Raw genomic sequence first — 144,179 nt, forward strand, 5'->3', positions numbered from 1 at the left:
ATTCAGACAGGACGTTGTATATGCAGTAAATAATTTACAGAAAGATGTTTTCGACTGTTAAAATGAAAGTGTCACACATAACAATGTTTCAGTTCTTCATTCTTTTCATTTGTTGTCTATAAAGGTATTTTAAAACTCACCTCTTCATTTTCATACGATCCAGTGCAAGTATTTTCTTCCTTAAGCACAAAATGTTTCATATCTGGTTTCAATTCAATATCACAAACATTATCAGAAGTAACCCTGAGGTAAGTTTCCTGGTAAGAGAAACACAGTAATAATATTCACAAATTTCATAACAGACCAAAATACAAAATATAACTTTGTAGAAACCATTCAAAAGTCAGGTTACTTTCTTTTTTGCCTGATTCAAGAATATAAAGTTCAATAAAGGAAGAATGTGAAAGAATAATGCAGAAAGAAACCACAATCGATCTTTGAATACAGAGTAAATGTCTGATCATGAATCTTAATAACCATCAAAATCAACATGCAAGATATATATAGAATGTGGCAAAACTAATGCACCAGGGAGTTGATAGGCTGAAAGAGGACCAGTATGACATCTGCAAGGCACTTTCAACTTGCTACTTGTATCTGAACAATTTAGGCATGGTACAGTGAAATTGCATTACACATGAGCTCATTCCGAAGCAACTTTCAAAGAACTAGTACACCACCTACCTACCTATTTACTGTGGATCGGTTGAAACTGGCTATAAACTACCAGGAGCTGAATCCGGGCTCTTAGACTAAGGAAACAAAGTGTAGAAGGCATATCCCCAAAGCAGAAAGAAAATAACGTAGAGCAGAGGTCAATTAAAACAAATAAGGTTTATGACTATAACAAAGCAAGAAAAGATTAAGAGATGAGCATAGAACAAGCAAAATGGGTAAACACAGGGATTCGAATGCCCACATACACACATAGTTTGTGAAGATATATCAATCGCACTCGAGTCGTTTGACTCATCAAACTGGATCTCATGAAATTTTACACTGTTGCAACAGAGGTATCGTGGAAAGTGATACAATTACATTCAAACATTACCAGACTGGTAATTCAAATGTGATCAAAAGAATTTCTTTCTTAGGGACCAGATGTCATAAAGAGGTGAAAATAGCAGCTTTCACACAAGAAAATATTATAACGGCTCGCCAGGTAAAGTTGAGGCTTTATAAAAAGAAACATGGCTCCCAACAATTTCCATTGAGATTGTATCCCCAGAAATCAAGAAAGGCAGTGAAGCAATGGTGGCAGAAAAGAAAACAAGTATGGAAAACAAGGAGGATAAAAAAGAGTTGTTATAGTTACAGAAACAAATAAACATGACTCAAATGAAATAATTAAAATGAGAGTGAAATCTCGAAATAAGCATGTAAATCGGCTGAGCAAGCCGGAAACTTGATAAAAGCAAATATCGATAAGATACTGAAAAAACCACAGGTCCGATAACCATACTGCGCGCGCACGCATGCATGCGCACACACACACACACACACACAGAGAGACCAAATATGCAAAGCAGAATGAATAAATAATATATCAAGACACTGTACCGGTAAAAGAGCCCGACTTTATGATTTAACTTTAAAGTTAGCATGAAACAGTCCTCAGGGCAATACTGGGTGGTTACTAGCTAGGGCTTGGTACAGGAGCCAGGGTCCTATCTACAAGAAAAATTTTAATTAGATTGAATAATAGTTTTTATTCAGGAAATCCATTTCAAAGTGCACATCACCTTACTGTTGTTAGTCGCTGTCTTCAACATCGCCGCTTGATGATCCGTGCTCCCAGTTCCCCAGGCTGAACGGGGCTGGAACACGTTCTGGAAGTTGCCAATAGTTCATTGAGATAAGGCTGGAACACCCAGGTTGGTTGGATATGAGTGAGTCTCGAACTTTCGATGTTCTGGACGATCTCCGACGTTCTACGACGTTCTCCGACGATGTTGTGGGGTAATCACTCGTCAGAATTACACAGTCCCCCGACACTTTGGTTTAACAGCACTGTTTCATTTAATATGGTTGGGATATGCCGTCGAATTCACTCTTAATCTTGTAGATACAATCCAAAAGTTCACTAAAGATGTAGATGCGAGTAGCATCGAAATTGGAAGAAAATAAAGCACAGTTCATGAATAGAAATAATGAAAATGAAAATTGTTCACGCACATGGCACAGTTCGTGGTAATTTTCCACTAAATAAATTAGCACTTGACATTGAAAGAAATGTATGACTGCTCTACAGTTTATCAGACACTGCCGTCAGTCATGCAATAATACTAAACACATTGACGAAGAAATAAGGTTGAAATGAAAAGCACAGTTCGTTGTTAGGCGCACTTGACATTGAATAAAATAGGTGACTGCTCGAGAGTTTATCAAAGATACTGCTGTCAGTCACACACAAATAATTTCCACACTGTTCAGAAGAATAATACACAATTCTACTTGAATTGGATAAAAAAACACAGTTAGAATTCACAGTGAAACACTTGTGTCGCAGCACACGATTATACTTTTATCACGGTAATCATTTGCAGTAATATTCATGGGAAAGTTCAAACACTTTCATGAATACTCGTATCTATTAAAGAAATTATGCTGACTGAGATGTAAAGAAAAAATATCACAGTTCCTAGAATATTGCTGTAGTGTCACATTTAAATTAATATTGGTTCGGAGATTAAGTTTCACACAGGCAACGTGGTAACGAACTCAGTTCTACAAGAATGAAAGTAAGTTATATCGAGAAGTTTCTATAAGCGCATAGAACATAAGTTCAACTGAACTGTTGTCACTTAAGTCCAATACATGACTTGTCATAATCAGAGTTCCCACACACACAAATTTTTAAAGACTTTGAATAATTTGTTCTTCATCACTCGCAAAAATTACAAGTTCAACTTGACTGATAGACTCAGTGTCCATTATAAAGACTTTGTTATACATTAGAGTTTACACGCGCACAATTGATAAGTTCAACACGACTGTCGGAGTTTAAGTCCCACATGAAGACTTTAAATATTCGAAGATAGCCTCTGACGAATACGGCAGCGTGGAGAGTCAGGGTGAACACTCAGCTATGACTGTCTGATCTGGGTAAAGTGAGCTACCGTTATATTCAGTTTGGAGGCTCCTACGTCATCATATAACGTGATCCCTTGAGGCTGGTTATCTCACTAATCCCTCGACGGATTTACTTGAGATTCACTATTTGAGATGTTTATGTTATTCTCTTCAAAATGACGTATCGCTGAAGTCGCTGCGATAATTATTAGAGAAGTTTTGAATTTTTTTCAATCGAATGTTCGCGAAGGTGTGACGTTCATATCCAGAACATACCAGGTCAGGCAGGCTACACGTGGCGCATCAGGCGGGTAGTCTATCTTGTCCCTGCAGCTACGTCACACACACAGCTGTCCTCGGCTCGCCTGCTCGTTCCTCCAAACGTAAACAAACCAAGTTCGCTCTGAATATCTTTTGTGATGATTGAATACAATTAATTATCAAAAAAATACACATGTGCAGGTCGTAACCGGTACAACACATTATGATAAGAATGGTAACAGCTTGACAAGAATCAGTCAATGGCTCATGAGCTTGATCTGAGAGCACAAATCAGATATCTGGGTCGCTGCAAATAGGCCTGGCTCACCCAGTCGACACCATAATCAAAATAACTTCCATGCCGCATGACACGAATTCATATTGCACATCAAGGCGAACAAGAATCGTACAGCATCAGCGTTAAACCATATTACAGAACATAAGCTCAAGCCAGACTTCAAAGCCGAAGAGAAATTAAAAGGTCTCCAATCAAAAACCACAAACAAACTCATCACACCCACAAAACCATCGGATCAGTGCTACCTTTCGCTCAACATAGGCACGATAACATAATAAGCAGACATGAAGAAAAAGGAAAGACAATGAAATAATTCTGCAGCAAATAAATCAAAGAATAATATGGAGAACAGGGATCTCTCAGTAAACAAAACCAGCATAACTATGGCAAGCCAAGGAAGGATAAATAGGATATATAACTGGAGAGTGAAGAAATCAATTGCACTGATTCTAAATAATCATATTCACTGACTTTGAACTCACAGAGCCATACAAGGTAAAGTATGAATCTTTTCGAAATACCATTTATATGACATGCAAATCATCTCATAGACTAACATCTACATCTTTTTTATCCAAGCCATTATTGTCTCCAGATCAGAGATCACACAAATCAAAGATAAGCTAGAAAGAAATGCTTTGGCAATCCTCTGTTACACGAGGTGCCATCTGTCTAATCGGGATGAACTACACATCAAGTTAGGTATAGAGAATACTAACCAGTCACAACTGACTGATCTATGACATTGTAAAGAATACGATATCAGTAAAGTAAGATATGAAGGTAATGAATGAGGTGCGGCACAGTAGTCATAAGAAAAATGCTTATATAATTTTTACAGACCAAATGTCTGTTTGCTCATTAGAAGCTGTTCAGGAGCTTTGTAATGAATGAATAATAACTGGCTGATGACTTTCACCCCTCCAACCCCAAACCCCCAACATTTTACCAAGCTTAATATCTTGTGATCACAAACTTTGCAGTACTCTGAAACAGAAAAGTGTCCAGGAACAATCATCAGCACTCTTGAGAATCTTCAACAAGAAATTGCAAGTGTACAATATAAGCCACGATAGACAGCAGCAAATTCTCCAGAACATTCTGGCTGCTGTGACTCGTGCGCGGATGCAAGTAATGGACAGATGCTGTGAATTACCAGCAAGACAAGACCTATAATACAATAAACTGCCAGTTAAATATATTATTCTAGGGCATCATATCGCTCAAAAACACAATATGCAAACTAGTTCAAGCTCTTATAAAACGTCCCTTCCCAGAACAAATCAGATCAGCATATACAACCAGTTTTCTGAATGAACCTGTAACGGCACTATTAATATTGTTTTACCATTTGTTTTAAGTTACACCAACACAGATAGGTCTTATGGCGACGATGGGATTGGAGAGGCCTGGGAGTCGGAAGGAAGCAACTGTGGCCTTAATTAAGGTAAAGCCCGAGCATTTGCTTGGTGTCAAAATGGGAAACCACAGGAAACCATCTTCGGGGCTCAGTGGGGCTCGAACCCACTATCTCCCGGATGCAAGCTCACAATTGCACGCCCCTAACTACACGGCCAATTCGCCCGGTGCACTATTAATTAGTTAATAAATTAATCACCGAGACAAAACACTTACTCAATCAAAATAATATAACATGGAAACAGCTGAAGATAATAGCATCTACCCATAATATACCCCAAAGACGTTGGATCATTAAGTGGTTACCATGTCACTGTCTAAATCATACAACGAAAAGGCCTGAATAATTTAGACACATTTTAAAATGAATCAGTCAAAGATTTACAAAAAAAAAAAAAAAAAAGGCTATCAGCGAAAGGAAGATGAGAATATTATATTTACTTGATAAATATTTTGACAATGCTATCGTTAAATAATTAAGAGAATAATTTGCAATTATAGAGATTAATAAATAAGGGAAGTGTGAACAGAAACATCATTTAAGAATGAAAAAAATATGAATTATCGAGAGAAATGAAGTTCTGAGAATGAGTAAACATGAATCAAATCAAGCTATTATGACCGCAAAGTTAAAAAAGTCGTGCCCACAGAACAAGGAAATGCCCTTTTTACTTTTCTGTAATTTCTGTCTGTCAGCATGTACACGCATCACGAGAAAACGGCTGAAGAGAATTTATTGAAAATCGGTATACAAAGTCGCTACAATCTAGCGCTTAAATAATTTTATTCACACTGACTGAAATGGTAGTTTAGGGGAAGCCCTAAAATTTAATTCTCAAATATTTATATTATTAGTGGTCATATCTAAATGAAAATCAATACATAAAGTCGGGGATTAAGTCGCTATAATCTAGGTCATAAATAACTTTACTCACGCTGAGTAAAATGGTAATTAAGGGGAAGGCCTAAAATTTAATTCTCAAATATTTGTTATTAATGGTCGTATCTAAACGAAAATCAGTAGGGTAAGTTGAGGAATAAGTCGCTACAATCTAGACCATAAATAATTTTTTTAACGCTGACTGAAATGGTAGTTTAGGGGAAGGCCTAAAATTTAATTCTCAAATATTTATTTTATTAGTGGACATATCTTAATGAAGATCGGTATACATAGTTGATGAATAAGTCGCTATAATCTAGGCTGTAAATAATTTTATTCACGTTGAATGAAATGGTAGTTTAGGGGTAGGCCTAAAATTTAATTCCCAAATAAGTATGTTATTAGTGGTCATATCAATAAATACTACATAACTAAAGTTGTATAGTATTATATTTCCAATCATTTATGTCTTATACAATGTTACCATACCAGCTATGATCAGAGATATTCATGAATTTGGACTTTTGTTACTAAGTCCTTATCAGTGACGAGTCACGAGAAAATGGGTAGACAGGATTTAATGAAAATCGGTATGTAAAGTCGGAGAATAAGGAACTACAGTCTACGCTATAAATAATTTTATAAAACACCCTAAGATCACAGAGTCAAAAGAAAACTAAATGTGAAGGTTTTTTTTTTTGATATTGGCTTTACGTCGCACTGACACAGATAGGTCTTATGGCGATGATGGGATAGGAAAGGCCTCGGAGTTGGAATGAAGCGACCATGGCCTTAATTAAGGTACATCCCCAGCATTTGCCCCATGTGAAAATGGGAAACCACAGAATAACATCTTCAAGACTCCCAAGAGTGGGTTTCGAATCCACTATCTCCCGGATGCAAGTTCACAGCCACGCGCCCCTAACCGCATGGCCAACTTGCCCGGTAAATGTGAAGGCCTACAATATAGAAAGCTCATAAAAATGATCAACAATAACATTAGATTGACCATTGTTTGTTGTGATGTGCATTGTCTTCTGTTGCCACTCATCTACGATAGATAGGATTACTGCTGCGTACCGAGTATTTTTTTTTAATTTGCCTTACGTCGCACTGACACAGTTAGGTCTTATGGTGACGATGGGATAGGAAAAGGCCTTAATTAAGGTATAGCCCCAGCATTTGCCTGGTGTGAAAATGGGAATCCACAGAATAACATCTTCAAGACTGCCAAGAGTGGGTTTCGAATCCACTATCTCCTGGATGCAAGCTCACAGCTGCGCGCCTCTAACCACACGGCCAACTCACCCAGTCGTACGAGTGTAACAGTCTGCCTAAATATCAGCGGGAAGTAGCTGGGAAGTTAGGTATCTAACTTTCTTCTTTAGCATGCCTTTCCTCTGGTACATATTTTTTCCGATACTACTGGTACGTAACACACTGGTTCATCATAGCATTCGAGCTAATCAATCCCTGCCCTGAGGCACTGATTGGAATGAGAAGTGTGCATATTTAAGGGAATAATGGCAGAGAAGTGCTCACGGCTGTCTGCGGCCTGGTCATTCCAGCTCTGGAACTTTGGACTGTTAGATCGACACCGTAGTAGTGTTCGTTAAAAGTGAGAAAATGTGCAGTTTTTAATTTGATCGAGTATGTTATATGATAACATTGCTTGTAATCGCTACATTGCTACTGACTTTTTTTGTAATGACTTATACTGACTTCAGTTAGGCAAACCACAAAGTCAGTCTTCCTGAGAATCCCGTAGTGAAGCACAGGTACATCAGCCAGTCAATTATAAGTACAGAACACCTCAAATAACATACATATTAGATACCCATCAAGTATGGAAATTATATATATATTAAAGACTTATCAATCATGATTACATAATATTAACTTGAAGATTAGCAACCAATTTAAGAGTAGATAAAAATCAATCCACATGAAATTTGAATTACCATAGAGCAGTGTCCCTGCATGGGATCAGTGTTTTCAGGCACATAATACCATATGGCTACAGGGTGCTTCCACCCATCAGTATGCGCATACTGTCATTAGGGTTGGGCATATGCTCACACATAACAGGTTCTTCATCAAGCAGCATGCACATTTAAATTTTGAATCGGTCAAACCCTTAAGAGGGAACTGATGGTTATATTAAACTAGCACATAATGCGGTGTACATTAGTAATGCTATGGTACTTCACATCATCTGTCAAATCAGGCTGTGAATGCCTTTTATGACGTGCAGGGATTAGCTGTCAATATACTCAAGCCCTCCCATGTCCAGGGGTTTGAATTCATGAATGACCTATGCTAAAGTCACTTCTTTTAGTCGTCTCTGATGAGAGGCAGGGGATATCACAGGGTATACTCTCGCCTGACATAATGGAGGAGAATGGCTCTTCATTTTCAAATTGAATTCTTTCACATATAATCAGTTAGATGCGCCACAGTACAAACTTATGCTTCATAAGGTGTGGAAGGCCTCTGTGTATGTGTCACAGAGCACAATGCATCCACCGCAGCGTCATGTGCAAACTTTCAATTTTCTGCACTGGATGTCTGAAACTTTCCTGAATTTGCTTCCAGTGTCATAATTTTGTGCTCCTCGTGTGAGACACAGCTGTATTGTCTATTTTCATATGAAGTGTTTCCGTAATGGTATTTTTCCATGCTTCACAATGAAAATGGTTCATATTTTGTTATCTTTATTACCAAATTACGCATTCTTCACCACATAAGACTGAAACAACTTCTGAGTGACATAAAACAAAAGACTTCATAATGGGTCCATACTGAACTCTCAGTTTCCACCCACACTTCGAGCACTGCAGCAAGCTGCGCAAGGCCATTTCCTCTCTCTATGCTTCAGGATCTGCATAGGACTCAGAAACATCGGTCACACAAGCAACTAGTGACCTTCACTTGTAATGTTTTCTACCTCTCATACTATGGAACAACACTAGCTTAGAAAAATCAGATAAGTGCAATTACTTACAGCTACACAGCTTTCATATGATCAACTTCATTTTTTTACAATATCTTAAAGTGTTCACTCAAATTTTAAACAAAAAATATTTTACATACAATCAAGACTCAACATCTAATGTGATCTTATCATCAGAAATAAGACTTACAAGGTTAACTTGCCAGAAACAGAAGACTTACATGATTAAGACTTAAGATTAAATGAGGTCTCATATTCATTCTTAGATTACATAAGACTCTCAGGATTTTAACTTGTCAGTAATTGAAGATTCATTTTTACGCTCTATCATCCTTTATATTTTATCTATGAATCACTTGTTCTTAAGGGTAATATTTTTAAGGAGCTATATTTCATGTGTGCATATTTTCTTGTGTAATTTGTTCCCTGACCTTCTCTATAAGATCAGTTGATGATGACACCCAGTGTCAAAATCGGTACCAAAATAAACATGTTGTGACTTAAGCAGAGCAACAAAATTGTTTTGTACTGAAAGGGTGGACCTCTTAAATTTACCTTTATTATTGTTACAAAACAATAACCATTTATATTTTATGCATTTCTTGTGTCCACATGTTACTTTAGACTTCCCAAACACATATCAGTATTATTTAATTTTACCCAACCATATTTTTAGTCAAAAGTCATGGGTCTCTGGTTTGCCACTTTTGTTCTGTAATTATAATTCCTTCTATATGTAATGAACATGACCTAATACACTGGAAGTTTTTTTTTTTTCAAATATATCGATTTTGATAGTTGGTTGTACATAAAGAGCTATGGGAAGTTGGAAAATGTAACACCTTAGACAAACTGCCTTGAAACCATTATCATCCTAAACTGAAAGTTTTGTCAAGATACATATGAACAGTTCCACAACTCTCACTTGTACAATAACTGATGGAAGAGAAAAGCCATAATTTTTAATTTCACATTATCATAAAAGGGAGAAAAAGAAAACCATCTGTTTACCTGAAATTCAGGCTCGTCTTTGACTACATCCTCATTTTTCTCTCCTCCAGTCAGATTATCAATCTCATCAGCTGGCTCAATCTTGATATCTACTTTATTACCAGCTGTATCCTAAGAATCAAAAGGCAAAGTTTCAATTACAGCCTAAACAGCATGCAAAACTGTCATTGCAAAAATAAGAAAAGAAAAGAAAAAAGTTCCATGAATTCATTCCATGCTATATTAACAACTCAGTGAAGAATAACATTCTCAAATGCCTACTTACTGAAGCCAAGTGTTCTCCCACATCTGACAACCATTCTGGTTCGCATTTAATGAAGGGTGGCTCTTCCATGATTTCAGAAACCTAGAAGAAGACAGGAATATTTAGACACACAAATAACACCACCACTTAAAAAGCTACCATATTATTTAAAACACTGTTATATAACACACATGATATACTTGGTCTGTCTTATAAACCCAGACCAAATGCACAGTATTTGTACTCTGCACTATGGCACCTGCGTGACCACCCTCCTTTAAGGGTGTATACAATCTTATGAAATCTTACCTTATAAATAAAGCTGGAAGTGTCGTGCTTCCTCAGTTATACAGGTATTGTATCTGGCAACCATATTCTGGCTGGCGCAAGTGAGTTTTGCCAGTGTAATGTTTCTGATTTCATCGTAATATTTTTTTCAGATGATCTAATGTATGAAGATTTCTTCTATACACTTTCCCTTTCAGTTTACCCACAAGTAAAAAAAATCTGGAGAACAAGGACGAAATAGACCAGCACTGATCACTCTGTCTGCAAACACTTCTGAGACAGTACGAAGGGAATCTTCTGCTGCATGAGCAGGGTATGGATCTTGTTGAAACCATCCATGCGGTTTTTCTTCTTCCTTTAACTGATGGAAGAATGGCATCAAAATATCATCTTGGTACCCCTCTGCATTTACTGTCATCTCAAAAAAAATAGGCCCAATTATTTGCCTTGCAATAACAGCACACCAAATGCCAATCTTTTTGTCATAATGATAGACTTCATAAACACCACTAGGATTTTATAACGAGGCAAGTTGGCCGTGCGGTTAGAGGTGCGCAGCTGTGTGCTTGCTCTGGGAGATAGTGAGTTCGAATGCCACTGTTGGCAGCCCTGAAGATGGTTTTCCATGGTTTCTCGCTTTCACACCATGCAAATGCTCGGGGCTGTACCCTAATTAAGACCATCGCTGCTTCCTTCCAACTCCTATCCCATCGTTGCCATAAGACCTACCTGTATCGGTGCAACGTAAAGCCACTAGCAAAAAAACTGGATATTATGCACACCAACAGCAAGATTTTTGACTATTCACATGACCATTAAATGAAACCAGATTTTTACATAAGAAAATATGGTGTTGCAATGGTAACTGTCTCACCATGTTAACAGCTGAGATTCAGACAGCCGACCCATGCTTGCCAAGTCAAACACGTACAGGCTGCTTGCAAGATCAAGAAGTATGCACACTCTTCCCATACTTCAGCTGTCATAGCTCAGAGAACAAACATTGTGCATTCAGTCTGGGTTTTTAAAGGAGAGACCCTGTACATATCAACAATTCTAGTTAGTCAGAGGCTAGATCGCAGCAGGTACACAGATCTCATATCGCATGGATGGCAAACCTTACAAGTCTAAAACTACAACCTTTGTAATATCCCTTGTTGAGCTTCAGTACACAGATGGCAATGCTATACTGTCCCAATCTCAGAAAGAATTTAATTTCATCCTCAATGACTTACACTGGCATATCAAAAGCTGGGACTTAAACTAAAAATTCTGAAGACTAAAGTCTTGTATCATCCACCTCCAAGAGCCCACATAAAAGCACGAAGCATAAGAGTCAGCAAGTAACTAATACAAAATGTTGGCTGTTTTCCATATCTAGGAAGCCATCTGTGTGCAAATACCATTACTTCTTCTTCCTTTAACTGATGGAAGAACGGAGTCAAAATATCACCTCTCTGCATTTGGAAGTTCATCACTCCTTAAGTGTGCTGCAGTAGCATTTGGGAGGCTGCTTCCGTAATCATGACGTTAGTAGCTCTACCGAACTTCTTGTGCACAATTCTGTTGTAATCTCAATTCTCTTACATAGACATGAGACATGGACAACATACTGGAGCCACATAAAATTTTTTTGAACACTTCCATCAGAGATGTCTCAGAAACATCTTGAGAATTACTTGGGACCGAGTTTGATAGCTGTAGTCTCTTAAGTGCAACCAGTATCCAGTATTCGTAAGATAGTGGGTTCGAACCCCACTGTCAGCAGCCCTGAAGATGGTTTTCCATGGTTTGATATTTTCACACCAGGCAAATGCTTGGACTGTACCTATATTAAAGCCACAACTGCTTCTTTCCCACTCCTAGCCCTTTCCTGTCCTATTGTCACCATAAGACCTATCTGTGTTTGTGTGATCTAAAACAACATGTAAAAAAAAAAAAAAGGAATTACTTGACAGGATAAAATAATATACAAATATCAGCATTCTGGAGGAGACCACCAATATAAGAAAGGTGATGCTAGCCCAACATCAGTTCTGGTGGATTGGACACACAGTCTGCATGCCCGATCACTGTGACCCTAAACAGAAGAAGAGATATAAGGAATGATCAAAACCATCATGAGCCAGTATAGCATCTATATTAACAACTGGAAAACGTGTGTATGGACTGCTCAACCTTGAAAAGTAGCATCCATCAAGGACTTTTTTCTTTACGATTGGCTTTACGTTGCACCGACGCAGATAGTTCTTATGGTGATGATGGGACAGGAAAGGGCTAGGAGTGGGAAAGAAGCAGCTGTGGCTTTAATATAGGTACAGTCCTAGCATTTACCTGGTGTGAAAATGGGAAACAATGGAAAACCATATTCAGGGCTGAAGACAGTAGGGTTCAAACCCACTATCTCCTGAATGAAAGCTCACAGGTGGGCGCCCCTAACCGCACAGCAAACTCGCTCAGTGCATCAAGGAGTACCAGTAATAGTATTTGAAGAAGACATATGGCATACTGCAACGGAATACCGCACTAGGAGAAACAACAACTACCATATTTAGTTCTTAAGCATTAAAACCAACATAACTACCCTACTAGGTAGGCTACTCTGGCGGGTGAAGCTCCCATTGGCTGGAACGCTATGACGTCACACGGTATGAACGATAGCGGGTAGGGTACACATTCGCAGTACAGCAAGCCTCTTAATTCTCGCACCTGTGAAACAATTGCCAACTTTTCATCAAACAATAATCTGGTTCAGTCCGATTCGATAAGTACTGGTACTTCCAATAGATTTAAAAGCAAGATGAGGGAAAATGGATTAAATTTTGTCACATATTTTGTGGTTAAACTTCAACTATCATATAAATGGCCTATAATATGATACGAAATAAAATATTGTCATGCAAATCAAAATGATTAATTTCTTTCTTGATGAAGTAAACATTTAGATCAAATAGTCAATAAGTGCTCTCAGTTTTCCAAGCCTATTCAAGGCAACATAGCATGAAACTCTAATAATCTCTGGCCTTACAAGGCACAATTTACAAATAGAAATCTTATTACACAGAGGTATCTAATACCCAACCTACAGGGCCTTAGTGAAAAAGAACAGGTTAAGGAATGGCCCGAGTGCAATTTGAATAGAGTCGAAGACTGAGCTCCAAAAATTTAAAAAATATAGGGAACTTGGCTGACGAACCAGGGGATATTCGCAAACTACTGAGGTAGCATGCATGGAGATAACTTTAATACATTACAGAAACGAAAGGTTACAAAACGTGGCACCTCAAACCAAGATGAAGGGGAGCTCGAGAGGGTAATCACTCTCTATCCCCGATTTACAATAGAAGATTTTATGAAGTTATTACATTAGCTGGCAGAAAGTTATATTTTTAGAAAGAAGGTTATATGGTTAACGGTTTCAGACCTTTCCCTCAGGTTAAACTGTGGAGCTAGCAAGAAAGATAGAAAGATGTTATGTGGCCATTACCTTGTCGAAGTTCTACTGCCTGATGAAAGAGGCCTCCCACCTCCTGCTTTGACACACACACTTAGTAAGCTGACGATCAATTGGCCAAGAGACTTGAAAATCCGCAGTTTATAAACCCTCGGAGAAAGTTTGAGACCATTCAAGATTTAACTAGCCACACCCTCTCATTTTTATTGGGTGATTTAAAAGTTACACTCAAAATCGAAGAAGAGGAAGAAGAACAAGAAGAAGACTGTGATTGGTAGAAAATTAATTACAGAAATTCTTGATTGGTTGGATTCAAAACTGGCAGAAAGAAAAGATCAATATTGCCAACCCAAAAATAAATGAACATCAATTAGTAAAAAAACCTTATGAATACAAAACTTCTTCAAATCAAAAATTCTTTCACTTTGCACCAGGGTGCATGATCATAATTTTTTGGTAGTGTCATCTATGGGAGAATGTCCAAACTTCTTGATGAATGGCAAACAAAACAAGTAGAAATTCACACAGTACAGGAAACTTCACAATAACAAAATTACATCAGATTTCTGTGGTGACATCTTCTGAGTAAAGTTCTAAGTAGGTGTAGTTTCAGTTTCACTGTTTCACCAACAGAGGGGTTCTTCTAGGCACTAGATTTAAATGCGTGGCGTTGGGGTGTACCTCCCGGTACAAAAATATTAAAACTTACATTTCAGGAGACATAATTAGTTGATGAACCAGCCCGAAGCTTAACCTTCTTACTGACATATTTTCGCAGAGCTAGCACCTTACTCTTTGCATTTTAATGCCATATCCTAATAAATATCCTGGTCCTTACATAAGAAGCAAATTATTTTGTCATGGAAGACTGGAAATTTTGACTTAACCCATGAGTGGTCAGTATATGGAATTTCTTCTCACATTAATTTGTATTGTAAGTTTACTTCTCAGTGATGCAAGAAAGGTGACTGTTCCCTCTTCTAGCCGAGTTGATAACTGTTTTGAGTACGGTGATTCACATTTGAAGAGTAAGCGTCCCCTCCTCTAGTCAGAACAAAGATTCGAATGAGTTTGTGCGCCCTGTGAGACAGGTTCTCTCATCGCGCGACCAGTAGCATCGCTGTTACGTTTAAGTCGAGAGGGAAACTTCATCCTGTTGTAAGCGTTAGTATCTGACGTGCAAAACGTCCTCCATTTGCTGTTATTGATAAATGAGACCTCAAAAATTATGAGTCAAGGAAGAATGCTGGGCAATAAGCGCCGCTACAAACTCCAGCTAACTCAAATGTTAGAGAGAAGACCTATTGTATTTTATTCTTACATTCGTATTGTGTCTGTCAGAAATTTCTATATAAATTACAATGTTATTGGTTTTATGTCCCAATAACTACTTTCTACGGTCTTCGCAGATGCCAAGTTGCCGGAATTTTGTCCCACAGGTGCTCCTTTACATGCCAGTAAATCTACGGCTGACATATCCGAGCACCTTCAAACATCACCAGACTGAGCCAGGATCAAACCTGCCTAGTTGGGGTCAGAGAGACAGCAGCGCCTTAAGTGTCTGCTCTATTCAGACTGGCACTCTTGTGAATATTACGTACTGACATGTGACTGGACTAATGACTAATTTTCATTGACTAGTAATTTGTTTTGGTAATATATGGCTCACCATTTCATTTTTTAAAATCTAAAATACATAACACAGGCTTTGCACCTCATTTCACTCTTACGCCCTGCAAAATTGTGGAATATATATTTATTTGAAATGAAGTTTAATCTGAGAGAAAGTCTCATGGGCGACCACTCGTGCTGCAATACAGAAAGCGACCACTCGTGGGTTAAAAATAGATATATATTTCATTACATTTTTGCATCTGGATACAGTCTTTCCATGAAATTCACCAAATATAAATTCGAACTGGGATGTGTAAGGCCCCCTTCTCAAATATCTGAGATCCAGTCACAGGTTTCCTCTCACGGCAGTGAACAGCTTCCTTTCGAGGCACTAAGAGTTTAATCACTTGAGCGACATTTGAAAGCTACCAAACTTGCTTGGGTGACATCCTCCCCCTCTTACCGAATGACATGAACTCTTCTCCCTTAACAACTGGATTTTTTATGTCCTCGACAAATATTTCAGTTTGTGAAGACTCGTCAACAATGTCAATGCACAGCTCATTTGTAACAAAGTCTATTACATTTTCTTCAGACTCGGGTTATACAAGACAAATTGTTGATGGGCCATTGAAGTCTTCTTTGACCGACGTGCTTCCAGAAAAAGGAATTGAATTTGCTTTTCCCAACAATAACAGCAGCCTAATTCGATTTTTCCCTTCAAATAGAGTTGGGTTGTTATAAAAAGTTCCCAACCCACGAACACAAGAGAAAAAGTTCTCCAAACAATCCTGGTTTAGGTGCGATGTTAGTATGTAAGGAATACCCTGCCCTTTCAGATTCTCAAAAAGTCGGAATAATGACTTAACGGAAATTACAAATCCCTCCTGGAAAGGTAATATACTGTTTCTTTTGCCAACTCTAACTTGGGAGATAATGTCCAGAAATTTTTTCAGGGTACTTTCTTGGCTGTGAAGTTAAAGTCCATAGCCACTTCTGAGTGGAGTTTTATGGTCCTTGGGGATCCTAGAATTGAATATATCAAGTACTTCACTAAACAGATCGAAGAATCCACATTCGTGGTCTTTATCCAGGAAGTATTTAACTGACTTAGCAGTACGCCAAGAAAACACTTTGACGAGATCATCCAGTTACATTCAGATGAACATCATTGATATGAGACGTTGGTGTTAGGTCCCCATTTTGGTGTGCTAACAATTCTTGTATCATACCACTACGTACTTCAGTTCCGTCGGGCAGACAAGACCTTCATCCAACAAATGGTTCATCAAAAGTTTTAAAATATGAGGCACATCACAGCAAACCCACACTTTTCTTCATTTGTCCACAGGATTATAAAATAAAGTTTTGGCTATATTTACATGCAGCTCTTTCCATGCTTTAACATTTTTCCCTCCCATATCACATGTTATGGCAACCACATTAATGTGGTAAGTTTCAATGTGTGTAACAATGTCCTGCAGAAGTTCGGCTATTATGATCTTGTCAAAGTCATTATACACAGGTTGTTTCCATTAAGAAAACAAACTTCAAACTATGACTACAAGCACGTCCATGTGGGGGCCCAGTATTACAACATCCGTTGAATCATAACAAATACAAGAGTCAATATTCAACTCATCGTAACTCAAGACAGCATATTTTTCCAGTCCTTGAACATTTTCTGAGTGAGACTTTAATAAACGGAGCAATTCCTTCAGAATACGAGGTCTGCATTTAAGTTTTCATATCCACTTCTGCAATGCTGATCTAGCAGGAAAAGAAGTTTTTTCAATTTTGAGGTAGGCATAAGCCTTCTTAGAAAGTCCCCTTAATTCAAGAGTACTCACAGTGCCTTCCGAGGACCATTTCACTCTTTCCTTCGCGCTTACAAGACACCGTATCTGTCCTGGTGTAAAACATTTTGACAGTGTTTTCTCTACCTCCCTTCTGATAACATTTTATGTCACTTTGGGTGGTGATTGTTGTATTTTGATTGATACAACACAACTTGGACCTGTACATTTTTAAAGTGTGTTTTGTAGCTTTTAGCATCAATAAAGTAGCTTCAACTTGTCTTTGAAGTTTTTCCATATCTTCGTCCTTATTATCTTCAAATGTGTCAATAATAGTTGACAGGTCAAGTTTGCTCCTCTTAGGGGATAATGTAGTGAGAGTAGACATCGCCCGTTTCCTGATATTTCAGCCTTCGTGCCGTGATCTCGTTCAGTGGACATCATGGAATGCCAATATATACAGTTCACAAACCTTTTAGTGATACCAGGTTTTACCGAGGTGAGGAGTAAGGAGAGAGCTCTCCCAGGTCCAGTTATACTGCCAATTAAATGGAAATGAAATCTGAATTGAATCAATAATATGATCGATCGATATGAATTTTCTAAACCTTCATCATAGCATGAATTCTCTGAAATTATACTTCCACAATCTCACTTGCACAATTGTCACTGCTATCTGCAGTACTATTAATTATCAGACATATCACTTCCACAATCGTTACTCCTATCTGAGGAACTATTACTGACAATCGAGTCTGTGAAATCATCGTGCCTCCAGTATTCCTCTTCCAGTTCTTTCACTTTTCTGCAATACCCCTCCCAATCAGCAGCAGGTGCTAAATGGGATGCATCAATGATGAGTCATTGTAAGTTAACTGCTGACACGTCCGCCATAATACTGCGTCAATTGAATTCCTGTTTGATTTTCGCCCATGCCAATTCAATGGCGTTCAGATCACAGTTGTATGGAGGAGACAAAAGATGACATGACCTGCTCCACCACCCATGATGTCAACAGCATAAATTTTGTTAGTAGGCCTGTTTTCTTCAACTAATTTATACAGGGTCCTTTCCGTTGATTTGCTTTGCAGACAATGCTTCTCATCTGTAGCCACTCGACCATCGTCACTAGTGTATTTTATCCACCTGTCGAGAATGATACGGTGCATTATCCAACACAATCACAAATGCATGAGGCAAATTAGGGAGCAGATGTTTTGAATCATTTCTCAAAATTATGGGAATCCATTTGGCCATGGTAATCGCCTTGAATACGTCTGGCTTCAAACATTAATTGTCCAATGAATCCTTTCTCAGATCCAACACTTGCAATGATTAGCCTTATCAAAGAGCTTTCCCATGCTGTAACACCCACAACATCTTTTTCTATCTGCCAGCATTTTCCAGTTGTATTATTATCAATCCAGGACTTGTCTAGGTAAGATACTTCCTTGCCTTCTTCCCTAGCATGTTTAATTGTGACGAGGAATCGTGCCTGCCAATCAACGATGTCTGCCTGCTCCTGCAACAAAACACATTTGTTTCGCACTTTCTTCCACACAAAACCCATATTTTTCAACATTTTTTGGAGGGAAGCTGTGCTGATATAGATGTCGATTCCCATAGGGAACCTGAAATATTTGTCCCGAATGAGTAAATTTATAATACCAATATAAATGGTCCATTATAGGACATTATAACTTTTCCAGCTAACTCATTCCTGGTTGCAGGCTCCACTTCCACTTAACGTTTTCTTTCAGCACAGGGACCAAGCTGTTCATAGTAGGTACCAATTTTTGGACGGCATAGAAGTCTTCGATGGTGTCCCTTATCACTCGTTTGTTGAAATCGTCCAGTTATATCTTCCCTTGAGTTTTCTCCCTACAATAAAGAGGGGAACATCATATAATACTTGCACTTTACACCATACTATTATTCATACTGATATGGGTTAGAACAGATTAGTTAGAGTGATTAGACAAGCCTGCCTCCATGTACCTGGGATAGCGGGATATTCACCGGGGTGAGAGGCAGAAAACGACTTAATCCTCTTAATAGTTGTCACAGATTTGCGCGTGTGCATGGCAGCTCGAATAGACTTGCTGAGGGAAAAGAGCAGCTGTTAATTTTGTTTCTCTATAGCACAGCATTCTGCAACTTGAGCTATTATATTTCTTACCTCACTGCGTATAGCCCTTGATGGCCATTTCTGTGGAGGAGTTCTAGGTGATTCCTGTGATGTACTTGGATTTTCCTCACTCATGTTCACATAGTGACCACAGAAATGTTCTCTCAAGTTTCCCCTTCCCCTGACTTGCTAAGAAAATTTCCCTTATGCACAAAGACTGAGCAGCAAGTTAATTCACCGAACAGCATGTTTTACAAGGAACAAAAAAGAAAATCACAGCCTCCATCATTCCCATAGCTGGCCTAATTCTCTCTTACCTTCCTTTTTTTCAATAATTTATGGAAAAACAATTATATTGGTGGGTAATTTTATATACATAAACAAATTGTTTAAAGGTACTGGTAACATGTAAGCCTAACATAAACCTCTATCTTAACATTTCCAAGGAACAAAGTACAACTAACTTATTAATAGAGTAATTCAAATGTTTAAATAAAATAATTTTACCACAGCAATCTAATATTATTTCATGTGGATTTAAAGCACTCCTGAGATCAAAAACAATTAACTTGTGTTTCTAATGTAGGTGAATATAATGAATTCCAATTAGTCTGGGTCTATGTTCAAAACAGTTTTCAAATTTGAAGACAAATCAGTCATAGGCACCATGGGTTTCTGACTTTGAAATCTTCTGAGAAAAGGTTCAACATTTGGCAAAATATTTCTAAAAGCATTTAATTATGTCTTAAGTAGTGGATTCCTCAGAGCTTCTCTAAGGTATTGAATTTTGTTGGGTTTTGTTTTCAGTGTACTCTTTCACGGATTTGTCAATGTGATCATATATTTTAAGAGCTTGATCAACACAGCATCCATTTTCCAACCATCTTATTACAGTGAATTTGTAAGGAAATGCAGTACTTGTTATGTCTGTATATTTAGCATGTTTAGCAGGACTATCTTTAAAAAGATTGTGCAAAGATCTGGAAAAATTAAAAAGATCCCAGTCAGTTTTGGAGATCCTAGTTTTCATGGCTCAATTCACTCTATGCAAACTGCATATGCCAATATCAAGAAAAGATTTGGCCTCAGGGTTTAGCACTTGCAAATGATTATCAAGTTTTTTAATAAAACTGAGGTTAACATTCAGCCTATCCATTTAGACTTGCAAAATATTGCCTAAAGGTAAGGACAGTCCATGTACAAACCCATCTAATAAGTGATCCACAATTGCCCTGCCTAAAAATTCACTTGCACCGGGCAAGTTGGCCATGCAGTTTTAAGTCATTTTGCAAACTTTCTTTAAAATATTGAACTAATCCATTATTTATAACATAGGAAGCCTTAGTCTTGCCCATAGTAAGGCCACGGCCACTTCCTTCCAACTCCTAGGCCTTTCCTATCCCACCGTAAAAATAAGACCTATCTGTGTCGACGTAAAGCCACTAGCAAAAAAAAATTCACTATTCCAATATCCTGTTGCAACTTTTGAAGATTTACATCCGTAAACCTTACATACAAGTCCATTTGTCCTCTGTGGACAAATTTGTCTAATGGTTCATCAAAACAAACAACATAGAGTCATTTTGCAAACTTTCTTTAAAATATGGAGCTAATCCATTATTTATAACATAGGAAGCCTTAGTCTTGCCCATAGTAAAGTTCTGAGCAATTTTACTGTCTGAGAACAATGTTTTGAATGCTGCAGATGTTTCACCACAAGAAACATCTTTCCAGTGACAACCTGGAGAGCCTATATGGCTTTAGCGGATATAATATATTTATTCACACTGCAAGTCTTTAAAATCCTTTGACTTGTTCCTGGCACTGAAAATTCCTTTTAGCTGCCTATCTTCAAGTGGAGATGGAGTACAGGTATTCTTTTCAAAGATAGTCATTGTTGGCTGGGAAGACCTTTTGTGTACTTTGTATGAATAGGTCTTTTAGCATGAGAAGTGACTGCTTATTTACTCATACTACTGATTTTCAACTATTTACAACACACTTTACAATATGCTGAAGTTGCATCGTTTACCAATATATCCAACCAACCACTCAGTTTGGGAACCACTTTACTGTCTAGCCAAAGTTTATTAAATGGACACCGCTTGTTAGCCGTTTTCATGAATTTCAAGAAAGCATCCTAGAATTGTAGAATTGTTATGCACCTCTTTTGAAAAAATACCTGAAAAAAGAAATGCAACAATAGCCTGGGTAATGACAGACTAGAGCCTAAAAATATCCCCTCAAATCCATAATTGGGGAAGATTTCCCTGACTTTCCAGATTTTTTGTCTATTGCCCTGACCATTTCTTCCCCTGACTTTCCAGAATGTGGACACTATGTGTTCAATCTCAAGACTTTGCTATGTAAACAACAGCAGTACTAGTATTGTTGGGAGATCAGAAGAATGCACATGCAAGGTGAGGCACGGGGTGAAGGGATTTTCACTAGCACAGCCAGTGACGCAATGGTTACCATAGCAACTCCGCTACTACCCAGGCGACTTTATATTGTCTTCTACTGGCAGCTCTTCGCTCTTGTCAGTTGTAATCCAGCAAACTGCAAGGTGTGAGTCAATGTTTTCGTGTAGCAGTTAAGAGCAGATAAGAGCCGATCTGTCTGGGCAAAACAGGAAGTTCGTGTTTGCAGGCCACATTCCTCATACTTGCATTCTTCTCATCTCTACACGTACGTAAAGTTTATGCCAGATGTCTCACGGCGATGCATAATTGATTAATAGTTTGTGCTTCAAAGGTTGCCAATACGAATATAGAAGATTACCGAGGTCTACAGATTCAGCACTAGGGAGCTCAAGTATCACTAAAAGGTTCGCGTACTGTACGTGTTTTAGGGACACCGTTAGGCCAAAGTTTTCAAAGCAGCTTATACGGTACCATTAAATTAGAGGGCAGACATGGAAGTAAATAATACATACCTGTGACGCAGTTTCAGTTGTACCTGGTCCTTCAGTAGTAAAACCTCCATGCCAATTGGGAATAAACTGAGATGGTACAGCATCTGGGCGTAGTATTTTCTTGGTGGGCAAACCTAAAAGCTCATTTTTCAAATCCCGCAGGTAATCCGTAGGAAGGAAATGAACAGAACATATGCGAGAATTATCTGTATTAAACTTATTAGTTCGCTTACAGCGAGAAATCCACAAACACTTTAACTCGTCATTTCTCGGAAACCTGTGATACATAACACCGGTACTTTTAAATCCATAATTACGACACTGCGCCACAGCACAATAAACACGACTTTTAACGTTTCCACTCATTATTATTACACTGCACGGGTTCACATCAGACCAAAGCATAAAGAAGAACCAGCAGAACTAACTGAAAAGACCGGCAGTAGCAACACATGTTTCGTCAGCACGGCGGGCGAGTGCCGACTTCCTGACTTCATGACGTCACGCAGAAGGCAGCCAGGGAGAGAAACAAGCGAGCGCGATGCGGGAAGACGCTCCCCCCTCCTTCGTTAAAACATTCACAATAGTGTGTCGATATTTCGATTTCTTCGCAACAAAAAGAAAAAATAGTATGAATATTAAAATTCCTCGCGGTATGAATGCATCTAAAGTATTCTTAAAATTGTGCTAAGCCATTTAAATTTTAAAAATTTACAGCGATTTTATGGAATTTTTGAACGGCTGAAGCATATCAGTAATATTTGCTCATGTCTCAACGTAAAACATGTTCGGTATGGACGTACGATACTGCAGAATACATGAGCGTTTTTGCAGGTTTGTTGCACTCAAGAAAATTGAGGCTATCAGAATGAAGAGACACAACATGACATTAAATTAAATTTGATGTTAACTGTACCTTCAACAAGTGACTTCGTCATTTTACCATTACATACTTGAAAAATAAAATTAAAGTTGCAGCACTTGACACAGTGCTTACGATCGCTTGGCCTGTGGTTGCATTACGTATCTTTCAACAACAAACTAAGATGTGAACCATCGTTATAGACGCACACATATATATTTGTATCTTCGGAAATCGCGAAAACTTTCGAACGGTAAACCATATAAATCTTACCTCGAATGTTCAGTGACATGGCAAACATTCATAATACCGGTAGTTTAGAAATATGGATTCTAGTTTCAGTTCAAGTTTTGGCTGAACATCTGGGTCACAATCAACAAGGAGAAGAGTGAAATACAGTTGCATATATAATCCAGAATGGGAAAAATGTAACTTTTCGCGTATGCATCAAAAAAAAAAAAAAAAAAAAAAAAAGGGAATAAGGGCCCCCCTTTTTTTTGCATTCTGTACTGCAGTACCGGTACCTGTGATTGTGACCTAAACATACCTGGTGAAACATTCTGTTGGAAACAAACATATGAATAGATGCACTAATTTCAGAAACAAGTAAATCATTATTGTTAAATATATATATATATATATATATATATATATATTTGATGAAGTCTGCCTTGCAAGTTTTGTGGCAGAACATGACCTACCAATTCCATTTTCCAAAACTCGACTATAATGCAAATAAACCTGGAGTGGACCGTAATGACCAGCTTGTAGCCTACTGTCCATTCAAGAGGAAAACGATGAAATGGTGAAAGACGATGTTTCTTCATCTCTTCATTCAAGGCATAGTGAATAGCTACATACTATTCAAGAAAATTGGAAGAAGGTGACCATACACTTCCCTTGAGAAACTAATGTGTGTCGTTGGTGAGACACTGCCTTTGGTAGCAGGGGAAGAATTTGTTGTCATGGACGTTGGAACAACAATAGACCGACTCACCGGAAGGTATTGTGGGAGAAAAATCCCACCAACTGAGAACAAGGCCAGACCATGTAGAAGCTGCAAAGTGTGTGGAGACAGAAGCAAGAAGGCAAATGGTAAATGGCCCAGGAAGGGAACAACGTATCATTGCCTACTGTGTGATGTAGGACTTTGCATGCAAGATCGTTTTGAAACTTACCACACTAAGGCAAATTATGTTTAGAAGAATGTATTTTCTCTTGCTCAGAAGTATTTTGTGGTAATTGGAACAATAATTTTACATTTGAGTAACTTTTGACAATATTTATCAATTAAAAATAAAATTTAAAAAGAGCTCCCATTATTATTTTTATATTGTTGTTGTTTTGTAATTGCAATGCACATTTTATATTATCAAAATAGGGTATATATAACAGTATTTCAGAAAACTGTACTTGCTTAGTTATTCATCAGACATTTTTTCCATTCGCAAAACATGGTATAATATATAAACAATTTTAAAATCTCAAGTGATACTTTACATGATACAAACAGCGTTTTTCAAAACTAGATACTCAAATGAGCACAAAGAAAAAAGAATCATGCAAAAATCTCCAATAGGTACAGATATATATTGTTTTAGAAATCCTTAAAAATGTCCAGTCCAGAACATTTGTTAGGGATATTAAGGTCCACACTGGAATGGGTTAAAATAGAAATCTCAGTTCACACTCAACTTCATCATCAAATAACTTCTACGGCTGTCTAACTATTTTACAGCAATTAATTCTAGCACTAATGTTGATTGTTACCAAGAAATGCTACCTGAATACTCACCCAAGTTTCACTGACAATTGTCAGGTTCAACACAAACCGTCAATACGAGTTTTAAATCCCTTAGTTGGAAATACTCAATATTTTTGGGAGGACCTTGGGGATATCAGGTTCCTTCTGTCAGGTTCAACACAAACCCTCAAACCGAGTTTTAAATCCCTTAGCTTTGTAACCTGCTCCTGCCATAACCCTTTGATCTTCGATCTACGTTTCTACGGGCTTCTGGAAACATCTTCGCATCTACGCCTCTATATACTCGGCAATATCTACGTTTCTACTGGATTATATGCTTTCTACAATTATTATTATTATCTGCTTTTGTCATCTATACCTCTACGTATCATTGGATTAACCTTACTTTCTGCTCCTGCAACTCTCAACATACTGACTATCGTTCTGTGTCCGCAATTCTAATTGACTGGTCTTTGCTTCCGGGCGTGTATATATTGGACTGCCTCACCCGTCCTAGCAGAGAGGACGAGTTAGATTGCGCCCCGCTGTCCCTCTCCTCTCTCCGAGACCTTCTGGGAACTTCGAGTGGATACACTACCCACCCCAACCGGTTACCGCTTCTCGGTACCTAGGGTTAGGTAGGGAATCTGTGGCCCAGGGACCCGCTTAACAACGGATTATCCTGCGTCCACTAGCTCGCTCTAGAATGTCCCCACACCAACACACACGGAAGCAGGCTCGCAATTCCCAAAAGAGCAAAAATTCGCTTCGGAAAGAGCAAATTGTCGGCGAGCCTGGGACCATTACACACACAATCGCCGAGCAACGAGAACGTCCAGAGGCGACCGATGGGGAAGAGCCGCTGTTATCACAGCACTCTGGCCAATCGGCAGTCGCCATATTTAATACGGAAAGAGAGACCCCCTCACGTCTCTACTCGACTGTGGCGACGCTGTACTCACAGCGCCTCAACTTCAACACCACATATCCGTGGCTACAGTTTGAGGGCAGCCCCACAGCAACGGCCGCTGGCAGGAATGTTAAGCCACCCTTTCTTAAGGCTGGCACAGGTAGCCTTGACACGCGCGGCCCCAACCGGTCACAAACGACCCTCGCTCCAGACACTGACCCCGTAGAGCAGGGAATTAATGTGACAGATAGTGTTTCACTCACGAAACACTATATTCTACACATGACAAGCATACATAGCACTGACACTAACACAAAGACCCCCTCGAAAGCTAACCGGAGCTTAAGCTTGCACCTCCCAGTCCAACCAGTGCCGACCCGCGCGGAATGCTGTATAGCAGAACCGGCGGCCGGCGTGGCGAAACCTGGGGGCGGCGCGCCGACCGGCCCGGTGGCGAAAGAGGCCAAACACATAACGGAGAGCACCTCTCCCCCAATGCAATCCACCCTCTCCTACCTATAACCTGGTGGTCGTACAGCCAGACGCCGGGAAAGAGGGACCCAGTCCTGCAGGCCCGAGCGACGAAGGAAGGAACATGGGGGAAAAAGAACCAGACTCGGCGAATGGCACCATCACTAGTCCAACCTCCCACCAAGCAAGCCAGCAACTCAGACTCCGACTCGGACGAGGCTAAACTGGTGATGGAGCTATCAAGTTCATCCCAGGAAGCCGATTCTGAAAGCTTGGAGGGAGATGAGCAGCGCAAGCAAGGGGTGACCGAACCCGTGGTCCCAGCCACCCAGCCTGGAAATCAGGGTGACGGTTTCAGGGAGACCAAAGGGAGGAAGAGGGGGAAGGGGGAATGGAAGGAACCCCAGCCCATGAGCCGCAAGACTCAGAAAAACGGGGGTCGAAACCCGAGAACCCAGGCCGATAGCTCCACGGACACTACAAAGGACATGACTATGCCACCACCAAACACAAACATGAGGCAGACACATCAGAAACTACCTCAACCAGCACATCCATGAAAACCAGCCACCCGTAAGGGCTCAAAACCCCCACCCCTTACGGTCTACACAAACAACATTTAGCAGATTTAAATGGAGCTTCTCAAACAGCTGACACATGAGCAGAGAAATTACTATTTCTCTAAGCCGAGAATAAATGTGCATGAAGCAGTCCGGCTACATATGCCTAGCTTTGAAAGCTATGAAATTGCCATACAAGTGCTGAAAAGGCTTAATAACAAATCTGTAACGCCCATATGAGTTGGGAGATATCGGGCTAGCCTTGAAAGCCCAGGGTATCAAAGCTCTTACAGTGCACCGGATGCGAACAGGAAACAGACCAGCCAAAGGCTGTCTCTTCCTAGTTGCCGTGGCGGACACCCCAGGAGCAGACAACCTGAGGAGAATACGGATGCTGGCGAATATGCTGGTGACAGTCGAGCCGTACCGCCCCCCAGCCACTGACCCCCAATGCGGAGTGTGTCAGAGGCATGGGCATTCAGGAGCGGCCTGCCAGGTGGATCCCAGATGCCGCAGATGCGCCGCCTCCCACCTGTCTCGCGACTGCCCCCACGGCAGTGACCCCGCGTACTCTAAGTGCGCTAACTGCGGGGGGAAACACGCGGCTAATTTTAGAGAATGTCCCAGCCGCAGGGACTACCAAGCCGCTTATCGAGGCAAAGGGCCAAAGGGTGACAAGCATGGCGACTCTAAATCCCAAACAGGCCCGTCAGGCACAAACGCTTCACGCAAACAGAAAACAGGCCCATCAGGCAAAAAGGACCCTTCAGGTCCTGCAGGCCCTCCAGGCACAAAGGGCCGAAAACAAGGCCAATCAGGCAAATTAGACCCTTCAGGTGGAAGCAGAATTAACTTGCAACCCCCAAGGACGGAGGGTACACACAATCCTGGGCCCTCAGCCCAAGCACCCCCCACCACTGTCCAAAGTAAGACCTCCAGGAACAGCCCAAAGAAGAAGGCCCTACCCCGAAAATCTACAAGGCAGGTTAAGCCCACGCACGCTGCCCCAGGGCCCACCCCGGGCCAGATCCACCCCCGCAGGCAACCTGCCGCCAACAAACCTGCATCCGAGGCACCGCCCCCATTGCCTGCCCCCAGCACCACAACAACCAGACCCATCTCGCCTCATACACACAAAACACCAAACCAAGTATAACAACCCGAGGGGGACACGGCAAGGAGAACATTCAAGGAAAGGATAGAAGAAATCCTGAAAACCATCTTCCCGAACTTGAACCTGACTACAGTCATAACCTCTGCAGTTATGATAGCCAACTTGCTGCCCTTCCGCTGGCTGAGGGACCTGGCGAATGTGATATACGAACTCCTAACCCAAGATGGCTGAACAACCCAACGAGAATAATAATAATAGCGATAACAACAACACCAACAACACACAAGGGCTTCGAGTACTAATATGGAACTGCCAGCGCGTTAGGTCCAGAAAATACAAACTCGAACCCTTCCTAGTCGCAAACATAATTCATGTAGCACTCCTAACAGAAACGTTCCTCCCACCGGGGAAGAAGTTCAACATATGAGGTTACAACATACACAGAAGCGATAAGGCCAACGAAGTTGGAGGGGTGGCAGTTCTGGTAAGAAAAGACATCAAACATAAGGATGTGGACATACCGGAGCTGGTTGAACTGGAGGCATGTGGAATTGCCATGCCAGTCCGAGGAACACTCATAAATGTCATAGCGGCATACTCCAGACCGAAAAGCCCGAACACACAAGACATAGACGCAGTACTAAGGCTAAATCGAAACATGATCCTAGGAAGAGACCTAAATTTGAAACACGCCAGCTGGGGCTGCCTGAGACCCAACCCAGAAGGCACAAGGCTGTACAACCACATGCTATCCCAGGACTATGTGGTAACCGCCCCCAGCGAACCCACGTTCCTAGGGCCAAACGATCAGGTCAGCGATATACTAGACATAGCCCTACTGCGACATATCCCTCAAAGGCACAGCATAATGGTAGTGAAAGACCTTGGGTCGAGGCACCAACCAGTGATATTTACACCAAATGCGACCCCAGAGGAATATGAAAACAACCCCAAGCGTAGGCTCAACTATAAAGCAGCCAAATGGGGCAAATTCAAACACAAACTAGATACACTCCTACAGGGAAGCGAGGGCATACTATTAGACAGCACAGCCCAAATTGACGAAGCAGTCAAAACCCTAGTAGAAGCAATTCAGGTAGCCGCAGCGGCGAGCATACCAGAAAGCAAGCACAAAGAATATCGTACCCACATTTCGAAATTCCAGCCCACATTAAGGAACTAATACGCAAGCGCAACTCCCACAGACGCAACTTGGCACGACACCATAGAGGCTACGACCGAATTATGAAAAATGAAGTTAACACAGAAATACAGACAAAACTACAGGAATGCAGGTCGCGAGAATGGAACAATAAACTCCGTCTATTCGACCCGAACACCAGGCCTGTGTGGAACTTAGCAAGACACTTCACTCGTGAAACACACAGCATCCCCACTATTAAGGGACCTAACGGCCCGGTATATGAGAACCGTGATAAAGCGGAAGTCATAGCGGACACGATCGAAGCGGCATTCACTCCGCACGAAACACCATCTGACTCTGCCTTCACCAGGCAAACCGAGGCAAAGGTAACTGAGTTCCGCGAAAACGCACCTAAGCCGGAGGTTAAGAGGACAAATATACACAAAATTAAGTGGATTATAGGTCATCTTAACTCCAAGAAGGCGCCTGGCCCAGACGAGATACAGAATATTATAATTAAGAATGTAACGCACAAAGCCCTAACACTACTAACCAGCATCTTCAATGCAATGTTCAGGCTCCAGTACTACCCTGAACAATGGAAAAGGGCTAGGATAATCGTATTTGGAAAACTAGGCAAAGACAAGTCAAACCCTAACAATTACAGGCTATCAGCCTCCTAGACGCCCTCAGTAAGGTATTCCAGAAAATACTACTGAAAAGGTTAGTATGGCATATCAAGGAAAGAGGAATAATTCGCAACGAGCAATTTGGTTTCAGGAACGGGTATTCAGCCCCTCAACTGCCCACGCGATTCATAGAACAAGCTACCATATGTTTCAATAAACGAAGGGACACAGGTTCGGTTTTCCTTGATATCCAGAAAGCATTTGACAAAGTCTGGCACAAAGGCCTACTAGCGAAACTAATAGACCTCGAATTCCACCCAGGCTATATAAGGCTAATCAAATCCTATCTAGAGGGTCGAGAGTTCCAAGTCAACGTACACAACACGCTGTCAAGCACGCGAAGGACTAGAGCGGGCGTAGCCCAAGGGTCCCTTATTGGCCCAACCCTCTTCGTCCTATGTACAAATGACATGCCCACTACGGAACTCACTACCACACACCTCTATGCCGATGACACTGCTATCACAGTCACACACCCACAACTAGCGTGCACTCGGAAGAGGCTGCAAGTAGTGCTACGAACTCTCGAGCCATGGCTAACAAAATGGCGCATCAAGGTCAATGTTGACAAGTGCCAAGCCGTGCTGTTCACAAGGATGAGCAGACGCACATGCAGACCAGCCAACATAAAACCGCTAAGCTTTTCAATCAAGATATAACATGGCATGACAATGCCAAATACCTAGGAGTAGGCCTAGACCGAAAGCTCACCATGCTACACCACATCAAAAATATCGAAAGGAAAGCTCACATTAGGCTCAGCCAGCTATACACTATACTAAACAAAAAGTCCAGTATAAACACAAACGTAGCCATAAATATGTATAAGGCCTTAATTAGACCAATAATCATATACGCAGCCCCAGCGTGGGTGTTCACTGCAAAGACGAACCTGGATAAGCTAGAACTAATACAAAATAAATGCATTCGTGCAGCGGCCAGGCTCCCTTTCGACACATCAATACGCCAACCACGCGATGTTGCTAAAGTCAGCTCGATTAGGCGCCACATACGTAAACAAACACTAAGAATGTACACAAAGTCATGGGGTAATAAGATCAACTCGCTAATAAGCGGAATAGGATGCTACGACGTCAATCTTTACAAAAAGTATGCCACACCGAAACACGTTCTGTTCAGCCACAGGGTTGGGGGGACGAGGGGCCGATAGCAGGCTCCTCCCCAAGCTGACACCTAGACAACACTTAAACCCACACACTGCAGACAACGTGTACCTATGTAAATATGTAAATATGCTCCTTTGATTACAGCTGTGTTTATCCCAGGGACCAGGCGAGGAAAGATTGATAAGAAACACAACACGAGGAGAAGACGACGGCAACGCAGCCAGAGGCCGAGGACGAATCAGTCCACCTTCGCTCCCCCGAAAGAGACACGGGAGTGGATCACCAGCCCGCGCCCTATAACGAAGACAGCAGTACTAATATAGTTATTTATTTTGTGTCATTTCACTATTATTTAGGTAGAGCACTGGACGTGAGTGCAGACAAGCAAGCCGGCACTCCAAGGAGCACCTGTATATATATATTTATTGTTCTAATAACCCTAGCATAGTTGCAGATCTGCAGTGACAAGTGTGTTCCAACAGCACCGCACACAGGGACATCGCCAGGTGGAAGAAGAAGACAGCCCCTTGCACCAAGTACGGCTTGGCTCTAAATCCCCCTCTCCAAACGGAGACTTGACACCAGGGACCACTGGCTGCTGGGCAAAGGGACGAACCTGTGGCCCAGAGCCGACCCGGCAGTGACAAGATGGACTGATCCCCATAATAACAAACAACGGCAAGGAAATAGTTATGATTGCATGACACATCTTCCTAACTAACACAACCTCTGGACTTTTCCAGCCCACATCCTTGCATGTGCTATCAAAAGATGTCAGGTTTTACACATAGGCCCTTTCTCTTTTCTGGCTATGTGGTTTCTCCCTGACCCTTAAATACCATACTTCAACACCACCTTACCTAACACAAACTCTTGCCGTGGTAGCGAGTCTAACTCGGAAACCGGCAGATGCTCCTTGTATCACTTCCCACTCTTCCCTGTTCTCTCTTTCTTCTTAGAAATTAATAGCATGTCGGAGGCCATGTAGATTGAGTCGATGGTCACGGCGGGGGAGCAGGCTGCGGGGGCCCCCCGTAAAAAGAAAGAAGTCGTAGCAGACTGGCATCAACTTGTATAGAGAGAGAGTGTGTGTGTGTGAGTGTGAGTGTGTGTGTGTGTGTGTGTGTGGAGGGGCCACTGACTTTGCACGGCTTACTGTGCGACGCAGATTCCATTTCCGTCCATCTGGAGTACTTAACATCGTCGGATCTGGGTGAGCTAAACACTTCACATGCTTTATGTTGGAAAACTTTAACTTAGTCATTCAGGTGTGTTGGATGTTAATACACTCTTGATTTCGAAGGCCTTGGTTCGCGACTAAATTTTTACTACTTTTTACTCATCAAAATCATTTTTTACGTCCTGTAAATTTTTGATGTGGACTGAGGGTAAATATCGCCAACAGAATTTTCTCAAGCTTTGGAATTTGGACATTAATTGGCGGATGAGCTTTCTCCAGTATCGCGCATTCGGACTCCCTTTTTTTTATCTTTTCCTTTCATATCATTGTTATTTTGATCCTCCTCCTTTCCCTCCCCTTTCTCTTTCACTTGGATCATTAAGTTTTTTGTAAAAACGCCCTGGAGGTGATTGATTTGTAATTGTGGCCAAATATTATAATCATCGCAGAAAAAGGACAGTTGCTCTTTCAAAAGTTTTATGTCTATTTCCCTAGGAAGAAAATCATTTTTGATTAGATTATTTATGAAACCCTCTTTTTTTTGAATTGTAACTAAATTCTATGTAGTAATTCCCTTTTATAGGTGAAATCTAGTGATAATATTATCTGAGATCATGATATATGAAATGTTTTTGAAAACTGTAAACAATCCTCTGCGGTAGTTTCCTTTTTACTTTCTTCCTGTCAAGGGAAGCTTGGTATCGCTTTAGTGATTCATGTCCAGGATCTCTCTTGGACCTATTGTCCTTCTATGTTAATCTGTGTGTAGTATGCAAAAACATGCTATTCCAATTATTATTATCATCATAGAAAAAAGTTGCTCTTTCAAAAATTGTATGACTATTCCTCTAGAAAGAATATCATCTGAGATGATCATGTATGAAACATTATTTGGGAACTGTAACAAAGTCCTGCGTAGTAGTTCCTTTTTACCTCTATCTTATTTGTAAATTGTCAACTTTCTTCTTAAGGGAAGTTTCAAAAATCGCTTTGATGATTTATGTCCAGGGTTTGTTTTGGACCTATTTTGCTCCTATGTTAATCAGTGTGTATTGTGCCAAACTTACTGTTCCAATACAGTTGTTTATCTAAAACTATCGAATGGTGATATTTTTTGTTTGGTGCCTATTTGTGGGTTACTGTAGTTACATCCTAGTTTGTGAATCATGGGCAACGGCTGAGTGGCCTAGTAAGTGGTCCTGGGAGTCGGGATACCAGTTGCTATGGAATGGGAGTGGGCATCTCGGACATATTCTGAGTCATGGCTCTTCTTGTGCTCAGGCGGCTAGGACTATACAATTCACCTGTGGTCCATAACCCGTTAGAGGAGAGATCCCCACTTGGACTACGTGCAAGTAGGGTAGCATCCTGCTTCATGAATTGACCGAGCTCAGAACACTTTAAGCAAGCCTCGAACCTATGAGAGTAATGGAGTCCCACTCCCATTTGACAGGCGAGGGACTCCTTGGAAACAACTTGGTGAACAAAATGGAATTCGATGGGGGAGCTATCAATATTAATGAGGCTTATGGAAGAAAAAAGGTAGAACTGGCTGAGTCAGCAAAGAGGATGCATCTGGATGTGTTAGGAGTAAGTGATATTCAGGTAAGGGGAGATAACGAGGAAGAGATAGGAGATTATAAAGTGTACTTGACGGCTGTTAGAAAGGGAACGGCAGAGTCTGGGGTAGGGCTTTTTATCAGGAATACCATTGCACGCAACATAGTTTCTGTTAGGCACGTAAATGAGCTAATGATGTGGGTAGATTTGTCAGTTGGAGGAATGAGGACAAGAATTGTGTCCGTGTATTCACCATGTGTGGGTGCAGATGAGGATGAAGTTGACAAGTTTTATGAAGCATTGAGTGACATCGTGGTCAGGGTCAACAGCAAGGATAGAATAGTACTAATGGGCGATTTCAATGCAAGAGTTAGGAACAGAACTGAAGGATATGAAAGGGTGATTGGTAAATGTGGGGAAGATATGGAAGCTAATGGGAATGGGAAGCGACTGCTGGACTTCTGTGCTAGTATGTGTTTAGCTGTTACGAATACATTCTTCAAGCATAAGGCTATTCACCACTACACATGGGAGGCTAGGGGTACCAGATCCATAATAGACTATATCTTAACAGACTTTGAATTCAGGAAATCTGTTAGGAATGTACGAGATTATTGCGGATTTTTCGATGATACAGACCACTATCTGATCTGTAGTGAACTAAGTATCTCTAGGCCTGGGGTAGAGAAAGTGAAATCAGTCTGCAAACGAATAAGGGTTGAAAATCTCCAGGACGAGGAAATTAGACAGAAGTATATGGATATGATTAGTGAAATGTTTCGAACAGTAAACAGTAAGCCGGTTCAGGATATAGAAAGTGAATGGGTGGCATACAGGGATGCTGTAGTAAAAACAGCAAAGGAATGCCTAGGAACAACTGTGTGCAAAGATGGGAAAAGGAGAACATCTTGGTGGAATGATGAAGTGAGAGCAGCCTGTAAACGTAAAAAGAAGGCTTATCAGAAATGGCTCCAAATAAGGCCCGAGGCAGACAGAGATTCATACGTAGATGAAAGAAACAGACCGAAACAAATAGTTGTTGAATCCAAAAAGAAGTCATGGAATGATTTTGGTAATAATCTGGAAAGGCTAGGTCAAACAGCAAGGAAACATTTCTCGACAGTAATAAAAAAATCTTAGGAAGGGAGGGGAAAAGGAAATGAACAGTGTTTTGAGTAATTCAGGTGAACTCATAATAGATCCCAGGGAATCACTAGAGAGGTGGAGGGAATATTTTGAACATCTTCTCAATGTAAAAGGAAATCATCCTGGTGGTGTTGCAAAAACAGCTAAGCTCATGGGGAGGAGGAAAATGATGTTGGTGAAATTATGGTCGAGGATGTGGAAAGGGTGGTAAATAAACTCAATTGTCATAAGGCAGCAGGAATAGATGAAATTAGACCTGAAATGGTGAAGCATAGTCGGAAGGCAGGGATGAAATGGCTTCATAGAGTAGTAACATTAGTGTGGAGTGTTGGTAAGGTACCTTCAGATTGGACAAAAACAGTAATTGCACGTATCTATAAGCAAGGGAACAGGAAGGATTGCAACAACTATCGAGGTATCTCATTGATTAGTATACCAGGCAAAGTATTCACTGGCATCTTGGAAGGGAGGGTGCGATCAGTCGTTGAGAGGAAGTTGGATGAAAACCTGTGTGGTTTCAGACCACAGAGAGGCTGTCAGGATCAGATTTTCAGTATGCGCCAGGTAATTGAGAAATGCTACAAGAGGAATAGGCAGTTGTGTTTATGTTTCGTAGATCTAGAGAAAGCATATGACAGGGTACCAAGGGAAAAGATGTTCACTATACTGGGGGACTATGGAATTAAAGGCAGATTATTAAAATCAATCAAAGGCATTTATGTTGACAATTGGGCTTCAGTGAGAATTGATGGTAGAATGAGTTCTTGGTTCAGCGTACTTACAGGGGTTAGACAAGGCTGTAATCTTTCACCTCTGCTGTTCGTAGTTTACATGGATCATCTGCTGAAAGGTATAAAATGGCAGTTAGGTGGAAATGTAGTAAGCAGTTTGGCCTATGCTGACGACTAGGTCTTAATGGCAGACTGTGCTGAAAACCTGCAGTCTAATATCTTAGAACTTTAAAATAGGTGCAATGAGTATGGTATGAAAATTAGCCTCTCGAAGACTAAATTTATGTCAGTAGGTAAGAAATTCAACAGAATTGAATGCCAGATTGGTGATAAAAAGCTAGAACAGGTCGATAATTTCAAGTATTTAGGTTGTGTGTTCTCCCAGAATGGTAATATACTAAGTGAGATTGAATCAAGGTGTAGTAAAGCTGATGCAGTGAGCTCGCAGTTGCGATCAACAGTATTCTGTAAGAAGGAAGTCAGCTCGCAGACGAAACTATATTTACATCGGTCTGTTTTCAGACCAACTTTGCTTTACGGGAGTGAAAGCTGGGTGGACTCAGGATATCTTATTCATAAATTAGAAGTAACAGACATGAAAGTAGGAAGAATGATTGCTGTTACAAACAGGTGGGAACAATGGCAGGAGGGTACTCGGAATGAGGAGATAAAGGCTAATTTAGGAATGAACTCTATGAATGAAGCTGTAGGCATAAACCAGCTTCAGTGGTGGGGTCATGTGAGGCGAATGGAGGAGGATAGATTACCTAGGAGAATAATGGACTCTGCTATGGAGGGTAAGAGAAGTAGAGGGAGACCAAGATGACGATGGTTAGACTCGGTTTCTAACGATTTAAATATAAGAGGTATAGAACTAAGTGAGGCCACAACACTAGTTGCAAATCGAGGATTGTGGCGACGTTTAGTAAATTCACACAGGCTTGCAGACTGAACGCTGAAAAGCATAACATTGTATAATGATTATGTATGTATGTATGTATGTATGTATGTATGTATGGTACCTACCATGGAAAACCTCTCGCACTACCCCCCCCCCCCCACCAGTACTGCTTCCTGTCACTCTGCTTGTTCTCTTTGGTTGACGCGATCAGCTTCTTGGTGCAGCATTGCCATTATTCTGAAATCGTCTTGTATCTTCTAACAGCAGTGATGGAAAATATTCCATGCAGGAAACAAAATTTATGTTGTTTCGGCAAGATCGCCACAGCAGGAAATACTCAATATTTTTGGGAGAACCTTGGGGATATCAGGTTCATTGCTAATAGTTCTAAGTTTCTATGGGGGTTGACCATGCCTCATTAATTCAAGTACACATTTATTTATTATTATAGATTACTTCAAATATTTTCCAGAACACTTTCTCAGGATTTTATGAAAAAAAAAAAATGAGCTTGGGTTCTCAGGTAGATGCTGTCCCGGTGGGGACATATTTTTAGCCTCCCTCCACCACATTTTAGGCCCGACTATCTCGCCATTGAAATCTGTATCGCTTTGGCATTTTATTCCTTCATGCCTCTAATATTATTTCCTGTGTGGCTTATATCACTAAGTTAATTGCATCTTCTCTGTCTGCGGAGTAATACTCCATCATTTATATATGATGTATTTTCCTACTATCTCCTGTTATCTTCTGGTCTGCTGTAGGACCAGCCGTAGAGCGAGTCTCATTATAGGCCCGTCCGCTTTACAACTATCTTCTGCTGTACTTCACCTTGCTGGCGTCTGTTTAGTCCATTGTTGCCCGCCATGAATGTTGGAAGCTTGATGAGGTGGCTCCTCAGAAGAGCATCTATCTATCTCAACATGCCTGGATAGCATGTAACGGATCAGGGGTAACGCCCTGAAGTTTCTTCCTTCTTTCTCTTGTTACCTGGAGTGGACATCCGTAGTTTATTTGCCAGATTTTATCTCTATGTGATTTGTAAGTAACAAATCTCAGCTGACACCAAGTGTTAGCTCCTACCCAAGCACTAAATGTAAGTTGTTTTCTTCACGATTATTATTATTTTCCTTTCCTCCTGGAGCTGGATTGCCTAGTCTTCGAAACTTATTTAAATCAGAAGTTTTGTGCTGTTGTGAGAATACCAATTTGATAGTTCTTCGGTTCTAATGAACTTTAAAACATCGTAACATGAAGTGTATTTGGCTTACTGATTACACTGCTTAAACCCCTGTACGGGAGGAAGAAAACCTTTTCAGCGAGATGTTTTGGTACTTAATTATATTTCTGTTTCGGATAAAAGGGGAGTTAAATATTGTGAAAATTATGTTAATGGAATGGTATGTTATTAGGAATGAAATAATTTGATTATGTGAAGTCATCCATTAAAGGATAGAGACCGCAAGATTTTCTCTGGGAAATGGAATGTATTTCCTTCTTTAAATTTTCTTTTCTGTTTTTCTTTTCCTTAATGTAATTTTCTCTTATACTTCAGTTATGCTTACTCTTGTTGGCGTCTCTATGGCAACCGTGGCCCATGGGAACTATTGTTTGGATTATAGAAAAGAAATGATGATGATTGTGTTGTTTTCAATTAAATTGTGGTTGGCATGCCATTAAGTTCGAAGCTGTTTAGCTCTTATTTCTTTACGTTAATTAATTGTTTTGAAGTGGGAGTGGTCCTTGTGGTTAGAGCTGTATTGCTCCTACATGCTGAATTGATTTTATATGTGGGCGACCCTTTATGATTAGAGCTGTTTGCTCTGGTCCTTAATTATTGATTATTTACTTCTGTGGACGTGTCCCCAATTCTTAGGACTGTCTTGTTCTTTCCTATTTGAAGCGTGTGGAATTTTTGGGGTTGTTTGGAGACCTATTTAATGTCTATCTGTCTTTGTGAGCACTTTCTGTTTTTGGATATGCGTTCAGTTGACGTTAATTAATTTTCCTGTTGTGCCTGTTGTGATCTGGTTCTTAGAAGAATCTCGCAGCCTCACCTTAGCATGTTTTCAACTAATGTAAAAAAGAATTCCTGGTGAAGGTGGATTCAATTATTAGTTCACAAGTAAATATCTGAAAGAGTAAGGTACTTGCCTTTGAGCCCTTTAGATGGGCAATAAAGTTAGTCCAAGGACATTTTCTTTGAAAACTAATTATCTTGTAATTTAATCTTTTTTTTAAAATCTATCATTGATTAATCTTATCTGGTGTGATTTAATTTATAGGGCATCCCTCATTTCTAGGTAAACAATTTTGTTCTCAATTCAGTATTTATTCAATTAATCAATTTATCATTTTAATTAGTTACCTGACTTTGCTTATGAAGGAGCACCTATAAATTTCAAGGGGTTTGTTTCAATCTAATGTAATTTTCTCTCAAGACAGTAATTAAATTATTTTGATTTCCCTGAAAAACTATGTATGTTTTTCTTTCAAGATTGCAGTTTATATCCTACTGTTGCAAAAACCTTTTGGTTCGATCCAAGTTGCCTCTGGTATACGACTAGTTAATTAACAAATTTGGTGAGTATTTGCTGTTAATTTTTAAATAATTTTTAAGGGTATTTGCCACTTTGTTTATGTGTTTAATTATACCAGAAATCATCAGTACGCCTCGTATACTTCTAAGCTGAAGAAAAAATATGAACCATCGCTTTCGATTTTTAGGTTGTGTCACTGACATCATTGAAGGTTTTTTGGCATGATAACATCTGGATTTAGGTTGATCAACTGTGCATGTAGTTGGTTGCACGGCTGCCATACTTACATCTTTGCAAGCCACACTTTGGTGTTTGCTGCACCTCCTTTGCTTTTCAGCATTAGGGAGTGGTACCTTTTGGATGCGTTGTTGACATATTCTTAGATGATTATGGAATTTGGACATGTGAGCACTCAGTGGACTTATCCTTGGCTCCATGATCCATTCTATTGGTGTCTTCAATTTCGACCTGGGTGAATCAGCCATGTAACCTGGTGTTATATTAATTTTCTATTAAACTTGGTTTATATGCCCCGTCATCAAACCTTCTGATTAAATATTATTATTGTTCCATTAAATAGATTCACTTAGCAAAGGAACAGAATCTACCAGGTGGGCAAAATAAATTGGGCCAGAAAATATTTATGAGACTGATGCAGAATTGTTACTTGTTAATGAACAGGAGAACTGCCCAACACAGGAAATGCTGGAAACCATGATTTTGGTGCACCAACCGGTTGCTGTCATATGCCTGTGCATCTCCTGCATGCTCAAAATTTAAAGGTTTGTCTAAATGCTCTAATATAGCCATAAAAGGTATAAAATTCATCAACAGTAAATTTGTAAGGATACAGATGCAGGTCCTTTTTTTTTTTACACTCTTTAAAAACGGCTATCTTGTAATTCGCACTTCCACAGAAAAATGGTAATGAGATTTTATTGGACTTCATTCCAGGCTTTACTTCACTCAAGCAATGTTTTCTGTTGTTCGAACACTTTTCTGATAGTTACAGTTTTTATTTGCTACAGACCCTGTTTTGTGCCTTTTTGCCACTAAGATTTGCATTGCATACTTTGATGAAAGTTTCGATAAGAAACTTCCAGTCTCATACTCTTCTGCAAACAGTTCTGCAGAGGTTTCCGCCAAATTATGTTTAGCGTAACACTCGATAATGAACACATCCTGTTTTATCATGAGCACCGTTTTGTGTTGCATTTAACTGATTGGTAAACTCATCTGCTCCTATAACACTCACACGTAATGACGTGACATATGCGGGACAGAGCATGTAGGAGATACACATGCACAGACATGTGACAACAACCGATTTCTGCATCACAATCAAGGTTTACAGTACTTCCAGCGATGTGCAGTTCTCCTCTTGATTAACAAGGGTCAATTCCACATCAGTCTTATAAACATTTTCTGGGTCATTTTTACAGAATTCTGCCCACCCTGTAAATCAATATCCTCCTACTGATATTCACAGCATGTTCTTGAAATTGGCTGTGCACCTGAAATTATACTTCAGTTTTCTGTCCCAGTAAATGACACCATTCCCATCTGGCACACTTAGGTGCAATAATGGTAGATACATCCCCTATATCCAGTACCCTGTCACATACACCGATGCCTATATGAAGGAAATAATTAATAATATACTAGTGGTTTTATGTACTACTAACTACTTGTAAGAAATTCAGAGACCCTAATATGCCAGATTATTTTTACTGCAGGAGTACCTTAGCAGGACAAGGCCAAGATACTTGAGCATCTTCAAATTCAAACTGGCTTATCTAGGTTCTAAACCACTATCTTCCACCTTCTGAGCCATTCATATCCAAATGGGATCCTACCTGATTTTTAATATTTGTTTTATGTCACAGCGACACAGACAGGTCTTATGGCAATAATGAGATTGGATGGGATGGAAGTGACTGCAACATTAACCCATTAGTGCATAAAGTTCAATTTTTTTGTTTGCTTTCAGTTTACTTACACATTTCCACTCTTAATAATTGCAGAAAAACGTTCCAACAATCAGAAAGTTCATACAAGTGATAGTTTTATTTACATAGGCCGTCCGATATATCGGATGCTATGCACTCAGGTCAGTACGACAACACTAGTTACTCAGCATATATTGTACAATTACAGTATGTTGCAAACTAGGTAGTGTTAGAGAGTTGGATTATCTTATCCAATTTACACTGTAAAGTAGATCTACAATTTCCATTAAAGACTTATTACAATACTGTATATGTTATTTATGGTTACGTATTTACAGATTATGATATCCACAGAAGCATTTCAGGTGAAGTCCAAACTGGTAAAGCTGATCCACTCTTTGGATGCAACTACAGGACTTGAACAGCTTTCATTGCAGTGCAGACACATTGCATATATTTTTATGGTGCACCACTTATCTCCATCTGTTTGTAGTTTGTACCAGCAGTGACAACACTGTTTACATTCCAGTGCACCAGCAACGCACCACAAAAAACTCCTGCAGTTGTAAGATTCGGTTCTTTTTTTTCCTGCCCACCTTTCTTTGAAGGGGGTACTTCCCTGACTGGTTTTCTTGAAATGTGCCTGTTGCTCTTATTCCCTTTAAAGCCAGATGTCTTACCAATTTCTGGAGTGTTAAGTAGTTGTTAAAAGTATTGCATTCCCCACGTCTGATTCAGTTCCAGCTGCATCATGAGAGGAAGGACTACACTTCCTCCAAGTCCAAATTGTTTCAATCTTTCATTTTACACATTTTACATTGCTGTATACACTTAGAAAGGTGGAAAGGTATCCTGTAGCCACTGGCAGAGAAAGAAGTCTAGAGGAATTTCACAATTTTGCTAATCATCTGAGGTGGGGCAGAGGGACATGAAAATAGTCAGTCATCAACTGAGATGTAGATTGTGATCTTGCCCACTTTGGAGTTGCTTCTTTTGTGTTACAATTTGACCTACTAATGCTTTTGTATTTTCTATAAAGGATATCAGAAAAAGTGGTACTGGCCTAATCTTATACATGACTCTCTTTATTTTTGTGTGACAGCTTCCTTTTGCACAGTTTTCTGTTTGTCTTTTACTTCCCTCTGCAAACTTTCAGTAATACTTTGACTACCACTGGACCTAGCCTTCTGTTTTTATACTTTGTTGAAGCAATTCGCCCTTCACATTTACGCAGAAGTAGGTTTCTACCACTGTAATTTAGGTTACACTAGTACTCATCTGCCATTATCATCCAACGTTTCACACCCGTCATCAGAAGGTTTGATGTGCTGTTCCTCTCCAAATGTCAGTTTTTCCTCCAAAACTTCCAATATTTTACTCACCATCAAACTAGTAAGGGAATACAAATGTCTGAGACAGTAGGACTCCCTGTGCATAGTGTCCAATTTTCAGGACAGCTATATTTACAAGCCACTGTCATGTCAATAATAAGACATAATGGACATCTTAGTGCGTCAGTAGATTCATAGGTGTGTCAACAATATGGTCCATACCAAAGTTTACAATTATTGGAAATATTTGTCAATTCATAAGTAAACATCTTGACTGTTGCACAAAACTCTACTATCTTGCTGCCATGCTCGCAATAAGTGTGATTCCACAAGGAATGGTAAGGATAAAGAATGATGTATTCTTTGTTATTGTTAGCTACAGCCTTTCTGAAGCACAAGAAAGTATCCCGGGCTTAAAACCATGTATGAATATCACACAAATTCACTTTTTATGATGTCCGATTTTTTGGACGTTATGCACTCATGGGTTAAGGAACAGGCCCAGCATTTACATGGTATGAAAATACAAAACAATGGAAAACCATCCTCAGGACTGCTGGCAATGGGATTTTAACCCAAAATCTCCCAGATGCAAGCTAACAGCTATGTGACCCTAATCAAACTGCGAACTTGCTTGGTCCATCCTCTCGTATGAAGGTTCTAAGCTTCAGCAGAATTTAATTACACCTACTCATCTAGCTTGCACCTCTACTAAAATATCAAATTATAAGCCATTACCATATCAAAAAGTTGCTACTGTTTACAATTGTATACATCCTGATGAAGCCCGAATTCATATACATTCTTTCTGGTATTGTGTGGGCTGCGGCAGCCTTATCATATGCCTTAATACGCTACTGCCAACAATAAGAATTTCAAGGAAAATTACCAGCCAAATGACCAATTATAAGAGGGATTGATATGTCAGTTCTTCTACTTCCTGGACTCTATTCCATTTATTAACGTGCCAAGTATGAGTCCCATAGTTTTCAGAAGAAAACAAAACAGCTGAGAACTATATATGTTATGGTACCAAGGGTGTATTTCTAAATAAAACATTTTAAAAAGTCATTAGCAGCAATAAATACTGTATTTTGTTCTCATATATTACTATGATTCACTTATTACAACCTTCTATCATATGTTCTTCAAGTTCTGATTTTTACAGCAAGATGTTCTTTCAAAGACCACATTATGAAGAGGGATGTATGCAAGAATGAGTGTTTCTCCAATGGTTGATAGCAATTAAGATAAGTGCATTAAAAGAACAGAAAAATCTAATCCTCAAGAAAGAAAAACTAACCACATTCAGATAAAATTCCCAGATCACATGGGGACCAAACTCACAGCCCTCTGAACCAAAGACCAGTTCCAGGCAATTTATGCCACTGCTGCCTTTATATTACTTTTTTATTCTAGTGGCTTTACGTCCTACCAACACAGATAGGTCTTATGGCGACAACGGGAGAGGAAAGGCCTAGGAGTTGGAAGGAAGCAGTCATGGCCTTAATTAAGGTACAGACCCAGCATTTGCCTGGAGTGAAAATGGGAAACCACAGAAAACCATCTTCAGGGCTGCCAACAGTGGGATTCAAACCCACTGTCTCCCGGATGCAAGCTCACAGCCGCATACCTCTAACCGCTCGGCCAATTCGCCTGGTGCCCTTATATTACAGGAATGAGTGTGAGCAGACAGTGTTCCATGATTTGCAGTTAATGGCTTCAATAATTTGATTTGTAGAATTCTAAGATTTCATCACCCGAGACCTGATTGCAGTGTGTGGATGACGACACAATTTTCTAACATGAATTTCAACAAGCAATAGTTTGAGCTGGCTTCTCATGCTTCAGCGCTCCTAGCAAGAATTACAACTTGGGCTGGACAAGAGGACACCTCCGATCGCATAACCCCACACATACCAGAGCAATTTCTGAGGACATCATTAGATTTTTGAAGAAAAGGCATACAGCAGATTGCATATGATGTATAAAATTAGAACCTATATGTATGCTTATACACTAGCGAACACACTGTTTTGAAATTTATGGGATGAAGCATGGGTCAACATACATGCAAGCAATTTTTTGAAAATGGTTGTAAGAATTTGCATATAAACCTTCTATGAAACTCAACTACAAACACATTTGGTAAAACTATATTTTAATACAGCTATTCATTTGAAGTAATGAACTCACTTTATGTGTCGAGCAAGTATGTTCTCCCAAGAGATGATTCACATTTTTTTTCAAAGCATGGCCCACTTAAGCAGCAGCCAGTTACTACAATCTATTAGCATGCCAAGTACAAGTGCCAAAGTTTTCAAATGAAAAGAAAAAACTGAGAATTATTTATTATGGTAGTAGTGTATTTGTATATATACATTTAAAAAGTCATTAGTGGTAATAAATACTGCACAGGCCGATGACCTAGATGTTAGACCCCTTTAAACAACAAACGTCATCATCAATAAATACCGTATTTCGTTCATATATATATCACTATGATTCACTTATTACAACCTTTCTTCATATGTTCTTCAAGTTCTTCTAGACGGTCATCAAAGCATTTTCCACAGAGAAGACATGTAAAAGGTGGCTCCTTGATATGTGTCAACAAGTGAAACGCTAACCTCGATCTATGCGAGAAATCTTTGTTACATACACGACAAAGGTGTTTACGTTTGCCTCCAGTGTGTAAAAGCACGTGTTCGCTCAAACTGTTCTTTCTTCTGAAGGACTTACCACACTCATTACAGACATACGGTTTCTCATCCGTATGGGTTAGTAAATGCTGTCTCAATTCACACATTCGGGTAAAGCGTCGATCACATTGATTACATTCGAAACGTTTCTCCCCGATGTGAGTTAACAAATGCCTCCGGACATTGTACTGTTTTGCGAATTTAGAATCACAATGTGGACATGAATACAACTTCTCTTTGATATGAATGTTCATGTGAGACCTTAGTGACATCCAAGTGTGGAAGCTTTTCAAGCATAATTGACATACATGTGGTTTCTCAGTGCTGTGTTGTTTCATATGCTTTTTTAGATAGGGCTCCCACGCGAAGGTCTTGTCACAGAGAGTACAGGCAAACGGTCTCTCTGTTGCATGTGTTGAGAGATGAGTCCTGAAGTTCCCGCTATGTGAAAATTTCTTTCCACAATGTTGGCAGACGTGTGGATCGGAGTGGACCAATTGATGAACTCTAAGTCTAACTGGGCTGGCGAACTTTTTATGGCAGATCTCACAAGGATAATTTTTCTCTGTTGCAGCAGATGATGTCATTACTTGCAACATAGATTTTATTTGCCTGAAAAAAAAAAAAATATACCTTACAGGGAGAGGCTTTAAATGACAGTAATGAGAAATACAGTTTGAAAATCAGTGCACAGAAGAGGAAAACAGTGGTGATGACAAGGAGAAAGGGAAAGAAAAGGAACCTTTAGTATTAGGTGACAAAATCTTGAGGTTGTTGAATACTTCAAATAGTGCAAGATAAGGAAATCAGCAGAAGGGTACAGGCAAGAACAACATTCTATCAGAATATAAGGAACCTGGTATGGAACAGTGAAGTTCCTATGAAATGTAAAGAGATAATATACAAGATCTACTATACCCCTATATTAACATATGCATCAGAGACTTGGACTTTGACAGCAACAAACGAGAGTAAAATTCAGGCCAGTGAGATGAAGTTCCTGAGGAGTATGGTAGAAAAGACAATGAGAGACAGAGAAAGAAATGTTGAGGTCAGAAAAGATATAGGGGTAGAAAAACTGAGTGATACGTTGGAGAAGAATAAATTGGGATGATTTGGACACGTTATGAGGATGAAATGCCTTTGCTGGTGAGATGTAGTGTTTACAGTGCACTATGTCTTCTGGTATGGGCTATATCAAATTTGTTACTTTCATTGACCTGTCTCAGTCTCATCCTTGGCTTTGACAATATGAAAGTGACTGAGGTATGAGTGATGCTAGTATTACCATTCCTTATGCAGCCAGTTCCTGTTACGAATGATGTGAAAATATTGCTCATAGGGTCGGTTGGTGCATGCATTTCAGTGGGCTTGGCAGACCGATCTGTAATAGCAACAGCTGGCTCGGTGAGGAAAGCAACGGGAAACTACCTCACTCCTCATTTCCCTAGTACGCCTCTTCAGTAACGCCTAGGCTATTTATGATAGCTGTTGGCGGAGCTGCAGAGGATCAAACCAGCCTTCGGGCTGAATACCCAACATACATACAACATACATACATGAGGATGAAAGAGGTGAAGATATCAAACCAAGTGCTAGCGGCTAAGATAGAAGGAAAGAGAACAAGAGGGAGGGGCAGGAAAGATGGATGGACTCTGTCAAGAACAGTATCAGAAAAAGAGTGGTCCAGAATACAATTACTGAAGAGAAATGGTGGAAGGAGAAACAATGGTGGAGAAGTGCCATCAACACCCCGACCTGGCAGGAGATGGAGAAGGGAAAATGTTGATGATGACAGGGAGATGGTTGAGTATTCATCCAGCTCATCAAAAACATGACAGGCTGGGTTTCTCAGAGAATTATAGCCATTTAGGTGCCTTCAAGGAAATTCACCTAATATTTAAATCATGGATATAAGTGAGCTGTATATATGCAGTAATGCAAGTAGTGATCTAAAATAATGAAATGAAATGCATTAGTTACAACAAAAACTAGGGATTTTAAAACAGTTTTTCATTTGAAAAGTACACCAATGTTGAACACTGGGAAATGAAATGATTTTACTGCTCATAAAACAAATTTACTACAAATTTCATCCCCGACTGTATTACATAACTGCCTTCACAATGTTATTCATTATTTACTTCTTCATTTCATTGTTAGTTTACAAGAGGGTAGTAAACTCCAATTAGTGTAAACCTAAAAATCATTAAAGTACTTATGAAACAATATTGATACAAGTCTTAGATCTTAATAACTATAAAGAAAATTCTTAATAACTACCTACATTATTCAGTTCCCCTTCAAGTAGAAGTTGATAATGTTATAAAATATTTATTGCAATGACAAAGAAGACAAAAAATAAACATTGGGAGACAAAGGAAATGAGTTTGTAGAGAAGACATATGAAAAATCCTGAAATGAAAGGAAAAAAATGTTTTGAAAGCGATGAAGAATCAGTGAAGCCTTATAGCTAATATTCTGAGGAAGAAGAAGAACCCTTTCATCCACTTGTTCATACATAATAGCTTTAAAAGCAACATATATGAAAGCAAAATTCTGAAAAAGAGAGGAAAAGTGACATAATGTAAAAGGATGATTGTGGATATCCTGGATATCACCAAATGTCAGAACTATCAATAAACAAAGAGGACACACACACACACACAATGATTGCTGCAACAAGGTACAGCCATTATATGACCATGATGCTGAAGGGAAAGGAGGATATTTCAGCACTAATATCAAATTTGTCATATTTTTAAATATTCTTGATTAAGCACGTAGTAAAACAGACTGGATATTTCTAAACATGAGCCACATGGATAACTAGACAAATTCCTGCAGAAGAGTGGTGATGGTGGTTGGTGATGGTGGTGATTATTGTTTCTTAGAGGGAAACTAGGCATCCATCCTCTATACAACACTAATCAAAGAAAAATGAGGGCCATGAAGGGCTTGAAAATGAAAGACACCCTAGGATTCGCAAACCTAATACTGTTGGGGTCAGAAAAGAGCAAGAGTTGACCAAGGAAGGTCCGATTGGAAACATTAACCCATTGAGCCCTGCATATTTGTTGGATTGAAACTGCATTGGCGCTGGGATTATTTTGGAGGAAATATAGTGTCACTTCATATCGTGAGAAATTTCTTACTTACAAGACCATTAAGGATTTAAATATAAATGGAAACAAAAGACTTTCATACCACAAAGTGCAGAACAAGGAATACGTAAAACATTTTATTTAATTAGCATCCTAGGTCCGTACCCAGTCCGCCTATTGAGCTATAACACAGCCTTCTCTTTGCATTTCCTCTTCGATTTCCACATGTATTTGTTCTTCTGGAGCATTCCTCACACTAGTACTAATATTACTACTAATTTCACAGAAAAAATTACATTCATAATCATCATTACTTCCTAAAGGTGTGTAGGATGCTGAAAGGTTTGTTTTGTCACCTATTCAATACATATACATTTTACAATTTAGGAATTTATTATTGATTCCACTTGAGACATGTTTCACCCTTCATTGAGAGCATCATCAGTCAAATTATCTCCTCAAGGCAAAAATCAGGTACCTAGTTAGTAGTTGACATGCACAAATTAATACACATTATTAATACACATTACAAAAATTAAGTATGAGAAACAGTTGTACAATAGTGATGGTTGAACATATAGGTTTATAGAATAAGACGTCAGCACCAAGTGTAAAATTAAAATAGTAGAGTTCGGCAGTGGTGCTCTGGAGAACAGTTGACGGAATCATAGGAAATTATAAAGTTTTAAAAATATTTACATTATAACAATCAAGGGAGAAAGGGTGTAGTGCTCAGCGTCAATGTTTGTAACCAAAAATTAATGTCAATGGTTGGTAACTATACAGTATTTGCGTTGTCCAAGTGAACAGTAGGAATTTTACAATTTATGTACATATTTACACAAAAGCAGCTTGGTGAGCAAGGATATAAAAAAATCTAGTACCAAGTGCGTCCTGTTGTTTTAAAGGTTGGAAGAAGAATGTAGCATTGACATTTCACAATATGCATTGTGGTTTATCTTAGTTAAAATCACCGGGGGTAGGGAAATGTTCATAGCCAAATGAGGTTTTACAGGACTCAAGCTGAAAGTTGTCTGGCTGCAGCACCAAGATCAGTACGGAGACTGGTCAGTGTGGATGGAGACTCATGGGTATTCATTTGGCTATGAACATTTCCCTACCCCCGGTGATTTTAACTAAGATAAACCACTCTGCATATTGTGAAATGTCAATGCTACATTCTTCTTCAAACCTTTAAAACAACAGGACGCACTTGGTACAAGATTTTTTTATATCCTTGCTCACCAAGCTGCTTTTGTGTAAATATGTATATAAATTGTAAAATTCTCAACTGTTCACTTGGACAATGTAAATACTGTATAGTTACCAACCATTGACATTAAATTTTGGTTACAAACATTGACGCCGAGCACTACACCCTTTCTCCCCTGATTGTTATAATGTAAATATTGTTAAAAACCTTATTCTCAACTGTTCAATTGGACAATGTAAATACTGTATAGTTACCAACCATTGACATTAATTTTTGGTTACAAACATTGACGCCAAGCTCTACACCCTTTCTCCCCTGATTGTTATAATGTAAATATTTTTAAAACTTTATATTTTCCTATGATTGCATCAACTGTTCTCCAGAGCACCACTGCCGAACTCTACTATTTTAATTTTACGCTTGGTGCTGACTTCTTATTCTATAAACCTATATATTCAACCATCACTATTGTACAACTGTTTCTCATACTTAAATTTTGTAATGTGTATTAATAATATGTATTAATTTGTGCATGTCAACTACTAACCAGGTACCTGATTTTTGCCTTGAGGAGATAATTTGACTGATGATGCCCTCAATGAAGGGCAAAACATGTCTCAAGTGGAATCAATAATAAATTCCGAAATTGTAAAATGTATATGTATTGAATAGGTGACAAAACAAACCTTTTAGCATCCTACATTCAGTATCTTCAATACGGATAACAATGATTTTTATCACTTCCTAAAAGGGGTTATATATCGGGAAATATCAGTTCTATACTGGCAGCCATCTTGTTAACAAGCGAATCTCAAAGTCGAGAGATAGCCCACTTCAAACTAATATTACCAAGCACACTATCGATATATTTTAGCAAAGAGTATATAACATTGCAAAGAAAGAGTCTCTACACAAATCACAAATGCAACCCATTCTGCCATCTCTTGAGGAAAAGTTGAATTATGTAGTAAAAAGAGACAACAGAACAATTCCGTGGTCCGGCATTTGGTCCACTGAGACGAAGCACGGAACGGTTCCGTGGCTCGGGCCCAATGAGTTAAAATGGAAGCCTGACATAAGTGGAAGAAATGCCAGGATCCAGCTAAGGGCCTTGTGGTCACCAACCCATGCTCCCAAGTTAAGAGCCCCTGGGGCCCCTTGGAGTCACATCTTTTGACAGGCAGGGAATACTGTGGATGTTTTTCTATTGCCCCTACTCACAGGGGGTCCTGAAGAAGACTGACTCATTAAGATAGATGTCATTTTAAGGAAAAAGAGAATGAGGAGGATTATATTGTGTACACATGATATCCTGGTTATTTTGAAGAGGTCTAAGAACCGAAGTAGGAATGAACCATTTGATATAATACATCATAACATCTCTATACCATTATACAATCCAATGTGTACTATACATATAGCCTTCTCTATGGATTTCAAAACATATGGAATTATGATTCACAATACCGAAGAGCACATACTACGACAATCCCAACAGTCTATGGGTTCTAAAACAAAACAAAATTATACCCAATCGATACCTTTCTTATTTTGCCTTTGGCAATTTATAATATCATTCAAAATAATAGTACTTTTTTTTTACAAAACCGTTAGGTTATATCATTGATACGGCTATGAAGTGGATAGTTTGTAATAATAATTCCAACAGTGCTAACATGTTATACCTAATCTTACCTCTAAGCCAATGCCTTGTGCCTCAATCTTGCTACTTGTGCAAAAGAATTCCACTTTATGCACAACTAGCATATAAATAACTTATTTATATACATCTCCACAATACAGGAAGGTTAGATTCATTGGCCATATTCAGATAACAGGTTATAAGAAAACAAGTTATGGAAAGCAGCAGTCTGTGTTTGAGGTTTCTCAGGTTATTTTAATTATGTAGGATGTTTTCTGGAATAAATTTTAATTATAAATGGATAAAATATTAGCATATATACTCACAAACTAGTCAAGATGAAACTGTATGTGGTGTAAGGGTAGCATATTTGTCTCTAACAAACAGGGCATGAGTTACATTTCTGACTTGTTGATTATTTTAATCCTGAATTGGGGGTGGAACAGAGATCATTCAGGCTTGTGGGGCCAATTCAGGAACTGACTGATAAAGACAGGCAGTGAAGCCAAGCAATAGAGAGACCTCTTATAAGACCATCTGGCACAGCAGCAGTGATCTTAGCAGGCTACATGGGTATTTCATTGTGGATTCATTAAATGTGAATGATATAACAGATGTCAAGTTGAATTTCCTTCTGTCTGTAACCATCATGAACTAGTAGTTTAGTATCACTTTAACACATTGAATGTTTCGGGTGACAAAGGGCTACGATTTTTGAGGTAGTGGCCATGGCTGTAATTAACCCCTCCCTAATATATCATACTAGGTCAAGGCCTGTGTTTTAGGAATGTATACCGCTGTCATCTTTTGGTGAATTTTAGAGTTACTGACACTCTTAGCACGCAGTATTTAGAAACGATTGCTACATATCATAATGTTTAGTGATCTTTGGATAGTGGTTTAAATGCCTCTGGAAATATGTGGCGCAAGTATCGTGGTAAGGTTGCACTCACTGTAAACAGAAATGGCAGCACGGTGAGCAGTGGGTTGTATTACTAATGAAATACCGTATTTGCAGGATGAATGTGTTGTTTTAGGTTATATTGATGAAATAGATAGCTACAGTAGTGGTGGTAGTGATTTTGAAATGGAAATCGAAGGATTTGATGATGAGGAATGTTAAATGGAGGAAGATGATGACTTCTGCCGGCGAAGATATCTTAATGAATTAGGCCTACGCCTGTACGATGGTCTAATAATTTGGATTATATTGCACCCGATCCCTTCACTGAACATCAAGGTGTTTTCCACAACTGATTGGTAGAATAAATTGTGTTCCACTGAACGTCACTGTACAGTATTTTGGAGAGGACATTTTTTTAACTTTCGGCAGACAATACAAAGCAGTACATGAAAATGAAGCAACAAAGTAAATAGGATCAAAAATGGGAACCTAAAAGCAAATAATTTGTATTATAGTATAAATAAACTATCCAAAAGTGAATATGCCCTTAAAAATAAAAACAAAACTGTTATATTTGAACTATGAGTTATGTCTCCCCGGTTGTTCAAATCACCCGCTAAAAATTTTCCAAATTATTTTAATCTATCAGAATTAATCTGCCTAATTTTGGTTAGTGAAATTTTAATTTTCCTTTGTCAATATGACAGATGCATTCCTCGTAAAAATTACACGTATATAGGAGTAGTATTTTTATATTTCTTTCTGTTCAAATGTTGGTTCTAATAAACTGGAGTTGTAAAAAAGCATGTCAGAAAAGTTGCATTTTAGTAGCCTCAAAGTTCTGAGGCAAAAGGGTTAAGGTAGAGCCCCAGCATTAGAATGATACAGAAATAGGAAACCATGGTAAACCATCTTCAGCACTGCTGATGGTGGGATTCAAATGACCATCTTGTGAATGGAAGTCAAACCTATGTGACACTAATCATGCAGCCAACTTGCTCAGTCTATTTACTGGTATTAATTATTCAAAATTCTACTAAACATGTACATGGCAATGCTAGTGTTTGCTTAGCAGTAGAGATGGGAATTATAGGCATGAAAAGGTTGAAATGTTGGTGAAGTGTTTATAGCTCTTCCCAACCATATTTTTGAATCGGCATTGAGAGTGAGTCTTTCTTTCTCCTCTCTCCTTCTTCAGCCAATCACGGCACTTGGGCCTTGCTTGTTGGAGGTCCATGCTGATTGTAGGTATGCAATGCCCTGAGTAATCCCTAGAGCAAGATGAAGAGGACGATACTGGGTAACCGAATTCTGCATAAAGGATTTAGCCCTTAGTGCTACTTTATTTAACTCGGGAGAATGCCTTTAATTTTAATTATGAATTTAGTAACTACAATTCCATTGTGCGAGTTATGGATACTAGCATCTTTCTACAAACTCCAACACAACATGTAAGTCTCTTCTTCATTTCTATCTTGCATCTGCTTCTGGCTGCGTGAAGAAGAATGAGTTGAAATTCATTCATCTTTGGACTCGTCGTGGGTTTTGAATTTGTTAAGTCGTCCTACTCTTCTCTTTTAAGTTAACTTAGTTTTCTCTAATTTGGGTTTCCAAATTGTACTTAGTTAATACGTCCAAACCGTTTCTTAAAAAATGTGTGTACCCTATCTATGTGAGTTACATTGAGTGTATAACCATTGTTCAAATTATGAACTTCCTATGTGAGAAGTAATCAATATTGTGGTCCTGTTTAGAAAAGGTGAAATTAATTGAAATAATTCAAGATTAATACTATTGGGCAATTCAATGAAACTACCCTGTGCATAACTTTTAAAATTACGTGAGATTTCACTTGGGTACCAGTCTCTTGGTTTGTTTCTACTTTATGTTAACTTCTGTTTCACCTTATTTAATTGTATCTAGTAATTTGAATGCTTTTTCTTTATTCTCCTGATAACTTTCTTGTTGGACCATTGTTGTTTTGGTTCATGTTTTGGTGGTGGCTAAGGTCTCTAGGCGTGTTTACGTCACCATAGTAACTGGTCACATTGGTGATAGTTATTATTCAATGTTGTTTTTGTGGAGTTGTGATTTTTAATGACGTGTGTGGATATTGCCCTGCTTTTTGGTGACATTTCGTCTAGCTATCCTTGCTTTTTAAGTAATTTTATTTATTCCTCTTCCTCTCTGGTGCTTTATTTTTCTGGTCTTCTGTCAGATTGAGCCCAGTCATTTTGTGATCTCTGAGGCAAGTACTGGTGGCCGTGTGGAATCTCCAAGGTGGTCATTTATTCTGCCTAGGTGTTCTCAGAGTCATGAAAATGTTTGGATAAGTTAAGGAAATCTTGTCAAAAGAACATATTACTGGAAGATGATATGGATGAAATATGTTATAAATTTCACAAGAGTTTTTTGGTTGTTTGGAAATTACGTAAATGTATAATTTTATTTTATTTCTCCATCCGGACAGCACATTAAGATTTTAATCCCCGGATTTAATTGACTGTAATTTAGTTATTGGTGTTTTTCTCTTCTTGGACGTTTTTCCCTACTAGTAATAGCTTTATTTGAATTTAATGAATTGAATATGTAAAGTATGTTCACTATGAGAAACTTGTTTTCTTTAACAGTAAGCTAGCAACGTATTGGCATACCAAAGTTTATTTCAGTTCATGGTCTCTGGGTAATGATTGTCTTACTTAGGTAAGTGTTAAGGGGTTTAATTTGTTATTACTGCTCTTGGTCTTTATAATTTCTTGTATGTTTGACTTCTACTGCTGAGAGTCGGTAAGGTGGTAGAAGGTTAGAATGCAAGTATTTGAACAAGGCGCAAGTGTAAGCTAGCCGCTCTACAGTAATGTATACATTTTAGGGGTTATGGTCATTCAGATCGCTAATATTTATACAAATCTCACTGCAGAACTGTTGTGTATTGTATAAATTTTAGGGTTTCTCGTAGTTCAGATTGTTAATATTTATGCAAATCTCACTGCAGAATCATTGTGCGTTGTATAAATTTTAGGGTTTCAGGTAGTTCAGATTGCTAATATTTATGCAAATCTAACTACAGAACGGTTGGGCACTGTATAAATTTGAGGGGTTCTGGTAGATCAGATCGTTAATATTTATGCAAATCTCACTATGGAAGCGTTTTGCATTGTATAAATTTTAGGGGTTGATAGTTCAGACTACTAACATTTATGCAAATCTCAGTACAGAATTGTTGTGCAGGTAGAGACTCTTGCGCCTTACGTTTGCGTTCTATCTTATTCGTGCCTGTAACTCCCATCTCAACTTATCAGAATAAGCGAAGAACAGTGGAGAGAGCTACCAGTAAGTCAGTGGATCAGCTATGGTCAACATACGACTTGCTTTACTGACAGTACAAGTCAGATTTTACAGAAAATTTCCATGGGGTACCAATGCAAAAAAAATAGCAAATTCAGATTGTAATATGCATTGTTTGTTCAGGGGCTAGCAATGTTAGTGAAAGAAATCACTGTATCACCATTCTTCTTCACTTTAAATCACCCCTCTTTGGGGTACGTCAGATAAATCACTTCTTAGATGTTTGTGCTCTTTTTTTTCTCCTAATAGTTCTTCATTCTATCTGATTTCCTCCTCTTTCTTCCTCTAATATCTGAATTGGTTTTCTTGTGTTGATCTTAACTTGGAACCTCTTAGTTTTGACTTTGGTCATGGTCTTGGCTGTACCATTCTTTAACATGACTTTGGTAATCTTAAGATCTCTGAGATACTTTTCCAGTTCCTTAAACCAATTGGGTTTAGCCTTCTTTTTGTAAAAGAAGTCAAAGATCTGTTTAGTATCACCATTATTATATTGATTAGTCATAGATTATGCAGCTTATTGTATCTGGCAAAAGAGCCAGATCTCAGAGTACAGTCCCATTCTTCATCACCAGTGACAATAATATCATCATCTGGGTCTAGTAATTGCAGAATCCCCATCACGAAAACACTAGAATTCAGCTAACTGTGATGCTTGCTCTTGCCAGAAAGCTGTGATGTAATGCATTCCCTATTGAAGATATTTGAGTATTACATACTGTATGTGTGCAATTTTTTAATTTGTTTTTCATATTATCTATTGTAAATTTTACACCATTGATAGTCCCAATGGTTGTGTAGTTGGTATTTACAGAAAAAAGACAAAAATACAATTTGCAAATGCACCTGACCTGATATACATGTGTATACTATATCCCTAGTTACTAGGGAGGGAAAAAATGGGGAAAATTTTGCCCATATAACATGATTCTTCACTGCATTCTTCTTTCCCATATCCATGCAGCAGATTGTGTCTTGCACGAAAGCCTTGTACTGCATCCTTCTTTCCCGTATCCATGCAGCAGATGGCATGTTGCAACAATGCCTTGGAAAAATGCCATTTAAAACTGTGATCTGAACCGAAGGTGCAGTTCATTCATTAAATTTGCAGGAAAAATTCCAGTCATAGTTCTCAGGTATGATGTGTGAAGAGGGTGTGCCATACATCTGTTCACAAGCAGACGGATCATCCTGCCTGTCCTACCCATTTTACCATCAATTTCTCTCAACTAATCCTCAAACAATTTCACTGTGATACATAGGTTCTTGTTACATGTTTTTAAAACACTGTGGCTTTACAGATTTCCCTACTATTACCGAGCAGCTTTCCTATTCTATCACTATCTGTGCATAGTGCCACACATCCACCCCCCCCCCTCTACAGGATCACGCATTAAAATGTTTTAAAAAAGGGGCCTGTCTCAACAGTATTTAATGCCTTTGGAGGCATACTAAGATGTCAGTTCCTTCAAACAACCTCCTTTCCACTCATGTATGACAGAACCCATTAAAAAAGAAAATTAAATGTAAGCATAACATAAACCCGCAGTTCTAGCCCTTCAGGCAAGCACCTCAATGTTGAAAACATCCTAGGGATACGAGCTATGAATTTTAGATAAATAATAAAAGATAATATAGTATGAGAATATATTTTTATTTATTCCTAAAACGCCTTACATCTGATCTGTTTTTGACATGTTCTATTGGTGAAAAATATCTAATTCCATCCAAGGGAACTTAGAATTTTCTATCATTATCCTTTCGATTAGATTAGCAATTTGCCTTTTTCTACCACTAAGAGGGCTAATATAAGTAAATGCACTGTTTAACTTAACTCCTATGCACCCGTAAGTGGACTCATACATGCTCGAGCGGCTGGGCCAGGACTCCACAAGTGACCTGATACGCCGGGGTGCAAGGTCGCATATTGGAGACGTATGTGACAACTGTTGGCTTTTTCTGGAAACATTTCTACTTGAAATCTGTTCTTGGTGTCTCAAAGTGTCACCAAAGTGGTCTGGTATGCTGCTTTGGCAAAGAGAATTGATTAAAATATCGATCGAGAAATTGGTGTTCACTTGTTGACAAGATGGCTGAGAAAGAAGTTTCTGTTTGTGTGATATGCTCAGTAATTTTATGATAAAAGTAAGAAATTTATTTCTCTTCCACCTATTCAATACAACTCAATATGTTAAAATTAGAGTTAAAACCTCATTAAAACAAGAACTGGGACATGGTTCACCCTTTCCTATGGGGCATCATCAACCGTATCATTACCTCAAACCATATCAGGTACCTGGTTAAAATTTATCTAAAATCTACTTCAAAATTGAATGCATTAAAAAAATTCTGTACCATGTTAGGTACCTGGTTATAAATGATCTTAAATCTACTACAAAACTAAATACATTAAAAAACTTCACTTACAAAGCCGTCATTATATGAGTAACTTGATTTAGGCACAAGTGAAAAATGAACAATATTGATGGCCTTGAGTCATGGTGAATGTTGAATATGAATGAATGTTCAAAAAATATTGTACAAAATGATGAAAGTGAGTATAGAACAATGCAAATGATTATATACAAAAAGAAACAGAAATGCATTCCAACACTGTGCCATTTTTCGTAATATTGGACTTTGATATACTAACAATTTGTTGGTTATTTTGATCCACCTTTTCAATACAAATTACAGTTTGTGTTGCTAAGTTGTAATGTTACAACACTAATTTACCGGGACATGTTTCGCTTTTATTCACAAGCATCATCAGCCTATACCATTGCCTCAAGGTTTGTCATTTTGGGTTGTTACAAATTTCATTATATTGAATGTAAATCTGATTTCAGTGATAACAATATTTAAAACAAGAATAATATACACATTAAAAATTATGACAATATGATTTGAAATGTTAAAATGGATTAACTCTTAATTCTAAAACACATTGACGTCCAAAACACAGTTTTTAATTTGGCTAAAAATTGTTTGCAATGTTAAAATAAAATTGATTCAACTATAATTTGGCATTAAAATTTGAGTCATAAATATAAATATAAATATTGGATGTTAATATATAGGAGCCATAGTTTCTGAAGTGCGTTGGTTTCTAGAATACAGTAACATTTCAGTATTGAGAATTATAGTTAAGAATTGTGCTCTCTAAATAATGTTATTTAAAAAGACTGTAATTTTGCATTATGCATGATTAGTCATGATGATAATCTAGAATTGAAGTCTTGAGTTCGTTGGAAAATGGCTTCTAGATTTGATGAGGCTTGCTGCTGCAGTTTGGCAATTTGATCAGAGGAAGTATTGACATATTTAATTCTTGTTTGTAGCGACCAGACTCTCCGTTGGAAGTTGATTGTTTTGATGTAAGTTATGGTTAAAAGGGGCTTCAATCCAAATTTTGAGTACTGGTATCTGATTATGTTTCTTTTGATTTATGGAATGGAAGAAGCATCTGGAACAAATGGAAATGAACTTAAGTAATATTGTGTGTGTGTGTGTTGTGCTTATAATGTGAGTGTTGATGTTGCATTATCACTTACCCCTTTGTCTGCTGCTACAGAATCTTGTGGACCTTATTGCGTTACTGTGACTATTGTCTGTTGTGGCTCTACTCCTTGTGTTGTACGTATGAAAGAGCTGTTGTGAAGGGCGGGTAGGGGGTTGAGGGGAAGAGATGTTGGGCGGGGCGTTTGCTATTGACGTGCTACGTGGTGGGGAATTCTTATTTGTTGTCGAGGTGGGGGTAGAGGACGATCCTGCAGGCGGAGCGTTAATCTTTGACGTGTTTTGTGGAGGGGGACTTTTTTGCGTTGCCGAAATGGTTTCAGTTGTGAGTGTATTTAGATTGAATATTTTAAAGAATTTGCTTTTTTTCTGATTTGAGATTTCATAATAATGTTGGCAACTGCTCTATTAACGGACTTTTTATTTTGACCGCGTCATTCAAGTTTTTTCCTTTATTGAAGTATTGATCCAAATAAATATATATGTTTTCGAATTCTGTCATTAGTTTCCCCTTTTTGATTCTTTTGATTATTGTAAGGTCTTTATCTACTGAAGTGTAATGATGGCCGATTTCTTTCATATGATTACTCATTGCGGAGTATTTATTGTGTTTTAAGGCATTAAAGTGTTCCATGTATCTGGTTAGGAAACTGCATCCAGTTTGGCCAACATATGAAGATTTACACTGTGCGCATGTTAGTCTGTATATTCCGGAGCCTTGAAATTTGTTATTGTAGGCATTTACTGTGTTATGGTTAAGAAATAAGTTTTTGTTAGTGTTATATGTTTTAAAAAAGCTATTTGCATATCTCGTTTTTTGAGTGGGTTTGCTATTTGGTGAATCTTTGAACTGGTGTAAGTGAAGGTTGCGTATTTGGATTTTTTAGTCTTTTCTGGTGTGAGGTTTGTGGCTATTTTGAACTTTACTTTGTTGATGATTCGATTTACTATGTCTGCTTTATATCCATTGGCTAGTGCTAGTTCTTTTATAAAATTTATTTCTTTTGTAAAATTCGCGGGTGATAAGGGTATTTTGTACGCTCTGTAGACCATACTGAAAAAGGTTGCTTGTTTGTGGGACTTGGGGTGGAGTGAGTCATTTCTTATTGTTATTGGCGTGTGTGTTGGTTTTCTGTATATCTGATAATCAAATTTGGATTTTAAGCGTGTTACAGTAACATCTAAATAATTCAATGAGTTGTTCTTTTCGTCTTCTTTGGTAAATTTTACGTATCTATCGATGTTGTTTAAAAATTCAAGGATTTTTTCGCTGTTATTTTTTCGGTTGTCTGTTATTACAAATGTATCGTCAACAAATCTCAGTCAAAGACAGATTCCTTCTATGTTTGGTTTAATTATGCTATGTTCTATGTTATCCATATAAATATCCGCTAATATTCCCGAGCTGGGGTCACCCATGGCTAAGTGATAATGCAACATCAACACTCACATTATAAGCACAACACACACACACAATATTACTTAAGTTCATTTCCATTTGTTCCAGATGCTTCTTCCATTCCATAAATCAAAAGAAACATAATCAGATACCAGTACTCAAAATTTGGATTGAAGCCCCCTTTTTTTTTTTTTTTTTTTTTTTGCTAGGGGCTTTACGTCGCACCGACACAGATAGGTCTTATGGCGACGAGAAGCCCCTTTTAACCATAACTTACATCAAAACAATCAACTTCCAACGGAGAGTATGGTCGCTACAAACAAGAATTAAATATGTCAATACTTCCTCTGATCAAATTGCCAAACTGCAGCAGCAAGCCTCATCAAATCTAGAAGCCATTTTCCAATGAACTCAAGACTTCAATTCTAGATTATCATCATGACTAATCATGCATAATGCAAAATTACAGTCTTTTTAAATAACATTATTTAGAGAGCACAATTCTTAACTATAATTCTCAATACTGAAATGTTACTGTATTCTAGAAACCAACGCACTTCAGAAACTATGGCTCCTATATATTAACATCCAATATTTATATTTATATTTATGACTCAAATTTTAATGCCAAATTATAGTTGAATCAATTTTATTTTAACATTGCAAACAATTTTTAGCCAAATTAAAAACTGTGTTTTGGACGTCAATGTGTTTTAGAATTAAGAGTTAATCCATTTTAACATTTCAAATCATATTGTCATAATTTTTAATGTGTATATTATTCTTGTTTTAAATATTGTTATCACTGAAATCAGATTTACATTCAATGTAATGAAATTTGTAACAACCCAAAATGACAAACCTTGAGGCAATAGTATAGGCTGATGATGCTTGTGAATAAAAGCGAAACATGTCCCGGTAAATTAGTGTTGTAACATTACAACTTAGCAACACAAACTGTAATTTGTATTGAAAAGGTGGATCAAAATAACCAACAAATTGTTAGTATATCATAGTATAGTTCAGTACGGGTCTAATAATGAGATTAATTACATGTAATATTGGACCTTGGCGTGTGAATTTGATGGAATCTTATTTGAAAGATACGGTAGTGAATAAGTTCTAATTTTTTAGTTTGTAACTAGGCCAAAAAGACATATTTATGTCGTAGTTCTACTAGAGCACCTATGTTGAACAATTTATTAGAGACCAACTTAATGAGGCTGTTGAAATATTATTAGACCCTCTTCCTCTGTTGACCAATATTCTGTATTGATAGTGTGCCTAGCAGGGAAAGACATTGTTTTCATGTCATATTTCTACTCGAGAACCTATGTTGGATAGTTAATTAACAACTTGTCATTTATTATCTTCTTCTGTTGAACAATATTCTATGTTGATGGTGTGCTTCTGTTGTTAGTGTGATCAGATGTTGGTTTTACTAGTTGAAAGGAGCTGTCAAACTGTGGTGTAAGATATTAATGTTAAACTGTCCAATGTATACAAGCTCTGAAAGGAAGGAGAAATCCATAATTAATTAGGTTGAAAAAATGAAAGGAAAAGAAACGAGGATTTACGCGTAAATTTTGACAACAACAAATATTCAGGTTCCGGCATTTATAGACTTAAATGTGCCGAGTGCAATTTTTCTTATATCGGTCAATCCAGAAGAAGTTTTACTACCAGATATGCTGAACATTTCAATGCCAAGAAACATAATAAACACTTAGCAATGAGTAAACATATGAAGGACACAGGACATAGTTTCACCACAATCAAACAAGATCTCCAAATTTTAAAAAGAATTGAAAAAGGCAGACTCATGACCCAAGTTTGAGAATTTGTACATTTTTTGGACCAGAAATACAACATAAACATAAATGATCCAACAGACAATAAAAGCCCTCTATATAATCAAATAATAATTTTGTTTAATAAGTTAAATCTTCAAGACAAAAATCAATAAGCACTCCCATGAAGCTGATAAACATATCACGCCCCTCCTCCTCTCCGAATGCACACAACTCCTCCCCATGCGCCGGCTGCAACCCCTTAGCACCGCCTTCTCAGTTCCACTCCCCTCCACGAACACGACACACTTACAATACGAGGAGTGGAAAGTTGGTGACTGCCAGTATTTCAAAAACCTCTCACACAACAAGAAACAGTCCAACAATATTAAAGGTAAGCGTTAACAGTACAGACTCAAAATTTATGCGTAAATCCTCCTTTCTTTTTCTTTCATTTTTCAACCTAATTAATTATGGATTTCTCCTTCCTTTCAAAGCTTGTATACATTGGACAGCTTAACATTAATAACTTATACCACAGTTTGACAGCCCCCTTCAACTAGTAAAACCAACATCTGAACACTCTAACAACAGAAGCACACCATCAACATAGAATATTGTTCAACACAAGGAGATAATCACTGACACTTCAGCAGTCCTCATCAAGTTATTAATTAACTATCCAACATAGGTTCAACACAGAATATTGCTCAACAGAGGAAGAGGGTCTAATAACATTTCAAAAGCCTCATTAAATTGGTCTCTAATAAAGTGTTCAGGTGCTCTAGTAGAACTACGACATAAATACGTCTTTCTGGGCTAGTTACAAACTAAAAAATTAGAACTTATTATCTTTCCAATAAGACTACATCAAATACACATGCCAAGGTCCAATATTATGAAAAATGGCAGTGTTGGATTGCATTTCCTTATCAGTTTTTATATAATTATTTGTACAGAAGAAGATGGTCTAATGATATTTCAACAGCCTCATTAAGTTGTTCTCTAATGAATTGTTCAACACAGGACCTCAAGTAGAACTACGACATAAATATAACATCTTTCTGGGCTAGTTACATGCTTTAAAAAAATAGAACTTATTTGCTACTTTTGAATAAGACTATATCAAGTACACATGCCAAGGTCCAATATTACAAAAAATGGCAGTGTTGGAATGCATTTCCTTTTCATTTCGTATATAATCATTTGCATTGTTTATACTCACTTTCATCATTTTGTACAATATTTTTTAAACATTCATATTCAACATTCACCATGACTCAAGGCCATCAATATTGTTCATTTTTCACTTGTACCTAAATCAAGTTACTCATATAATGACGGCTTTGTAAGTGAAGTTTTTTAATGTATTCAATTTTGTAGTAGATTTAAGATCATTTTTAACCAGGTACCTAACATTGTATGGAAGTTTTTAAATGTATCCGATTTTGTAGTAGAATTTAGATCAATTTTAACCAGTAACTTGATATGGTTTGAGGTAATGATATGGCTGATGATGCCCCATAGGAAAGGGTAAAACATGTCCCAATTCTTATTTTAATGAGGTTTTAACTTTAACATATTGAGTTGTATTAAATAGGTGGAAGAGAAATAAATTTCTTACTTTTATCTAAGACTACTTTCAATACAGATTTGCAATGATATTCATTACTTGTAATGCTCAGTAATAGTGAAATTCAAAGCTTACTTGATGTTTTAGGCTCTGATTTCGGCAGTGATAGTGACGAAGAAGTTATTAGTGATCCTGTGCATGAATGAACATGAAATGAGATCTTTCGCATAGTAATATTGTACGACATGGAATGCCGAATCGACTTTCCCTGCCCCTCAAGATCCGATTACGACTGCCGGATTTGAACCTATGATCTTGGTACCTGGATGCAAACACTTTAACACTGATCCTCAGACTGAACCTTAATAATAATAATAATAATAATAATAATAATAATAATAATAATAATAATAATATTGTACCGGTAACGGCGGTACAGACTAAGTCCCCGTTATGAAAATCTTAAACTTACGTGTTATGCTCCGGACTGCTTACAAAGAACTGACTAGGCAGCGAGCAACAGCTGCGCGCGTGTGACGTAGTGAGCGGGTGACGTCACAGCATGCCTCGCTGCACTACAAAGCCTGGATTGATGGAGAATGTTCTACGAGTTTCGGATCAAATATAAATACGTGCTGCTTCGTTCAGCAGATCAGTGAATGTGAGTGTGTATTGCAGCATGTTATAGTGAGCAGCAGTGCGCTGCAGAATGTGATACCAGTTCGTGGCCGGGATTTCTATAAGCACATTAGACTGTAGTATTCGTACCGTCAGTTCGCGGGTGTGGTAATCGAGCGTGAAGCCGCTGCTAAGTTTCAAGTTCGTGGACTTTAATATCGTCACGTTGAATGTGGACTTATTCAGATTTCCTTATATTGTGACAACCTTTTACTCCGATAGGACGTGAGGTGAATTGTGTATCGTCTGGACATTATTTATTGACTGTTACTCTATACGAGTGTCCGAGACCCGCAAACATTTTCGAGTGTTCGAAATTGAAATTTTATGGACTTGAATCTGATTGCTCCTTGCCGAGGACTCGATACTTTAAGTTATAAACTGTGTTTAATCCAAATTTAATTTACCAATCCGTAAGCTGTGGTCATGAACTGTGAACTGTGCAGGTGTGAACAGCGCATCTCTATTTTAATGAACAGTGCATTTCCATTCTAATGAACAGTGTACATTTAGTTTATGGACAGTCAAACCAAGGACTGTCAGTACTCAGTTAATTTCGTCTTTTGGTTTCAACACGTGAACGAGTTTGATTCACGAGCGGAACATCTTTATTTCATTTAAATTGAACAGTGCTTCAATGAACTTACTTCATGTTGTCATAGGTGCAACAAACTTTAAGTAACTTTAAACTGGACAATCAGTTCCGAGTGGACTTTATTTTGTGAATGTTTCTTTCACTTGACACGTGATAAAGTTAAGTGACATTTCACCGAGACATTTGTGTTTGGACTTTGTTAAAAGCATTTATAAACACTCTATCATCTGTGCAGAAGCAGCCTTTGCACTAACTCGCCCAGAGCTGAACGATGTTCATTCATGTTCACCATTTACAAGGACTACCTCGACGCCATGGATCTACAAAGCACCGAATAGATCTTCTAGAACTTCCATCGGGGGACGAATGGTGGTTCGCTGCTATGGAAATGGAGCTGCCGGAATCTAAGGACATCGCCAGCCATAAGACGAGGAACGTTTTCAACTGTATACGCTGTACAGAGGTGATATTAATTTCAATTTTTTAATAAACTCTGAAACAAAAGTTTTTAAGATTTCTTTTAAACAAACCCTCTCCCTCTGTATGCACTTCAGCGACTGGTACACGCCCTGCGTCTCATCTCTACCAAAGTACCAAATTTACTGTTACAATATACATATACCGAGTGAGACATACAGCTGTAAGTTCATATTTGGGAGATAGTAGGTTCGAATCTCATCATTTGCTGCCTCGTTAATGGTTTCCCATTATTTCGTTATTTCCATATCAGGCAAATGTTAGGCTCGTGTCGTATAATAAAGGCCATACCACACACTAAAGAACTTATGAGGTAAGATAAGTTCATGAAAAATTGAAGTTTTCAAAGGGATTTTTTATGTGTTATATTTCTGTATTGTTCTGTTTTTTGTGTCATGAGCAATAGCATGGAATTTCTCAGTAATATACTGTTTTAACCAAAAGCTTGCAACAGCAAGGTTACATACTAAAATGTTGGCGGATTCCTAGTAATGTCGGTGCACAGGGCGGGTGGGTGCATATGGGGTAAGCACCACTACGAGCGCTAATGCGGGTCAATGCACAGTGTCACTTATAACTACATTCAGTGTGGACATTTTTCAAGAAATAAAAAAATGCCTGAGGGTACTGAACCAAGGAATACATTACAGAAGGAATTATGTAAATAAGCTAATTTAGCTAGTATTTAAATAACGAGTGAAGCAACAAGCGATTTTATGCTATTTTTCCAGAAAAGATCTTAGGCCAGAAGTGATTTCTGAATTATTTTTTTTTAGTTTGATAGAGCTATCGAAGACTCACAATTCAAAACCTTTCCACGGCCCTTTAGTTCTTCAGATTTCAGCAACTACTTAATTTTACGATTTTCATAGTATGGGGACCCTTAGAAATGTTTTCAACTTTAAAACATAAAAATGAAATGCTATGTAACATTCAGATATAGATAAAAATAAAGGTCCATGCTTCTACGCTTAAATTGATGAAGAATGCAAGAAACTATGAAATCAGCCACTCAGAACACACCGTTGTTCCAATGCTTGTAGTTGTACATGTAATTTATCAGACACGTCCCTACTTGTATGAGAAGAAAAACAAATCCTACAAAGATGCAGTGTTAAAATCATTAAATTATGAAGAAAAGTTAAAAGACATGTGGTTTATTTTTGTGTGTACCATACATACATAATATTTTTCCAATCTGGCCACAAGCAGACATTTTAAATCAGCCCTCAGATATAGAGCATAGACCAGCACAAACCAATACTTATCCTTTTTTTCTCACCAGCTAGTATTTGCATGTGTATCACCATTGTGAATGCTTACATTTCAAAAAAAGGCTCCTTTCACAGTGAATATTAAGTGAAGACATAATCAAATTAAATGCATTAAGGGTCGCATTAACCCACCAGACTCATCTGACGTGATGTTCTCGCGAGCACTGGCTGGGCCTTAAACTCAAACGACGAGGCATTCAAGCGCCATGCCAACTCGTATGTACTAGCGTAATTTTCATCACCCCTGCAAAGGTTTGCCTTTTGCGAACTTCTACGAATAGAACAGGAATGTGGCTTTATACGGCCTTCCTTCTAAGGACTTGCACCATTATTTATTGCCTAATTGTAGCCTCTGAAAACACAAACAATTCATCAGGTGTCAGTCATTCTCCAAACCATGGCTCCGGGCATAGTATAAGCAAATGACAGCAATACTACTGCTGAGTTAATTGAAAGTGTTTTAGATTCAGAGGACTGTGATGACGATTATGATAACACTGAAGAAGATATTGGATGATGATGATGCTTGTTGAAAGGGGCCTAACATCAAAGGTCATCGGCCCCAGAAAAGATTTCAAGTGAAAGTAGTATTTCATATGATACGAGTGACAGTGAAATCGTACCTAAAATCCCTCGTGAAACCAAAAGAAAGACTGGTTGTGGGTTCGTAACAGAGCGAACCAACCAATTATTCATCACTTTACAGGCTCTCCAGGGGTATTGGGAAAACTCAGAGACAAATATTTAGAAAATTCTGTACAGAAATTTTCTGTTTTCTTGGAGGTTATCGACCCACTCTTTCCCACATTTCGCGAGGAAGCAAATATTTCTGCTATGGAAAAATTATTGAATCCTCAAGGAAAAAGATGGTGAAAACTGGCTTAACACTAATGAGGATGAAATTAAGGCTTGCTTTACCCTCTGCATTGTGAGGTCACAGGTTCGTAAGCCTTGCATCCAATTATATTGGAGCAAAGATAAATGTATTGAGACCCCAATTTTTCAAGAGACAATGAGTAGTGTGAAGTGCATCTACATATACCAGAATATTTTGAGATTTTACACATAAAATCTTTGTTCTAACATCATTGTTGTTGAGTACAATTATTTTTATGCTCCACTGAAAACTGTGCGTGAAAATTCTAGTTGCTGTTCCATTTATGGCATTTATTTCAGAGCAGTGCACAGTAGTTCTGACCGGGTGGGTTACTCGTGTTGAGGGCAATTTAAATCTGATTTCTAAGCAAATGCATGGGACCATTAAACCTGAAGTGATAGGGTTAACGACACTGTATGGAGTACGTCAACAGATCTGACAAATAACTTCAAGGCCATTCCTCACCCTCTTGGCATCAAAAGTATTCAAAAGTATTATTTGGCAAACATCTGTGTTCTAACATACATTTTTGCAGTGAACAAGATGTAAATCAAAATGAATATTTATACATATAAATTATGTTATGTAACTCAGAGGGCTTCAAACATGACTGCATAAGTGTGAAAAACACATAAACATAAAAATGTATATCCAAAATAAATTTGCATGAGAAGAACAGGAATTTCATCATGACCTCTGAAAATTGAGCAAGCGTAAAAGAAAAAAATAGATCAGTGTAAAACGTATAAAATTAAATTTTACTATATTAATATTTAACATTAGATTGTAATACTACATCATACCAGATTAATTCTTCAAATATCACTGTAGAAGCGCGTGCATGTGTACATCAGTGTGTATAGATGTATACACAAGTCCTTTTTCATTTGCTTTACGTCACACTGATACAGAGAGGTTGTATGGCGATGATGAGATAGGAAAGGGCTAGGAGTGGGAAGGAAGCGGCCATGACCTTAATTAAGGTACAGACCCAGCATTTGCCTGGCGTGAAAATGGGAAATGATGGAAAACCATCTTCAGGGCTGACGACTGTTAGGCTCGAACCCACTATGCCCTAGAGGCAAGCTCGCAGCCGCATGCCCCTAACCGCAGGACCAACTTGCCTGGTATAGTCCCTTTTTACTGATCATCTGGTTACTGTCCGACTCGTTGGCTGAATGGTCAGCGTACTGGCCTTTGGTTCAGAGGGTCCCGGGTTCGATTCCCGGCAGGGTCGGGAATTTTAACCAGCATTGGTTAATTTCTCTGGCACGGGGGCTGGGTGTATGTGTAGTCTTCATCATCATTTCATCCTCATCACGACACGCAGGTCGCCTACAGGAGTCAAATTGAAAGACCTGTACCTGGCGAGCCGAACATGTCCTCGGACACTCCCGGCACTAAAAGCCATACGCCATTTCATTATCTGGTTACTGTTGACAAAGCTTATGAACCATAGTCGACATGAGACTTTTGACTGTTATGAAATATTGAGTCAAAATGGTAAATAGTTGGTGGCTGTGGGTGGGTACATGTTTTATTTAAAGTAGGAAGCAAAACAATGACTGTGATGACTACAGCATTTTATGCCTTACAGTTCTAATATAAAAAGTTTAATATACTACTCCTCAATGAAATAATGTCTGCATTGCTACTTCGAAAAGATCTGTTACGAGAGAATTATTTTGGGCTGAAATCCAGCATCGACTCCAGTGTAAAAATCTTATACTTCGAGCGATTTAAGATTAAGATTGCAGATGGTTACCCTTGCTTTTGTGGATCTTATATTTGACTGTCCTGTTTTTGGAAGAGCAAGATTTACTCTAGAATGCCATTTAAACTCATGCAATAATGAACTGGCTAAACCTCTGTATTCTATCTTTAAAAGACAGTGTTGTTATTCTCATTTTCACACATTCATTCATCACATCTTCAGTAAGTTTTCATGATAATACTCTATGCGTATAAAAAATGTATATTTTGATTTGTTCAACTATAATCCTAATATACCATACGAAAAAGGTTATTTTTTATGGGAATTTCAATAATAATAATAATAATAATAATAATAATAATAATAATAATAATAATAATAATAATAATAATAATTTAAAAGTTTGTAAATACAAAAATGTACTGCCAGTCTTCAGGCATGAAAATGAGGGGATAAATTGTGTTTATTTGAGTGTGGCAAAGCTAACACTGAGAGAGGAAATCACATTATCCATGGATAAGCAGGGTAACCACGGCAGAGGTGCCATACAGCCAAGTAAACGTCTCATCCTGTTGGTATCATCAGTAAGTCAGTAAGTAATCTACTAGCAATCAAAGAGCATTGTGCTGTGTTATTTGAAGGGATTACAGCAAATTTTACTGTAGAATCTACATGGAATTACTTCCTTAAGGCGACAATCTGTAGATAAAAAACGATATTTTGGTCATTTTGGCGAAACTTTTTTATGAGGAAAATTAAAAGGACTGAGTTTCTTCTTTCTCGCCACAAAGTTATGTTGTTGAATTCACACAATTTATCACTTTAATAATGCTTTGTTTGCCAGTCCGCACACAGCGTGGCATCTGTTGAACTGCTTTGTTAGGTAATGATGTCACTGTCATGTTTCCATTCAATCAAATATGCCTGTTGTTTGCAATTATGCATCCATGGGATGGGCCAACAACCCCCCCCCCCTCTTCTTCCGATATATTTATACAAGAACATGCTGCAAGATCTACCATATTTCTGAATAAATTTATAAAGCCTGTTACGGACAAATATTTCTATACTCGACTGTCACTGAACAACATTACATGCTTGTATCGGTATTCCTAATGGTACCACAATAGTGCCGACAACTATACGTTGTGTTCTTCTTTCTTTCATTTTGGCCAACTGTGGACCACATTAATTCGATTTCAGCTGCTTCTGGGCTTTGATCTGCACCCAGTAATCCTTCATTCTTTCCCTCTGCAACCTTCTTCTCTCTTCTGTCCATGGTGTTTGGGTCTGCAAACTAACTTTTTCTTGGAAACTATTTGTGTTCTTTTTTGTCAACTTGTAAGTTTCCCAGTTGTGTTACTCTCATATGTTTAATCTTTTTTGTGAGTTCTGTGGTGGTAGCCAATCTGTTCACTTTTGTGAAGTATGCACGCAAGTAACATCTTGTAGTTGCGTATCAAGATACTATTATTATTGAAAGACAGTGTGCTGTAATAATCGATAGCTTGTATTCAATGGAATGAACAATATGCATAAACATAAACCAGCCTTGCTTAAATGACAAATTGCTGAACTTTTGATAGGAAGGAGATGGGGATCAGATATTACCTAACAGGAGTGTCCATTGAAGAAACCAGGGACAAAAGGTCACGAAATGTTATCGGAATCAGATTGTTCTCACCAGGAAAGTGTCGCATCATTTTCAAGCCACGTAAGTCCTGCACCTATAGCCAACAATTATGACATGACAGAAACTACAATCCCCATTACTTTGACTCAGGAAAAGTTGTATTGTGAAAAGCAAAATGCTAGTGAATAATTTTCTGCTCTTTGGAGAAGGAAAAGGAGAAGAGAGAAGTTTGAGAATTACCTGTATTCATACAGAAGCTGCTAAGAAGGAAAAAGAAGGAAAAACATATGTTCTGGTGACTTTCAGGTAATGAATCTGGAAGAAAACGTCACTTGAACTTTGCTTTAATTTTCCAGCCAATTGTAATTTTACATTTAAATCCCATTTTTCTCCTATAATATTCTGCTAAATGTAACAAAATTTGCACAGCATATGTATCACAGCAAAATCAGGAAACCTGCATATGGAATTTTCGATTGCAGAATTTTTACAAGTAGTAGGGATTTTTAAGTCCAAAATTTTAGAACATAAAAATTACACAAGCTTTAGTACAATATATCTCTTTATATAAATTATGTAGAGAAAAATCGATATGTAGTGATTTTCAAATAAGTATTTCCTTCCTAATTACAAATTTCCCTTATAACACATTAATTAAATTTCATGAAAAAATTAGAATTAAAAATAATAAAAATTTAAAAAAAAAAAAACAAGAGACTTACTCAGCATTGCTCTGAAGACTTTCTGCTCCACCTGTACCTGCAGTTTCCTGAAAAATAGATATTTTATTATTAAACATTATTTTGAAAAGATTCAGATTGTCAGATTTATGAACATCTCATTGCAAAATTTGCACTAAATCACTATTTTCAAGATCACTTCCAAGAATCTTAACATTCTGAAGAAACAGTGTTATTTTGTATCTGCAATGTAGATCACGGGTGAATATAAAAGGAATTAGTCCCTCATGCACAATATAGAACCCTAATACAATATTACGGATAAATACTATGTCCAACATTTTTAAACATCTCTTCTAATCATGTATCAATTATTTTGTCATTGTACATTGGCTGAAAACATCCCATATTAAAGACAAAACATGTAGCCTACAAAACAATAAGTGCCATTTGTAAATGTTAATAGCAGTAATAATTTGAAGATTTTAAGAATATTCCATAATGAATAAGATGGAAGGGTACAAGTGGGAAATATGTTCTACGAGAATGTAAGGAACCTGGTGTGGAACAGAGAAGTTCCTATGAAATGTAAAGAGATAAGAGTACTATACCCCTATATTAACGTATGCATCAAAGACTTTGACTATGACAGCAAAAATGAGAATAAAATTCAGGCCAGTGAGATAAAGCTCCTGATGAGTATGGTAAGAAAGACAAGGAGAGACTGAGTAAGAAATGTTGAGGTCAGAAAAGAGCTAGGGGTAGAAAAACTGAGTGACAGGATGGAGGAGAATAAACTGAGATGGTTTGGACATGTTATGAGGATAGAGGAGAGAAGGATTTCACGGCAAGTGTTGGAGGCTAAGACAGAAGGAAAGAGTGCAAGAGGGAGACTCAGAGCAAGATGGAGGGACTCTGTCAAGAACAGTATAATAAAAAGAAGACTGGACTGGAATACAATTACTGAAGAGCAGTGGAGGAAGGAGAGGCAACGGTGGTGAATAATCCTGATATATATCCATTTCATGGACACAACGGTATTTCAAAATACTTAAGAACAATGTATAGTCTGCCCACCGTCTGAAATTGCAATGCTTTTAGAGTACATGAATCTTCACTTTTTGAAATTATTTCAACTGAAACATTTGTACTGCAGCCAGCAGTCACTCAAAGAATGAACAATGGTTAAGTCATAACCTCTAATAGCATGAATGCGAAATTTGAGTGGATTATCTGCATTAGTATTTTATACATGTTTTTGTGTGAAATGTACGCTCAAACTACGGGTGGGCAAATTAAATCTGATTTCACAGTCAACAGTATGGCCATTCATTGTGACGTGAGTGGGTTAAAAATCACTGCCCAACTGGGAGATTACTAGATCCATAATGTAGAATCTTTGCTACTAATAGCATAAGATACAGTCGCCCCACATATACAGTACCTACAGTAAGAGTCCCAAAGGGTGATCCTAAACGATATTAAGTTTTATAGCATTGCAAGACAGAGACAGCCAAACATTTGCATCGAATATTGTTAAAGTGTTACTTCTAAATTTCAAATCTTTTCTTATTAGAGCAACTTGGGTTAATAATGTTACTTGCTTTACGTCCCACTTACTACTTTAATGGGTTACAGAGACGCTGAGGTGCTGGAATTTAGTCCCGCAGAAGTTCTTTCACGCACCAGTAAATCTACCGGCATGAGACTGACATATTTGAGCACCTTCAAATACCACCGGACTGAGCCAGGATTGAACCTCCCAACTTGGGGTCAGAAGCCAGTACTATTCACGCACCTTTTAGTGATGGATTTTTGTCCGGGGTTGAGGAGTAAGGGGAGAGCTCTCTCGGTTCCAGTAATACTGCCAACTGAATGGAAATGAAATCTGAATTGAATCGATAATATGATCGATTGGTATGAATTTTCTAAACCTTTATTATCTTCAGCCAACAACTGTCACATGCACATTATATAACATTTCTCAATGCGAATCTTGTTCCTAGCATGAATTCAATAGTTTGGCTTTGCTGTGTAAACTACACGAGCACTAGTACGTAAAGTGTACGCCTAATGTCGCACAGCGACGCATAATCGATTCATAGTTTGTGTTCAAAGGCTACTAATACAAATCACAAAGATTGCCGAGGTCTACCGATTCAGCACTAGGGTGTCCATCTGTCACTAAAAGGTGCGCAAATAGTACCTCAACCATCTGAGCCACTCAGCCTGGCTGTCAATAATCCCAGATAACAATAGGACTGTAACTTTTTAAGTTAATTTTAGATGCATAATATCAAATGTTGTGTATTTGTAAGTTGTTTTGTGTCTTTGTTTGTGTACCGGGAGGTACACCTCAACGCCGCGCATTCAAAATAAGCACCTTAATGAACTCCTCTACCGATCAAAAAATGAAACTAATAACATAACAAGTTGGAAATTTAATCAGAAGATGTCTCCACTGAAATATTAAGTAATTTTGTTATTGTACAGTTTCCTAAACTGAGTGAATTTCTCCTTGTTTTGTTTTGATATACATCAAGAAATTTGGACATTCTTCTACAGATGACACTACTAAAAAATATGATCATGCACTCTAGTTCAAGGTGGAAGAACTTATAATTTAAAGAAGTTTTGTATTTGTAGGGTTTTGTAATTGATCTATGTTCATTTATTTTTTGGTTGGGAATACTTCCTTTTTCTTTCCACCAGTTTTGAATCTGGCCAATGAAAAATTTTTGTAATTAATTTTCAACCTATCACAGGCTTCTTGTTCAATTTTGAGTGTTACTTTTGAACTTAACCTGTAACACTAAGAGGGCATGTCCTGATCAGTCTTGAAGGACCTCGAACCTTCCCTGAGGGTTTATAAACTGCGGCTTTTCTTGTTTCCTGGCCAACTGATCGTCATCTTTCAGAGAGTGTGTGTTTAAGCAGGAGACGGGCGGCCTCTTTCGTCGGCAACCAGAACATCTACAAGGTAATGGCCATATAATTCCATCTTTCTTGCTGTAGCCACAAATTATTCCGAGGGGAAGGTCCAAGTCCTTACTATGTAACCTTTTCTAAAATGTGAATTTTCTTTTGGTTACTGTAAAAACTTCATTAAATCTTTAACTGTAAATCGGGGATAGAGAGTGAGTTACCCTCTCGAGCTCCCCTTCATCTTGATTTGAGGTGTCCGCGATTTAGTAACCTTTTTTCTGTAATGTATTACCATTATTTCCATGCGCGCCACCTCAAGTAGTTTGGGAATAGCCCCTGCTTCACCGGCCGAGAGCCCTTTAGGTTTTAATATTTCTTTATCTGGGAGTGCAATGTACGCCTCCATTCAGCTTGTGTTTGTGTCGGTTATCTAAGCTGTTCTTTTTCCGTGAAGGCACAGTAGTTGGGTATAAAATACCCCTGTAAAAATAAGTTCAATTTGTAAATGGTGGTTTGAGAGACTAGAGATTGTGAATTTTGATGTAATGTTGCCTTGAGTGGGCAGTAAGAAACTGAGAGCCTATTTGCTCTTTTTCAAAGTTTTTGTAAGATTAACAAGTGCCTCTGGAAGGCTAGAAATTGTATTTTGGGAGCAAGTGCTCTTTGGATTAGGGGATTACTGCCCTTGACTAAATTAGTGCTCATTTTGGTAAATTTGAGCTGGGAGCTCAGAAATTGTAAAACGAGGGGCTTTGAAGCCCAGAAACTGTAAACTGTAAAAGTCTTGTTTCAAGATTACTATTTTGTTGTTATGTTCACTCAGTGAAAAATATTGTTGAGTTTGTTTTTGGAAAAGAAATATAACCTTTTAAAGTTTTAATTCAATTTCGATATTGTAGATAGACCCATTCAACCTGGCACCTTCTTTAACCTCTTTCTGCTCCATGGGTATCCCCGGAACAGTTTGTATGGATGTTTTAAGTTTTGTTTGCCGATGAAGAGAATGGTCAATTTCTCGAAACAAGTACGATTGATATAAGTAGAATTATTTTCATGTATATCATGAAGTACTTACAGGGCAGACCCACTAAGAGATTTGTGAGTTATATAATTGCATCATAGTCAATACAGACCATAATGAACCACGAATAGTCAAATTCATTAATTCTGTGAATTTTTGACGAATATGAAGGCCAGTGTGCTTCTCCATGCACCCTAATCATCTGCCCTAAACACAAAAGACTTTCCTCTATTTCTCAAACTGTAATTCACCCTGAAAAAGACAATGATTTCAGTCAAATGAAGATATTAAACAGAAACCACAGTTGGAAATGAACACCATATGGCAAATTGTCTGTGAGGATTGCTTCCATGAGTGGACATGGCTCAGTTGACATGCACATTCCTACGATACTTGAATGAAGACTTGGAGATTAACTTAACCCTTTGCCACTCCCCATTTAAAGGCGGATGCCCAGCCGTAATTACCGTGTTTTCTGAGAGAGTCCTTTAAATCTCAATAGGCACAATAGCATAAATGCCACCTTTTAAAAGAAAATAGTTAGAAGTCAAACGAATAAAGATATAAATGTAACTTATCTTGCATTTCATTCCTAGATTAGTGCATATAAATGTGTACTCATCCTTTGAATATCCACACTTCGCTCCTGATGGTATTCCAAAAAAACACCCAGTTGTGCACAGTGGTAGATCGCACTGCGTACATTTGAATTTTTTTTTTTTTGCCACTCCTAGAAGCTGACCTATTTTTCATTTGTAAACACAAAGCACACACTTTGGCACGACCAGGTATCTTCACAAGGGAATGAAATAATTCAGGGGATGGACAGCCGATGGGTGAATTTCTTTTCCTGCCAGTACATTTGCGAGACGTGAAGTTTCCGATCAACTGTTGCACCAAGTTGCGCTGGAAGTTCAGCTCTCTGTTTCCATGAGCTGTGGGAGCTGGTCAATTATTCATATCATGAAGAATGAAACTGTTCACAACGCGCACACATTGATTACAAAATGAAAAATATAATTCCATCATTTTTTAAACGATCACCTAGCCCGTAGTATTCTCTTTTCTGATCACTGACGTCCACACCACCCATATGTTTTGTGTAATTTATGACAGCACAATGACACGCAATTTTTATTCCTTCATTCATTGCGTTTACTGGTTTTTCGTTTCACTGCACCATCATTCACAGAATCTGAATTTGTTGACAGCATAAGAACCTTTCGACAAAAATCTGTGATTAGACAACATGGTGTAAACTTGAACACGAATAATCTCTAACTAAAGACATGTCTATAAAGTAGGTCTGCTTGGGAAATATACATAAGAAATGCTGTCAACAAGGTCCTGACAGCTTGCTGAGTCAAGGGAATACAGTATGGTTTCACAAGACCCTAAAATATTTCTTTCAACACAATTCTAATGAACATGAGTGTGATGAGCGTTTTGGAGCGTTCAGCATGGCAGGCGGGTGATAATACTCGAGCCCTCTGGAGCGTTAGGGATGGCAAAGACTTAGGAGAGTAAAGAAAAACAGTCCAACGTTTTGACTGGAGATCAATACAAGGAAGACTAAACTCATGATCGGTGATCGAAGAGATGAAGTTGATGATGATGGTGATGTTTATTGTTTAAAGGTGCCTGACAGCTAGGTCATCAGCCCCTAATGGTACGAGGTGCAACAAAATGAAATGATGGTTAAAACTTCAAAATGTACCCACTGACTTAAAATCTAAAATGAATGATGATTTTAAAAAAACCATGACCCCAAAACAATCAGTGGATCCAATTCACAATGCCTCATATTCTGAGATGATGCTTGTTGTCCAAAGGAGTCCAAAATCCAGGTCACCGGCCCCTCATAATTGTACTCATCACTGATAAAGCAGAACCATGGCATTCCTCTTATAGTAGTACTAATCACAGGTAACGCAGACTTATGGTGTTTCCTGCATGGTGGTACTAATGTTGTTGTTGTTGCTATTTGTTAAACGTCGCACTAACACATCGAAGGTTTTCGGCAACTGAAGGGTGGGAGATGGGAATGTAGTGGCCGTGGCCTTCAATAAGGTACAGCCCCAGCATTGGCCTGGTGTGAAAATGGGAAACCACGGGAAACTATCTTCAATGCTGCCGACGGTGGGGTTCGAACCCACTATCTCCCGAATGCAAGGTCACAGCTGCGGATGGTACTAATCACAGGTAATGTAGACCCATGAAATGAAATGGCGTATGGCTTTCAGTGCCGGGAGTGTCCGAGGACATGTTCGGCTCGCCAGATGCAGGTCTTTTGATGTGACACCCGTAGGTGACCTGCGCGTCGTGATGAGGATGAAATGATGATGAAGACGACACATACACCCAGCCCCCGTGCCAGCGAAATTAACCAATTAAGGTTAAAATTCCCGACCCTGCCGGGAATCGAACCCGGGACCCCTGTGACCAAAGGCCAGCACGCTAACCATTGAGCCATGGAGCCGGACTGTAGACCCATGGTATGTCACACATAATGACATCACTCACAGGTAACACAGACCCATGGTGTTCCTAACATAGCAGAACTAATCACTGGCCACATATACTCATTGTGTTGATCATATAATGTTATTAACCATAAGGAATGTAGACCCACAGTATGTCCCACATTATGGTACCACCCACAGGTAACACAGACCCGTGGTCAGACATGCCAACTTTAAAAAGTAAAAAAAAATCAGCAGAAATCTGGCTTTGTAAAAAAACAAAAAGAACACCACGTCCAGGGTGTTGTGATTGTCTATTAATTGATAGCACTGTTAACCTAGCTATCGTGCCCCAACGTGTAGGGTGCCACGTATATTACCCTCCTCTCTCTACCGGTAAAAGAGCCCGACTCTCAGATTATATTTTCAAGTAAGCAAGTATATAGTTCTTAGGGCAAAAACTGGGTGACTAGTAGCTAGGGCTCGGTACAGGAGGTAGGGTCCTATCTACAAGAAAAGTTTGACTTTGACTGAACATGAGTTTATTCATATAAGACATGAAATTGCACATCACCTCCAGGTAGATATAAGTTGTCTTCCACATAGTCCTATAATATGGCTCGGATTCTCCAGTTCACCAAGCCGGGCAGGTTGGAACACGCTCCAGAAGATTCCAGGGACTCCGTACAGAAGCGGCTGAACTGTCTGGGTTGGTAGAAGGTAGAGATGCCTCGAAATTTCAAGGCACAGGTTGAACCCCGATGATCCAGGTGATGTTGCAGATGATCATTTACTACCTCAGTCCAACATGACTGAGAGGGTTGATGTCTCCAAGGTCACCCGCAGTACTGATAAATCTAAGTTCATAAAAACCTTGGGTGATTAACCTATTAGCGAAGTAACTGGTTATTATTCGTCAAGACTTTCAAAATTTAACACTCGTAAAATGATATGTCTCTGTATAGAGGAAAATAATTTCAGAGTTCACCACTAGCAAAAGTCTTCGTCTCTGAATAAATACTGGCAAAAAAAAAAAAACACAAGTCCCTTCTCATGAAACTATGACTAAATTTAAAGTTCACCACTGGCGAAGGTACAAGTCTTTGAATGAACACGGACGAAAAACATAAGTCCATCCACATGAAAATCTGAATAGATTTAAAGTTCATCACTGATGAAATTTATGAAGTTTTGAATCAACACTGGCAAATGTACAAGTATTTGAGTGGACATGTACGAAAAACACAAGTCCATCCACATGAATAAATTTACAGTCTATCACTGGCAAAATTTATAAGTCTTTGAATCAACACTGGCGAATGTACTAGTCTTTGAGTGAACATGTACGAAAAACACAAGTCCATCCACATGAATAAATTTATAGTCTATCACTGGCAAAGTATCCAAGTCTTTGAATAAACACAGGTGAGATCCTAAATTTATGTTTTAAAGATGCTGAATGAAGTTAGAGTTCATCACCAGCAAAGTTTATAAGTCTTTGAACCAGTACCGGCAAAATCACAAATTTATGCTTACGGGAACTTTGAGCACATTCAGAGACCACCACTAGCAAAGTTTATAAATCACTGTTTATTAGAGGAATGAGTCTCTTAACACTTGCAAATATTGCAGGTTCAATTTATGAAGAATTCGTTCTTTAACACACGTAAATAATACAAGTCCAATTATGAATTTAACACACGTAAATAATACAAGACTATTTCATGAATAATTGGAAAAGTTCCAGTCTCGAACACCCATAAATATTGTAAGTTCAATTATGAAGACTTAGAAAATGTTCCTTAACACTCGAAATGTTGCAAGTCCACTTGAGAATACTTGGAAGAATTCGTTCTCCCACACTCGGAAAAAATAAAAGTTCACTTTATGAATACTTAGAAAATTACAGAGTTCTTCGTCGGGACTGTCACTACACGACGATAGTAGCAGCGAGAGTGTCCACGCTGACTACTCAGCTGTAACTGAGTGAATAGGCTACAGTGGACCCTCCTTTTATTCGATCCGGGGCGTCTACGTCACAATACGGCTTGACTGAATATCTCCCGAATCCCTCGATGGATTTACTTGAAACTTGAGCATTGTGACGTTCAGGTGATCCCAAACAAGATGACATATCACTCAAGCCACTAGCATAATTATTACGGGGGTTACAAAATTTTCCCCGTCGAACAATCTGGAAGATGTGACGTGGAATCTAGAATATACGAGTCCAGGCTGGGAACACGTGGTGTGATGGGCGGGCAGTCTAGCTAGCCCCTGTGGCTACGTCACAGCTCACAGCTGTCCTTCACTCGCTTGCTTGCCCCGCTGACGGTAAACAAACCAGGCGTGCTCAGAACATCACGCGTGATAATTAAATGTCATTTATACTCAGAAAATACTCATGTACAGGTCATAACCGGTACAATATACACATTATATTTTCATTATTTTTAAGTGAATACTAAGTACTGGACATACCTGAACTTTAGGAACATGTGACTTCTCATCCTTCAACACGCTGAACACATTAAGACTAATATTTGTTCAACAAACCCGCAGCAGACTTAGCCCTCTTCAGAAACTTGGAACTAAATTTTGCTCAAAGCTCTTGCCTTGATGAACTGATTTTAATGTTAAAAGTATCCCCAAAGTTTGTTCAGACAGCAAGGATCTGAACTGTGTTTTTATCTTTGAGACTCTGCTAAAAATTCTTTCACATTCTTCATTGTTATGTGGAATTGCTAAAATAGCAAACATCACCTTAGAGAGTCTGTCATATTTAAGTATACCATCAGCTGATTTCATCTGACCTACCAATGCTCACTGAACATCAATTCTTCCTTTTGCCAGGTCTGTTTCTTCAAGGTGAAAGTTACAGAACTGGGAGTGCAGAATAGCAGTTTCTTTATCTCAATGTTCTGTTTCATTAGTCAGAATGTTCGAAAACATATTAATGAAAAATCTAAGGCTAGAAAATTATGCCTTATTTAAAGCAGAAATATCCGCAACTTCCGCAGTAATTAAAACTTCATCTTTGAACAAAAATTTGTTTAGCATGTAGACACATGATGAAGAGAAACACTTTCTAACAGACTTAAAGAGTTCACCAAAACAAACGCAGGTTCCCTATCATCAGATCACAATCATCCTTTTGATTTGCTGGAGTATGATAATCTATATCAAGGAGAAAGGAGGAACTTTTAATAACGTGTGGTTTGACAAACCTTGTCATCACATTCTTCAATAGTTCCTCCAAAACTGACCTCATTAAGAGGATGTGCTGCATACTTAAGAGGAAGTACAACTATACAATACTAATTAGAGTAAAAAATGGAAGCGACCCAACACTTCAAAAATGAAGGAATCGGTCAAAGAAGGACAAGGAGCAGGAAGGGTGTGAAAATGAAACGCTCCTTAGGTCTCGACTGTTCTAATATCATTGGGGTTGAAAAAGAAAGAGTTGACCAAGGGAGGTCAAATAGGATACATGAAAGTGAGGAGCCTGGCACAAATAAATGGAAGCAACAAAAGCATCCAGCTCAGGGCCCCGTGGTCGGTAACGCACGCTCCCAAGTTAAGAGTCCCTGCGTCCCATTTTAGTTGCTTGTTACGACTGGTAGGGAATACCGTGGGTGTTATTCTACCACCCCCACCCACAGGAGGGCCAGAGCAATTACTGCTTAATCAATGAACAATCAATACATAGAAAGTGCACAATGTAAGGATAAGCAACTTGTAACATGTTGCTGCCAACCACTGGGAAAATTATGAAATAAAAAGAGCAATTTTGTTATGAACAATACCCATAGGACATTATACTTCCAGCAAATAATACAAAGAAAGATGTTTTAGAACATTTAAATTGAAATATTCACTCACAGCAAGGTTTTATTTCACAAAAGGATGCTTAGACCTTAATTATTTTCTTGTCAATAAAGGTATTTAAAAACTCACCTCTTCATTGTAATACAATTCAGTGTCAGTCTCTTCAACTTTAATTACAACGCGTTCGATATCCTGTTTCTTTCCGATATCATCCACATTATCAGAACTAAGCTCTAGGTGAGTCTCCTACAAAGAAAAGCAGAGTAATAACAGTCACTAATTTTGTTACAGACCAAAATACAACAAAGATACAATTTTGAGGAAACCATTCAAAAATTAAACTACTTTCTTGTCTGTATGCTTCAAGACAAAGAAGTTTGTTAAAGGAAGATGATGAAAGTAGTAATGCAGACATATAATCATAAGAATGAACACTGAAGTATACCTAGAAGACATTAGTAATAATAAAACAGAGGAATTCTGCACAAACAGATTTGATCATTAATGTTGAGAATCATCATAAGCTACATGCAAGGTCTATGCAAGGTGAGGCCAGCTTATTGCACCATGGACTGCAAGAAGTCCTATACAACAGCAAGGGGCTGGGGATCTCCAGGTCAGGCATGGCAGCTTCCGTGAGAGATAAGAACAACTTCACACAATTTGACAGCCAGCTGAAGGTTTGAATCTAAACACATCATTCAAGTTAAAGTGAAATTATATCACACAAGACAACAACAGTACTTTTCATTGAGAAATAACCTTATTACAGTTTTCAGGTGTGTACATTTATTTTTTGACTGATGATGTCCTCATAAAGGACAAAACATGTATCGAACTTTAATGTTGTCTAAATAAAGACAAGCAATTTGTATTGTAAAGGTGGAGTGTATGATCAAGAACTGCACAAGTAGTTACAACAATATGGGCCTTGCGATGAAGTTTATTTCATGCAATAGTGGTGTAGTGGTTCACTAAGCTGTAAGAAATAAGATCAGTTTCCAATAAGAAAAACCAATATCCACAACAAGATGCTTCAAGACATCCAAGTCATAATAGAAGTCTGAAAAAAGTGATCCAGTGGCTTGCACATGAAAGTGCTTTCTCAGTCTTCCGTTGTGAGAGATACTCAAGTTTTGTCCATCATACAAAGAATCAGCAGCTCATAAATTAACCTCTACTGATCTGGCTGCATGCTTTTTACAATGTGCAGATCCAACACTTCTTTTAATGAGCGATGAACCTCGGTTTCATCTGAGCAGTTATGTGAAAGCTAAAAATGCACAGTACTGGGAAAACAAAAATCTGCATGCAGTTTACGAAGTGTGTTTTTTAAGTAAGGTCCGTTTTTTTTTGTAGACACTAGTAGTTCACGCACATATCGCAACGAGCACGTGCATCGTGTACTGGCATGCCTAGGGAACAACTGTGCTCATTTTCAGCTCTGTAGCTAACCTGTACAGTTCTGTTCTGTGCTTTCAAAATGTTTAAGACTATCAACTTGCCCGCCGCATGTGAGGTTCGGTCAGTGATGTGATTTTTTGTTAGCAACGAACCTGTCTGCTGCAGAAATTCATCGACAGATTTGCAAAGTGTACGGTGATACTGTTATGAGTGAAAGCAAAGTGCGTAAGTGAGTACGACAATTCAAAGATGGCCGTGACAACGTCCATGATGAGGACCGCTCCGGTCGCCCTTTTTTGAATACGGACGATTTGGTGGCTTCAATTGAAGCGAAGATTCGTGAGAACAGGCGCATCACAATAACAGGTCTCTCAAAAGAATTTCCTGACATGTCGAGATCAGTGCTTTACAACATTGTTTCTGAACACCTGAAGTTTAGGAAACTGTGCTCCCGTTGGGTCCCGAAACCCTTAACAGAGAACCACAAAAACCAAAGATTTGAGTGTGCGATGAAGTTCTTGACTCGTTATGACAAAGAAGGTGACGGCTTCTTGAGTCAGATTGTAACTGGAGACGAAACAAGGGTTTCGCATATCATGCCCGAATCGAAGCAACAGAGCATGGAATGGAGACACACACACTCGCCTGTAAAGGTGAAGGCCAAACAGACTCTATCCCAGGGCAAAATCATGGCGTCGATGTTTTGGGATAGGCATGGTGTTTTGTTGGTCGACTTCATGCAACGAGGAATCACTATCAATGCAGAAGCATACTGCCAAACCCTGAGAAAGCTACGCAGAGCAATTCAAAACAAAAGACGCGGCATGCTGACAAAGGGAATTGTCCTTCTCCATGACAATGCAAGACCTCACCTGCAGGTCAGACCCGTGATTTATTGGACAGTTTTGGCTGGAAAGTTTTAGACCACCCACCCTACAGTCCTGATCTTGCGCCGAATGATTACCATCTGTTCCTCCACCTCAAACATCACCTCAGTGGCAACCATTACAATGATGACGACGATGTGAAAATGGCAGTGAACTCTTGGTTATCGGAGCTGGCGGCAAGTTTCTATGAAGAGGGTATTTTAAAATTGGTTACGAGGTATGATAACTGTTTGAACAAACTTGGCATCTATGTTGAAAAATAGAGTGAAATATGTACTTTCTGAATATAACTTTACTTTTTTAAAAATAACCTTGCGTTGTGTACTTATTTTCAAACGGACCTTACTTAAAAAACACGCCTCGTACAAAGTCTCATTAGATGATCAAACATTTGAGGTATGGTGTGCAATTGGTGCAAGACAGTAAACTGGTGCTAATTTCCTTTACAACACAGTGATTTTGGAGTACTATGTTAACGATACTTCATGACAATTCACTGAAATGCTAATGGAAGAAGGATAAACAATATGATACTTCCAGCAGAACAGTGCAACAAACAGATCATTGGAAGTTGATCATGAATGGTTAGATGAATGAGTAACTACTCACGCAATATGACTCCTCACCACATATGCAAGACTTAATTACTTCTAATTAGCTTATTTTCTTTTTACAAGTTGCTTTCCGTCACACCAACACACATAGGTCGTATGGCAATGATGGGACAGGAAAGGGCTAGGAATGGGAGTGGGAGGAAGCGGCTGTGGCCTTAATTAAGGTACAGCCACAGCATTTGCCTGATGTGAAAATGGGAAACCATAGCAAACCATCTTCATGGCTGCCGATAGTGGGGTTCGTATTCACTACCTCCCAAACACTAGATACTGACCGCACTTAAGCAACTGCAGCTATCGAGCTCGGTCTTCTAATTATTACCATTGGAGGTACCTTCAAACACAATGCTTCAGGCTCACCCATGCAATACATAATATAAGCCAATATAAACTGCAGCAAGTCTTCCAAACTTCCTCGGTGGGTTAGGATAGCCTAACTCTGTATACCTGGTCAGAGGTTCTCCAGTTCCACATCACCACAAGGACTGACTTTTAATTTCAAAACTACTACACACCTGACCAGGATTCGGAACACATAAACACATACCATGGTGATGTCACTTGGAAATCACACCCTCCAGAGCCTAGAATTTATAACACAACTATGCAAGATTTTAAATATTAACTAGCTGATGTGTGTGTCACTGACAGTTTAGTTGCAGCAAAAATATCATCCACAATCAGTAATAAAAATATAAAAACTTCAAAACTACAAAAGTAGATAGAATAGGTCAGATTTCTGGAGATATATTGCCATACCTTAAACACATATCTGATTATTGTTTGCATAAAAGAGTTATATCAAATGAGAAAGGAATTTCTATAGCAGGCCCAAAGTACAAAGGAAAGAATATTAAAAACAGAGATGATTATTACAGTTTAAGAAAACAAATGAACTCTATTACCCTTAGCGTATGCTTCCTGCTCCACTCCTAATTTATTTCTGTTCTATTAACAGCTGTAGGAAGTGAACACTGCAAAACAATCTAACACAAATATAAATATGTTACATTAAATATATTTACAGTTACAGTGTTGAAGAATTGTTCCTGTGTGATGTTTTATTTTCAAAAATTGTTTCACTGTATAAGAATGTAGGTAAATCAGAATCGCCAAGTCTCCACTCGCGCCACGGATTTCGATGAGCACCACCACCTCCAATTTCATTTTCAATACCACTCTGTTCATTTATATTAATCACCATCAAATCCTGCAACTAAGATGCTGCTTCAACGTCACTATCATTGTCCACTCACTGTTCTAAAATATCAATTTTGTGAGCAAAGATGAACCAGGAACCACGTTTATTTTCAATCTTCATCATCAGTAAACTATTATAAACATTCGAGAATATCAGAGGCTAAAATACCATCACGATTCCCATGAACTATAATAAATAGGGAAGGGTGTTCTCTTAAAGACCATCAGATAGCTCTATATTACTGGAACACAGGACAGTCATCATACGAATGCTGAAAGCACAAGCTATTTTCATGATGAGTGGGACTCGACATCGACCTAATCAATACACAAATGAGCTAAATATATATATTACTAAGTTCTTTAATGAAAAGATCATAAGGCCATCTTACGGTAAATTTCTGAACTTTTATCAATGAGTTCCAATATTTTGTTTTGAATTGTCTCAATCATCAAGATATATGTCATTACTACATTCATGATTTCCTTTCAAATGCGTTTATGTGCTACTGATCTTATTTAACACAATGCTGTCCGGTCCATCCGATGTATAACTGGCCCCTGCGGCTGGAAGGTTTTGGCAGAGACATGGAGTTATTGCAGGGTATCATAATTTAATAATTTTGGATCCATTCACACTTATATCCGTCCACTTTATAGTTGTGGTGAGATTTTATATTTCGGTGCATTCTGGTAATGATATCTGTTTGATTCCTCCACCATATACTCCAACAAGTCATTACAAATGTACAACTTGGTGCCGCTCTTGACATCATAACCTATACTTTCAGGTTCACTCAGCAAAATTTTAATGCCAGCCATAAACGAGAAAGACTCCAAAAACAGTATAATATCCTGCTTAGACCACTCATTTCCAGAAATAGGGATAATATTATCAACAGTACTTACATCTAGACCATCTTTGCTATCTCAAGCAACAGGTCATTGCTCGCATGGTGCAATTAACGTGTCATTCAACGCATCACTTCAACATAAATGCATGACACTAGCACTAGAATTATCATTAGACAATTCATCTTCACTCTCCTCACAAACACTGGATACATATGACATATTATCAGCGTATAATTCAAGTATAATATCACTAGGAGTCAATCCAATGTTTACCGCTTCTGCCATTTTTGTTTGCTAGCATTGATGGATACACGGGAGATATTCGAAGGCAAAAACAAATGCCATTTACGTACTAAAACGGGCAAAACCAGTACTAAAAGATGCATAGATTTTCTATAATTTAGGTACATCAACGATAACCTCCAAGTAGTTCCTCAATAACTGTTAGATGGCATCAGAAGACAGAGCTGCACCAACACGTATTCATACGTGATCGGCTGCAGAGCACCGTGCTTGGAAACGCGTATTGATACGTGAGCGGACAGCATTGCGTTAAGTACTTGTGTGCTGATGATAGCCCTAATAGCCAAAACATGTCCACTTTTGTGAGATAAATCATCCTTTTAGATTGTATTGAATAAGTGGTTAAACTATATATATAATACTTGTAATGATACTTACAGGCCACATATGTTCTGTGAACGTATTCTTTCCAATTATACTGCACACATTTGTGAAAATTTTATATTTTTAACATATTTTTTAACAATTTGTTGTACATTGCACTGACACAGATAGGTCTTATTATGGCAACAACTTTTGTGAAATTACTAACTGATTTGAGAGAAGGCACTTTGGGGTTTGGACAGCTTAATCCTGTGAGGCTTAACCTGTAGGACTCCAGCAAGATATAGCAAATAATTTAGATTCAGGTGGTCAGATGGACTGTATTATTAATGACTAACCCAAGGCCTCTGAAAGGATGGAACACGGAACGTTTTTGATGAAAATGAAGGCTAATGGACAAAAAAACAACAAAAAAATGACTGAATGGGTGAATAAATTCCCAGAAAATAGAACTAGAGAATTAGAGTAGGTGAAGCATTATCTGATCAAATAACGATTGAGAGGGGATGTTATTGGACCTCTTCTGTTTTCTTATATGTAAATGATATGAGTAAAGAACTAGAATCAGAGATAAGATGTTATACTGCAAGGAGGACTGCAGGACTGTGAGCGAATGCAAATAGATCTTGACAAAATTGTGAGATGGACAATGGACAGCAGGATGAAAAGTCAGGTTCAGAGTTTCACTAAATCACATAAATAGGATTGTAAACAAAGGTTACAGATCTCTTCACATAGTTATAAGGGTATTTATGGGTTGTAGTAAGGATGTACAGCAGAATGCATGTAGATCACCGGAAAGATCACAATCAGAATATGGTTCTAGTGTAACCCTCACCAGGGTTACATGATTTGAGCACTGGAAAAGATCCAAAGGAAAGCAAAACAATTTGTTCTGTATGATTTCTGACAAATAAGTGGTGTGACAGAAATGCTGCAAACTTTAGGCTAGGAAGACCTGCGAGTAAGGAGACGAACAGCTCGATTAAGCGGAAAGTATATGTAACAACTTCCAACTTGTTCATTTAAGAAATTCCACCTTTCCACCACTCAAAAATTTGTCTTAGATTAAAATAACATTAATTTTATTTTAAAACTAGGCGGTACTTGTTTCACTTTTTGTAGGAAACATCTTCACCCATAATCTTGATTTACAGTTAAGATATGCACAAAAACACAGAAGCACAAGTAAAACACAATTAACTACTTATATTAAAAACAACTTGTCCCTGACAAAATGAAAGGTCTAAAGAGTCTTTGGCCTTTTCCTTTTTGTCACTATTTGATATGTCTTGATGTACAGGATGTGTTATTCATGTAATACCACTTTGGAAACTACCCCAAGATAAAGGATCCTAAAGTTTCTTCATGAATAAATGAAAGAGTACTGTACAACTACGTAAATTTTTGTAACATTCAACACTTAGTGTGAATGGGAAGGGGTAATTTTCTTGTCAGATGAAATGGACTAATTGTGTTCAAGATGGAAAGCAACTTCATATGATGTGGTTGCATCCAAATCACCTGACAGCCCTCACGGCTGACTCACACCGAGCCTCCTACTGTGCTCAAAGCTGCTTTCCTCCTAGTAATAAGCGAAGAGTTCCAAGCTGTCAGTGGAAAGATGGCTTGCAATGATGTTTGTAGACATATATATTTGAGTGAAGTTTTTAACCCTCGAACTGGTAGGTTAAATAGCTCTAACCGGTGGGTGTGCACTACACATTTGACGTCCGTGATGTATGTCACTCTGACAGATGTATTATTCACAGAATATGCACATATAATACACCAAAACATTCAGCATGAAGTGGTCTATTTGAGAAGTGGTTTACATTTACCCTATATGTAAAATTTTTTTCATTTTTCTGCCCCTTTAAATGCTTCCCCAAAAAATTAAAAATATGTTTTATTACACATCAAATATAAATGACGGATTTTCTTTAGCTTTTTAAAATATGCATTTTTTTAGAGAAGTTAATTCTGATGATAAGTATGCAAATTTTAACCTTTTAAGTGCTGAGTTACCAGTTGACTGTTTGGTACCTCAGTGCTGAGTTTTTTCATACGTATGTAAAAAAAATTGTAGAAGCCTCAATTTTTAACTTATCAGTGGGTGATTAGCTTAAAATGTTTATAAATGTTGTTTGTTTATAAATATAAATGCAAATGGAAAATCCTACACTTATGTTCAATATTATTTTGAGAGAAAACAAAATTACACTTATGTGCCCATCCATGCATTATCTTTATACAAAGTAAAGAGCCCATAATAATATTGTTTCTTAAAATCTGTAGGCAACTAATACATGTAACTTCTTAGAAGTATATAAGTTGATATTTTAAAATACTTTCCAAACCTAGAATGTGGTGATAGTTAAATGTTTTCTACTGACTGTTTGGGATGCCGATTTTCCAATTATCTGCACCAACTCCACTGGCACAAAAGTTTCTAAAAGTCAATGATTTTCGGGTTGTCATCAAACACCACTTGGCCCTCAGAGCCTGTCACAGTTACCTGAAACTCTGGTGAAGAAAAGTAATCCATCCGCCATGAAATTAGCGATAAAATAGCTTTTGTACTCTCAGTCTTTTTCTTCTTTCGTTTAGAAGGAAGTTCTGTTTCTCTCTCACATACAATATTTTCGGCACTCCCTCTATCACTCTCACTTTCAAAATAGCTGAACAATTCCTTAAAATGATTATCTCCATCGTCACTTTCCGCTGTGGTTAATAACTGAAAGATTCTGTGATCCAAAATAACATCACTGCAAGAGCACATAAACTGTTGTTCCGCCATGTTTGTTTACATCACAGATGAACTCCACAGACGTATACAAAAAGCTCTGTAAGTTACTTCTCGAAGCTATAATCTCTGATCAGTTAGTTCTACATAATGCCCAACAGATGGCAGAACATGTCAGAGATCAAATTCGCACTCGAAAGTGAACCGGGAAACTGAAAAAAATTAAAATTCTCGCCCACCATCTATAGACGGGCGTAGCACTGGTGGACCGGCCGCGTCAGCCCGTCTATAGGCGGGCGTAGCACTCGTCGGGTTAAATGAATGGTGCTAATACTTTAGGAATTATTCAATACAGAGTACAGTAGTTGATAAGAGTCCTAACCATTGGGTGTCCATAACCTACCTCAGGTGGCATAACACTTCACCATTCTGCTGCAGTGGGCCTTGAATTTACACATGCATTTAATTCTGTTACAATATCTTCATCATTTAAATCCACAAATGTAGCCATCGTGTGTGCATAACACACAGTAAACAACGAAAGCAAGGCATAAAAAAATCAACATGTGTTTCAAGTCTGTACGAATCACGACCTTCAATTGTTTCAAAGATAGCACACGTAAATGGATGTATTTAACACTGAAACATTTCACATTCCAAGGAGAAAACATGCCTGATGAACGGTACCATCTAACAGAAAGTTTCACAAATTCTCCTAGCTGGATTTATTGGTAAAGTAGACCTGATGATCTATCGTCAGCTACCAGTTCGAGGGTTAAAGTAGGAAAGGTCATAATAGGAAAATAAATTTGGAATTAAACGGGACAAACTTGGGCAAATATTCGTATACAGGAAGAGTAATTAGAGATTGGAATAATTTACCAAGGCAGATGTTCTATAAAGTTCCAACTCAGTGTTCTCGCCAGAAATATTCTTCAGCTGGGTGGCAGGAATAAGTAGCCGGGCAGGAAATACTACGTAAACAATGAATATCATAAAATTTCAATTCCCCTCAGGGTATTAACAATAATATTGGACAGGTAAACATCAACTGCAAAATTTAACTATTTTAGTGTTATCACGAAGAAGAGATAACAAAGTATTTTGAACTTCTAGTGTTCTACTGCTCGTTCATAACCACTTGGTTGCTGTGGAGTGCCAGACGTGTTTCTTATGTCGCACGGAATTGAGTGCTCGCATGTGATTCCTCGCTAATCCAGACACCGCTCGCGCATGACACTACGTGATAAGCTAAACATTTAAACTCCGTGGTACTCATGCAATTATGCAGACAATAACGAACATTTTTCATTTAAATAATTTACAGTATTTACATTTTAATTTGGAACACACAATAACTTAAATATGTATTAATATTACGTAAACCAAGAGAGCTGGCCATTCGGTTAGGAGCATGCAGCTGTGAATTTGCATTCGGGAGATAGTGGGTTCCAACCCCACTGTTGGCAGCCCTGAAGATGGTTTTCTGTGGTTTCCCAATTTCACATCAGGTAAATGCTGGGGTTGTAACTTAATTAAGGCAATGGCCGTTTCCTTCCCACTCCTAGCCCTTTCCTATTCCATCGTTGCCATTAGAGCTATGTGTGTCGGTGTGACGTAAAGCAACTTGAAATATTACCATATTTCCCGGAATAATCGTCGCCACCGCGTAATCGTCACATCCTTTATTTTCAATACAAAAATCGGACTTTAAACATTTAATCGCATAATCGTCGCACGTCCAAATTTTGTTCACTAATCTGGTTAAAAGGTAAATGGAACTGTAATGTAAGTTGCACATGAATGTGCAATTTAAATACGTGTATGGTTTATGGGCAATTTGGCAACACAGTCACATTTGCGAGATGTTGCACAATGTATAAATAAATAATACGCATGGCTTACCGGCAGGCTATCGGCAGTTTGACAACGTGGTCGTGAGGCAGTGTACAATTTATTCACCACCTACATATTATGAGTTCTCATTTGAAATACGTAAGGCTGTAAGTTATAGCTTATCGGCAACGTCGCCAGGAAATACTGGTACCAACACACACTTGTCTTCTAGTAGACAAGAGGTCTGATAGAATTCTGCGTTATTACAACCACCCGCCCCCAGCGCAACAGTTGCGAAGGACCTTGGCCTAGCAAGCGACCGCTGCTCAGCCTGAAGGCCTGCAGATTACGAGGTGTGGTGTGGTCAGCACGACGAATCCTCACGGCCGTTATTCTTGGCTCTCTAGACCAGGGCTGCCATCTCACTGTCAGATAGCTCCTCAACTGTAATCAAGTAGGTTGAGTGGACCTCGAACCGTGTAAGAGGCTGGCACGCAACCCCTACACCATGAGGCCGGCTCCTGCGTTATTGCACACGAAGTAAAATCCAAGATGATAACGCAGATTTCCACGGAATTATTCAGCTCACTGTCAGCCGAATTATTTACGATGTCTCAGTTGTCATCGCTAGACTCTTATCTTACTACTACGTCATAAGTGTCCGGGCATGGGGTGAAAACTTTTACCCAAGCAGTCAAGATAATTATTATCCAATTGTATTAAAGTTTTATTTTATAAACTCGTCAGAAATGTAATGTAAAATCATCAATAACTGGGAAGAAATATTAACCTAATTACCATATGTTTAAAAGAAATTGAAAAAATGAATGTTTGTTACTGACGTCTCGGAACACGGTCAACTACAGTAGATCTACACCGCGCTAGCTAGCGCGATGTATGAAGACGTCCATGCTCCGGTTTGCGAGGTTTGTGCAAGCGCACTAGTGTCGCAACCAACAAGCTCCACTGATAACAAATTGCTGCATGCTTCCTTGCTGCCTAACAGTATTGGCTGCTCTGGAATGGACAGATCACAGATGCATTTATTTGTTTGTGACTGACGTGATTACTGTAGACATGTGTGCGTGAGAATTTAAGTTTTTAATTTGTGTTTGTAGAAATAATTTGTTTTAATAGTGAACAATTACGGAAAGTCATTTATATTGCAAAATATTAACATGTGAAGCATTTATAAGCGGTTGAAACTAGTCTGCGGGCTTCAAGCTAAGCGTAACTGCCTTTGCTGAACAGCACGGGAACAGAGCTGCAGAAAGAAAATTTTCAGTGAGTGAAAAGTTGGTGCATGACTGGCAGAAATTAAAAAACAAGCTATAAAGCACAAGCCCTTCTAGACGCATGTTTAGAAGTCCTAAAACAGGGAAGGTTCCTACAATTGACGAAGAAGTGTTTATGTACGTTAATGAAATATGTAGCAATGGCTGCAGTGTATCATATGAAATGTTACAATTTAAGGGATGGGAGGTAGCGCGCAAACACAACATAACTCAGTTTAAGGCGAGTCGTGGGTGGATTAAGGGGTTCATGCGACGACACAATCTGTCAGTGCGAAGGAGAACAACACTAAGCCAAAAGTTGCCTGCTGATTACATGGACAAGATTGTAAATTTTCACCGATTTATCATACATTTGTGCAAGGAAACTTCGTACTTGCTTCCTCAAATTGGTAATGCCGATCAGATCCAATATTTTTTGATATGCCTCGTAGCAGCACTATTGTGTTAAAAGGATCACGGAGTGTATTAATGAAAACCAGCGGTAGTGAGAAGTTTCGATGCACGGCAATGCTAGCCATTACAGCTGATGGATGAAAGTTGCCGCCTTACATAATTTTCAAGAGGAAAACGATGCCTAAGAATATACAGTTTCAACGTGAAATTCATGTAGGAGTGCAACCAAAGGGTTGGATGGACGTAGAACTCATGCCGGACTGGGTTAAAACTGTGTAGGGTAGAAGACCCGGTGCACTACTAAAACAACCAGCTCTGCTTGTTTTAGATAGTTTCCGAGGTCACCTCGTGAACGAAGTTAAGCAACTTCTCAGTAAAAATAAGACACGACAGATAGTCATTTCTGGTGGCCTAACATCTGCTTTGCAGCCACTAGACGTATGTATTAATAAACCCTTTAAAGACCACTTACGTCGATTTTACAACGAGTGGATGATGAGCGGCGATCAGTAATTGACGCCCGTTGGAAATATCAGGCGTCCACCCTTGGACTTGTTATGCTCGTGGGTGATGAAAAGTTGGGATCTTATACCACCTGATCTAGTCTCCAAGAGCTTCAAAAGGACTGGGATTTCGAATGCACTAGACGGATCCGAAGATGACGCAGTGTGGCAGAGAGACGAAGAATCTGATACTGGTATTAACAGCGGCGAGGACAGCGCATCGGATCCCGAAACCTGCGATAGCGACACAGAAGATTTGGAATAAATTGGGTACCGGTAAGTCCGTATTTAACAACAAAGCGATAAATTTTTGCAAGTGTAATATTTTAACTTTAATACTCAAATTAATGACAATTAACTTAATATGTTCATTTTTATTTTCAGGCTGGAAAAACGTTAGCCAATTTTTTTTTTTGCTAGGGGCTTTACGTCGCACCAACACAGATAGGTCTTATGACGACGATGGGATAGGAAAGGCCTAGGAGTTGGAAGGAAACGGCCATGGCCTTAATTAAGGTACAGCCCCAGCATTTGCCTGGTGTGAAAATGGGAAACCACGGAAAACCATCTTCAGGGCTGCCGATAGTGGGATTCGAACCTACTATCTCCCGGATGCAAGCTCACAGCTGCGCGGCTCTACGCACATGGCCAACTCGCCCGGTGTTTGCCGAATTGTTGCGATTAATTATGAAATTTGTTTTAGACTATTTAAATTATTTTGATGTGTAAACGTGAGTATTACATGCATCTTAAATTTGTATCAAATACAATTTAGTTATAAATAAATTTTTTAAGTAATACAAATCCTGGTATTAAAAATTCTTCGTATAATGGTTGCACCCTACTATTTTTTCGAAAATTTTGGTATAAAAAATGTGACGATTCTGCCGGGAAATACGGTATGTAACTAGCACATACCTAGCGTTATGATAGCCGGGCGGTCAGTAAAAACGGTCTGGGCTTCCCTACTGCCCTCTTTCCTTCTATCTTAGCCTCCAATACTTGTTCTGGTATCCTTCCCTCCTCCATCCTCATAACATGTCCAAACCATCTCAATTTATTTTTCTCCATCCTGTTGCTCAGTTTTCTATCCCTAGCTCTTTTCTGACCTCAACATTTCTTACTCTGTCTCTCCTTGTCTTCATCTTCATCTCACTGGCCTGAATTTTACTCTCATTTCTTGCCGTCAAAGTCCAAGTCTCTGATGCATACATTAATATAGGGGTTTAGTACATCTTATCTCTTTACATTTCATAGGAACTTCTCTGTTCCACACCAGGTTCCTTACATTCTGGTAGAACATATTGTCCGCTTGCACCCTTCTACTATTGTAGCCTGTACAGCATGTACAGTAAAATTATATCAGATATAACAGATTAGAAATTACATTTTCTAATAATTACTATTATGTAAAACTTTAAGACAGGATTAATACTTCTGAAGACATTGGAAAATTTGTAGAAAAAATAGCTAATAATCGAAGAAGAATAAAACAAAAATGCATGAAGCATAAAAATTCACTTCTTTTACTGGAGGTTAAATGTTGCACTAACTTGAGTAGGTCTCCAACGGCAATGAGATAGCAAGAGGCTAACTAAAGTACAGCCCTAGAACAGGCCTGGTAATTACAATAACATCACATGACGTGGAGTTTCAAATCAACATTCTTCCACCCTTCAAAAATCCAACTACCTCCTGCAATCTTGAGGTTCTGAGACCAACACTCTACCAATTAACCACACAGGCAGCTATGTGCCTGGTATGGTACTTCCTGAAGCAAATTCTAGGATGAAATCCAGGTTTCTTGGTGCAGGTGTTGCAAATATACACTGATTCCCTTCTTCTTCCCTTTTTCTGCCTGTTGCAGCACACTGCACAATCTTTGGTTTAGGATTCATGCCCATATTGAGTACTATACCAAGAAAAGCCCTCATTTCTGCGATTGGCACATCAGTCCAATTAGCCCAAATGCTCCTCTCCCTCAATGGTGTATTAATTTGTATTTTTTCTCTTGCATAATGGTTAGTTTTATCAACAATTTGTCATATTAAATCTTGCATAAAAATAGTGTAAAAAATTCAACAGGAGTAGATGGTTTCTTACCGGCAGGAGGTGAAAAACCACTAATTAAAATGTGTGGTTTCTTTACAAAGTTGGAATCAGCTGGGCGATAAACTCTCCAACCATTGTCTGGTTCACAACTATATGTATCGCTCTCAACTAGAATTGTCATCATCACCTCAGAAACATCGGACTCACTGTCCATAACCGATAATTTGTCATCACTGCTGTCAATTTTATCTAAAAAATTAGCTATATCAGACAAAGTAGCACTACCCTGTCCGCGCGCCACCATTTTCACAGCTGACTAATGCAAACAACAGCTCATTCTTTATTCACCTGTAAACCTTGTACAACAAAGTTTTAATGCATCTAAAAGGCTGTGATGTTCCTAAAGGTTCTATACAATGACTATAGATAGCAGCAGCATTCATAATTGCTTCACACGCATATGTATTTACTGTGGAAACAGCTGGCGGGTACATCCTGACATACAGGAAACTAGGATGTCGGGAAATGCCCGACAGTCGTCTGCTGAGGGTTAAATATAATAATCATCTTCCACAGCTTATTCTGCTTCATCAGGGTCCGTGCACACCCTGAGGTACTTTCATGCCTCTTGAGACTATCCCACATACCCCTAGTGCCCAGTGATTTAAGGCTGCATGCCCTTCCTGACACCATGGGATTTTCAATTGAAAATCCCACCCCAGCAACACCAGGTATCAAACCATGGTCGCCAGGATGACAGGCAAGCAGCTAAGCCATTACAACACCCTGTTCCCAAATAATGACTATAATGCATTGTATATCATCGTCGCGGAGCAAAGGAAACCTCGTAACTCCTTCAGAGTAAAATTTACAGAAGAAGTCCAAAACTGAACGGTCAGCAACGGCCGGAGAACTGTTCCCGGCATTTTCATTGCTTAACGACAGCCCAATGATTTGATTATTGGAGTCCTTTGTTCCCTTATCAGGCAACGCGGCACGCCTTCACAAGACAGATGGAGAAACATCGTTTTCTCATGAGTGGAGTTACAAGGTTTTCATTGCCTAGCAATGATAAGATACAAGTATTATTAATGCAACAATTACTATTGTACTATATACACTGCTACTTTAAAGCAAATGAGCGGATTTTTAAACAAAAAATTGAAACAAGAGCAATGCAGTATAAGTAACCATTTTTCCATACCAAGTCAGTGGGAGGAACAAACTGACACATATTTCAGAATGAATAGTTTGGAAAGGGAATTTTGTGTAGTGGTAGACAAGAACACTAAATAAAAAGAAGACTATATTGAAAATGAGCAGGCTTGATTTTTCTGAAGTGCTCACTGAAAACAGTTATGACAAATTAGCGTACTCCTTGAGACGATCACGCATACCCCTAGTGGTGCATGTACCACAGTTTGAATGCCACTGCTTTAGAGCACTGACTCAATCCACCTACCAAGCTACCTCACTGCAGTGGCCACGATATGTTGTCTACAGCACCCTCTCCATAGGTATGCTGGTTCTGACGTTCTGTTAACCAGAACCATCATACGTACACACTCTACTTTCAAGTCCTCAAATATATATTGATACTAGCTGATGTACCCGTGCTTCGCTACAGGATTCTCAGAAAGACTGACTTTGTGGTTTTCCTAACTGAAGTCAACATCAAAGAGAGAGAATCATCTCTGTACTGGCAATGAAGGCCCTGAGAGGGGTGGAAGGTAAAGGCTTCCACCATCCATAACCTTGGCACTTGGTGGGGTAGAGTGGTTAGCTCTACGCCCGGCCGCCTCTGCCCACAGGAATTAGCCCGGTACTCATTTTTGATGTAGGCTGAGTGAACCTCAGAACCATGTGCACCTCCGGAAGTGGAAACGTAGTTTCTTAAATTTTCCGACTTCCTGATGGGGATTCAAACCCACGTCCTTCCGGGCAAACCAAGTACACCTTTACCGCCTCGGCCAGGCAATATAGGTCATTACAAAAACGTCAGTAGGAATGTAGCGACTAAAAGCAATGTTGTCATATAAAATACTCGATTAAGTAAAAATAAAAATGAACATTTTCTCACTTTTAACGAACAGTACTACGGTGCCGATCTAACAGTCCAGAGTTTCATAGCTGGAATGACCAGGCTGCAGACAGCAGTGAATACTCCTCTGCCATTATTCTGTGAAATATGCACACTGATCATTCCAACAAGTGCCTCAGAGTAGGGATTGAATAGCTCGAATGCTACGATGAACCAGTGTGTTACGTACCAGTAGTATCAGAAAATTTATGAACGAGAGGAATGGTATCCTAAAGAAAAAAATTATCTAACTCCCCAGCTACTTCCTGCAAATATTCGAGCAGGATGTTACACTCGGTACGACCGGGCGATATGGCCATGTGGTTAGGGGTACGCAACTGTGAGCTTGCATCTGGGAGATAGTGGATTCGAACCCCACTGTCAGCAGCCCTGAAGATTACTTAGCCCTGAAGATGGTATTCAGTAGTTTCCCATTTTCACACCAAACAAATGTTGGGGCTGCTCCTTAATTGAGGCCAAGGCCTCTTCCTTCACCTTCCTAGCCCTTTCCTGTCCCATCGTCGCCATAAGACCAATCTGTTTCAGTGCGACGTAAAGCAAATTTTAAAAAACTTGGCACACAGCAGTAGTCCTATCTACCGGAGATGAGTGGCAACAGAAGACACAAAGCACATCACAACAAACAATGGTCAATGAAATGTTATTGTTGATCAATTTTTTAAGCTGTCTCTATTGTAGCCCTTCACATTTAGTTTTCTTTCGAGTCTGCGATATTAGAGCGTCTTATAAAATTATTTATAGCATAGACTGTAGTTCCTCTTTCTCTGACTTTACATACTGATTTATATTAAGTTTGGTTTTCCCATTTTCTCGTGACTCGGCGCTGATATGGACTTAGCAACAAAAATCCAAAATTTGTGAATCTCTGTGATCATAGCCAGGAAGGTAACAATGTATAAGACATAAATTATCGGAAATTTAATGCTATATAACTTTAGTTATGTAGTATTTATCGATACGACCCCTAATAACATAAATATTTGAGAATACAATTTTAGCCCTACCCCTAAAATACCATTTCACTCAGCGTGAATAAAATTATTTATGGCCTAGATTATAGCAAACTATTCCCCGACTTTGTATACCGATTTTCATTAAGATAGGACCGCTAATAACATAAATATTTTAGACTTAAATTTTAGGCCTTCCCCTAAGCTACCGTTTTTCTCAGCATCAATACAATTATTTATAGCCTAGATTGTAGGGACTTGTTCCCTGACTTTGCCTAGTGATTTTAATTAAGATATGACCAATAATAACATAAATATTTGAAAATTACATTTTAGGCCTACCCCTAAACTACCATTTCACTCAGTGTGAATAAAATTATTTATGGCCTAAATTGTAGCGACTAATTCCCCAACTTTATATACCGATTTTCATGAAATTCCCTTCAGCTGTTTTCTCGTGATGCGTGTACATATAGACAGACAGACAGAAATTACGGAAAAGTAAAAAGTGCATTTCCTTGTTACTGTGCCTAAAGGAGTAGATAAACTATTAAGGCTTAAAGATTTCTGTCTTTATTTATAGCTTTGAAGGCCATTACTTGACCGATACAGAAATACCAATTTTTTTTTTCAAATTCTGAGCAATGTACAGACAAAACTCTTATTTTATATATATAGATTGTGAACAGCTTAGTCGATAAATGGTTTTGCATCACAAGTTCTTTTTATTTTATTTTTATTTTTGCTATCTGCTTTACATTGCAACAACACCAATAGGTCTTATGGCGACAATGGGACAGGAAAGGCCTAGGAATGGGAAGGAAGGAGCCATGGCCTTAATTAAGGTACAGAAAACCACAGAAAATCATCTTCAGGGCTGCCAAGAGTGGGGTTTGAACCCATTATCTCCCGGATGTAAGCTCACAGCTGCACGCCCCTAACTGCACGGCCAACTTGCCCGGTCATCACAAGTTATAGGCAGTTGCAAAATGTAATAAATTACTCACTCTGCCATGCAACTCTTAACTTTCTACACTGAAAGGTATATCAAATTCTTCTCAAAAACTCTTTGTTATAAGTGATGAAAAATTCTTTCACAAGTTTCATATTATCATATATGGCAGAAAAGGGTTTTTTTTTAACTTGTTACCTGAAATTCAACCTCTTCTTTGAACACATCCTTGTTTTCTTCTTCGTCTTCTCCTCCACTTGGATTATCTATCACAACAGTTGGCTCAATCTTTCTCTCTACAATGTTATCACTGGCTACCTCCTGAAAATCAACAAGCAAACTTACAATACAGCCTATATGGCAAGTAAAACTATCATTCTAAAAGTGAAAAACATGTAAGAATTCACTACACATTGCAAGATTAGTGTCAGCAAAGAATAGGATAGGATAAAGCTCGCAATGAAAAATCCACTTACTAAGGTTGAGGGTTCTTCCACATCTGACAACCAGTCTGGCTCACATTTAATGAAAACTGGCTCCGCCATGATTTCAGAAACCTACAAGAAGACAGGAACCCCTAGACATACAAATGAAAACACCACCATTTCAAAAAACATATTATTTAGAAAACTGGTATATACGGTAATATGCACAACAGCACTCATCTCTGTATATATCTCAATAATTCTATAATTAATTATAATTACAATATAATAAGAGATAGTATCCCCCTAATCAATACATAATTTATTCTGTGATTAATTATACATCACAATGAGGTATGGGACTAGTTTTGATCATCTTCTGCCACTCACAGTAAACAATTGAAAAAAGTATTCACCCTATCACATACAAACAATGATGAAACATACAATATATCTAAAAATATGTTTGTGCACTTATTAAATGTATTATTGTGGTATGATACTAAAATCTGAAAAATCATAAAATATAGGATTTTTGAATCTGTATGACATCTAACAATTATAAAAGTTTAAAATAACATGTGTATTTTTGATGTCATATGTACAAAAATGTTCACTGGGTTCATCCCATTTAATTGATGAGTTTTGAAGAAAAATGAATTCATGTGTTGATATTCATATTTACCAAATTACCAATATTACCAAATTGTGAATTCGGAATTCAAGGAGGGACAATCCTGATCATTCATATTATAAGGGCATGGTAATTGGAGAGATGTGAAACACAATCTCCTTGATATTACTTGCAAACCATATGATCCAGAGGCAGGTCCTGAGGTTAGTACACAGTTTGTGTAGTGATGTATAGTGCAATACCAATTGTACTAAAATAACAAGCAGCTGGACTAAAACAGTTTGCAAACAGTATCGAAAAACTGTAAGGTACTATTCATTGTACAGCTATCACCAGTAGTATATTAGAAATAATATATAATGATCATCATCATCATCATCAATGTCCCACTCCAGTTGCCCGGGTGTGGTTAACCCCAATGCACCCGTAAGCGGACTCGTACACGCTCGAGCGGCTGGGCCAGGACTCCACAAGTGGACTGGTACGCCGGGATGCAAGGTCGCATATTGGAGACATTTGTGACATCTGTTGGCTTTTTCTGGAAACATTTCTAATTGAAATCTGTTCTTGGTGTCTCAATGTGTCACCAGAGTGCTCTGGTATGCTTCTTTGGCAAAGAGAATTGATTAAAATATCGATCGGGAAATCTGTATTCTGTTGTTGACAAGATGGCTGAGAAGAAAGATGCTCGCGCGGAATGCTCAGTAATAGCGAAATTCAAAGCGTATTTGATGTCTTAGGCTCTGATTTCAGCAGTGTTAGTGAGGAAGAAGGTATTAGTGATCCTGTGCATGAATGAAAATGAAATATATCACCAGAGATCTTTCGCCTAGTAATATCGTACGACATGGATTGCCAAATGAACGTTCTCCTGCCCCTCAAGATCCGATTGCGACTGCCGGATTTGAACCTACGATCTTGGTACCTGAATGTGAACATTTTACCACTGATCCTCAGACTGAATAGTAGTAATAATAATAATAATAATAATAATAATAATAATACACCGAGTGAAACATACGGCTTTAAGTTCGTATTTGGGATATAGGTTCGAATCTCATTCGCTTACTCGTGATTTGTTTCCCATTAGTTCCTTATTTCCAAATCAGGCAAATGTTAGGCTCGTGTCGTATAATTAAGGCCATAACACATACTAAAGAACTTCCGAGGTGAGATAAGTTAATGAAAAATGTAAGATTTAAAAGGGAATTTTTATGTGTTATATTTCTGTATTGTTCTGTTTTTTTGTATCATGAGCAATAGTGTGGAATTTCTCAATAATATAAAATAGGTCCCGTGATAATATGCGCAGCTGATCACCCACTATACTGTTTTAACCGAAAGCTTGCAACACCCAGGTTACATACTAAAAAGTTGGCGGATTCCTAGCAATGTAAGAGCAAAGGGCGGGTGGGTGCATGTGGGTTAATAAGCCTCCTCCACTCCTTTCTGTCCTCCCACTTTTCCTGCTCCATTACTTCCGCCACATCCAATCCAGCCTCTCTAATGTCCTTCCAAATCTGACCTATCCACCTTCCTCTCAATCTTCCAACTGGTCTCTTTCCCGTAATTTCTCCTTCCAATTCCCTTCTTGCTACCCATTCCTTTCCCATTTTTTTACATGTCCAAACCATCTCAGTCTTGCTTTCTGTATGTTCAGTACTAACAGTTCTATATTTAGATATTCTCTGATTTTAATATTTTGAATTCTATCTCATCTTGTCCTTTTAACAGATGTTCTTAAAAAGTTCATTTCTACTGCTTGGATCTTACTATCTTGTCTCTTATCAGTTACCAGCATTTCTAGTATGTATGTTACAATTCGTATGAAACACTGTTTATATAATGTTAATTTCATTCTCTTGGGTACTTTGTCATCCCATAAAAGTCTCTGACTTGATGATAAAAATGTTGTACCACTACTTAGTCTGTTATTAATTTCAGGGTTGATTTCATTACTTCCATTAATAATGCTACCCAGATATGTAAACTGTTCTACATTCTCTAACCGTTCTCCATCTATGTTCACTTGGCTTCACTTTTTCTCTTTTCTACAGTATATGACTACAGTTTTCCTTTTACTGATTACCATTCCAAACTCCTTCAGATTTTCATTTCAAACGTCCAGTCTCTTTTGTACTTCTATTTCTCCCTTTCCCCAAATCACCACATCATCTGCAAATACCAAAGCATTCACTTCATCACTACTGATACTCTGTTTTACATGTTTTATGATTTCATCCACCAATATAATAAACAATAATGGAGACAGTGCACTTCCTTGGTGAGACTTTTTTTTTTCTTTTTTTTTTTTTTATAACAAGTTCCACAGTCACCACTCCCCACTTGTACACTGCTTTTACTCTCATGATACAACATTTTTATCTTGTTAATTAATAATTTTGGTACATTCCTTTTCAGTAGGCATTCCCACACATGTTTTCTCTTAACTGTATTATAAGCTTTTTCCAAATCCAAAAATATGATGATGATTTTCTTGTTCCTTTCTAGACATTTTTCCATTATCGTTCGCACTATAAATATCAAGTCTATTGTTGATCTATCTGGCCTAAAGCCAATACTGTTCTTCCTCTAACTGTTTCTATTATATCCCCCAGTCTTTTGTCTATAACTTTCTTCATTATTTTTAGCCTATGTGATAACAGGGTTATACCCAGTGGCAGCTGGTGCAGAAAATCAGTTGTGTGCTGTAACTCATCCCCTCCTCCAAAAAATAAAACTATTGAGAAACATACCGGTATGCAGTTTTCAAGAGGCTCTCCACTGAGTTTTCCACACTGAACAAACATGCAAACAACCCCAACACATATACACATTCCTCATAAAAAATTATAAAACTATATAATTAAACACACAATAACACCTGCAATGGCAAAATATTCACGATCTCAAACACTTGATATGAGCGCGCAAAAACAGAACTTCCCAATGTTACCAAAATCATTGAAATAAAACCAGCAACATCATAATGCAAAATTACATGTTATGTTTTTATAGTGACATTTATAAACTAGACATTTTTATTAAAGGAAATCACAATATCATGTCCTTATTTTTACAACATACTGTAAAAAGTACAATTTTTATAGTTCATTGATTTACAAAAGTGGCTATGGAATAGGCAAGTTGGGAGTATTCTATCCTCTTTGGTATTAAGAGACCTGGCGGGAACAGCTCTACAGTATTTTGTTTTCCCATTTGCTTTGAGCGATCCCCTCTTAGAACTATCGCTGAGTCAAGAGGATGCCACCTGCCACTTTCACATTTTGGTGGTAATGCAAGTGTGACTAGTGCTGCCTCTCTGTGGTCGAACAAAGAATCGCTGTGGAGTGATATCTTCTTGTCTTGGCTGTTTGTTTCCACAGACTATCAGAAAAGTTGGGCATGCATGGGAAAAAGGCAGAGTTCCTGCTTTCTGGCAAAAAGCTTAGAAATTCTCGCTGAGCTGTCATCGCACAGCCAAGCACAGCCACTCAACCTAGAGCACACCACTAGTTACCTGGTTATGAGGGGAGTTGAATAATTTCCTCTCCTTTGGCTGACGTCTTTCTCAGTGCACTGTATTTGATTGTAGACAATATTTTTAAAGTAATTTATTTTTCAAATAGGCAATGTGCTCCAGCATTTCAGCACATAAGATACGGCCGGCCCTGGTTATACCTCCATACATTTCACATTTCTTTCTATTTCCTTTCTTGAACAATGGTAAAATGCTTCCTTGTTGCCAATCTTCAGGCATCCTTTCATCCTTCCATATGGCAATGAGGGCTTTGTATAGCCACTGTAGTCCAATGCTTCCTGCTACCTTAATCATATCAGCATTGAATTCGTCTTTTCCACTTGCTTTACCTTTGATCATTGCTTTCACTGCCCTTTCAAGTTCCAACCATGTTATCAGGTTCTCTTCTTTTTCTCCATCTATTATTTCCATTTTCTTATCTCCTTCTTCCTCTGAACAGTCATCTTTATCATATAGTTTTTCAAAATACTTTGCTTCACCTTCTGAAGACCCTTTTTGACATGTACTATGGATCCATCTTCTCTTTCTAATGCCTTGATTCTTTCTTGATTTATTATTTTTTATTTTATTATTCTGTATATTAGTTTTTGAATTCCTCGACTATCTTGCTCAATTTTGTTGGTAAACTCTCCCGAACATCTCTCCTTTTCTTCCTTGATACTCCTCTTTACTTGTAGTTTCAGTCGTTTGTATTCCACATGTAACATTTCCATCTTATTCTCATCCCTCTGAAACATTTTTTGCTTTTCCTTATCCATTTCTTTCTTCACCTTGTTCCTTTCTTTTATTTCTTTTTTTGTTTTGTCTGTCCGCCACCTTGACTCCTTTCCCTTAACCACTGCTTTTGTTTTTCCGCATGCCTCAATTGCTGCTTCCACAAATGTCTGTCTTAAATTGTCCCACTCTTCTTCTCCACTTCGTGTTTCCGTGTTAGGCAACTTCCTTTTTATACAATCTTGGAATGCCATTCTTTTATCCTCCTCCTCCAATTCCCAAATCCTGATCTTTGGTTTCTTCTTCAATACAGTTTTATGGATTTTTATTTGTTTTAATTCCACAATTAATAATCTATGATAACACTCCATACTTTCACTTCATATTCATATACATGACATATCTTTTCCATTCTTGATCTGTTATTATAAAATCGATGAGTGTTCCATACTGTCCATCCCAACTATATTGGCTGATCATATGGTTATTCCTCTTCATACACCATGTGTTCTTTATTATCGGGTTATTTCTGATACTAGAGTCCAACAGTTTCTCTCAATCTTCATTCCTATCGCCATACCCATGTGGGCCCAGAAATTCTCATATCCCATTCTATCAGTTCCCACATGAGCATTTAGATCTCCCATTATCATGATCCCATCTCCAACAATATATACTAATATCAAACCCAAACCAGTTTTTAAATAATATTTTAAAAACAATCTGTATGAACTCTGTAGTAATACCTGTCTCACGTAAAATCAAAATAGAACCAAAATAATATATATATATATATACCTTTTAAAAAAGGGAAAGTTACATTATTAACGGATATTCTGCTATACATTCTCCTATTTTTTTCTCAAAACTTTAAATTATACATTTAGCAGGTTTTCACTAGAACCCATAATATAAAAATTTTCATTGTCTTAAATTTGATTCACCCTGTCTTTAGTATATACTAAATAAATCATGGAACAATTTGACCTATAAAGTTTTAACCCCAGTAATACTGCCACACCACAGTATAGTGATAAAATAATGTGTAACCTAGTGCATAACTTGCATGTGACTTATATACCAAGTTTTGACAAGAACTGTTGAGCTGTTTCTTCTCATACCATAACAAACATTGAAACAAACAGACAAAAAAGGAATTAAACTTATTTTCAATTTCTGCGTGTGTAGTCAGAGATGAAAAAGTGTGAAGCACAAATTAGAATTGTACAGACAAAACTACTAGTATAATTCTACTTATGTAGATGGAAGGTGTCACTCCCAGAAATCAATACAAATAGATGCTATTGCCAACAATGAGAAATGAACTGCCTATGGCTCTTATTACATGAAACCAGTGAAACACTTGAATAGTCACATTTAATTGTTTACACTGAACAAAGCCCAACCTCATTTGTTGAGTAAATGGCGATAAATTAATATAAACACACCTAAATGAAGTCTAATCCCTCACGCTGTAGATCAACCAATGGTAATATGACTAATATGGTAATAAACGTGGACACGTTAATGAAGTTTAACAAGCTATGTTGTAACCAATGAATGATAAAAAAACTAATATGCAAAGACCTGAACGAACTCAAACCCTTTATCCCCTTGTGCCTTGCTTTAGAATCATTAGTTTTACAGGTCTAACTGCTGCTTATGATGCTGTCAACCATCAACTCCTGGTACCGGTAGACAAGCTGTTTAAACTGACAGACATACTTACAAAAATCATTCAACCTCTTGTGGAATAGAAGATTCTAAGTGAAACTTCAAGGTAAAGGGAGTCATTGCACGAACCAAGAATATGACTTCCCACAAACTAGTCTCTTTGCATCGATCTTTTTTGAAGTATACATAAACCATCAACATATTGATCAGGGCACTGAGAATGCTTTGGGTGCTGATAACTGGTGTTGGAGCACAGTCCAAGTCATCTGAGGGCATAGAATCCAGGCTGCAGACCTGCTTCAACGACCTGTCTAAGTACTACAGGGGCAGATTTCTAAAATTTCTCGCAAAACCATGCTGCAGAAGGTAAATTAAATATCTGTTAGGAAGGAAGATAACTTGTGTTCTCCACAGCCATCAAGTACCTTAGAGTTCATATGCTCACATTTAAAGGATATTGTATAATAAGGAGGAGGTTTGTGCCATGTTCCGGGGAACAAGAAAAATCAAGAATGGTTTCGAACCCAGGGCATCATATCACAAGGAAAAGAGGGGTCGTTTAGTTGGAGAGGAGGAGAGTGTCCTGTTGCGATGGGTGGAGAACTTTGAAGAGATTCTGAAAAGTGAGGAAGTAGAGGCAAGGATACCTGATCAGGTGACAGCTCGCCACCCACCTACTGACGACATGAGCCAGTCCCAGAAGTGACGAGGAATGAGGTGAAGGAGACAACTGATCTCATGCGCAATAACAGAGCACCAGGAGAGGACGACCCAGCAACAGAGCTGTTCAAGTATAGAAGAGAACAGCGTGAAGACAGCATGCATGCTCTGATCCAAACTGTATGGGAGAACAAGGAGATGCTCTAGGACTGGAGCTTGGCGCTTATCTATCCATCTACAAGAAGATATCTACAAGAAAGTGTGTAGCAACTACCGAGGAATCTCACCACTCAATATGTCCTACAAGATCTCTCAAGACTGCTGGCTAGGAGAGTCGAGCCCTTTGCAGAGAGGCTGCTGGGAGACTATCAGTGTGGGTTCCAGTGCAACAAGTCAACAACCAACCACATACTAACTATAAAGCTCATCCTTGAAAAGTGTTATGAGTACAACGTCAACATTCACCAGCTCTACGGTGACTACAAAGAGGCTTACGATAGCATGGACAGGTCAAGGTTGCAACAGGTGTTGGAAGAGATACAGGTTAAAATTATAAAATCCTTTTATTAACAACCACCTACTCAATACAATACACTCATTGAATTATAAAATAATCATGAGGTGTCTTAAATAATGGGACATGTTTCGTTCGGCATAGTTGATGACTGTAAGGAGTACCAGAGCCAAAGTGAAGATCCAGGGGCAGCTCTTCAGGGAGTTACAAGTGCTGAGAGGGTCGAGACAAGGCGATGCATTGTCAACCACCCTGTTTAACCTCTGTCTGGAGCACTTTATATGTCTAATACCACTGAATCTATGGGGTACCATTTGCAACATAACCATCCAGAACCTGGCATTCACGGACGATGTTGTCCTACTCGAGAGAAATGAAAACTATCTGAAGGAAGCTTTGCAGCATATGAGCAAGGGATCACAACATCTAGGCTTGCAGATCAACAAGCACAAAACTAAGTATATGGTAAGCAACAACGACAAAGAACGATTTGATGGCGTGAGAGGCAGGGAATAGTCAGGTGACACCTACAAGAGAGTGGCGCAGTTTATGTGAGGACAACAAGGTCTGCCAGGAGATAAAGGCAAAGACAGCAGCTGGGGATAGGTGCTCCTTAGCCTTCCAAAAGTTACTGAAAACAACAACACACTCCAGAAGTTTGAAACTCACCGTGCACCAGGTTATAATTCATCCAGTGGTGATGTATGTGTGCAAAACGTCAAACCAAAACAAGTGTGACAAGAATTTTCTACGGGTGTGGGAGAGAAAGAACTTGAAGATCTTCAGTGCAGTTCACGATCGAGCAGTGAGGCGCATCAGGACCGAAGAAGTATACACCCTGCACACTAACCTTGAGATAGTCTAATAGGCCAATAAGGGTAGACTGGTACCTCGGGTACATGATAAGGATGGACCAGGACCGAATAACACAGAAGATCCTCAACCAACATCCTGGTGGCCAACAAAGATGGCAGAGACCAAGGAGAAGATGGTTGGACAAAATCTCAATGGATTTGGAAATAAATTACATTAGTCTTGGGACTAGTTTCAGCCACTTAGTGGCCATCATCAACCAAGATAAAATTTAAGCAGATCACATGATCCAGGTATGGCGAAGGAGACTCTGGATCAAAACGGGTGACAAATGCTATTGGATAGGCTAAGGCCCTTCATGGGCTGTAGCACCAGATGAGTGAGTGACTGAGTGAGTGGTATTCTGTCAGCATGAAGCTTAGAGTGAGGAACAACTTAGTTAGGAAGATAACAGTCTACTTCAAGAGCACATCCGGTAACTGTATGAAATACAACTTTGGCTCTCTTTCTGGATCTGAGTGCTTCTGCTGCATGAGCCAACTCTACGTGTTCCAAGAAAGTGGAGGCTGCCTTGAATTAGACCTGCTGTATTGTCTTTGGATACCACCAACCAACTAATATCGAATAAGTATATCACACCATCCCCTACATGATGGCAAGTAGCTGCTGCAACTGAGAAACCAAAACAAAAGATGGATAATTGTAATCCTCTGCATAGCCACCATGCAGTGAGACATCACATTCTGTTAACAGCTAAACCACGCACTCACAAGTATCATTGCTCGCAGGTCTAGAATAAGTCAACAGAGGAACTCCAACTCATACGTCAGTATCATTTAACACTTAGGCCTTTTAGGACAGAAAATTGAATGGCAAGAACTAGGGCCACACTAAAAAAATAATTAGAAATGGACCTATCAACAAAAAGGTACCTCTAATGTGGTGCTTTTCAAGACCTGGAACCCAAACTGGCCTCTGGGAACTTTTGATGCAGTCAGTGACAAGCTTATCGTAGCTGCTTCATAAAGGTGGAACTTCAACATCTCAGAAGAACTGGGTATGATCTCACCATTAGTAAACATCTTTTTAATTTATGTTTTACAATTTGCTTTACATTGCAGCGACACAGGTAGGTCTTATAGTGACGATGGGACAGGACAGACCTAGGAGTGGGAAGAAAATGGCCGTAGCCTTAATTAAGGTACAGGTAAATGGGAAACCATGGAAAAGCATCTTCAGGGCTACCAACAGTGGGGCTTACAGGTACGCCCCCAAACTGCATGGCCAACTCGCCCGGTAGTAAGCAAGGAAAATCTGGAGTAGAGCTGCTAGGAAATAGCTTGCAATGCCAAGAAGCGGCTCCATACAGACAGAAAGTCACTATGAACAATCGATTATCTCGTGTGGGCCGTATAGCTAGAGCCCTGCACGAAGTTAGTGTCTTGACGGATGCAAACTGTATGGCAGTGTGGATAATTTTGCTGATAACTTCTAAGTAATGATGTTTATTGATTTTCACTGAGGTAAACTCCTATTTTTGCTTGTGGTTAGGCGACCCTTGACATTGGAATGGGAGAATGGTGATATATAGAGCCTAGAGACCATAAAGCCGTAAATCTGACCCAAGCCTAACTGGCTTCTGCCCATAATTAGAAGAAACAAATGTCAATACGTCTGTAGTTGTCAGAATAGAAAATCCCTATAAACCTGTGACTGTAAGGGTGCTGGTGCCAGGTCTTAGGCCTGTTATATTACGGTATGTTAATAGATCTATCCATTTCAATATCTTGAGTGTAATATACTGTAGTCACATATTTACAATATCTGCGGATAACCACTGGCGGATGTGGATGAAGGAAGTGCGGATGCGGATATTATTTTGTATATCCGCGCAGAGCTCTACGTATAGCCAGAATTGGTTACTATACCGAACTTCTTCTTCTTGATAATTGGTTGGGCTTGGTATTTGACTAACACCCAGTTCCAATACTTTGAGAATGAAACACTTCACAACACTCTTAACCACTATTTATGATGATTAATAAAACTTTATCTCACAGTTTCTAAATCTGGGAAAAACTGTAAGCGTCTTGGTTAATACCATGTAGGGATCGTACCTTAATATGTGGGATTAATGCACTATTCAGAAAGTACTTTAACACGATGATCTCTAGCAGGAGTGTAAATCTACATATTGTGGGTATAAGGGTGAACAGACGTAGGAATAAGCACGTGGACACGAGGTACTAAATCTTCATGCCGAAGTGACCCATCTTGGCGTCTTGCTACAATTATGTACATGAACGGGTCTACAATTGGGAAGAACATAGAATATTAATCAACTACTAAAGGAGATAGTATTGAGGACGGGATATCACAAAACAGAGGGTTGAGATGTAGGTATTGCTCAAGGAGTATGTGAAAAGTACCAATAATGCGTGTTATTACAAATGATGTGATACCCTAATCCTTACCTAATGAATTTTGGTCATGCTAACAAAAGAACAACGCACCAAAACACGTGTGATAGAACCGACAAATGACAGCAGCAGTGCGAACAAGGGTCTCAGTAGCTGTAGTAGCTGTATATCAAACAAGAACCGAAACAAACCTCGAATAGTCAGAGAAGACAAATGAGAAGAAATAATTTGTTAAATGACAACTATTAATGAAAACGTTAACCTGATGGAATTACTTATAGTATGATGTTCATATCATCCAGAAATATGTGTATTATCTCCGGGGTCAGGTTATAAACAATACAATCAACACTTGTTGGAAGCGGTAGTCGTAAACGTATTAGGCTTGTAAGTAACCGTGTTCAAGCCTGATTATATAACGGACATTGTAAAATTAGATGATTTGAATCTGCCTCATTTGAACCACATTGACATATTGGCTGGTTGACAATGTTGAAGCGATATTTATACAGGGGTGTAAGAGCATGGTTGAAGAGTAGCCTAATGATATTTATTATATGACACCGTGTGTATGTTGCTCGTTGATACCACTGTTCAATAGGCAGAGAGGGTTAGATTCTGTGATAGAATTTCCCTTTTATACTAGCAGTTTCATTCCAGAACTGTTGCCATAATGATGTTTGATGTTTCTTTAGTATTGGAATTACATCAGTTACTGGAGTCATAAATGTCATTGGAGGGGTGGTGAGCAGTGAAGCTGCTTTGGCAGCTTTATCCGCTTTTTCGTTACCTGGAATGTTTTTATGCGCCGGAATCCATATAATCATAATCTGTATACCATCATTATGTAAGTCATATAGTAGCTGCTTAACATTATAAACATACCAATTAAGCATGAATTTAGAAGACTGGATTGTTGTAACACTGATAGGGAATCTGTGAAAATATTGGCAGTTGGAATTGATTCGTTTTTTATAAACAGTAATGTTTGTCTTATCGCTATAAGTTCTGCTGTGAATATATAGAAATATGGGTGAAGTTTATATAGTTCAATGTGCTGATTTCGTTCATAATAAAATGCAGCACCTACTCCACAGGCATTCTTATAGCCATCGGTATAGAAATTATGACCAATATTGGAATATGATAATCGAAGTTTTTTAGAGGTTGATGAAAACGTAGACATCCTAAACTGCAGCAAAGCAAAACTAGCAGGGGTAGCTTTTACAGTTGCTGGGTAGTATTGGACTACATCATACGATACTGTATAATGAGGGATATTTGCACTCCTTGTGAGATTTGTTTGTAGTGCTGATACTTGTTGAAATACCTTATTACAGCAGGGGTTCTTTCATCTCTCATATTATAAGAATTGTATCGTTCATACAGTAGTAGCAGTTTCGGGACAATAGGATTAGAAACTTTTATTAAACGTTGTAGTAGGTACTTGAAAGCAAGGTATTGTCGGCGAATATGGAGGGGTGGTTCTCCCGTTTCCACTTGCAAACCATTCATCGGTGAAGATTGTAATGCACCAAAGCAAGTATGTAATGCTTAGTGTTGGATAGTATTTAGCTTATTCAGTGTTGAGGGACTGGCAATATCAATGATATGTGTGCAATAATCTAATCGCAAACGAATCTTAGCGCAGTACACTGACTTGGCTGTTGTAGGATCGGCCCCCATGATCGTCTCATAATGGCTTTGAGCAGTTTTATATAATTGGCAGCCATATTTCTGAGATAATGGACATGTCTAGAGAAATTTAGTTTGTTATCTAGGATGATACCTAGATATTTATGATGTGTATTTATCGGTATATCCTATGAAGCCACTGTTAGAGGTTCGGCGTTGTAGATCTGTTTATGCATAAAAATGAGTGCTGAACACTTAGATGGAGAGAGTGATAAACCATGGGCACACAGCCAGTTCTGTACTTCAAGCATTACTTTAGTAATAGAATTACGTGCACTATCAATATTGCTCTCTGATGTGTAAATGACTATATCATTAGCATAGAGTAGGACATGGGCATGTCGTAGAACAAGTTGTTCTAGGTCTGAGAGATACAGGGCAAATAATATGCCACTAAAAATATCACCCTGTGGAATTCCATCCATAGCCTGACGTGCAAGAGGTGGAGAATAGGGGTTTTTATTATGAGCATTCTATATGTAAGGAGGTTTTATAGTAGTTTGAGGAAAGAAGTAAGAATGTCTTTGCATAATAATGAGGCCCATAACATATGTAATGGGACTGAATAAAAACGCCCCACGTATATCAAGGAAAATGGCAATTGTGTGGTATTTGCGTGTTTTAGCAAGCAATATGTCAGTTATTAGGATATTAATTGCATCATGTGAACTGTGACCTTTAAAATATGCACATTGGTGTTTGGGAACTAATGCATGGTATTCTAAGTACCATAAAAAACATTGTAGCATTACTTTTAAAAATGTTTTGCATATACAAGATGCTAATACTATTCCTTGAATATTCTTGGGATCATTCAACGATAGACGTGGTTTGGGAATAGTACTAGGAAAAATTTATTCCAGTCGTCTGGAGGGGTGGAGGTTTGTAGTACGTGGTTGTAGTGGTTAACAAGTTCTTGTAAGACCTCACTGGGGAGGGCTTTTATCATCTTGTATTTAATGTAATCTGGACCAGGTGTGGATGTTGTACATTTTTGTAAAGTAGCTGTGAGTTCACGCAGGGTGATGTTCTGGAGCAATACCGAAGATGATAGTGCAGAAGCGTTGCATTTGGGAATAAACTGTGGAACTACCGTATTCAGAGTTAATGAGTTAAGGAATGTTCCGATATATCAGCGTGAATTAAAGGTCAAGGAATTTGTGTGGAGACACGCGTCAGAGCTCTGACCGCGTTCCACAAACTTGCTACTGATAGATGTTTATTAAAGGAATTGATGAATGTTCGCCAAGCTTTGCGTCATTTTGGTGTAATATGCAGCGGAGTGTAGCATTATGATGTTACAGCCTAATATAATTCGCCAAGGTTAATGTTTATCGATAGATTTTAAAAAATCTTTTCTGTTTAAGAATTAATTGGTGGCATTCATCATCCCACCGTCTGAGGCCACTGATATTGTGAGACAGTGTATTAGATGCTGCTTTAAATGGGTGATAACATTCCAGATACTGATACATCATTTGATAGAGAGTATTATAATTAAACTCGCCAGCAGTGTTTATCTCGATCTGTTTGAGTATTAATATCTTGAATGCCGCAGGATCAAACTTATGTAAGGAGCGTGTTATACTCGTTACTTTAAGGGACCGGGAGGTTGCACTATTGATCCGAAACCATATGTGATGAATATTGGAAAGTGATCACTGCTATGGGTATCACTTAACGTACGCCAGGGAGTTGTGGATGCTATATTATAACTGCATAATGAGATATCCACTGCACTGGGAGGTGCTCCGGGGGGGGGGGGGGGGGGTGTGAGTCCAGTTGGTGACCCATCATTGAGAATGACTAGGTTATTTTGCTGTAGGGCATTCAAGAAGCGAGTTCCCCTAGGTGTATCAACTCGGGAACCCCATTGGGTATGGTGAATATTCATGTCCACTAAATAAGTAGCTTACTAGTATCTGGGAATTGTTGAAAAAATTGTTGCCATTGCATATATGATATATATTGATCATGGGCAATATATATTTATGACATATATATTGTGAGATATGAGGTATTTGGTATTGGGGATGAAATAGGTGATATGAGAATGATTGGTGTATGAGAAATGCTACTCCATCATACCCAAGCTGACATATTAGCACTAATTAAAAGTGACATAAAGGTACATTCTGTACAAAGGCTCAATCATAAGACTACACAAGATGGGAAGGTAATATATGTGCGGACTGGTTCCGTAAAAGTTGTTTTTTGTGCAAAACAACCCCTCTAATTATACCAATCCGAAGTAAGTTGGAATGCAGTATGAATGCCTATAGATTGTGTGAGACGAGAAAATTACTCTGTAAAAATGTGTTAGCATGCAGAGCAGATTGAAACGTGATCTGAATCCTGTTTCTCCCTTTTGGTTGAATAGAGTGGACATGAAAATTACGTTCATGTAGAAGTCTGCCGAGGGCCATTGGATGTAAGTTGCCAATGTTATTCGTGTTTTCGGCGGACACAAATACAATATACCGTATGGACCTTGGTGATTAGTTGGGTAGCCATAGGAGTCACACTTATTGTTATTGGTTTTAGTAGGTGAATTATTAGCGTTATTAGGTGTAGGATTATTTGACACAAGGTTATTCTTAAGGTTATTTGATGAATATTGATTCGTCTTCACGTTTCTTCAGTATCTACATTTTCATTAGCTGAAGGATCAAGCTCCTCATCTCCTCCACTGTCACTATCCATATTGCCACACACTATCCACTCTACCATTCTTCAAGAACGAAGTAGAAAAGTCGAGGTCAGACCCGATACTACATAACCGCACGCGCTATACAACCTCACTACTCAACAGCGAGAAAATCACGTTCGATTTTCGAGAAGCGATCACGTATTAATATTCAGTTCTAAGGTCAAACCTTCTCGCACTGTGTGTCGAAACTGCAATGTCCAGACAACTGAAAAATTAAAATTCGTCGTTCGATGTATGTATCTACAGCATTCTTTAAAAGAAAAGAGTACGTCGTTTAAATTATTAATACTAAAGGAATTTTACGAGTTCGTTTTAAAAAATGAAGCAGCTGAGTAATATCTTCTCATCCTGAACGGAAAAGTTGATCAGTAGGCCTACCTAATTCATTATGCACGCGGTGTTTTCTTTTCCCTTTTTTTGCAGGCACCATACTTCTCCACAACTAAGAAACTCAAGGCTATCAGAACGAACATACACAGCATAACATAAAATTCAATCTCATGTTTACCATACCTTACACAAACAGCTTCGTCACTTTACCATCACAAGTTTGAGAATTAAAAATGAAGTGTTGTGCTTTTCAATGTTCCTGAGACCACAGCCTTTCACCAGTAACTTGCATTACACCTCTTTCAAAAGCAATACCACAAGTGAATTGATGCGCCGCTCTTGCTAGCTCCTTTACTAACCTTGACAAACGAATCCTCGCACCTGAACCTGAACCTCGCGTTGCGACTGCTGCCGCTTGAAAAGCGACAGCTGTGGTTTAGTTGGAATTGCCGACCGATTGGGTCCTTATATTCCATTTTAATTTGAGGCTCTTGCATCCGGGAGATTGTGGGTTCGAATCCCACTGTCGGCAGCCCTGAAGAAGGTTTTCCGTGGTTTCCCATTTTCACACCAGGAAAATGCTGGGGCTGTACCTTAATTGAGGCCACGGCCGCTTCCTTCCCTTTCCTAGGCCTTTCCTATCCCATCGTCGCCATAAGACCTATATGAGTCGGTGCGACGTAAAACCCGTAGAAAAAAAATATATATATTGAGGTTCTTAGAGCGTGCAACTTATGGTAGTTTGGTACAGTGTATAATTGAATCTAACGGGTTATATGCTTTCTTGGTGTCCAGGAGTGTTTTGATTTCTGTATGTACAGTCTGTTTTTAGTGTTATTTACAATATTTACAGTTGCCTATCACTCATTGATGAGTGTTTTTGGGTGCTTGATTTTGTAATATACATTAGCGTCCACCTTGTGGATTTGGTGTATGGTTTTGCTGGCATGTTCTTGCCCTTGTCTATAAAAGTGCTTAGCTACCCTTACGATCTCCCCTTTAAAGGTGGGCATTCCGGGTTGTGCATGTATTTCCCGGTTGCGCACGTGGTAAGGAGCGTTGACGATTGTCCGGAGGACTTTGTTCTGATATTCCTGTAGCTTCTTTATGTAGCATTCCTTAGCCGTTCCCCACACTGTTGATGCGTATAGAGTGCCGGATCTAAGGAGCGTCTTATATATCAGCAGCTTGTTCCTGATATCAAGTTCTGATCTCCTATTTTTCAGGCATTCTATTACCCTGTAGGCTTTTTGTGATTTTTCCAGGAGGTACTTGAAGTGTGCCCTGTACTGCATTGTTCTGTCCAAGACAACCCCCAAGTACTTCGCTTCGGTTGCCCATGGTATAGCCTCTCCATTGAACGTTAGCTTTGTTGTTGGCTTGCGGTCGTACCACTTGGTGTAGTACACGGCTGTGGACTTGCTAGCATTGATGTTGATGCGCCACATCCAGCACCACATTTCAAGGTAGTCGAGGGCGTCCTGGAGCTGTTGTGTAACCACGGAAGGTTGAAATGACTCTGCCATTATTGCTGTGTCATCAGCATATAAGGCGAGTAAGGTTTTGTTTGTGGTCGGTGTGTCGGCACAGAAGTGTAGGTAGAGGTAGGGGCCCAATATGGAGCCTTGGGCTACGCCTGCTCTCACTTGTCTGATTGTTGATTGTTCTCCTGCTACCTCGACGTAAAATGTTCTATTTCTGATGCAGCTGTCTATCAGCCTCCAGTAGACCGGCTTGAGACCTTTAGAGTTCAGTTTGTATAGCAGGCCGTCTTGCCACACCTTTGCACGTGGTAACATTCATTCTTGGGTCCGTATTGCCACACCTTATCAAAGGCCTGGGCTACGTCCAGGTATACAATGCCTCTCCCTCTCTTTGTATTTAATGTTTTTGTTATTGCATTTACTATTCGTATTAGTTGCTGGACCGTGGAGCGTCCCCTTCGGAACCCAAACTGTTATTCAGAGAGTTTATCATGTATGTTGCCGTCTGTTATTAGTCTGCGGTATATCAGTCTTTCCAGGATTTTTCCCAGTCCATCCAGGAGACTGATGGGCCTGTAGTTTCAAGGATTATCCCTCTTCTTCCCTGGTTTTGGGAGAGTGATAATTTTGGCATGTTTCCACTGGGTGGGGAAGTGTCCCGTTCTTAGTGCGGCGTTGTAGACAGCACAAAGCCTCTCCAGCGCTGCTGGTGGGAGGTTCTTAATTATTGCATTACTAATTCCGTCGGGCCCGGGGGCTTTGTTATTCGGCAGACGTTTTATTATGTTTCTTATCTCCTGGACTGTGATCTGGGGGTATTCGTGGTTTGCTTGTTCTGTACTGGTGCATATTTTCTTTACCTCTTCTTCCACAGCTTGTGTGAATTGAGGGTAAACGTCTTCGTGGGGTTGGAACTGCGCCTCTAGTGTACGAGATAATAGTTCAGCTTTTTCAGTGTTATGGCTGTTGTGTTACCGTTTTCTTCGTGTAGTATTGGGATGATGTTAGGTTTCCTCTTGAGAGCTCTAGTCATCCTCCATAAGCTATTGTCTCGTACCGAGAGATTACAGAGTGTATTGTTCCACTGCTCGTTCTTGTACTGCAGAATCTCTGCGGTACATTTTCTACGTAATGTGTTGTATGACCTTTTGAGCTGTGCTGTTCGGGTCTTTTGCCATCTATAGCGGGCAATGTTTTTCAACTTTATTAAGAATTGAATTCGGTCCGGGAGATCTTCGCTCTTCCTCTGCGTGGGTGGCGCTGTGGCGGCTTTGGCGGCTGTACGAATAGAGGCTGTTAGCTTCTGTACCTACCTCACTGTCAATAGCCGCTGGGTTGTCAAGACTTGAAATGCTGTCTACTGTATACTCTTCCATGAAACTTCGAAAGTCCTTCCAGTCGATGTGTCTCGTTGGGATGACGTTCGACTTTTTCATGGTTGTGGCTGCTGTGGACTCCGTCGCCCAGATAGTGGTGAGCTGTATTTCACTGTTGATGTCCTGCGTGAGTGCTATGTCGATGGTATCTGGCTGGTGATTTGGATTAAATGGTATGTGAGTGAATTCTGAAGGTCCCGTGATGTTTATGTTGCTGTTCTGGCAATAGTCAAACATTTTACGGCCAGGAGTATTTGTTAGTCTGGCTTCGTGTTTAGCGTTCATATCTCCAGCTAGAATGGTCGGTATTCCAGAGTGAAATATGAGCTCCAGGTCTCTTGTGGTCGTCTGTATCCGGATACAAGTAGTATTGGTCCTCTCCTTGTGTGCAGTTTGACTGCTGTGGCCTCTATTCCTTGGAGGGTTGGTAGCAGGAACTCGTCATACTTCAGCTTCTGCCTCATTACGATAGCTGTTCCCCTGCCGTCTCCTTCTCTGTCAGCTCGCTGTATTTTATAGCTCTAGACAGTGAACTTCAAGTTGGGTTTTATGAAAGTTTCACTGACTAGTGCGACATCTATATTTAGTTTAGATAATAAGTATTTGAATTCTATCTGTTTGCTTTTGATTCTGTTAGCATTCCAGAAGAGTATTCGGTCTCTTTTCATTGGTCGTCTAGTGTCCATACTGGGTAGCGAACAAGTGACGGTAGACGACTACTTCCCGGGACATGTCAGGGGGCGGGTAGCATGTTGGTAATGCTGTCTGCTATGCCACTGGCCTGTATATGACTCATTAGGGTCGTATATCTCTCTTCTGGTGGCAGTTCGTACACAACGAGCACAGAATAACATAGAGATGGCAATGTGGCGTCTGCGTTGAAGTCAGTGGACATAAGCGGCCGCCATGTTGCTTGTACCAAAACATTGGAGACCAGTTAGTGTAAGTAAGTGAACAGTGCGCCACATGTGAAGTAAATAAAAGAAGTTTGTGTTATGATTTTAAAATGCCGACTTGTGTAGCGTATGGATGTGCAAACAGAGCTTCAAAGAAAATACCAGGGATAACTTTTCACAGGTAAGCAATATGTTTTTGCGAATATTCAGTGCCGAATTGTTTTCCCCTTGCACATGCAGTATAGGTTAAGAAGCCCCTTTATCATTTACAGTTTTCCTAAAGATAATGAACGACGGAAGAAATGGATAAGAGCTATACGAAGGGAAAATTGGTACCCCACACCTTTCAGTACCATATGTTCAGCTCACTTTACTGAACGTGATTTTGATCCTACTTCATGGGAATGGACTGTGACATCTATGTTTGCTGCTTTCCCAAAGTACCTACAAATACAATCAAAGGTTAGTTTCTCTTCATTTTACCCTTTGATGTGAGAAATATGTCAAAATACATATTTTTTAGTGTAAGCCTACTATTTCTTAAATTTATTTTACAGGAGAGGAGGGCCCGTAAAATCATAAAGACTGTGGAAATGCCTTCATTAGATTCCTCTACAGCAGTCCAGGAAGTACCTGTTGTGGAAAAATCTATCTGTAATAAAAGTGCAGAAACATGTTTTAGTGCTCAAATAGATCACATGAAAACCAAAGAAATTGCGAAAACCAAAGAAATTGCGTACAGAAAGAATGGCAGGAGGGTACTCGGAATGAGGAGATAAAGGCTAATTTAGGAATGAACTCGATGGATGAAGCTGTACGTATAAACCGGCTTCGGTGGTGGGGGCATGTGAGGCGAATGGAGGAGGATAGGTTACCTAGGAGATTAATGGACTCTGGTATGGAGGGTAAGAGAAGTAGAGGGAGACCAAGACGACGATAGTTAGACTCAGTTTGGATTTAAAGATAAGAGATATAGAACTAAATGAGGCCACAGCACTAGTTGCAAATAGAGGATTGTGACGACATTTAGTAAATTCAGAGAGGCTTGCAGACTGAACGCTGAAAGGCATAAGTCTATAATGATTATGTATGTATACATTACAAAATAACCCTTGAGATGAATTAATTAATTTCATCAAGTGTACTAATGTAAAAATATTTCTCTATTTTTGATATGATTTACTTGGCTCAACAATTCTATAATAATTAGGCCTATTTACCTCATACTTACTGGTCTTCCAGGATATCTTTATTATTGACCGTGTACTATTTTATTTATAGGCCTACAGACTGTGTATATTTTTATTGTGTATGATATTTTGTGTGGATGTGTACTGTATATGGTATCTATATAAATATTCATGGTCCATAACCTGTCTTATTCTTTCTCTAAAATAGGTCTTTATGAAAATGTTCCATTATTTTTAGCTGCACCTTGCAAATCGGCAATTCGTTTGGGCTAAATACGATCTGATATAATAACAGGCTATTTGAGCTCATATTTCCGAATTTTAAACTACCGGTATTGCGATTAAAACAGTGTTCTGGACTGCCCCGTGCTTATCATTATGACTAAGGCACTTTTCTATTGCGTTACATACATTAACCAATGAAATAATGTTACAGAAATCTTTTAAAATGACAGACTCTGATAGGAATTAACTAGCACTGCTGGTAATGCCAACATGGCGATGCGCGCAAAACTCGGCTTCAGCGAGCCAATGCATTGCGGTAGGCATTGCCATCTCTATGTTATTCTGTGCTCGGTGTTCGTACATCATTTCAACTGCCTCCTTTCTAGTAGTTGGTAGTCTGGAGGTGTTTTTGACCGCTGCGCTGTAGTTTTTCTTCTTCTCCTTCTGAGTGTCTACTTGTCCTTCGTCAGCTTCCTGTTCTGCTGTGTCCGTTAATGTTGGGAAGTCAGCTGCTTGGAGGTTGACTTCTGAGTTTTCATGTTGGACTGGTGCTTCACGGGTTTTCTTTTTCGAAAGGAATAGTCCCTTTGCTCTCTTAATAGCAGGGCAACCACCGTAGTTGACAGTGTGATTGCCTTAGCAATTGAGACAGACAAATAGTTTGGTGACTGAAAGTGTGCACTCTGCAGTGCTGTGTGCTCCGGGGCACTTAACACAGCGCGGTAATAAGTTGTAGCTTGTGTGTGTGTGCCCCGTGCGTTGGCAGCGCTTGCATTGCGGGTGTCCTATTGGCCTCTTAGGCCGCTCGATTTTCACGATGAGATCCAACAAGTTGTTTTCGTTAAAGATATTTCTGGACTTTTCCGAGTACTCCAGTGTGACGGCGAAGAGAGGATTATCTCCCTCTGGCTCTCCAATTGCTCCCTCATACTCCTTAATGCCTGGCCACACCCACACTTCCTGCACTCGCACTGCTTAGCCATTTTTTACTAAATAATGAAAAGAAAAGGAAAAATAAGAGAACTTATTCTGTGCAAAATAAAAATGAAAGGAAAGAAATATTGTCTAGGTTAGTTCACAAGGATCACACGACAGTAAGTTAATTAATATAGGCTACTACTACACTACAATACTACTTAATTGTACTATTTTTTATTCCTACAACATGCTAACACGATTAAAATTACTTTTAATTCCTGGAAACAGAGAACAATACACAAGAATTACACAATTCTTAACTGCAGTTAAGTCTACCCTAATTATAACAACAGAATTTTAGTAAGAGAGTTACTACAGATACCACAGAAACGGTGCGGTACTATTACCACACAAATATTTCACAGTAATAGAATAAACACACTACTACCGAGCTCGATAGCTGCAGTCGCTTAAGTGCGGCCAGTATCCAGTATTCGGGAGATAGTAGGTTCGAACCCCACTGTCGGCAGCCCTGAAAATGGTTTTCCGTGGTTTCCCATTTTCACACCAGGCAAATGCTGAGGCTGTACCTTAATTAAGGCCACGGCCGCTTCCTTCCCACTCCTAGCCCTTTCCTGTCCCATCGTCGCCGTAAGACCTATCTGTGTCGGTGCGACGTAAAGCAACTAGCAAAAAAAAACCACTACTTTCTAATAAGATGCTATAATACACTACAACAATTTTAAACTATGTTCAGACTAAGTACAGATACTACAATACACTACAATAATTTTAAACTACGTTCAGACGTACGGTATTCTAATTACAACAGGTTATTACCAAGCAAAAACAGAAAAGAAAATTACCATTCAAGTTCGAAATTCGCAAAACTGCTCAAAATTATAGAATAGGCACTCTAATTTCTAATAAGTTACTATACTACACTACAATGATGTTAAAACTACGTTCAGACGTATCCTAGCTTCTTACTAAGCACAAATAGAAATGAAATTTCCAATTAGGCCTAAATTTAGATATTCGCAAGAACTACCAGTAGGTACTCAAAGATTACCAACAAAGTTAAACACGTATACAGATTAATATTAGTACTACTTTGTCCTACTATGCTGTAATAGAAATTAAACCTGCCGTTTTCACAAAAATACACAAGAATATAACAGGCAAGATACTATCTAATATACCGTATCTAAACGACAATTCTCAACTGAAATGCGGTTATGTCTAGTCCAGCTGACATTCCTTAACTTTACATTTTCTTCCACCAAAATGCGGGACACATTTTCTCTCCAACAGCCCCACCTCAACCCCTTCACAGTGGAACTTAAGTTTGGCCCAGAATCGTGGAGGACATTCATTTCTCAGATTTTTTCTTTTCTTCTTTATTACTTTTTAACATGAAATTATAATCACACAGTGCTTTAAAATCAAAGTAATAATTATTACATGCTATACATCTTCATTATAGACTTCTACATCTTTCAGAATTCAGTCTGCAAGCCTCTGCAAATTTACAAATTGCCACCACAATCCTCTATTTGTAACTAGTTCTGTGGCCTCGTTTAGTACTAAAACTCTTATGTTTAAATTGTCAAAAATGACTCTAACCATCATCGCCTTGGTCTCCCTCTTCTTCTCCTACCCTCCATAACAGAGTCCATCATTCTCTTAAGTAATCTATCCTCCTCCACTCACATCACAGGATCCCACCACCGAATCCAGTTTACGCTTACAGCTTCATCCATCAAGTTCATACATAACTTAGCCTTTACCTCCTCATTCCAAGTATCCTCCTGCCATTCTTCCCATCTGTTTGTATCAATCATTTTCACTAGGTACATTCATGTCTGTTACTTGTAAGTTATGGATAAGATATTCTTAATCCACCTAGCTTCATTCCCTGACCTCCTTCTTACGAAATTCCGTTGGTCGCAACTGAGAGATCACTGTGGTAAAAACTGACAATTCGAGACAAGATTTTTCTAACATTATAAGGGCCTAAGTGGAAATTAATGAAATCTTACTTGGAATACGTCTAAATGGAGAGATGTGTTCATAGCGATGGTCAGGAACCCACCAATCCACCTGCAGAAATAAATTTACTTTTATAACCTAATGAAGAGCATTTCATGACATTTTCATTGCTGAAGTACGGTAGCTACTTGCATTCCTACTGGCCAACGTAATGTGGCACGTGATCTCATTTCCATCAATCATAGACGTATTCTGTTACCAACCTGGCATGATAAAAGCACAAGTATGTGTAACATGTTCAGGAAACAATGCTGTTTCCACAGGAAAATAGAGGCCTAAGGAAGCTTCGCAGCTTTAACCTGGGGGCTTATGCCTCCAGACATCTTTTGCTTGTCCCTACATCACTGATCTTGTCCAGATCCTATAGTAACCATCTGCAGGGCAAGAACCAGTCCAGACCAATAGTGTTTCCATATGAAAGCAAAGGCCTAATGCCGCTTCGCGGCTCTAACATGTGGCCTTACGCCCCCAGACCCCCTTTGCTTGTCTCAGTATCACTGGTCTTGTCCAGGTCATATCCTAACTGTCCGCACGGCAAGAACCAGTCCAGACCAATGGTGTAACAATAATCTCCACCACCACCACCACCTATTAGTTCCTCAAGCACCACCCATTAGTTCCTAAACAGAGGGGTTGGTAGCATTGTGCACTGCATGACAACATCCTTCCCGAGAAGGCCTCGCGACAGTCGTTCCATATGTGTGAAAGTCTTGTCTTGAAGGAGCAAGTATTATTGGTCACTGCATTAGCTTCACTGCACCTGTACCTTTCAGTCAATGATCCATGCAATATATGAACAACAAAGGTGTCTAGCCCCTGTAAGTACGTTAAACCAAGAACTCATTCTACCACCATTTCTCACTGCAGTCTAATTGCCCACAAATGCCTTTGATTGATTTTAATAATCTACCCTTAATACCGCAATCCTCCAGTATGGCAAAGGTCTTTTCCCTCAGTATTCTGTCATATGTCTGCTCTAGATCTACGAAACGTACACATAGCTGTCCATTCCTCTTACAGAATTTTCTAATTACCCAGTGCATACTGAAAATCTGATCCTGACAGCTGATCTATGGTCTGAAACCACACTGGTTTTCGTCCAACATCCTTTCAAGCACTGATTGCATCCTTCCTTCTAAAATCCCAGTGAACTCCTTCCCTGGTATACTGATCAATGAGATACCGCAATAGTTGTTACTATCCTTCCTGTTCCCTTGTTTAAACTGGGTGGTTTAATTTTATGCATTCTGCCGCTTCTATCACAATTCTAAAATACATCAGTCTCTGTCCCTGAACAGGGGTATTATCAAGAGATGTGTGTTTACAGGCTAGAAGACAACAGGAATCTTGAGCGCCACTATTAATTCATTATGGGTATCTCATATTAACCTGTAAGACGAGCACAGAAACGAAGAACTTGTATGTTACAATAAGAGGTGCATACATAGACCTGGAGTGGGTATTGTATAGGCTGGAAACTGCACGCTACATGTCAAGCCTCCCAATACCTCTCTTGGCAGGGGCACGGTTGGTTTGAATCCCACGTAAATATCTTTATTTTTTATTTTTTTTGCAGCCAATCGCCTGGGATATTGTAAGTTTGCATACTAGATAGCTTCCACAGACTGATTTGTTTATTTGGGCATAGGGTATTGAGCTGTGTTGGACAAGGATGAGGAGGTGATGATCTGTAGCTAGGACAAGGGCAATGAATTAGCTACATTGTAGCTAATAGGTAATATTGTACATGTTCCAAGCTTTGTAGACCACAATTAGGGCAAAGTATGCCGTATTGGAATGATAACAACATGCGATGGCAGCTACGTATGTAGCTGCACGAACTCCCCTCCTTCGAGGCAAGTCACAACACAACACGACACAACCAAAGCTTATTCACTGCCTCGTGATTTATTCCAGTGATGATTATAAACAGAAGGCATACCAGGCACAATGCCTGTATTAAGAACACTATTCAGATAGATTACAACTGACAGGCATGACATTTTGGAGTGTGGAAAGACGTCTGTGGGCTACTGCGTCGCTAGGAAAGACATGGCCTGTTGAAGATCATCAAATCAAATCGAATCCACTTTATTTGCAAAAGAGGTGTCTACCTTGGTGGCAAATAGTACAAAAAAATTCATTCAAGTACTAAATTTTTTATTCAAAAGAGAAGACGACATTTTCCTAAAATACACTGTTATACAATTTACACTAACAATTTTTCTATTAAACACACAGCTCATCCTTTATAAATTTATATTATTTACAAAATTCTACTCATAATATCTTCTGAACTTACAAACATAATCAACTCATATACAGTATGGGGAATTACTTCAAGTAATACTATACATCTACTATAAGATTTAAATTTACATTGCATTTTTTTTAAACACAATTTGGTACCAAACGTGCATAATGAGCGGCTATGTATTAACCAGAGCCCCTTTTTGCCCCTGCTTCTCAGAGTTCCTGAAGGGCCTTCACAGCTACCGAAGCCATCCCAGGGTCCACGAAGTCCCCACTGTAGTATAGCTCTATAGGCAGTCTCCTACTTCAGCTGTCGAATCTCCATAGACCAGGGGATGGAGTTAATTTATTCACAAAGTTCTTTATATACAATAACCTGCACAGGTCGACTGCCATCTAACATTTCATTTCTTTTCTCTGTCTTGCAATATCTGCTCGCAATGAAGAGGTTGTGTTAGACGCTTTTCAGCATAACACTCACACTAGCACATGGGCATTGCACAGGCAACAAACATTAGCCGGGCACCTGTTAAGTAGATATTGCATACACAGCGGTTTCTCCCATACTATCTGCACTTACAAGATTTCGAAGCATGGCTGGCTTTCTGTCAATGGACCCTACAGCATGTGCAAACTGATTCACCTTTTTTAGCGATCCGGATCTATAACAATAATATTCATTACTGGAGTGTGGATAATCCCCATCGGATACGACAAGTAGTTTTAAGTATAGTGGGGCATGAATATATGGCGTGGTCTTGTGCATGATCACCTCATTGGTCCCAATTAGTTAGAGGGGCCTCCAACAGGAGAACGCCATCTGCAGTTTAACCAAAATGACCTACCACTGTTCTTGAAACATGTGCCACTTCCTGACCACTGCAAGATGTGGTCAGATAACATTGATAGCTCTCCATCGAATTCCATTTCATTCACCAATTTGTTTCCAAGTAGTCCCTTGCCATTCAAATGGGTGTAGTACTCTGTTATACCCATAGCTCCAAGACTTGCTTAAAACATTCTGAGCATGCCCAGTAAAAGTTCTGTGAAGCAGGGTGATACCCTTACTTACACATAGTCCCAGTAAAGATCTCTCCCCTAATGGGTTAGGGACCACCGGTGGATTGTGTAGTCCTGGCCGCCTGAGCACGAAAGCAAGAGTTGGCTATCATCATGTAATTAACTACATAACAACTGTAAATCTGTAGCACATCATTATTCATAAGCAACAAAAGGACAGATAAGAAAATGTCACAGCATCTAGTCAACCTAACACAGCTGCTACTTCAAACTGAACATCCCATCCACCATTAATTGGGAAAATAAATCAGAACAATTATTTCTCCTTGGAAAAACACATTTAAATTTTTTAATTTAATTTTGCTGTTTGCTTTACGACACTCTTACACAGATAGGTCTTATGGTGTAAATGGGATAAGAAAGGGCTAAGAGTGGGAAACCAAGGAAAACTATCTTCAGGGTTGCCGACTGTGGGTTCCTCACAGATGCATGCTCACAGTTGTGCAAACGTAAACGCACGGCCAACTCGCTCGGTACTTAGTGTTTATAATAGAGCAGAGAGCACAGCGCAAAAAGGGGGAAAAAAGGGATTGCCTAATGTCATAGTTAGAGTTTGCTGAATCTAACTGCAGCTTCAAAAGTGTGTTGTCAATATATTCCTGTGGAAGTATTGTAAATGGACATGTCTTGAAACTAATGCAGCTAAGTATTAATGTATAGCAGCCAGGAATCCAAGGCGATAAAGTATTCTTCCCATTATTAGCAATAGACTAGAAAACAGAGAATTCATTCAGTTACTCATAACCACAATTTTTCTGCGATATATGTACATTTTTTTTGGACTATTTAATATGTTGAGCAATTCGTGTTGTAGGCTGATGATGACCTTGACCTTACGTCAAAACTAGTATCAAATAATTGTTTCTTTTGTAATGTAACCCGCATTACAAAAATTTTGTATTGAAAAGGTGGAAATGTTAAACTAAACCTTTAATTTTATAAGTAATCACAGTTCAATACGGACCATTCAACATGAAGTTTATATCTCTTAATGGTTACAGATATTCTTTAGTTATTTGAAGTGCTTTATAGTAGGTGTACTGCTGGTAATATACAGTAGCATAGTTTTTTGAAACAGGTATGTACCAGTATACTGTTTCAATATTATCTTTAGTGTTTTATGCAGTCTTGTGGACAATGAGCAAAATACAAAACAGGAGTCCTCTATACTACCTGTTCAAAAGTATCTGGACACTTGCACTTAGACTTTCCCTATTATTGGACAGTACGAAGGTTGATCAAATATAAACGGGATTGTTGTTCCTGAACATCAACAGTTGGTAGGACTGGCTCCACGCTCCTGCTATGCTTAGGCGGGACCGCTAGGAGTGGAGAGAGCATGCTGTTAGATATTTCCCGCTGTTTCGACAGTAACGCTCACGATGTCGGAGCAACAGGTGCACGCCTCCACTGCGAAACGCAGAATTTTACAATTTCTTGCTTATGAAGGAGTTACAGTGGTGGAAATTTGCCAGAGATTGACTGCACAGTTTGATTATAAAACATTACCAAGGGTGTGTGTGTTTGCCTGGCATAAAAAGTTCAAGGAAGGATGAGAACGTGTGGAATATCAGCAACACGTTCGCTGTCCTCGGACCAGCATTACAGATGAAAACATTTGTGTGGTTAAAGACAGTATTGATGATAATCGACGTACATGAGCGATGCACAATCAATGCTGCTTACTACTGTGAGCTGTCGAACAAGGCGAGGGTTCCATATCGCCGCAAAAGTCAAGACCAACCGATTCAACAAGGCATCCTCCTCCACGACAATGCGCGGCCTCATACTGCAGCTATAACTGTCTCCAAGCTACAGGAAATGAAATGGACTACACTTGAGTCATAGGGCTATGTACGTTCTAAAACACCTTGTCAGCATTTCTTGTGCTGAGTCAGCACATGGGGTCATTGAACCCCTAGAAGTATACCATTGCAGGTTCTGACCCCGAGGTCATTGACCCCTAGTAAAGTAGCAGTCCAATGCCGATTCGCAGGTTTTGCTAAGAGAGCAAGCCTAACTTCACAGACGCCATCTTAGAGGGCCCTAACATCACTTTTGCAGCCAGTTGCCCTTCCCGACTGGGATTTTGCATAACAAGAGCAAGCCTAACCTCACAGTCACCATCTTGGAGGGGCCTAACCCCACTTTTACGGCCAGTTGCCCTTACCGACGCTGATTTTGCATAAGAGAGCAAGCCTAACCTCACAGTCACCATCTTGGAAGAGCCTAACCTCACTTAAACGGCTAGATGCCCTTCCCGACACCATCTCGAATAGTAGGGCAATGTGGCTTCTCGAGACGCCATCTTGAAGAGTTGGGCAATGTGGATTTGCGTAAGAGAGCAAGCCTAACCTCATAGAGGGGCCTAACCTCACTTTTACGGCTATATGTCCTTCCCGACCTTGTGTAGTAGGGCAATGGGGATTCTCGCGACGCCATCTTCAGTAGTAGGGTAATGGGGGATTCGCATAAGAGAGCAAGCCTAACCTCATGGATGGGGCCTAACCACACAGGACCTAGTGTTATGGTCAGATGCCCTTCCCGAGGCCATCTTGAGTAGTAGGGCAATGGGGATTCTCGGGACACCATCTTGAGTAGTTGGGCATTGTGGATTCGCTTAAAAGAGCAAGCCTAACCTCATGGAGGGGCCTAACCTCGCTTTTACGGTTAGATGTCCTTCCCGACGCCATCTTGTGTAGTACGGCAGTGGAAATTATCGCGACGCCATCTTGAGTAGTAGGGCAATGGGGAATTCGCATAAGAGAAAATGCCTACACTCATGGTTGGAGCTTAACTACACACGACCTAGTTTTACGGTCAGATGCCCTTCCCGACGCCATCTTGAGTAGTAGCGCAATTGGGATTCTCGCGACACCATCTTGAGTAGTTGGGCATTGTGGATTCGCTTAAGAGAGCAAGCCTAACCTCATGGAGGGGCCTAACCTCACTTCTACCGCTAGACCCTCTTCCCGACGCCATCTTGTGTAGTAGGGAAATGGGGATTCGCGGATTTTTCCGACGCCAGCCTGAGTAGCAGGGCAATGGGATTCGCATAAGAGAGCACACCTAACCTCATGGAGGGGCCCAACTACACAGGGCCTAGTTTTACGGTCAGATGCCCTTCCCGAGGCCAATTTGGAGGGACTAACTACACAGGGCACAGTTTTACGGTCAGATGACCTTCCCGTCGCAATTTTGATCTTCCCACTAGAGGGGGCACATATGGCGAAACCTAGTTTAATGGCCAGATGTCCTTCCCGACGACATCTTGGAGGGGCCTAACTACACAGGGCCCAGTTTTACGGGCAGATGCCCCTCCCGACGCCATCTTGGAGGGGCCTAACCACACAGGACATAGGTCAGTTTTACGGTTAGATATCCTTCCCGCCCGCCATTTCGGAGGGGTCTAATTACACAGTCGCTATCTTGGGCCCAGTTTTACAGACAGAAGCCTTCCGTTTTGAGTTTATCATTACAACACATGACGGTGCAAAAGAACAAAACCGAATGTATTGCAGTCTTAGAAGTTGAGCGAAAGTCGAAGAACAGTTGCGGGATTTAACCAGTACTGTAAACATCAACAATGCCAAGAAGGAAGAGACTGGCTGTATGGGTCGTCTTTGATGTCTCTGAAACTGTTCCCAATAAAGCTGTATGCAACATATGTAATAATACTTTAAGTTACAACAGAAGTACAAACACCATACTAAAACGCCTGAATGCAGTATATGAAATCAGTGTGAGAATGCCTGAAGGGCAATTACGTTACCTGCGAAAAACAATGTTAACGTAGTTTAATAACAGAAAATCAATTTTGTAATGTATTACTTACATAAAACAATCTATTAGCCTACTTAAAATAAATAATGTGTTCTCTGCTTTTCGCTAGCTCGATGAATACTAATATTTTTCGTCCTACAGCAACAAAAATATATACTGCAATTCCGTTGGTGGTCAAGGGTGATCGAAGCGCTCACAGTTGTAACAGGGTTCTGTAAATACAGCAATTCTCTCTCACACAGGAAACATGATGTAGAGCAACTATGTCCGACACCTACAACCATAATGTTGTCATTTAAAGACTGAAATGGACCCAGTCTTTTGAATGTTAATTGTCTGATGAAATATACAATTACAGATATGAAAGGGAGCACCCCACTTAGCCACTGGCCAGTAAATGTTAATGTGATTGAATCAAATAGCAATCGGTGAGACTTGCATGTTATTTATGCAGACTGCGTGAATACAATACCATTAACTTACTTTACTCGTTTTCATTCCGCGCCCTGAAGGGGTGGGGCGGGCCACCTAGAGGGTGACGCCCTCGCTCTGGCCAAGAGTTGCGGGCGGGTTGGGGAGGTTTGATGGATGAGGGAGGTGGGTAGGAGGATGTGAGAAATAGAGGGGATGGTAATGGGTTGGGCCTCTTTATTGAGCTTTTTTGAATGTGCTTTTCCAAAAGTTACAGAGAAGAATTTATAAACATAAACAATATTTTTCATGATTAGATAATTTTAAAGGGTTTAAGGCAGTGGCGTATCCTGGAATCTCCACTGAGGCATGCAACTAGTAACCATGCAGTTAACACAATGTATTAAGTAAATTTCAATTCTACTCACCCTAATTACATGTAGGTGAACTCGAGCCAAACAGTTTTACTGTAAGTTTCTGGATTGAACGTGCGTAAACAATTCTTGTTTTCTGTTTTTAAATTTACGAGGGTCCGCCTCTGTGGTGTAGTAGTTAATGTAATTAGCTGCCACCCCCGGAGGCCCGGGTTCGCTTCCCGGCTCTGCCACGAAATTTGAAAAGTGGTACGAGGGCTGGAACGGGGTCCACTCAGCCTCGGGAGGTCAACTGAGTAGAGGTGGGTTCGATTCCCACCTCAGCCATCCTCGAAGTGGTTTTCCGTGGTTTCCCACTTCTCTTCCAGGCAAATGCCGGGATGGTACCTAACTTCAGGCCACGGCCGCTTCCTTTACTCTTCCTTGTCTATCCCTTCCAATCTTCCCATCCCCCGCAAGGCCCCTGTTCAGCATAGCAGGTGAGGCAGCCTGGGCGAGGTACTGGTCATCCTCCCCAGTTGTATCCCACGACCCAGAGTCTGAAGCTCCAGGACACTGCCCTTGAGGCGGTAGAGGAGGGATCCCTCGCTGAGTCCGAGGGAAAAGCCAACCCTGGAGGGTAAGCAGATTAAGAAGAAGAAGAAGAAGAAGAAGAAGAAATTTACGAGGGAAGGTAGAGGTTTCGCGGCTTTAACTATTTGCATCTTTTCATCAAACGAACGGCCAGTAAATGGCTTTTCAAACTGATTTAAAATTATATCCGTTTTAGACTCATCCATCGTTAATACCACATTGCGCAAAATATAATAAAACACCGAAAACGACGAATAGCACAGGGACAGCACACACAGAATGAACTCACTAACCAGCAAAATACACAATGAATTAACTCACTAGTTAGCCACAACTCAACACTGGAGGTAAGTCACCCCAGTGGCATTGGTCAGTTTCGTCACGTTGGGTTCTCGCTAGGGGGTAAGCTGTGTGTCCCGTTCGCTGTAAACATGTCGACTTTCTCCAAGTTGCTAACAGATGGCAGAGGATAGCACTGGTATGGGGTGACAAATTCTGACCAAGTTTCAATTGCAGCGACATCGTTCGGAGGGTTTCAGAACTACGTCTGCCACTGAATGCAATTTTAAGATTGAATGCCTTACGTCGTTAACTCCTCCATTTGCTGTCTCTTTCTTCCGAGAGTGGAGTAGACGGCGAGACTACACCAGCACCACACGTAATCAAGCAACGGAACTAGTACAGTTGCGCGGACCTTTTGAACTTCTGAGAGATGAAATCGTTAATATTTGACCTGAAACAACCTAAAATCGTAAATCAGACAGTTCTTTGTGTTATCATAACGCATGCAATGAATGCCTTATATTCAAGGAGAATACGCCCCTGGTTTAAGGGGTGTTTTTTTCTTGTTTTTTTTTTTTTTTTTTTCATCCTTCGCCTGATGCTATACAAAATATTATGCTATAAATACATTTAAGAAGGACGTTTGCAATACAAGAATTCGGTGGTTCTAATAGCATGCCGTTCTGAAGTGCATGAAATGCACGTCCTTGTGCATTACAGTGTGTCATTAAGATATGATGCTATTGTCCGTTTCTTGATGCTGAGAGGAGAATACCATTAAGTGATGCTACAGCACATATATGTTTCTGAACGCCCTACACATGTAGGTATCTTTGCAATAAATTTCGCTGGCACTAATATTGTCATTATTTCGCATGTTTTCCTACAAGGACGTCGCGGGAATAATATTTCATAGCTATCAGCAAGTCCCTGGTGGCTACTTCCAGGCTGCACAACAATAAAATAAATAATAATAATAATAGAACGCTGCCGTTATCGGCATTCGAAAAGGTGGGGGACATACTTTGGTCATACTCGTCTATCTTTCAAGTTGAGAGTTTGTTAGTAAGTCATAAATTTCAGTGCCTATGATGATAATAATTATCGTAACAATGAAATTATTGACGGCCGATGACTCAACAAAGCCAATCATCAGCAGCAAATATACTGCAATCCACAAAAACAAATTACCTGTGGGTGACACAGAATGCCTTGCACTCCAGTACTGTAGGTTATAGTTTTAAGACATGTCTACAGACGCAACACATCGCGCCTGCGCGCACCTGTCATTCTATATGTCGTTGGTAATATCGGGACGCCATCTTGTTTCTACTCCACGATTTTCTAGAAGCTTCTGGACTCTACTAGTGTCATCGAGAATCTCTTTCGTCATCATGAGTCAGCCGGCGACACCTCCAGCAGGGTCTTCAAACATTCTGAACCGAATATGGAACTGGAACCCCAGCCGAAGCAAGCTCGCAGTATTCAAAATGTGTAATCGCCAACTCCAGCAGGCGATAGGAAGAAAGTCTGTGCCCCACCGGATTCTATCAGTTCTGGCTCGGTCTACACTTCGCCTAGTGAACTTCTGGACGTTTCTGAGAGTGCCTCGGTGTCAGGCATTCAGCAGTTATTGGGCAGGAATATTGTGGCAGATTTCCATCTTCCGCCACGTTCACCATCCTCGCCGCCGCCTCCAGCTAATCCTTACATGCCTCCTCATATGAAGAGTTTCGCCACTGTGGCGAAAAATCCGGCCCTGGCACCGCACAGCCGGCAGCGAAGTGTTGCTTACCCACCGCTGCTTCCACCTGCTCCTTTCTATGTAGTACGGTTAATGAACATTGATCCAGCGAAGGCCAATACTCGAGCGATTTATCAGCTGCTCACCAGATTCACCCCCAACTACCGGGACTATCATACTGAAATCCAGCGTACTCCTGATGGTTACTTCAATATTAAAACCAGCAAGCCGTTTTATAACCACCTAGTGACGGCTATTGGGGTGGCACAGTTTGGTTCACACACTCGAGCCACTAACCTCACACAACAGCAGCCAGCCCGACAACCACCGCCGCCGTCTCGCCCAACTCCTATCATGTCCGTGGATCGCGACTGGACGGATGATGAGGTGGCTGATCAACTACAGCTCGAGGGCCACCAAATCTTCAAAGTCATCCGTATCCGCAACGAGAGGGGAGCTACATCACTCATTAGGATTTTGTCTAAGGAGGTGACCACTCTGGACGTCCTTCTTCGAGATGGCGCTGTTATCTATGGTCGTCGCCACCGGGAGGAGCCATCCCGCTCGGCGCCGCCGCAGAGGATTCGATGCGACAGGTGCCACCGGTATGATCATCTGCCCGGCACCCCATGCATTCAACATCAGGTATGCGCCATATGCAGTCAGGACCATCCTACGTCCACTTGTTCAAATAGGGCTCAACCCAAGTGTATTAATTCCTCCCTCCCTCATCCGGCTTTTTCCTGTAAATGCAAGGCTAAACCTAACCCTGATCCTTCTCAGCCTGATTCCGTCGTACCTGTAATTTCCCAAGACCTCCCTACCCCTATTACCAATACCGCCCTCCTGCCCCCAAGTTCTGAAAACATCATCCGCTTTGTTGCTTCAGAACGTCCTTCCTTTTAACCGACCCACGTCCTTACCCAGATCCAACTGGCCGCGCGATTGGTGTTTAATACCCATCTAGATGTGGCTTATTCGGGGAATAAAATGCATTTTGCATTCCCCCCCCCCCTGAATGCAGTTTCCTTGATTAGCTAGTGGTTATCAAGGCATATTTTGCTAATATCCGCTCAGTCTCCGACAATCGCGCCTCATTGGATACCTCCCTCTCTCTGTACGACCCCGACGTTTTTATTCTAAATGAAACTTTTTTGACTCCTAAACTCCATCCTCATTTCTCTCAATACAATCTTTATCGCGCTGATGACCTCGCTGCAGCTCGTGGAGGAGTTGCTATTGGGGTTAAAAAACATATTACCACCAAACAGCATTTTTATCACTTTTCAAATTTAATACTTGAAATCTTTCTACCTAATAATTCATCTCTGGTCTTTGTTACTTTTTACCTAACCCCTCGTACACCGCCCCCCTCTTGATTTTCTTATGTATGTTGATAATACTTTTCAAAATTACGTTTTTGTTGCTGATATTAATATCCATTCTTATACCGTAACTCAAACTACCGCTTTTGAGGATCTACTTTCTCACCTTCGGGGCGTACAGATCCCCTTCCCTTTCCCTACCCGTCCGATTTCTAACACCACTCCCGATGCTCTTATTTTATCACCTTCTCTGGCTCCGTCTCCTACCATCACTAAATGTTTAGAACTAGGCTCTGACCACTCTCCCACGCTTCTAACCCTCCCTCACCTTTCCTACCATCCTCGATCCAATAGTTCCCGACCCCCTCCTACGCGACGATATTCACAAACAAATTGGACAAATTATCGACAAACTACAACTGATTTCTTAACTGACTGTCCCCTTCCTACTTCCTTGTCTGATCTCTTTCCTCTAATCGATAGGGTAGAACAAGCTCTTATTCAGGCAGACCAACTTCATATCCCTCGCTATTCCTACCACCCTACCAAACCCCCCATACCTCCTAAAGCCCTCTCTTTACTTAAACTTTCTCATGATCTGTATCATTCTTATGTTCGAACTCGGGACCCCAATACCTTACGAGAACATCGTCAGACACTTCGTCACGCCCGCTCTTATATTACAGCTATTAACCACAAACATTGAACGACTGCTTGTACCGACCTCTCTAACTTACATGACTCTCGAACTTTCTGGACCACTTTCCGACGCTTGACGCATACCCGTCCTCCTCTTCCTACTTATCCGATCCGTACTTCTTCTACTCCTCTTCTGACTGATAAAGATAAAGCTGATGCCTTTGCTGTTCATTACACCACCATTTTTTCTCCTTCTACCAACCCTCTTCATGAACATCCTGATGAACCTACCATCTATCAGTACTACCCTCACTTACAGCCCTCTTTTCTCCATTTCCCTCCTGTAGATTACACTCATCCCCTTAATGCTCCTATTACCCCTAATGAAATTCTCGACTTTCTCCGTAATCGCCGTAACACAGCCCCTGGTTGTGATCGTATTACATATCGACATATTCGCGAAGCCCCCATGCTCTTAATTCACCTCCTTTCTAGCATCTACACCACTATGCTTTACACTGGTGTTTATCCTCGACACTGGGGTAAAGCCACTATTTTACTTTTCCTTAAACCTAACAAACCTCAGTCAGACCTTCGCTCCTACCGTCCCATTTCTCTTCTAGTAGTTATCTCTAAAATCTTAGAAGGTATTCTCACTCACCGGATGTCCCAATATTTACATTCTTTACATCTTATTCCTTCCTCTCAAGCTGGTTTTCGCCCTCACTTCTGTACTCAGGACCATCTTTTTCATATTACTTCTTCTCTCACTACGTATCTCCCAACCCATAGACCAGCCGCATTAATATGTCTGGACGTCGATAAGGCCTTTGATAGTGTGTGGTATCCAGGCCTCTTCTATAAACTCAGCCATTTACCGTTGCCTACGACTGTTCTTCGCCTTTTTTATAACTATCTCCATTCCCGTAGCGCTGATATAGTCATCCATGGCACCCACTATTTTACTTTTCCTATCACCTCGGATCTTGCTCAAGGTTCCCCTCTTTCCCCTCTCCTCTATTCCCTGTTTATGTATGACATTCCCCACACCTCTGTTCCCCTACGTCTATATCAATATGAGGACGAACTTGCTGTTTTAGCTCTTTGCCCCACCTATACTTCCCTACAATCTAAGCTCCAACAATATCTTAATACTTTGGAATTTTGGCTCAATTCTTGGCATTTATCCGTTAATCCTAGTAAAACCCAATTTATGTTATTTCGTTCCAAATCCCGCATCTGTCGTCCCTCTAACAAAGTCCATCTAACAATGTATAATCAACCTCTCACCGAACCTAACCAGCTAACGTACTTGGGCATAAAATTTCAAAATAACCTTAAATGGACTCTACATCTTTCTTCAATACATCGTAAAGTTTTAGGTCGTTTCCGTGCCATCCGCTCCCTTACGGGTCATTCTTGGGGATTAAAACCCGCCCAAATCCTACGTGTCTACCTTGTTTTTATCCGCCCAGTTGTCAGTTATGCCTCCCTAACCTGGATTAACACCCATCCCTTAGACTACTATCATTTATTAAAATATGACCGACACGTACTTCGCATAGCTCATCGACTGACTTATGATACTCCCTCTGTCAATTTTTAACCATTGTATACTTTTCCTACTATCCTTACACATCTCCATTCTCTCCGTTTCACTTATCTTACAAATGGTATTCGTTACAATAATCCACTTATTACAGAAGCACTTCCCCTATCCTCCCCTAGCTAATGTTATTCTCCATGACACTCGAACCCCTCCTCATGCTCATCTTTTTCCCACCCCTTATTAATTTCCAACCACCCCGCTCTCCACCGCTCTATATGGTTTCATACATTCATTTTTCTCATGTTGTCATTTCTGTATGCTCCTGGATGCGGTGGTACATCACCTCGCACCGACATATATCTACGGCACCGCAAGTGCCATCTGTGAACTGTGCGTTTCCAGTGCAGTGTTAGTGCTCTAGCTCCTTTTTCGCAGTGTTGTTCCCACTGATCTCTATACCTGGATGGCTGGTAGCTTGGGTAGCAGTAAGCCGAATAGAAGATGACTGGCGTACTAAGATGGCAGCGAGCGCATGGTGCAGTAGACCACGAGGAGCGCGCTTGCTTTGTTTATGCTTAGTTCAGTGACGCCAGGCCTCTTGATTGTAGTTCCACGAGTGTTCTGTGCTGTGTTATTGCAAAGTAAATAGTAGTGTATTTTACGAATTTAGGTTCGTTGCCTCGTAGTATACTTGTGGATTACAAGATTCAATTTAAATATGTATGTGTTTATCTGAAATATGAATGAAGAAACATTCTACGGGGTATTAACATACCGCAGTGTTCAGCTTATGGATGTACGAACAGAACCGATCAGCAGAAGGAGAAATCATTTCATCGGGGAGTTTTATACTGCACATAAGAATCTTCCTAGGGTAGTGTTTTGAGTTTTAGGTTTATTGTATCTTATTTCGCATATTCCGGGAGAAAAATGGCAATTAATTTTTGTAGGTTTCCTTTCTCGAGACCCGAACATCTAAGATCATCGATTAGGAGTATCAGGCGGGAGAATTGGGAGCCTTCTAAAACAGCTGTTTTCTGCTCGGATCACTTAGAGGAAGACTGTTTTGATAGAAATGGACAAGCCGGGCTGAGTGGCTCAGACGGTTAAGGCGCTGGCCTTCTAACCCCAACTTGGCAGGTTCGATCCTGGCTCAGTCCGGTGGTATTTGAAGGTGCTCAAATACGACAGCCCCGTGTCGGTAGATTTACTGGCACGTAAAAGAACTCCTGCGGGACTAAATTCCGGCACCTTGGCGTCTCCGAAGACCTTAAAAAGTAGTTAGTGGGACGTAAAATAAATAACATTATTATTATTATTATTATTATTATTATTATTATTATCATTGTTACCGTGTTTTAGCGGTAGGTAGAGGTGAAAGAAGGTGCGGGTGTGAATGAATCTCAAGCTACGAAATTATAGTGCCTGTAAAGTAAATTTAAAATTTAATACGGTTATATTTTCTTTCCAAATAAATAAGTAACAAGCATGGCAGGTACAGAATAGCAAGTCAAAATAAGGTAGTTACAATATTTACAGAATTTGGGCTTCGCGCCCCGAGTTCACAATGCTTGGGCAATCAGCTCAGTTTTACCCCAAACACAAGTTTTAACAGGGGGGCAAAAAACCCCATTCATACCTAGGAGCCCTTGCTCCAAATTACACTGAAAAGCCTCCTCGAGGCATACAACATACAATTTTCAAAAGAGCCACTCGCTCTCAAATTTAAGCCTCTCCCAGGCCACACCAAACTCCACCTTCAAGCTGTCCTCAACGGACATAAACACAGGGGTAAAATACCCAATCTACTGAGGTCTATTAAACGAAAAGAATGTTAATTAAATGACCTCTAAAATAACAATTTGAGAGGAGGCGAACTTGCACTCCTAATACACTAGATTAAGACCTACTTGGCGCTAGGCCGTTAATACAAGGGCTAATCCCATACTAAAGAGGTGACTTAAGAAGAGAACAATTTGTTTTACATTAACGAAGAATAGGTTGAGAAAAATAAGTTCACCTCAAAACAATATGAGTGGGAGCTCGAGAGGGTTAGCACTCTCTATCCCAGAATGTAGCTTTCCAAGAGAATAGATGAAAAGAGTAGTTACATTTACATTTTAGGAAAAGGTTACATGGTGGAACGCTTCGCACCCGCCCCGAGAGTTAAACTGCTGAGCTAGCAAAGAAAGAATATATTAATCGGCCATTACCTTATAGTTGACCGCTGCTGGAGAAAGAGGCGCTTCCCGCCTCCTGCTATGTACTTAATACACTGAAAGATGGAACAGAAGTGGCCCGGAGACCCAAAAATCAGCAGTTTATATCCTCTCGCGGAAGGTTCTAGGTGTTAGGGGAAAGAAAACACCCTCCCACAAACTTTTTATTGGCTAGGGAATAGAAACATATTCAAGTTGGGGGAAGATACCAATGATTGGTCAGAAATTAATAACAGAAATTCGGGATTGGTCAAATGCAAAACAAGGGGAAAGAGAGGGGTATACAGCCAACTTAAACAATAACAGAAAGAAATTTAACAAAGAACAAACTTTTGAAATAAAATTTTCTCCAAAGAACAGTTATTTTTCTTCCCACTAGGGTGCACTATTGTAGTTTTTCAGTGGTGTCCTCTAGAAGAGAAAGTTCACACTTCTTACTTCAAGCAAAACAAAAGTACGTCGAAAATGACACAGTTCACAAACTCAAAAATTTCCAGGTGGTGACATCTTCTGAGAAACTAGAAAATTAATAGGGTAAATAAAGTTCAGACTTCCTCCAGCAGAGGAGTTTCCACAGGCGCACATTTTAAATTAGCGGAGTGGAGGTGTACCGCCCGGTACAGACCTCCCCCCCCCCCAAAAGTTCCTCGAGGGATCACACATGAAGTCAGTTTGAAACAAGTTCCAAGTTATGATGTGAATATGAAGATAGATTGCAGAAGCATTTATGAGATTTTCTTAATTTGGTTTGTTTCAGTTTCAAAATTTTGTTGTTGCAAGTGAAGTAAAGTCTTTCTGTTTGTAGTAGTTGAATTCTGAGGATAAACTTTTAATACTTAAAAGTGAAGAAAATTTTTGCAATGTCCACCAAATATTGCTGTTGAATTCCCATGAAACGGTATTAAGGTTGAACAGGAATGTCTATGTAGTTGATGTAGGCTAAGTTGGATGGCCAGACCGGCCGTTACAGCTTGCGTCCAAAGGAAGCCGCTCGGACCCCTCAAGTACCCTGAGATACCGCTCGCCCGCACTATGAGGGGAGCAGAGGTGTTGAAGCACGCCGCACCCGCGGTGAACATATACAGGCTGCGGGCAAGTAGCAGGTCGTGCGCCGCACATCAGCCTTGGCCGGGAGGAGAGCTCCGGCTCGCCGTGCACATGTCGTCCTCGCTGGGGCCGAGGGGGCCCGTCCTCGAACCCAGCCGCGGCACAGCGCCGCGCGGCTGCGGGGGCACTGAAACATTAAAGCTAGGCGGCAGAATAGTGTTGGACCATCATTTTTCTTTTGAGGGCACAGGCATGTAGAGAGATTGAGGGGCCAGCGGCGTGCAGATATCCATGGCATTTCATCTAAGCCAGCCACTGTGTGTAGTGGAGCAGGAGACGGGAGCGTGGTAATGGCCGTGACAAGGACAGGATGGCAGTTTAACAATCGGGGGAGGTTTACAAGAAATGCTTACATATAAAATAAAATAGAAGGAGCAGAATGCCTTAACAGTGGAACTCAAAAAGAATATATAACCATCATATTCCTATCAAATTATATGAAGCAAGTTGAAACAAATTCACACCGGTTTCACCTGGGACAGGTGAACCCTAGATATCCTCTCGGTGGCTGGATTGCTTACTGACAATGTAACCGGAGTAAGAAAATCGAGAATGATGCATGGCCCATGAAATCTGGGGGCAAGCTTGCCCGCGGGAACAAAATTCTTGACCATAACCTGGTCACCTACCTTCAAAGAGGTGGGTCTCCGTCCACGATCATACCTTTCCCTAACCTTTTCATGAGACACCTTAAGATTGGCTTTAGCCTTCTTCCAAAGATCTTTAATGTTGTCCGGATCTATTGTCTCGGGTAGAATGTCACTCAGAGACCAGAGGTTAGAGAGCGGCGTGTTGGGAACAAACTTGAACAGCAAAGAAGCTGGAGTAAACTTGTGAGATTCATGAACCGCCGAATTCAAAGCAAAAGCTATCCAATGCAGGGACGTGTCCCACCTGGAAGGATCTTCATGATGATAGGCAATAAGTGCGGACCTGAGATTACGGTTAACCCGTTCAGCCAGAGATGGTTGAGGGTAATAAGCCGAAGTAGTTACATGAGAGATGGACAAGTCAAAACAGAATTTACGAAATAAATTAGATGTAAACGCCTTAGCATTATCAGATACCATATATTGGCACGGACCAAAAGAAGCAAAAATAGAATTTAAGCAAGTAATGGTGGACTGAGCGGTAGCCAGCTTAGTCGGAAATAACCAAGAAAATCTGGTAAAACCATCTACACACACAAAGATGAACTTGTTGGCATTACCCTTTGACTGAGGGAAGGGTCCTACATAATCAATATACAGGCGTTCCATGGGGCGCGACGCTTGCTGAGAAGACAAGAGGCCTACCTTGGTGGACATGGTCGGTTTACTAAGCAAACAGGATTTACAAGCCTTTACTAGTTCACGGATTTCACCGTCCATACCTTTCCAGATGAACATATCACGAATTTTTTCACGAGTTTTAAAGATACCAAGATGCCCTCCTAATGGGGTCTCATGATAATACTTGAAGATCATAGGTACAAGAACAGCTGGAACAACAACTTTCATCATCTTATCATGCCTCGAAGGGTAACATAGAACCCCATTCCTCAGAACATAAGGGACAACATGTTCCCCAGAAGAAAGGGTTTCCATTATCGGAGCCAGCGTCGGATCTTCACGTTGGTATTTCTCGATATCCCTAAAAAGCATGGGAGCATCAGTTAGGATGGCATTAACCTCAGATAGTATGGACTCGGAAGGTGATGAACTGTCGACCGGTTCGTGGGTCTCGACGTCGTTAGAAAACATACGGCTGAGTCCATCAGCAACAACATTTTCGATACCTCTGATACGTCTAACATCAAATTGGAAGGCAGAAATACGGATGGCCCAGCGGGCTATACGACCAGTACGACGCGGTCTACCTAAGACCCAGCTTAAGGCTTGATTATCTGTCTCCAGATCGAATTTGACGTGTTCCAGATAGAGACGGAACTTTTCTAAGGCGAATAAGACTGCCAAACCTTCAAGCTCATATATGGAATACTTTGCTTCTTGAGCCGAGAGAGTCCTAGATGCATAGGCGATGGGGCGCCTCCCTAGTTCAGTCTCTTGGAGAAGGACTGCAGCTACCGCCGACGACGATGCGTCGGTTTGGACAATGAATTTCTTCGAGAAATCAGGCATAGCAAGTACAGGGGCATTACAAAGTGCTAATTTAAGGTCTTCAAAAGCGGCTTGTTGAGAAGGTCCCCACTCGAATTTGATGCCTTTCCTACGAAGAAGGTTTAAGGGCGCCGCTCTATTAGCGAAGTTAGGAATAAACTTCCTGAAGAAATTCACCATACCAATGAACCTGGCGATACCTTTAATGTCCTTGGGAGGTTTAAAATCACGGATGGCCTGTGTTCTAGAATGATCGACTGCTACACCATCGGGTGACACAATATGCCCTAGGAATGACATAGAGGACTTAGCAAAGGCAACCTTGGACACCTTAACAGTTAACCCAGCCTTACGAAGGCGATCGAGAACTTCTCGCAGATGATCTAGATGTTCTTCAAAAGTCTCT

At 39.4% G+C, this 144,179-nt stretch overlaps 2 protein-coding genes across 4 annotated transcripts in view; both read right to left on the bottom strand.

Moving 5' to 3' along the window:
* The window catches only part of LOC136885284 (uncharacterized), a 42,123-nt gene extending 19,308 nt beyond the window's left edge, over nt 1-22,815 (bottom strand). For 2 of the 3 annotated variants that reach the window (XM_067157790.2, XM_067157791.2), the window contains exons 1-4: nt 22,354-22,815; nt 10,160-10,240; nt 9,895-10,005; nt 141-257 (exon numbers count right to left, since the gene is read on the bottom strand). In XM_067157790.2, coding sequence (XP_067013891.2) covers nt 141-257; nt 9,895-10,005; nt 10,160-10,240; nt 22,354-22,737 — 693 coding nt within the window. In that variant the 5' untranslated portion in view covers nt 22,738-22,815. The remainder of the gene's footprint in view (nt 1-140; nt 258-9,894; nt 10,006-10,159; nt 10,241-22,353) is intronic. The other variant, XM_067157792.2, reaches the window with a different exon arrangement.
* A 21,736-nt stretch (nt 22,816-44,551) lies between these two features.
* LOC136885420 (gastrula zinc finger protein XlCGF57.1) lies at nt 44,552-116,413 on the bottom strand. The gene is made up of 6 exons (XM_067157946.2): nt 116,378-116,413; nt 100,541-100,641; nt 100,263-100,385; nt 81,779-81,895; nt 71,456-71,502; nt 44,552-45,605 (listed from the first exon to the last, which is right to left on the bottom strand). Exons 2-6 carry the CDS (start codon nt 100,607-100,609, stop codon nt 44,798-44,800), a joined length of 1,164 nt encoding a protein of 387 aa, XP_067014047.2. The 5' UTR covers nt 100,610-100,641; nt 116,378-116,413; the 3' UTR covers nt 44,552-44,797.
* Nucleotides 116,414-144,179: the final 27,766 nt, after the last annotated feature.

This window comes from Anabrus simplex, chromosome 14 (assembly GCF_040414725.1).
Source record: "Anabrus simplex isolate iqAnaSimp1 chromosome 14, ASM4041472v1, whole genome shotgun sequence".
In the NCBI taxonomy this organism is placed as follows: Eukaryota; Metazoa; Arthropoda; class Insecta; order Orthoptera; family Tettigoniidae; genus Anabrus; species Anabrus simplex.

Excerpts from the sequence above, each read along its gene's own strand:
- LOC136885420 (XM_067157946.2), bottom strand. The coding sequence starts at position 100,609 with ATGGCGGAGCCAGTTTTCATTAAATGTGAGCCAGACTGGTTGTCAGAT. Across the intron at positions 100,386-100,540 it reads TGGAAGAACCCTCAACCTTA|GAGGTAGCCAGTGATAACAT; the intron begins GTAAGTGGATTT and ends GTTGATTTTCAG. Across the intron at positions 81,896-100,262 it reads AAGAAGAGGTTGAATTTCAG|GAGACTCACCTAGAGCTTAG; the intron begins GTAACAAGTTAA and ends TTTTCTTTGTAG.